Genomic DNA, 144,179 nt, shown 5'->3' on the forward strand with positions numbered 1-144,179 from the left:
TTTCCAATTTGTTTGGTGTGGCCATAATGTTGAAATAAGGTTAGGGTTTTCAAATTTCTATTTTACTTAGTTTGAATTTACTAATGTTTTGTGTGAAAAATTGTAACTTGACTGTCAGGCATGATTGATTGAATTGGTCAATTTATGTTTAATTTCGTGTTATGGAAGGTTGGGTGGAGTTATTGTTTTCTTCTTGTGTGGAAAAGATTGAACCAGTTTTGTAGTTGATTTATTTCTTCATATTTGCTTATAAAAATTGTTTCTTTTTTGGTGTGGTTAGGTATCCTGAGTGGTGTTTGTTTAGTTTTGATCGATTTGGTTTTGGTTTTTCTTGGATTCATGGTAGGAGCACCTTTGTTCTCTGGGTAGGAGAACAAGTCTTGGAGTTCTTGAGTTTTTCAAATAATTTGTCCCTCGTAACAATATTTTTTGATTTATTATGTTGAAATTTAGTTTTATTCTTTAACTCTTGTTTCTCTGTGTTGAAGACTTGAAGTGAAATAGCCTTTCAAATTGCTTTTGGCCAAATGGCCAGTGTCTTGACTGATTTAAAGATAATTGCATCATTTCGGAATAGGATTCGACAGTAAGTGTATGTTAAACATTTAATCCTTTGTTGGAGAATACTTTGTCATGGTTTATGGTTGCGCGCTCGTATAGCGTATTAAGCATTACAGTCACAGTGAATTGATATGTACTGCAAGCCTTGTTTAACTTACATTGTGAGCACGAATTGAGCTTGTCAATTTTTGAATTAGTATATGTATAACCTTTTGCAGCATCTTATTTAATCAAACCAAACACTTGTTGAAACCATAGGCTAGGTAGTTGTTACCTAACTATTGGCGCCACTCCAAATCCAACCAAACCAAGTGACTGCTCAAGTAGGTCATGCCGGAATTCATTGGTCCACGCTACTCATGGTTGGGTAGTAAGGGAAGGAAAAACTTTGTTGTTTTAGCCATGGCCCAAAATATCGCCGAGATATCTCGGTAAATTGGTACACCGATATCAATATTTCCGACATATATCCACCGAATATTGAACCCTTTTTTTTCCGAGATATATCGGAATTTCCGATATGAAAGTTTATATCGCCGATATAATCGATATTTCCGAGATAATCGATATATATCAGTTGACTTTTTGACCAATTGTTAATAACTTAATATTGAAATTTCTGAAATATCCGATATATCCGAGATATATCGGCGAGATATCCGAGATATATCGGTGAGATATCCGATATTTTAGAAACTTTGGACTGGTCATCAAAAAAACCGAGATATCCGATATATCCGATATATCTCGGTTTTTGGGTACACCGATATATTAACCGATATCGAAATTTTGGGCCTTGGTTTTAGCATCTTGATGGTCATTTTAACTGTAAGAATTCTTGAGCTAGCTAGTTATATATTGGTTTGAGTTCAAATCAGTTTGAATTGTTATGGGTTGCTGAACTAATGACGTTCATTAGATTAGCTTTGGGATCTGGTTTTTAATTTACTTGAAACTTGGAATATATTTGTTTCTTCTATGAATGAGACTTCTTTGTGTATGCTAAAGGGACATATTGGTGTCTTTTACGTGGAGTTTTTTTGTACTTAATTAGAATAACAGAAGTTGGTGGTGAGTTTTCAAATAATTAAGCTAAACTATGCCATATATTTGTACTCTTGTAGAGTCCAATTCTCAATATATTAGTTGTTTGCTGCCTAAGTTATTTGCAACTTGAGTACTTGCTATTCCTTTATTATGTAGTGTTCCTTTTAGTATTCATTTATTGTAATGTATACATCATTAAGCTGATCCTATTGTAATTAGTTAGTAACTAGACTGGACTTCATGAAATTCATATGTGAATTTTTGGCTACTTGACTACTTGTACTATTTTTCATGTATCCTTGATTTATATTTTAATTATGATTTGAAAGTGTGTATAATCTACTAAAGGCTTCATTTAGATTATCTTAGAAGACAAACCAAACTTAGAAGAACATGAAACAAAACGACCCCAAACCTTATCTTCAATTAACAGCCCCATCTTCTTTCTGCTGATGAGTTGATAGCAGATGGTGTGCTTCTACCTCTACACCTCATTTCCCAAGACCCCAAACCCAACTCAGTTCCATTAGAGCTAGAACAAGAAACTGAGCTAGAATCGAAGTCGACCCGTGGTCGAAAGTCGAGTCATCATCAACTTCTAAACGTTGGAGAGATATATTCAAAATCGGTGAGAAGAAAAATGAATATAAAGAAGGAAACAACAAAGAGAAAGAGAAGAAGAAAGAAAGAAAGAGTAATGTGAATAATAATAATAGTAATATGAGTTCTTAATAGTAATAATAGTAATAATAGAATGATATTTTTGCTTTTAATGGTTTGAGTTATTTGTAATATAGTTGGGTTTATGTTTTGATATAGATAAATTGGCAAAAGGATTACTGGAGAAGGTTATTGAAGTCTATCTCTGGAAGTCTCTCTCTTAGACAGATAACTTTCGGCTTTTGGAGGGTATGTTCTTAACGTTTGCCCAAGCAGAATCAATTTGTTGCACTTGCACTTAGGATGTCGTATTTGTATGGGTCCAATACTGGCTCTCTCTCTCTGCGAGTGCAATAGAGACAGAGACATACTGATTCTAGGAATGTTTTCTAGCATGAGATGGATGGACAGCCTCTTTACCTATAAAGAGAAGGTAATAGCATATTTAATTAACGGACAATCATTCGTATAAGTGATTAAGGGCTCAAGAGAAGGCAGGTGAGAGACGATGTTTGCCACTCAAATGATGGAAGGCTGGTTCAGGTAATCCTTTATTGAAAATGTCCTAAACTTGATTGTTGCTACGAAGAAGTCGAATGAGCAATTTTCCCGCTCCGACAAGGTGACGAACAAAGTGTTAGTCAACTTCTATGTGGTTATAGTAGGCATGGAAGACAGGATTGGGCGGCAAGTGTGTAGCGCTAGCATTCTCACAGTGTAGGAGAAATGGGTATGGAAATGGGACCGGTAGATCCGGTAGGAAGTAAGAAAGGCATAAGAGTGAATAGGTAGTAAGAGGGAGTGCCTTGTACTCGGCTTGGGCCCTATACCTGTCAAGAGTGGGTTGCTTTTTGTAAACGCAAGTCAGTAGTTTTTTCCAATAAATAGGAAGAAGCCAATAGTGTACCGTGCTCGCTATCGGACAGCCATCCGAAGTCGCCATCGTAGAATGCAAAGAAGGTGTTTAACGGTCCCTCGAAAGTGATGGTTAGTCCAAGTCCAAGAGACCCCCTTCATATACGGTAAGATCGTTGTTCGTAGATGTCCGTTGGTGAGAGGGTGCATGAACCGAGAAACTTGATTGAGTGCATAGGAGATGTCGGGTTTGTTGATAGTGAGTTTCTTGAAGGTGTGCTGTCAAACGGAACTCATAGCTGCTCAAGGCATCACCACCCTTTTCGATCGGTGAAGGAAAGCGCCCAACCAAAGGGTCTAGCTGCGTACATAACTCCTTGTTGAAAAACAAAAAGGAGGTAGTTTTGAAGCTCTTCACATTGTGAAACTGGAATCCTTGAATGATGACATAATCTTTCGTTCGGGCGTGGATCCTCGTTATCATGTCGTTGTGTTTCGTTCCTCTAGCTAGGCTAGAGCATTTCGATTTCAAGAATTTCATAAATAGAGTGTAATCGGGTATTAGGTAGTATCATTTGTCTTTATCTATGTATAGTACTAACTTTTTCTTGGCCGACTGATTGACTATAATGGGAATGAGTGTCCCCTTAGCCTAAAGAAGGTAGCAGAATAAAGCAAGCGGTTGTCGCCTATCTTCGTTCGATCACCGAACCGTCGGTCTTAACTCCTTTCATCGGTCGACAAAGTAGTAAGTCCATCAATCTGTAGTGGAATAGTCTCACTAGCCCGTATAATAGTCCAAGAGTGGGTGAGTAGAGTCTGTGCTTTGGTGGGCACCGGGCACACAGCAAGAAGTAGCTCCATCAACACAGCTCTCTAAGGCGCATCTAATCAGCTCAATTGAAAGAGAGGCGTGGTGGGCATACAATTCTTCTATTTCATTTATTGCCTGTTTGTAATCGCGTGATAACAAATTCAATTTCTTGATCGGATTCGATAAGAAAGGAAGGGAATTTTATTGTCCCACCTGGGAAGGAATTAGGTTCAAATAAAAAAAAGAAATAATTCGTTGCTTCAACCTCTTTTCTTGTGGTAGGTAGGAGAGACAATTAGAAGGGGAGATTCATTGCAGCCTGGCTGCCTTGGCTGCAAAGGAAAGGCGATTGCTTGGTAATGGTAGGTAACTCAACCAAAGTAAGAAGAAGCTCAAGCGAAGCAGAAGGGAGTAAGTTGACTCTCTTTCATCAGCCACGGCTGCCTCTCTCCGGCCAGCTTCAGATCGAAGACAATAGTAATGTTCACTCCTCTATCTCGGATCACCAAAATTTCTCTTTCTTTTTGAATATCATTTTGTTTTCTCAAACTTACTTCATTTTCTCTGTGTGCTGTCTTGAAATGTCTGGATGAAAAAAAGGAAATGTAGCTAACCAGAGGGAGCACTTAATATTGCCACTTGCAAATGTTGGAATAAGGAATAAAGCACGTGAAACCTATGAGCAGGTACATTATCTCTGTTCCGCTGGTAGATCTTAATCTTTCAGTTCATTCGTTTAACAGTTCCTATTTGCATCTAATATAAGATATAAGATTGACTTAACTTATTGCTTCAGCTGGGCAGTCACACTATGATTCACCTGACGGATAAAATCTTCAAGAATTTTCATTCATGGTGTGCATATTTGCATTGCAAATCAAATCTCAAGTAAGTCAAATTGCTGTAAATAGTACCAACAAAGCCATTATTATCCTAAGGGTTTGGATTTTCCTGGTGTTCTCAACCTTTCAATATATCTAGGTGGAGCAAATGCATAAGATCTTTAAGCTTTGTGGTTCTCCCTCCGAGGACTCTTGGAAAAATCAAGGTTGCCGCGATGCAACTATATTCAAGCCTCAACATCCGTACCAACGGTGTTTAACCGATAGCTTCAAGGACTTTCCTTCTTCGCTTTGGACCTTGTGGATGTCCTTCTTGCTATAGAACACGAAGCCGGGGGATCATCTACTGCGACTTTGAATTCTTTTAATCGTTGGCAATTTCCTTCTCATGCTCCTTTAAAACATAAATGAAGTGTCAATTTTCAATAAATTTCACTTCTTAGTTATGTCCTATGTGGAGCATATGGTTTGAGAAGTAATGTTTTAATATATATACTTCCTGCTATTTCCTTTTCCTAACTTCAAGATCATTTGTTTGGTGGGTTCTTTACAACAAAGCCATACCCTGTGATCCATCAACTTTGCCCAAGTATCCACCGAGCAAGGAGTTTGATACTAAACTCCGGGATGAGGAAGCTAGAAGGTATGTAATAATTAATTTATTTCAGCTTATGTCATTCTTTTGTTCTGGAAAATGCTATTCAACCCTATCAGTTTAATGTGTTGAGTGAGACTCCCTCATGCTCTTTGTTTTTAGGTGGCAAACCATTTTTCAAAATGTTTTTTCTTGTATTTGAGGCCATTTATGTAAACTGTGAGGCTTTTGTAGCATCTTCTAGAGTCCTCTATAGATGGTTTTAGATGGTAGCTAGAAGCTTTTCTGCCCTGTTTTGAATATGAAAATGAAAAGAAAGATCCATAACACTAATCGGAGGACTGCAACCTCTTCCACAAAAGGCACAAAGTGTTACTATTTTCTTTCTATCATGCAATTATTTTCTCTACCGCTTGAATCGACGATATTTATGGGGCAAAGAGCAACCACGTTAAAGGCCGTGAATCGAATATGGGAGGAGGGATTCGAGAAACTCCAACGCCTGCAGCAGATCCAAATGTGAATCTTTGAGTTACAAATCTCATTACAAGTATGTCCATGTCTTCATAATTGTTATTAGAGTTTTTTTTTTTTTATATTTGTTTACAATTTGATTGAAGTCTTCACCTTATTTTACCTTTCCTTTACCTCTCTCTTGACTTCTATGGCATTTTCAGAAGTGCAGACCCAAATCAAAAAAAAAAACAGTTGAGAAATACAATCCACAAGAGGATGTTGGATCTGGCTTTCCCATTGATCCTCCCAGAGGACCGAGTGTGTATGGATCTTCATGGAACAAAAAGGGGATGGAGAGTGGACATGTGGGTTTAAGGACTCAGAGATCATACATGCCCATGCCCAATAGAGCTTCTGAACACTCTAGTTTGGCATCAAGAAACAGTGCACTATTCAATAACCCTGGAGAGAGGAACTCACATTCTCAGTGGGTGGATAAGCAACTGAGTTCTAAATACAATCAGCTAGATGATGCCGAACCATCTGGAAAACAGGAATGGAACAACCATTTACTGGATAGGCCCGCCTCTTCCCACAAGAAGGGTGATAAGGTATGTAGCAAGGAACTAGTTGGTAGTCAACTAGATAGACCATTAAATAACTCTCTGTCTTATTTAAACAACGCAATCTTATTTGTCTGAAAGCTTTGTATGTGCTTTAATCATATATGAGTATTTGATTCCTTTATTTGTATTCTTGGATATCCAATTTGTTGGATCATTATATTAGATGAGCATGACTCATAACGAAAGCACTAGGGTTTTTTCTTAGGGTGTCCATTTAATCAGCGACTTTCAATAGTTTATCACCAGTGCTTATATTATTTTATTTGGAAACGATATGTTAACAGGATGATAAGATGTGTGATTAGTCATGAGGATATATAATCTGCTCCACTGTTTTATAGAATGGGTGTCTGTCGCATCTGCTGCAATTAGGTAGCTGAGTGAGTTCAATTCGATATTGCCTCAATTCCCGGGTCGGAAGAAAGAATGATACGAATAGGAAGGTTGGAGAAACCGAGCACTGAGGACGTGATAGAGATTTGTCAGGTCACAGAAGAGAGTGGGAGTTGGATGGATCCAATTAAGTGCTTTTTGGTAGGGGAGGAAGTGACAGATAAGAAGGAAAAAAGACGATGGGAACAGACTTCTCGAAGATACGTTTTGTTGGAGGGAGAGTTGTACCAAAAAAACTTCCCGTTGTTGAAATGCTTAGGTCCGCGGTTATCATCCGAGGTGTTGGCAGAATTACACGAGGGATATTGCGGGAGCCATTCAACGGGAAGAAGTACGGCACATCGGTTATTGACACAAGGGTATTTCTTGCCCCATATGAAAAAGGATGCAGTGGAGTTTGCTAAGAGATGTGACAAATGTCAGAGGTTTTCCCAGTTGATTTTCGCCCCCGCAGAACTATTGCATAATGTCTCGACCCCATGGTCATTCGCTATGTGGGCTATGGATATAGTGGGACCGCTACCCATGGCCAGTGGAAAACGGAGGTTCATGCTCGCAGCCACTGATTATTTCATGAAATGGATTGAGGCTGTACCCTTGCAGCAGGTAAAGGAGACGCAAATAGTCAAGTTCCTATGGGAGAATATTATCTACATGTTTGGATTGCCATATGCCATTATAGCAGACAATGGGACTCGATTCACAGGAGCGAAGGTGACCAATTTCTTGCAAGCTTATAAGGTGAAACAGGGGTTCTCGGCCCCTTACAATTCCGAGGGCAACGGACAGGCGGAGTCATCCAACAAAACTATTATGAACAATCTTAAGAGGAAGTTGGAAGATAAGAAGAGGGCGTGGGTAGATGAGCTAAATCATGTACTCTAGGCCTATAGGACCACACCTCGGTCGTCCACCCAAGAGACCCCGTTCTCGTTGGCTTACGGTGTGGAGGCCGTGATCCCTTCTAAGATGGTGGCAGCGACAACACGAACAAAGGCCATGGAGGAGGGTTCCAACTGGAGGATATTAGCAGCGGATCTAAATCTGGCAGAGGAGAGAAGAGACACGACCTGTATAAAGTTGGAGGAGTACCACCGGAGATTGCAAAGACAGTACAACAAGAGAGTCAAGCCGCGGCGATTCCAAATAGGTGATTTGGTGCTCCATCGAGTAACACCTAGTACCAGAAAGGAGAAAGCTGGAAAGCTGGGTCCGAATTGGGAGGGACCTTATACCGTGGTGGATATAGGAGGAGTTGGCACCTACAAATTGCGAACGTAGGAAGGCAGATTGGTAGAGAAGCCTTGGAACGTGAGAATGTTAAAAAAAATTCACACTTGAATGTAATGAAAATCTAGAGCAAGAGTCTGTAGCTGTATGTAAATATATAATACAACGGCACTTTTGAGAAGAGAATGTCATTTGTAAATGCTGGAGTCCAAAATGAACATGGGGCATGAAACCCAAGCGCAGAGAGAGACAGCGGAGGGGGTGAGCCCTTCGCTGGTACAAGGTCAAAGTCGGGCCTGGGGCAAGATGAGTTGTCCCAATTAAACTTTCGGAGGCCATAGAGCCCGTGGAGTGGGTTGAGCACTTCGCGGATGAAAGGTACAAACTGCACGTGGGGCATGGAATCCAAGCATAGAGGGAGACCGTGGAGGGGATGGGCCCTTCGCTGGTACAAGGCCGGAGGTGAGCCTGGGGCACGGTGTTGCCCTGACTAGCTTCTTGAGTCTACAGAGCCTGCGGAGTGGGACGAGCCCTTCACAGATGAGACATGCAAACTAGACATTGGGCATGGAGCCCGAGCATGAAGAGAGACAGCGGAGGGGATGAGCCCGAGCATGATACAAGGCCGGAGTTGAGCTTGGGGCAAGATGAGTGCCCCAACTAGCTTCTCGAGGGTAGGGAGCCCATAGAGTGGGATGAGCCCTTCGCGGACGAGGGATGCAATTTACACGTGGGGCATGGGGGGTGACTTGCATTCGGGTAAATAGCCAAACGATGAGAAGGTGATAGAACAAGGTCAATATCTAATTAAATCAAACTTCACATTAAAGAGAATATTGTCAAAATGCCAACAAAACAAGCAGTGTAGCAGCAACTAGATAGGTGGGGATAAAAGTAAATTATTATAGACAAAAAATATTTCTAGTGCATCTCAGAGGGAAAGTCTTGGGTAGGCATTGTGTCAGTGGCTTCCTTAGGGGGTGTAGCGACGATTTCTTCGGTGATGTCCACCATAGGTGCGACGGTGGTCTCCTTAGTGACCGTTGCAGGGGTAGAAGTCTCTTCTGGCACAGGGGGAGCGAGGATGGTTTCAGTGGCCGCCACTTATTCTCTCACAGTCTCAGGAGAGTCGATTACTGGGGTGGTAGGCAGGGAGAAGTCGCCCTTCCTGTATGAGTCGCGCATGCTCTTCTTGGATTTTCTTCGCCACCCTCTTATCAGCTAGGAGCTTGAAGCGGTCGCGAAGGATATTCATGTCTGCTTGTTGTTGCTTCAGTAGGTCAGTGGCAACATCCTTGTGTTTTTGGTTGAGGGCGTCAATGGCTGCATGGTGTTGTTGAGTGAGAGCATCCAGATTGATTTGGTGTTGTTGGAGGAGCGTTTCCTTTTGAAGACTTAGGCGGTCGTTGACCAAGTCCATGTATTTCTGATGAGAGGACTCCGCGGACTTGAGTTCATCCTGAGCCTTGAGCTTAGCCAAGTTAGCAGCGGCCAGATCTGATTGGAGTTCGGCATAGGCAGCTTTTATGCCAGAGGGGTCGTTGAGTTCTTTCTCCAGGGCGGCTAACTTGGTCTTAGCACTGAAGAGGCCGCGGATCATGAAGGAAATGTCCAAGCTTACCTAGAATCAGGAAGAGAGATTTAAAAAATAATAAAAATAAAAATAAAAATAAAAAAATAAAAATAAATAAGAAAGAGAGTGTACCCTCTCCCAGTTGGTATACAGGGAGGTACGGTGCTGATCAAAGGACCCCCCATCTACGTAAGCCATATCCTTGGGCAAATGAGCGTTGTAGAATAGAGAAGAGGCTAAAACCACATTATCCAGAGCGGAGTCTGCAATATTCACCCTGCGGGTGCACACATTGAAGATGGGGCAGAAGTCCTCAACAAGGGCCGACTCAGAGACCGGAGCAGCCGGTGGAATTGGTTCTTTGCGAGGCCGGCGAGTGTGGGGGGAAGAGATGGCGGGTTGAAGTGGAGAGGAGATGGGGGCAGGTTCTCCAGAAGCTGAGGTCCGCTGAGTGATAGGGACATATTCTTCAGAAGCGGAGGTCCGCGGCCTCTTGGCTTGGGGCGGTTCAGCAGGAGCCCTCACTTATTCAGTGGGAGGAACCTCCCTCACATCGTCGTCATCAGAATCGCTGTTGAATAGTTTCTATTTGTGTACATCCATATCGTCTGGTGGAGAGTGGGGAGAGGTGTACTGATCATCCCAGTTAGAGATGGAGCGGTAGGAAGGGATGTCTTCAGGAGCAGAGGAGGTGGGAGGATCACGAGATTCGAGGGAGTGAGAGAAGGCTTGGGGATGACGGCGGCGGGAGGTAGGGGCGCGAGTCCTTTTTCTTGTAGGTGGAGATGCTCTGGGTTTCCGCTCCTTGGGAGGGGGAGGATGATAGAAGGGGGCTGAGAAGCCATGGAAATTGTGTAGATCAGGGATTTGCAACAGTGGAGTAGCGGTAGTAGACTGGATGCCCAGGAGATCGGCTTGGGCAGGGCCGAGGTCGCGAAGTATTTGGAAAATAGGGCAGGAGATGCCGGAATAGAGTTGGGATTTGGAGTCCAGCCGCCAACCTGCAAAATAGAGAAGAACAACGGGTTAGGGTGTAACGAAAACAGCACATCTAAAGAAAGGGGAAGAACAAAGATACTCACCACGGGTTATGAAGGCGAGATAGGAAAGAGTTAAATCTGAAGGAATGTCCGCGAACTAAATTGCTCCGCCGTATAAACGGTAATGATGCCACACTTTATCTGAAGTTGTGACACGGAGCAAGAGTGATGGCTTCCAAAGGCGTACACAAAAAGACTGGTACCCCACACTGACGTCTTTAGTACTTTTCTTAATGAAATAGTGAGAGAAGATATCACGGCTCGTAATTTTGGGTTCGCCGGTTTTATTGTATGAGTTCACGGCATACATGATTCTCCAAAAATTACCTATGCCTTGACAGGGGGGAATATTGAAATAATTACACGCCTCGACGTCCAGGAGAGTGAGGGTCAGCTGATAAGAGCCCAAAACTATAGTTTTAACCCTGTAACAGTCATACTATTAGACCAATTATGTGAGTAATAATTAAGAGTTAACACTGATTACGTATTTTTATGCATTTTAGGCTTCAAAGTCCATTATGTGTAGAAATGTGCCACTTTAGCGAGATAAAGGAGCAAAGGTCGGTTACTAAGGAGTTCCGTGATTAAAGGCCAAGATTCAAGAAGACAAAGCCTTTCTAAAGCCCGGTCAAAAGCTGAAAAGTCGACGCTGGTGCGTAAAACAAAGACACAAGTCAGCAGAACTTCCGAAGGGCATATCTTTGGACTCAGACCTCAGAATGGGGCCTACCTTATGTCAAAACGACCGGCTCGGAAAAAGATTTCCAATGGTCTAAACCTTGATCCAATCAAAGGAGCAGAAGTGGACAAAAAGTTTGTTGAAGCCAACTGCAGCTGAAGAGGCCTTTTTGGACTGAAAGAATTGGGTTTTGGGCCTGATTCTCTGGCCCAAAACATGGCTCCAATCCCATGCACGATTTTTGGATCTGAAAGTATAAAAACCAAAGCTTAACTCTTTGTTAATGGTAGCTAGTTAGACCTAAAAATAGAGATTAATTCTAGATCTAGTTTTCAGTAGATTAATTAAGTTTAGTTCTATTTTCAATTCTTGTTTTAGATTAAGTCTTTGAATCATTGTTCTTGATTGATTAGATAAATAAAATAGTTATTTTGTCAATTTTGATTTTTGTCATTTCAATTTATAGATATAGTTTTAATTCTTGTTGATTATCATTTCGTAGTTTAAATAGATTGAAATATTGTTAGTTAATTTAGTTAAGTTAGAATTTTAATATGATGTGTAGTTATAATTCAATGGGAAATGATGGGTTGATGACTCAAGGCTAAAACCTCCATTAGAGGGGTTGATGAAGCTTTGATGAAAACTTAGTTGTATAGTGTAGAGTCGTTGTAGAATCTATTCCACTCTAAAAGGTCGTGATTCGCCATGAGAATGGGTGGACGACCTCACATGCTAGTTAGTATTTGGTAGAAATGCCATGAACACTAGGGATTAGAACTCGAATTTCTTGCCGTAAGAACATAAGAGTCGAGATACAAGAATCTATGCTAGGCTATTAAGTTGGATTCGAGGTGGAATCAATTCCCTTCTAATTCTTTATCTAGATTAAAAAACAATCATATCTCCATAGCATTCGTAGTTTAAATTCAACATAATCAATTTCATATTGTATCGTAGTATAACACCCTTCGTAAAGCTCTCATTAAACTTAAGACCGATTAATTAGACATAGAAAACATTCCATGCTAGAGAACTAGGAGTGGAACGAATTTGTTACTCCACTCTATTTCGATAGAATTGAGAGTAGAAAACTTTGATAAGCAATCTAGCATCGTAAATAGTTTTAGTTTACTTACGTTTTGAGTTCATCGTTCATTTCGTAGGTAAAATATCATTTTTATCGTTTATCAAATGGCGCCGCTGCCATCTTAGTCTCACTTTAGCATTGTTTTCATGGTATAATTAGTCATTTTTAAGTCCCATTAAACCCACCCACCCTTGTTTGATTCATCTTTGTGGTTGTCCGTTTCAAAGATTGAAAAGTTCCGCTACAAAATTACCGCGAAATTTGCGCTTGAGACGGAGCTGAGCACTGCGCCCATAAACTGGAACCTTGGTGAGCGACCATCTTAAACACTGTAACTTCAAGTTACACGGCCAGCGACCCGCCCTAGCGGCGAAATGACCAGCATACTAAGCTAAATTTTTCTGGATTTCTACAAGTTTGTTTCGAACTTTGAGTTTTAAGTTTTGCAGTGTTCTAACTTGTTATTTACACTGAACACGCGTAAACAAGACGTTATTCATACGCGAAGCAAGGACGCTATCAGGTATTCCTTTCTTCTATACCTCGCATCTCAAGTTAGAGGTTTATACTAAAATATGAAGATTGTTTGGAGTGTTGTCGTGCTTAGATTTAGACTTGCATGAGATTAAGGTCTGGTCGGAGAAAAACACCGAACGTAATTAACCGTCAACGTCAACATACAAATCTATCGAGTATACCAATCACTACACCTCTAGCTACTATCCCACCAACCACACCTGACATAATGGCTGAAGAAAGAGAGACTCCTCTCTCCGACTTCTACAAAGCCTTGAGCGATAGCCCTAAATCTTGCATCGTTCTAGCGGACCCGATTGGGGGATTTTTGAATTCCCCAAACATATTTAATTTGTTACCCGTTTTCCATGGTTTTAGACCATGAAAAACCTTACCAACACATCGCGTAGGATTGAACAAGTCCTTACAACATTCCATCATCCTACGGTTGGTGCGGAACAAATTAAACTAAGGGTATTTCCCTTCACCTTAGCCCGATAAAGGCGTCGTCTTGGTTAAGCTTGCTTGGCCTTTAACTCTGTGGACTCGTGGGCTAAACTTGTTCATTTGTTTATGGAACATTTTACCCCCCCTAAAGACGGATGAGATGCTTTCCAAGATTCATTTTTTTCGAGAATCCTCATGAATCATTTTCTCGAGGCTTGGAATCATTTCACCGACCGCTTATAGAGTGTCCACACCATAACCTAGCAAAAGACACGTTAGTTCGTGCCTTTTTCAAAGGACTTCAACATCACCATAAAGAAGTCCTTGACATAATGAATGGGGTAGTTTCCTAAGTAAAGGAGCCTCGAGGAGGCTTACAAATTTTAGAAGAGCAAACTAAACGCAATAACAATTGGGGGTAGTGATGATATCCCCGCTCGCTAGTTCTTCTTCAATGATTAAGGCCGGCGGTATGTTTGAGATGAAACCGATCCAGAACTTAAAAATGTAATCGAATCTCTAACTAAAAAGGTTGAGGCTATTTCTGTTCAACAAAAGCCTATCCCTATCATGAATGTAAACTCCAACCCATGTAATTTCTGTTTGAGTCCTGAGCACTATGACTCCTATTGTCCTCTCGCCTATGAACAACAACAATTAGAGCAAGATAATGTTTTCTCCATTAATAGCTATCCTATTCCTAATGCCCCGTGGAGACAACATCCCAACTTTAGTTGGCAAAACAATCAACAAGTTTCACCTCCAGGGTTTAATAACCAAAATGTTAGGCAAGCAAACAACTATAATCCAGCTCCACCTAGGCAAGGACAGGGACAAGGTCGAGGGAAATTATAATAATTATAACAACCAAGCGCAAACACCGACCGACAAGGTGTAGCACAAGGTCGAGTAATTATAATAGTTATAATACCAATAGAGGTATCGTTAGGTTAACAATAGTAACTATCACAACCCACCCATAAATAATCAAGAGATAGTTCGGTCGCACCACTTGTGACTACTACACCTACACAACCGGATCGTATCGATGCCTTTATACAGTTACCCAACAACTTTTCCAATCAATGACTCAATCAAACCAACAGATCTTACAATCCATAAATCGGGGCATACAACGGTTAGCCCAAGAGAAAGCCCAACCAAAAGGCGTGTTTCGGGAAGCGATACCAAACCCTAAAGCGGCAAACACAAACCTTTGAGGTAAACGGTAATACTAGTACGGAAACTACAATCGTAGGTGACCTAAATGCTATCACCACTCTCGGCGCTCGGAAGAGTGGTTGATAACAAAGTAACTATGCCTATAGTTACCCCATCAGTACTCCCTACACCGGATATCGAACTAGATACCGAAATAGAAACTGAAGAGCCTACCACTGTAGAGGTACCAGTTAAACCACAACCTAGGAAACCAAAAGCCAAGGTTACACATCAAGTCGAGCCATATGCGAAATATAGAGCGAAACCACCGTTCCCTCAAAAATTAGCCATGCTAACTAGGGATACAAACTTTGAGGAGATTAGGAACGTTTTCAAGAATCTAACGATAAACCTTCCTTTTCTCGAAGCTATTAAAAAGCTACCTAACCACGCTAAGTTTCTTAAAGAGTTGTGCACTACTAGGCGTAAGACCAACATACCTAAAGGCGCTTTCTAACCTGAGCGGTTCCCAACTTTATCCGAAAAATAATGGAATTGTTAAGTACAAGGACCACCCGGTCGCCCTATCTTGTAAAATGCACCTTAGGAGATTCCCACACGACGATCGCGTTATTAGACACGGGGCGAAAGTGTTAACTTACTCCCATATTATTTGTATAAACAAATGGGTTACAGGAAATGCAACCTACAAAAATAAGCGTTGCAATTAGCGGACATGTCAATTAAGTATCCTAAGGGTGTAGTGGAAAACATGCTTGTTAAGGTTCGGGATTTCTACTATCCCGCTGATTTTGTTATCCTCGATCGACGTAAGCAAAACGACTCTGACCGATCATCTTAGGGCCCTTCTTAGCCATCGCTAACGCGGCTTATAAATTGCCGCGATGGTAAGATGTCCTTATCTTTTGGCCATCTTACTGTTGAGGTAAATGTGTTTAAAATGATGAAACAGTTACCAGATTCGTCTATAGATGGGGAGGTTAGCATGATCGAGAGCTTAGCTCAAGATAATTTTAACAACACGTTTCCCGAAAACAATATGTACAAATTCCTTTCTTTTGAAACTTTAGATTTTGTAAATGACTCCTACTTAGAGGAAGTCAACACCATCCTTGAGTCCACACAAATTGTAGACCCTTCGGTTTCTCCATATACTGAGTATGAAGACTTGCTACCTAAGCAAGTATTCATTATGCAAAATGAGGACCCAGATGAAACATCTATTGATTTTCCTTCCACCCCAGTGTTTAAACCTCTTCCCCCGGACCTAAAATATATTCAACTTGATCCGGATGGTAGTCATCCGGTAATTATATCTTCTCTGTTATCTAAGGATGAAGAGACACGTTTAATCCGGGTGATTAGGGAACATCGGTCTGCGATTGGTTGGTCCCTAGCCGACATTAAGGGAATTGACCCTAATGTTTGCACTCATCGTATCCATTTGGAGGATAGCGAAGACTTTCATGAACCTCGGGTCGCTTGAACCCTTCCATGAAAGAGGTGGTTAGGGAAGAAGTCTTACGATTACTTGATGCGGGTATCATATACCCAATCTCGATAGCGAATGGGTAAGTCCCATTCATGTAGTTCCTAAGAAATCGGGAGTTACCATGGTACGTAACGGAAAGGGTGACTATGTTGTCACACAAGGTCCTATGAAATGGAGGATCTGTATTGATTACAGACGTTTAAATGCTATGACACGAAAGGATCACTTTCCTTTACCTTTTATAGATCAAATGCTCGAGCGCCCTAGCTGGTCATGCTTTTTATTGTTTTTTGGATGGCTACTCAGGCTATTTTCAGATTATTATTGATATTGATGACCAAGAAAAGACTACCTTCACATGTCCCTTTGGAACGTATGCCTATAAACGAATGCCATTTGGCCTTTGGAATGCTCCTGGTACCTTCCAGTGGTGTATGCTTCATATATTTAGTGACATGGTAGAGCGCTTTATGGAAGTTTTCATGGATGATTTTTCTATCTATGGGGATTCCTTCACAGACTGTTTGTCTAACCTGTCTAAGGTTTTGACACGGTGTGAAGAAAAGAGCCTCGTTTTAAATTGGAAAAAGTGTCATTTCATGGTGAAAAAGGGCATAGTACTAGGTCACATTGTATCTAGTGATGGCATCGAAGTAGATAAGGCCAAACTAGATAAGATAGCGACTCTACCTAAACCACGGACTGTCCGTGATATTAGAGCCTTTCTAGGCCATGCAGGTTTTTATAGGCGGTTTATTAAAGACTTTTCGAAAATAGCTAGGCCTTTAACTAATCTGCTTTTGAAAGATGCAATCTTTGATTTTAATTTTAACTGTAAGCAGGCTTTTGAAACTTTAAAAGCCGCCCTAACCTCTGCACCAATTATACAGCCTCCCGATTGGTCTAAACCTTTCGAACTCATGTGTGATGCTAGTGACTATGTAGTTGGTGCAGTCTTGGGACAAAAACTAGATAATAAGTCCACTGTTATTTATTATGCTAGTAAAACCTTAAACGATGCTCAACGGAATTATTCAACTACCGGAAAAGAATTCTTAGCCGTCATTTATGCTTTAGATAAGTTTCGTCCTTATTTGGTTGGTTCTAAAACTTTAGTTTACACGGACCATGCGACTTTAAGTACCTTCTTGCAAAGAAGGATGCTAAATAGAGATTAATCCGATAGATCCTTCTCCGCAAGAGTTCACATTAGAAATAAAGGAAAAAAAGAGGGTCGAAAAAACGAGTTGCCGACCACTTATCTAGACTTACAAACGGCGATAATAGTGATTCCGAGTCCATCTGGGACTTTTTCCCGATGAAAGCATCGTATGCTATTTTTCAGCACCATGGTATCGACATTGTAAATTATTTAGCGGCTGATGTTATGCCTTATAATTGGTCAAGAAATGAACATAAGAAGTTCTTGGCGAGTTAAGTTATACTCTTGGGATGAGCCCTACCTTTTTAAGTATTGTGCGGATCAGATTATTCGTCGTTGTATTCCCCAGTGGGAATATAATGAAGTTCTATCGTTCTGCCATGACAAAGAGTGTGGTGGCCATTTTAGTGGGATGAAAACAGCCGCTAAAGTTCTTCAATGTGGATTTTATTGGCCTACCCTTTTAAAGATGCCAAGTGCATTGCAAGGCGTGTATTAGATTTGCCAACAACTCAGCTTAATCCTGGCGTAATATGATGCCATTAAATCCAATCTTGATAGTATAAATTTTTGACGTTTGGGGTATTGATTTCATGGGTCCCTTCCCTGTTTCCCATGGTTTCATTTATATTCTAGTTGCCGTGGACTACGTGTCTAAATGGATAGAGGCCCTAGCTTGCCATAGCAATGACCATAAGACCGTTGTATTTTTTATTAAAGACTATATTTTCTATCGGTTTGGCATTCCTAAAGCCATCATTAGTGATGGTGGAACACATTTTTGCAACAGAGTTGTTGCATCCCTAGTGAAAAAGTATGGAGTTACACACAAAGTAGCAACTCCTTATCATCCACAAACTAGCGGACAAGTAGAAGTTTCTAATAGGGAAATCAAAAAGATTTTAGAAACAATCGTAAACCCCGATTGGAAAGATCGGTCAAGCGTCTATCGGATGCCTTATGGGCGGGCGATAGAACTGCTTTCAAAACTCCTATAAGTATGTCTCCCTTTAGACTTGTATTTGGGAAACCATGTCATTTGCCCGTTGAATTAGAGCACCGTGCTCTGTGGGCTATAAAAAGCCTTAACTTCAATATTGATGAGGCAGGTGTCAAACGCAAGTTGCAATTGAATGAGCTTGAAGAAATCCATAGCGATTCTTACGATCTTGCGAAGGATTATAAAGCTAACATGAAACGTGTTCATGATAAGCAAATCTTGCGCAAAGAGTTTGTGGTCGGTCAAAAGGTCTTGCTTTACAACTCCCGTCTACATATTTTCCCAGGGAAACTAAAAACCCGTTGGTCTGGTTCTTTTATGGTTACTGAAGTCACCCCTTACGGGGCAATCACCTTGGTAAATCCCAATGACAACAGTACCTTTCAAGTTAATAGTCAACGGTTAAAACATTTTCACGAACTTCTGTCCCCTGATGTAGAGGAAGTCCTTTTACAGGACCCTGTCTATGAGGATTGACCTTTGTCATTTGTTGTACTTCCTTCCACTTCCATATAGTGGTAAGTGCACCATCCAGGTAACCGGGCCCTCCCTATGGAGTGTGTGGCTGTAAGTACCGGATCCTAAGTCCACGTTTCACATAATTCACATTTTCCACTTTTGCATGTTTTCTCGGTTTTTGAGTCATGTTCTTCTATGGGGTGAATTATGTATTTATTGTTTTTCGTTTTTCTTATAATAAACTAATAAAAAAATAAAAAATTCTAAATCGTAGAAATAGCAATCCAACAAGTCTTGGGAATCTGACTTTAAACGACCCACGTTAAAACAATTTGTTTGGGGGTGGGCAGTCGATCTTTCCATCCGGATTGCTCGAACTTTTCATTTGTGTAGCTTAGGCCCAGTAGTGTAGTTCAATTGGGTTGATGTTATCTAAAACTTAGATTTCCTTCGTTCGCATAACTTACGTCAAACACGCACTTTTAGGCATTTTTCCACCTTCATATACGTCACCCATGGTTGGAATTGAGTGTTTTATCGATCATTGGATTGGAAATTCTCTCCTGATCATTTCCATAATGCATTCGCCAAAATCGGGCCAGTAACAAAGTGGCAATTTGAATTTGAAATTGCGCGAAAAATCGAAAAATTTAGGAATTCAAATTGGGCTTGGGCCCAAACCGCACGCACGTCTATGCGTCTCCTTCCTTCCCAAAAACTCAGAGTTGTTTCCTTTTCCAATCCCGCCGGTTACCAAGGTTTAAAACAAACCTTAAACACCAAAATAAAAAAAATAAAAAAAAAAAAAAAAAGAGAGAAAAGAAAACCTAACTACACCCACGCCAAGCAATTCAATCCAACTGAAATCTTCTCCAAACCATTACCACCACAACCCCAACTCCGAAAACAGCCACCAATTAAAGTACCCACCACCGCCACCACCCCCACCACCGTATCTGTGGTTGTTTTACATCAAACTCGCCTCCCCCACCGTCTACAAACCATTAGTTGTCTCAGAAACTTCAATGACGCTACGACGAAGAATTTTGCTGGAGCACGCATTTGCTGCCGACAGCTTCGCACCATTTTACGATGCGGAGATGATGAAGAGGGATTGGAACGGACTGTGGTACTTGACTGAGGAATTCTATCACTATGATTTGGTAGAACAGTTTTATAAGAAGCAAGAATTGGAGGGGAATAGGATTTTCATTAAGGTAGCAGGAACGAGGAGGGAAGTAACGAGACAGTTGTTGGCTGAGCTGTTAGGAATTACGCTTGAAAGCAACCTAGAAACGACCATTAAGGAATCCCAGTATACTGGAGTTCCTGCTTTGATGAAAGATACTGTCGTGGAGGGTGAATATAATTCGACATCTCATTCGTCGTCCGCCGATCGACCTCGAGAACCAATCAACTGGCTGTAGCTCAGTGGATTGGTAGGAACGTCTTCGGGAAAGACAAAGTCAGTGATATCGGTCTGCAATGTCTGCACGTTCTTTGGATTTTGCAAACAAATAAGTATAATTTCTGCATCCTCGATTTAATGTTTAATGTGATTAGAGGAGTGGGAAAGAGCTTAGCGCCTCTTCCCGTATTGATCACTAAGATCATGCTCTCCTTTAGAGCTGTCGCAAAATCTGCTCCTATTAAGATCAAATTGCATTCTAATGCAAGTATCTATCTGGATTGCATCCAAGAGACTTGGCCGTTAATGCGAAGGAAAGGTGGTGGAGTTGGAGGATGAAAGGGAGGATATGACATGTCTGGATGACGATGCATTAGATAGTTGTAGTTCTAATTTAGAACGCATGCAAGTGTTGCAAACTGCCTTGCGTTACGTTTATGGTATTTGTGAAAATATCCGAGATAGACGATTGTAGTTCGAAATAAGCAAACGAACCTTCGCACGAGACTTGAAATGCTCGAAAAGGGGTCGGGACGATATCTTGTCTAACTTGGAGACTATCCACCAAAGATCACCAAGCCCAAGATCGCGATGCTTAGGATCGAGATGGAAGTACGCTTGTTCGAATAGAGATGCTACGACGCATGCCCCGTGGAGGATTCTATTTTAGCCGAGTCCGAAAGGTATGGCGTCGTTGCCGAAGGGCGACGATGGTTCAAGCCATTCTCCATCCCAGGGCCAATCTCCATCTCGGGGTCCATCTTCATCACATAACTAGGTGTTCACCATCGGTTTGTGTTATTTGTTATTTCATGATTTTGTTTTATTAGTTGGATTTTAATTCGGTTGTTAAATTTAAATATTAAGGTGTTTGTTTTATGTTGCTTGGTTTTAAATTTTAGTTTTAATATAATTGGTTATTTTCGAAGTTACGCTTTGTTTTTATCATTAATCCCACCTTCCCGACTTGTTTGGGGGTGGTAATATTTATATCGAGCATAATTCGTTATATGATCATCTGCTGTAAAGTTGTCTTAGAGGAAAGGTTGAGAATTTGGCCGATATCGGCATATCTATGATTTGTGTGGTGGTAGTATGAAATCTAGGAGAGTTTAGAAGTTACTATTCTAAATCCAGTATGAAAGATACCAGGATTTTTAGAAAATCAAGAAGATGGTTTGTTTTCGTTTTCGGGTTTGGAATTTTTCTATTTTTGGAAATTGCCTTAAAACAATTTGGGAACTTGCCGATTCGTTTTGGAAGCTCAGAACCTATTTAAACTCCCTTCATTCTACACTAACAAACCACAAACGCCAAAGAAGAGTTAACAAGAAATAAAAAACTTGATAAAAATGCATTGAACTAACCTCAAAGAATAATTAATGGGAAATCAAAAACTAGATGCATCTGCATAAACTAACCTCAAAGAAATAATTAACGGGAAATAAAAAATTGGATGCAAATGCATCAAACTATCCTCAAAGAATAATTGATGTGAAATTGGAAACTGGATCCAAATGAATTTAACTAACCTCAAAGAATAATTAATAGGAAATTAGAAGCTGGATGCAACTGCACTCAACCAAAGAATAATTAACATGACATCGAAAACTGGATGCAAATCCAACTAACTAACATCAAAGAATAATTAATGGAAAATCGGAAACTGGATGCAAATGCATCGACTAACCTCAAAGAATAATTAATGGGAAATAAGAAACTTGATACAAATGAATTGAGCTAATCTCAAAAAAAATAATTAGTGGGATGAAAATTGAAAGCTGGATGCAAATATAATAAACTAACCTCAAAGAATAATTAACGGTAAATCGGAAACTGTATACAACACTACAATGAACTTACCTCATAGAATAATTAACTGGAAATCAAAAACTGAATGTAACACTGCAATGAACTAACCTCAAAGAATAATTAACGGGAAACCAGTAGGAACTGAATACAAGTGCATTGAACTAATTAACCTCAAAGAATAATTGACAGACAATCGGAAACTGGATGCAAATGCATTCAATAAATCTCAAAGAATAATTAACGAGAACTCGGAAACTGGATACAAATGCATTAAACTAACCTCAAAGAATAATTAACGGGTAATCGGAAATAACATGAAATTGCATTAAACTAACCTCAAAGAAAAATTAATAGAGAATCGAAAAAGTGGATGCAACTGCATCAAACTAACCTCAAAGAATAATTAACGGAAAATTAAAAACTGGATGCAACTGCAAAAAACTAACTTTAAAGAATAATTAACATGAAATCAGAAACCGAATGCAAATAAATAGAACTAACCTCCAGGAATAATTAATGACAAATCGAAAACAGGATGCCAATGCATGGAACTAATATCAAAGAATCATTTAGGTGCAATCGAAAACTGGATGCGAATGCATCAAACTAACGTCGAAGAATAATTAACTGGAAATCGAAAACTAGATGCAAATGCATTAAACTAACCTAAAAAATAATTAACGGGAAATCGGAAACTGGATGCAAATGCAGTGAACTAATTAAACTCAAATGATAATTAACTTGAAATAGGAAACTGGATGCAAATGTATTGATCTAACCTCATAGAGTTATTAACGTGCAATCCAAAACTAAGTGCAAATTCATAGAACTAACCTCAAAGAATAATTAACAAAAATTGAAAAATGGAAAATCAGAAACTGGATGTAATTGCATTAAACTAACATCAAAGATGAATTAACAGAAAATCAAAAACTGGATACAAATGCAATAAATTGATCTCAAAAAATATTTAAGGGGAAATCAGAAATTAAATGCTAATGCATTAAACTAACCTCAAAACATTGTTGTTTTATGTGTAGTGGAAATGTCTCAACAAGTATATGATTGGGAATGACTTGTTATTCATATATTCAATATGAATAGACTCGAAGGTAGCTATGTTGGCTTTTGTATCAAACAAAATGCCATGGCAGCTGAGGAAGAGGTGGGAACTCTGTAAGCAAAAACTGGATTTCTGTTTGATATCCCACACTTGGAGGGAAGCAAACTTTTCAGCTGACATAGCTGCAAGACATTGCACCAGTCTTAGTATGGGCGCGATGAAGGTGTATGTGGGAAGACCTCTTTGGCTATATAAGTTGGAAAATCCGGACTCTGTGTACTTTAGGTTTTTTTAAGTTTAGTACTGGACCCTATGATGTGTTAAGCATTGGCAGACTATGGCTAGAACAAGGAGAGGTGGAGGTATGTTCCATCTTTCCTTTTATATTCATGTAATTTACCTTATAATATAATATAATACAGCTTACCTAGCAAAAAAAAAAAAATATATATATATATATATATATATATATATATATATATATATATATGAATTTCGCTTCATTGGGCATTCTTACAAAATTTTTATCAAACTTCTATTATTAAACAACAAAAAGAACTCGAAGGGTTTTTATAAAAGTGCGTTATTATTATTATTATTATTATTATTATTATTATTATTTTATTATTGTGATTTTCATGTTGCAAGAAATTTGGATGAGTGACCAATGTAATATTCGATAGTTCAAATATTTTTTAGAATAATTTAATATAACGGCACCCGTTTGTAGAACGGGTTCAAAAACTAGTGGTGGCTCATGGATGTACACCAGAGGCCGGAGTAACCCACTATTAAGTATCACACAGTAAACCCTAATGTGGTAATATTTGGAATGTAAGACCCCGCTAATAAATATAAATCCGGCAACCTCATGCTACTTTCAACTTGGTATGGACAAGTATGTCTCATGGGTCAAGTGTTTCTAGCGATACTTGGATTGCAGCTGAAACCAGTAGTAGACTAGTAGTGCCTGCGTCTCGAAAAGCAGTGCTCATTGGTATTTAAGCAGCTATATTAGAAATTAGAACAAATGATGAAACCTTCTGATATATTGCACTTCTCTGTTAGAATTATGCTAAGCGCACAGGGGACATGCATGGAATGATTGAACATCACTTAATCGAATTCATGTGAGATGCCTTTGCATTGGCTCTATTATTTGACCCTTAAATCACCTCATTACTCCCTACCTAATGCCCCATCTAATATCATTGTGCATGTGTTACATGGTCACCCTTTCACTAACACATTTGGCGGACTCCAAATCTTTATTTGCGCAAACTTAACTTAGGCTGGTCCCTTGATCATAGAATATATCATATCAAACGTTGCAATTACAAAACAAAACCCAACTACCAAGTTACAACATACTGTCATACTCCAGAATCCAGCATCACACGTTCATATTGTCAATGTCTGGATGAAGAATTTTGGTATCGTTCTCCTAGGAACGAAACCAGGAATTTGGGTTAAGGGGCAAGGCATATGAGGGGGCAATAGTACACTATTCTCAAAAAAATTGGAGGGACGAAGTCTTATATAGTGAGGAATTTTTGTACTAATTGTTGTGTAATTTCTTGGGTTTCCCCATGTCGGTAAATACGCACGTAGCGGACTAGCGGTCGTGGAACAATGAACGGTACCCAACAATATATGAATACCTAATTGGGATATGTTTGACACTTCAAAATTTCTGCCGAAACAGAAAACAATCTCTGGCTAAACCAAAGCAAGATTAATCTGGTCACTATCATGTACATACCCAATGCATCGCAATGGCCATAGATCGTTATATCACCTAGCATCCAGCAAGTTAGTCATTAGATCGATAAAAAAAAAGAGTGGTTGCAAGGTTCATATCAAGCATGGGCCCTCATTAGGAAGAAAGCAAGAAGATACTCATGTTAACCTTGAAACTTCATGGGAATTGAAGGTACACGTTCTTTTCCATTTATATCTACTAAAGGGTGGAACTTGGAAGCAAGGATTTGTTGAGCACATTGGACCATTGGTCGTTATCAAATTCCTTTTTCTCTAATTACTGGGTCCTCATATTCAGCTACTTCCTCTTCATCACACTCTATAATTAAATTGTTGCACTAAGAATATATATGACCATTGCATGGTTGGAGCTTGCAAAATCCTTGTAACCTGTAACATAGTATGGCCTATGGTGGTTGTAGTAATTTTAATTAAATCATGGCATCATCTACTTTCTGATCACAATCGGTACTTGGTGGTGTTTTTGTTAATTAAATAAAATAAAAAATAAAAATAGAGTTGTTGGGTTATTCTTTTCTCCGCCCTTCTCCTCAATTCACTACCATGAACCTTCTCCCATCTCAATGAATGAGCTAGAATTCAAGATTATCTCATGCAACAACCTCCAGAGGCGCTAGTTTATCAGCTGGCCACACATTCTGAATTGAAGTAGTAATTAGTTAGATACATATTTGCACGTGTATCTAAACTATTTAATTTTGCGATTCCGGTTCTAGTTCCCATAACTATTGGTTCCTAACAGGTATTTCTCTTAAAGTTTTTCATTTTGGTTATTAAGAAATTCACTATTTACACATATTTTTTATTGGTTTTTATTAAAAAAATGTGTACTAAACACACAAAAATACTGCACAAACTAGTCGGTTTTTAAATATTGATATAAGTAATTATGTCATTTAAGATAACCATAACCATAACTGGAACCATAATCAAATGATTTAAAATAGCATTCGATTCCGATTCAATTCGATTCTGGTTATGATCTGATTGAACCAGAATCAGACCATAACTACGATAGCATTCAATTCTGGTTATGGTTTGATTCTTTTGTTTAAAAAATCATTCGATTCCGATTCTATATGGTCTGATTTTTTAGTACCTATTTTTAAATGGTTCCTAAAATTAGGAAGCGTAACCATGATTTTTTCTGTGGTTCTAGTTCTAGTTCTGGTTAAACAGGTACCCATTGACACCCTTACGCATATGTCCTATTAGTTTCCAATACCATTTCTCTATGGAAATTTGTAATGTATTATTTTAAGTTTTATTTGTCATGGATGCTTAGGCCTATTAAACTTTTCTGATTGAAGTGTTCATTTCTCATGGAAATAGTTCCAAATAAATGAAAGTTTATTTGTGGAAAGACAATAATGATTTGCTTTTTTCATACGCAAAAATTTTATGTGTCAACAAATTTTCTTTAGGGGATTGTGTCTTGTTTTACTTCAAGTTTGGAAAACATTTCGCTAACGAGAAAAGCTAGCCCTCATAGATTTGAGGCCCAGCTAGACTCTCATGCCTATCATGGGCAGGCTAGGGCCTAGGTTCTGGAACATCAACTCGATCCTCATTAGGCCCTCACCTGGTCCTCATAATTTTTTTTTGTTATTTTATGCTATATATATATATTTTCTAACTTAATTATTTAGGTTATATCAATTTTTTTTCACTACAAATATTATTTAATAAAGGAGTAGATTAAAACATAACATATACATTTTTTTTAATTAAATGAAAAAAAATTATATAGGTCATATAAATGCAAAGTAAACATGCAATTCTAACGTAACAACATGGTTAAGTATTAAAAATGTAAGGCTTTAATCTCTTCCACTATATCTATATCTCATTTTCTAAAAGTATAAAAATATATAAATTTTATATCTTTAGTTGAAATTGATATATATATATATATATATATATATATATATAAAAAATATAAAAAAAAAAATCAAAACTACCAAAAAAAAATTAAGTAAATTAGTAATGTATAATTCGACTGGGCCAGGTCCGACTCTCATTTGATCCTTAAAATTGAGAGCTGAGGAACAGGGTAAAGGCTTGCGTATTTATGTCTACTCAACCCGGCCCTCAACACAGATTAGGAGCGGGCCGACCCTTAGTCATGAGTGCTTTTATAGTATGAGGGCTGACCCTTTCAACACCCCTAGTGTAGCTCATTAAGAAGAAAGCTGAATAAATTGTACTGGATGGGTCACCACTTAATAAAGCCAATCCGCAGCCGGGGCACACCAATTTCCAAGTGTCAAGCTATATATGGGCAACTTTGCTGACCATTGAAATTTTTGCTTTCCGGTCATTTTCTTTTCAGTTTTCACCATGTATTTTCCATATATGAGCTACGTACCTGATTTCATAATTACCAGATGCCTTTTTCTTTGCCGTGAAATGAAAATTTTGGTCCCTAGATTATAATATCGTCCTTGTAATGAGAGAGACATTACCACCAAGGTACCAAGTCTCCTTCTGTCAAAGGACAATTATTTAAAATTGGGGTGGGAACATGTTATGCACTATGCACTACAGTATATTCATAGCAGACACATGCCCAATCAATGTTTACAATTGTTTCTATTTAAAGCATGTAGCTAATTCCATTTCAATCTTACCGCCGTTCGATTGTGAACAGGAAACCGTAGCAATTGTCCTAAACGATATTTGACTGCTCAAATCCGGCCCCAAAATTGTTCACTACATTTTGTGTCAAGAAAATTGTCCGCAGTAAATGATAAACAAAAAACATGACATTAACTAGCCCCATTCATTCACAAAGTCAAGATATCTAAAGCTCCAATAGTTGCGGACCTGAACACACTGACCAAGTGTCCAACTTACTTGACTCCCACGTGGAAACTCTTGTTTTCAAACTCTGGTGGGTCCATCCAACTGTTTATGTCTTTTTTTTCCTCAAGTGGGTTAGTTAGCAGAGGAAGATGGATTACGGAGCGGGTCATGTTTCACTCCCCAACCGTAATGTTGTTTATATGGGTCTGTGCCGACCCAGGAAATTAGAACCATACAAAAACAAATGGTCTATCAACATTTGGCATGACTGGTGAGTTGGTTTGGAAAAGTCAGCCATTCCGTTTTCTGGTGGAGGAATAACAGCAAAATTTAATTTTGTGAAACAAAAACTTTTCATTTCTTGCAAAGGTACTAACATCCATTTTCACATTGCACTGAACTTTCAAAAACTTTTATCGACTGAAAGACAGCAGAGGTACAGTATACACATAGTATAATATATACCATTCAGAGAAAAGGTATAGTTAGTTCTTTAATTTTTTTTTTAAAAAAGGTAAAGTTAGTTTGTATATCAACCAACAAGGACGTACAGTATGAATTATCTGGCTTGAATTTTTTTTTGCTAACCCGGTGTCCGTGCCAGCTTTCGCACATGCACCTCAACTAATCCCAGGCTCTGGACAAAATACTGCTTCGCCAGTGGCCTTGAGGAAATGAAATTGGTGACCACTGGGGAGCAAACCCAAGGCCGGACTAGCAGTGTTACCCCTCGCCAGTGTTCTGGCTTGAATAGCTGATTGCAAAATTAATATACACATAGTAATCTAGGATCCATAATTGTAAAATGAATCAATGATAATTTGAATACAAAAGATATATGAAGCTTTTCCTAAGGAATCTTGTACACTTTATAATTTCAGCATACAACTAAACATTTATGTTAATTAAGAGTGAGTATATAGTGTATTTTAGATTCTATCAGGAATACACAGACATATAACACCCGTCACAGTCCTACAAAAATTAATATAGCACCACTATTAAACCAAAGTACCTAACAAAATTTGGATGAATTATGAGAATGAGCTGTTATAATTTACTGAGTGTGTTTATTGTGAAGTGAATTATATTAGTCACTATCGTATTACGGGGTGTGTAGGTGATGTTGTTAATCACTTAGTACCTATAAAGCTGTATTTCACCGACACCAAATCTCTTATAACATTGACTCCCAACCAACATGAGCTAAAAACAAACGGCCTCGTTATATTTCCTGTATCAAAGCTCGTACCACATATAAAAATTCTCTGAACCAAAGCCAAGTGGGAGGATACTGGATACGAATTCCTTTCTCACAACATGGTACAATCAAAGAAGTTCAGAGGAGTCAGGCAGCGCCATTGGGGCTCGTGGGTCTCTGAGATACGACATCCTCTTCTGTAAGCTCAATCCACCCTTTTCTCTAATTATTTATTCCAAAATAAAACCTACGTACACGATGGTTAACGGGTCTTTCTTTTTTCTGTACCAACGTACAATAATCTCTGTACTAATTTTTCATCGTTTATTCTTTGATCACAGGAAGAGGAGGGTGTGGCTAGGCACATTTGAGACGGCGGAAGAGGCAGCTCGAGCTTATGATGCTGCAGCTGTTTTGATGAGTGGTCGAAATGCTAAGACTAATTTTCCGGTGGTCCAGACACCGGCTGGTAACTCAATGGCAGGTGAGGGCTCCTCCAAATCGTCTCCGACAAGTTTATCGGCGATACTTAGTGCTAAGCTTCGAAAATGTTGTAAGGCTCCATCCCCTTCTCTCACCTGCCTAAGGCTTGACACCGAGAATTCTCATATCGGAGTTTGGCAAAAACGTGCTGGGGCTAGCTCCGATTCAAATTGGGTCATGCAAGTTGAGCTGAGTAAGAAAAATGGACAAGCCTCAGAGACACCATTGCCATTGCCGGAGACACCGGAAGTAAGCCTAGCTAATGCTGGTGGTGGGATGGAAGAAGAAGATAGAATCGCATTACAAATGATAGAAGAACTTCTGTGCAGAAATTGTCCTAGCCCTGCAACCTCAAATGATGAGTTTCTTGGGGAAGGAAGCTTTAATTCATGAGAAGTCCTCATCGATCATGTGCATTTGTCCTTGGATTATTAAAGTAGCTGCCTCGACTTCCCTAATGGCAAATACAGATATATTGCGCACCTAGGTTGATCTAAACTATCCACCCTTTGATTTGTGTCTACGTAAAAAATAGAAGTTACTCAAAAACCTGTAATAGTGCCACCATTTAGCATAATCATGTCATATATACTAAACAGACATTCAATAAATGAAGAGGTAGCAACATTTCAACTGGTCCCTTCTCTATCCCCTTTCATTTATTTTGGAGTTTGGGTTATGGGGTTCATTGAAAAGGACTTCTGTCCGTCCTAAGCAGACCACACATTTGGTTTTTTTTTTGGTTTTTTAATAAAATTCGCTGAAGACTTTTTTTGTGAAGTTGCGTATGTGGAAAAAAAATTTGTGGTCGGGAACTGCTTAGGACGGACCGAGGACAGAAGCTTTTTTCTCGGGGTTCATTATATACGCCGACTGTGGGATAATAGTGTATGCCATATCATATTTCAAATTCCCTTGATGTTGTTGATAAAATAGTCATAAAATAACTGTGTGCACTGAACTTATATGGATGAAATCGTGTCACTCTTTAATGCCTTTGTTGTTGGCGTAACCATATAATAAAAATAAAGTATGAACTTTTGGAGAGGTATCATATAATGATTTTAGGTTGTACCTGATTTAAGTTTCTAAAAGCCTTCAGTCGGCCATTACAGTCAATGTAAGTTGTTTTCCTACTAGCTAGGAAGACGAGCGTATACGGGTAGTGTTAACAAGAATAGATTTGGATACAGAATATCAGGTGCTTACTTCTGATTGAAATATAACCAATGATGACTTGCTTTAATATATATTGATGCCAAAAACAAATCCATCAGACGCCCCTAGCTCATACTACTTGATTTGTTCCAGATTTTCATGCTGATAATAATAACATAAAGCATTTAACGTTAATATTGATAACGACAATCAGTCTTTTATGTGTCAAACTTTAGCATAATAAAATCTGTTTTCCTGTAAACATCAGAAATTAAAGTGTGAACACAACAACAATCTGTTTACCTAAACCTAAACAATTTGTCCTAATCAAAGCGACTGATAGCAAATATTCCTGAACAGTGACGATGAAAACCTACCAATCAAGTGAGATAACAAAAATCGGCAAAAAGAAATGCAATTTGCCACTAATTGTATTTTCGAGATGGCGATAGAGATTATTGACCTTAATCCTGAACAAAGTGATGATAAGCGTATAGCAGTGTTTTGTTTTAGTAATTGGCACTACACTGCTGATAAATTGATAATAGCCTGTCTAAAATTAGTAAACGAGCTAGTTAGGTTCATCCATATAGATTAAGTTGTTTATAAGATGGATTCATGGGATAAATGATGCTTGCGCGTGTACACACAAATATATTTACTCCAAAATAAAGATGGTAGCTGCGAGAGATTAGCTATGGAATGTAAAATCTCCTACCTAAACTAAGTTATAGTAACAAATTAAGCCCAACGATGGTGACTGAAGCAACAGTGACTTGACCCTTCTTATTGAAGTCACTAAAGTTATAACATATACTTAAGAGTGGGGCAACAATTTAGCTGGATGACTTTTAATGTGACATTTGCAGTGTGAAAGATGACTTAGTTGAGATTTGTTAGATAATTTAACTCTGTTAGGTTCGTCATGTTTTTTAAGGTTAGCTGAGAAATGGTATTAGGAGCACACATGCAAAAAAACATTAAAAAAATAAAAGGATGCACTTGGATGCAGATGACAAAAATGTATCCTCCTATACATTGATTTTTCAAGATGAAAATTTGCAAGCAAGACCTATATGACTCCTTTTTTTTTTTTTTTTTTTTTTCGATAACCGCAAGACCTATATGACTCTGTAACTCTGTAAGTTGCCTTATGCAGACTGTAGCGAACTCTGAGGAAAATAATTAGGTAGGGTGACCTTACTGACCTAGCCCACGAGTTAATTCTTTATATGCATAATCAAAGACCATTAATACTGAGTAGTTGAGAATGCTTCCAGTAACCCACGTAAGCTCCTATTTTTTCTTTAAGACTGACACATCAGATTTTTCATAAGAAAAGGAATTCTACGCCTTTTTTTTTTTAGCGATTTCAATTGTTTTGTAATCCAAAATAGATAAAAATCTCTTTCTATACTTTTTTTTCAATTCTACAAAACACTCCCAATTCACAAAAAAAAAATTCATTTCTTCAAATCCTCTCTCTTATTCTTCTCTTTTTAAAATAGTTAGATTTAAAATATACTCCAATTCTTCTCTCAACTGAAGGAAGCGACCAATACAGATAGTATGGCAAAGAAAAAGAATGGGGAAGATTCAGCCTGTAGCCAGAAAGCAGAAACCGATGGAGACAGAAAATTGTCGGTATTATATCTCTCTTCGTTCCCAAAAAAAGAACAGAGAAGCTCTCTTTTTTCTTAAAGCTTATCCCAGAAACCCAGCTGACAAAAAAGTGAGTGAAGAAAAACAACAATAAGTTCAATTACAAACATACCCATACTTTCAATTTTCCATTCCGTCTCAGAATTCATATAAAGGTAGATTTTTTATTATTAGATTCATGTTTTTTTTCCCCATCATATGTATTGAAAAATTGTTAATTTATTGTATTTTGATTCAATTAGATAGCCCAAGTGTTTAATTTGATCGATTGATTAGTTATTGTTTTATTCCAGATGGTTATGGTTCGTCATTCAATTGTTTGAATCAATTGAAAGGTTGGGCTTTCTTAAATTTCAGCTATTGTTTATGTTTTGTTATGTTTGTCGATGAAAAGTAACTACATTATTGTGTTTATTTCAGATTTAAACAGAATCTGTAATTGGTAAATTGGATCAATTGGGCATTTTTATGTGGAGAAAATGAGTGGCAGGAACTAAGAATAAGAGAAGTAGTACAAGGAAAAAGCCCTGATTCTATTACCAAGTTCTTCTCTGAAGAATAATCAAAGGTAGTATGATTATTTGATTTATAAATTAATATTATTTATTGAAGTATGAGTTAGGGTAATTAAGTACAGTTTCAATTACGAACCGTATTGATTGATGCAACAGACGAAGAGTATTACTATGGAAGTGATGGCGAAGTGCTTTTTGATGACTATGAATCGGTATGCTTTTGATTTTGTCCTTGGAAACATATTGCATTTTCAGGCTTTTGAATTCTTAGTCCGGGTATTAGTAAATTGGTTTGATTGTGCATCTCATTTCGGTGTTTGAATCGCTGAGGGTTCTTCTGACCATAACCATTGTCACAAAGTTTGGCGATTTTAGAAAAATCTCTAAAATAACTGTTTAGAAGTTTGAGGCATGTCACTGTTTAGAAGTTAATATGAAAGAAGGAAGTCATTCTTTTATAAATGATGATTATGACTAATCCTTTTGAGGCATGTAGTGTTAATTATATGCTTAGGATGTATCAACATCACATGTTATAATCTGTTCGACTGTTCTTCACATGTTAATATATTGTATAATTTCCCTAGACGCTACTACAACTTTTTTAGAACATAAGAATGGTGCTGGAATAAAATAATGATCACTTTACAATACAAAATGGCTCAAGATGTCAAACGGAACATGACAGAAAATAAATATCCCATTTTGTCAATTGCCCCAACATACTCTGGAGGAACACAAATGTATAACAGTTTCTACAATACCAAACCTACCCGCTAGCTTTTTCAGAACTTTGTCTCCTATGAGAAATTTCCTCAGCCATGTCAACTAAGCTATGCTTGAAATTACACTCAGGACCCCTTTCACATTTTCTTTTGTTTAGAAAATCAAAGCAAACACCTCTCAAAAACTGCTCCCTCCCATCCATGTCATGCTGAAAGTTGCACTTCTCATCCTGTAAACAAGATCCTGAAGAAACAAATTTGAAACACAACTTTTCACTCTTCCCACTCCCGTGCCTCTGCCTTTTTTGTGAGACATCATAGCGCCAATATTGTGTGTCGGAAACACCACTGTTAGGCCTCTTTGAGACGTTTTTAGCATGAGTTCCTCCCTCTTTATGTGAATATGGAGAAAAGGTCATGTTTGGGGGATTCATAGAAATTTCCGTGCCGGACATGTTGGATGCTGGAGTAGGAGAAATCACATGAATAAATTTCTGAGAAGCAGGGTATAACGTACTAAGAGTCACAATACATCTTCAAACTATATCCAAGTGACAGTAGTAGAAAAAGTAGGACACTATTATGTTCGCTATAGATAAGATAAACAAGTATCCTTCCAATTAACAATTGGAAAATTTGCATGCAGAAGCATAAGATCACGAATTTCACATAATTATGAACAGAAAAAAAGTAAAAACTTCAGATGATTTAAAGAGTTAAATATAGAAATCATTGAACACGGACATTCATTCTAAACAAGTCTGCCTCCTCTCCGAAAATAAATACTTTAAGCTGTAAAGGTCAAAGGTCCAATTCAAGGGACAACTTTGTAGATGATGTATGATGCTCAGCTTACTATTAGGGAGCAGCAGGAGCAATAATCCCAGGCTATAGTTCCCATTTATCGATAGAAAGACACACTATATCTAAGAACTTCTCCAGATATTAACTCTAATACTGTTCACCGATTCTTAACAGATATTTCAAAGTTTTTACCAATGACCAAGACAATGTCGAGAATCACGTGTTCGGGTTCTAGAGTAGTTTGCTCCCTTCAAACAATCTAAGTTGTCAAACAAAATTTCTTATTCTCTATTGATATAAAAAAAACGTACCACTAATGCAAATTGGACTGTTGTATTGTACATCGAACTCCCTTAGCAAGGAGCTAAGGAAAGTTGTACACCCAAAAAAAAAAAGTTACACTGCAAGAGATATTCTTCAAACAAGAATTGTACAAGATATATTAGTGTAAAGTAGAACATAATGGTTTTGGAGATAAAAATATCAATTATTTCTTTTGAACTAAATACAAGGTTAAGCAAGAATCGTAAGCCAAGACATCACTTTCTACATTGCAACCTCTGTTGTTTTCTTAACTAACATGCAAAATTTTGTGCCATAGAAATATAGAATAGGCATCAGTTTTTCCAGTAAGCACATATGTCTACACATCTATGTGGAAAACTATATACAAATAAAATAAAAAGAGTTTTATAGACATAACCCCCCACAACTTTGGCCAATTAGACATGATCCCTCCAAATTCTTTAAACAGTAGTGTTGAGGTGTCTTCAAAACGCCTTTGCTTTGACAAGCGATCCCCAACAAAAAATACCCAACAGCTACGAGTACTCGATCTGATGTAGCTTTACTGGGATTACTTCCAAAACAATGTGGTTGACATGTATTCTTTGAAACATGGATGAGAAAAAGCGTAGTAGCTAACGAAAATGAAACCGAGAATTTTATAAGAAGAGAGCTTCCACTGTTGGAATCTCTTCCCGTATCAGTGATTTATTAAACCTGCTTTTCAAGATTTTCGCAACCATGAGAGAGAGAGAGAGAGAGAGAGAGAGAGAGAGAGAGAGTTTTTGTGTGAAGGAGGTGTCGTGTTGATCGCAGTTCCATAGTGTTTATGAGAAAGGACCGTGAAGGGTGAAAAAGAAAGCCGGGCTTCCCAAGCCCAGAAACTTAGTTGCAAGTAAAATTACTCTTGCATTTATCGCAAAAAAACTTCTTATATCATTTTACAACGAGAAAAGAATCTTGGAATATAATTACAGACCGCTATCAACTAGATGTAGTAAACCAAATGTATCAACATCTCTCCAGTTTCCTCAAACAAAGTATCGAATGAGCAGCCTTGCAGCCGCTCACCTAAAAGACATTATTCTCTACAAACAGAACATATCTATATGCAATTCTAGCACCAATAAAATTTTATAAATCTAATGCCATATTTGGAATTATCCAAAACTGTAAATGATATGAGTTCTTTATTGTGTGTTATGAATAAATAAAGAAATAAAAATAAATAAATTACCTGTTTATCTTTGTTTCCAACAGGAGCAAGACCCACGAAACAGGTTACATGAACATCCTCATTGTTAAGATATGGTTCACATGCATAATAAACACCTTTTGTACCTGCAACGTGATACCTGTAGAGTACAAGATAGTGCACACTCAAACGATAGGATCTGAAATAAAAAAAAATACTTAAGTTCATTATCCCCAAGTCCCTAACATATGGGCAAGCTCAAAGCAAAGACATAATATGCTAATATGCATAGCGCATATAAGTTGTACGTTTATTTTTTGCGATCACATTATGTATTAGAATTTGAATCATACTTTTGGCCCTGGCTATGCCACTATTGAAAAAATTGTTGCCCTAAAAAGTTTTGCCACAAGTTACCGCTATTACTTTCATAATACAAGCTGTATTGATTGTATAATGTCATAAGACGTTTCTACTTGATACAATTATTCACTTTGATATGAAAGTGGTCACCTAGATAGCATCAAAAACAGTCAGTGCCTCACCTAAACAACTGATTAATCAATAGACAACTGGATATCACCACAATTTCTTTAAAAGGTATTCTAAATCATTTAGAACATGCATGTATGCATATAAATAAATGAATAGAAAACATATAAGACAAAACAACAAAACATAATCAGATCCAAAACAAGTAATGTTGCAGTTCCTGGAATTGCAACGTGAGGAAGAGCATGCCAGACACTAAGTCTACAATAAAAAAAAAAAATGTAAACTGGGTAGAGTTGAATGCTCGCCTCCAATGATACCATGTGAGGAGACCCATTGGATAAAACCCATAACCAAAGAAAATAAAAATAACGAGCTCCAAAAGACTTCCAAGCAAGAGAGAGGATAAATGTCTCTCACCGAAAAGAAAAGGATGCAGGGTCTTCTCAGATGCCCATCGAGAACCGTTGGGAACCGGAATAAAAGTCTGATCACTGTAGATTCTCTAAAAGGCAATTCAAATACAGCTATTTTTTAGACTCCTAATGGTGTTTTTTTTTAATGAGTGGTCGAAGTTAGTTCAGTCATTCCAAAAATTACAAAAAGGTAATCCCCACTTAGCAAGATATTATGGTACAAGATTATGCACACCCCTAAACGAAAAAGAAAGACCTTTGATCTACAATGTTTTCCCAACTAACCACGAAGTCTTGAAATCTTAAGGTCTTCAAGTCCGCCACCCCTAGAGTCCTAGACCAATCATAGAGTACTTCCTTGATCTCCAACAAGACAAGTGATTTGAGTTTTCACAGTAGACTGCTTACTGACTATTATAGCCTTCATAGCTAGGTTACATGGACACACCATATTTTGAAAAAAAATCCGTGTCGGACACATTGTATGTAATTTACCTCGAATTTTGATATTTTGCCATGTCCGACAATTCGTATCCGTGTCCGATACGGACACACCTACCCGTGTTAATGTAATTCAAAAGTAATAATTATATACTATCACACATTCTGTTAAGCCTCCAGCTGATTGACATCTGGTTTTCCAAATTGTATTGCTGTTTTCTCCAATTCTCCTACATTCAGATCAATGCACAAGGTGTAGCATGTATATAGTTAGAAAACTTAGAATTGCCTCTGGGTTTGTATAGGGATGTTCTTATATCATACGGCTCACCCCCTCTAACTGTAACTTATATTATTGTTTTTCAAATATTGGCTTTGTTTTTCAGAACTTACTGCAGAATTTAGAATTTTTTAAGCCAGGTCCACTTTTAGAGGATTCCAGCTTCAAAAACATTTCATACATACCGCCTCCAAAGAAATTGGTCCATACATTGTCAACTGTGATGCCTCCCCCGCCTCCAAGAACTATGCCTCCACCTCCTTCGAGGACAATGCCTCCACCACCATTAAAGCTAATGTCATCGACTCCATTTTCGGAAGCCGGTCACAGTATTTCAAATCCTACCAAATCAACATCAGACCCTGTTCCAGGTGTGTAAAAAAATGATCCTTATTAAGACAATTATTTACTCTCAAAGGATATGGCAAAGGAGCCGTGTTTTTCAATGTGGTTCATAGGTATGTGGATTTGCTGATAAGTACAAAGGAGCTTATAGTAATGGTTTAAAATCATATGTCTACCCATTTTACTGCTCTTATTATGATTACAAAGTAAGCAACTATCCATCCATAGTTTATTGAATGTAGTTTCTGAAGGGTTTTGTTCTAATTAGTTTTTCAATTTATTGAAGGATGAGTTGTTATGGGGTGCTGCATGGTTGCACAAAACAACTAAAAATTCAACTTATTTGAATTATATTCAAGTTAATGGACAAACACTTGGTGCTGATGAGTCTGATAATATATTTAGTTTGGATAACAAACATGTTGGAGCAAGATTCTCCTCTCTAAGGTCCAAATGCCTTTTCAAAGAAGTCGATTTGTGGATTTCATGATATTCTTTTTGAAATTGGGGATTGTTATGTACATTTAGTTTATGAATTTGGGTTTTGGGTATTGCTTACAACATGTAGTTTTTGAACTTGGGTTTTGGGATTGAATTAAGAAGTAGGCACTTTGCTAGACTGAACGCAGCCTTTTAACTTTTGAATTATCATAACACTTGGCAGGTGAACTAGAAAATATGTACCAGCAGTGTAAACTTACCTTATTCAAATTGTGACTTTCGAAGTTAGAGAAAACAAATTTTATCCGATCTGCTTTCTCGCAATCAGTAACAATCATACCAGTCAAATCTCGTTGAAGGTCTCGCGGGCACAATTTGGAATCTCTTATGCATCTTTCTCCATGGAGTTAAAGTGAACTTACGTGTTCTACTCTTCATGTAATCATTGTGTTTTTGGTTTAGCTGCTAGAGCCATGTGATTGAATGTAGTTACCACTTTTAGTGCTAATACACCAATTTTTCTTTTGCTCCACAGTTACCATGTAGGCACAGATCTGTTTTTGTCCAGTAGCGACATACGTCACTTAGTTTCGAAATTGCTTTGGCACCATCGAGATGACATATTCTGCTATTTCTTGAAGGTACCACCGCTCTGTTCTTAAGTCAGAGAACAAATTAGGCAATGTTATGTTTTGCAGAACATAGTAGACGCAGTACTAGGAGGAAAAGGGATGCAAGTAGTTGCATTGAGAATAGCTGGTTAAAGATCCATGTTTTATATGGTTAACATTGTAGGTTCACAGGACACTTTGTTAGACTTTAGTGGAGCACATTACTTCTACCAGTGTTACATTCAAGGATCAATTGATTTGAGTTTTTGGTAATGCAAGATCACTCTATGAGGTAAGGTCCCAAACTCTTTGAAAAATATAATAGTTTCTGCTTGCTGTTGTTTTTCAGTTTTTTCTCGCAATTTTTTGATATAGAAGGTGGTTTATGGAATCAAGAGTGCACGCTTAATTCAACAGCTACAGGATCAGGAGCAATCGCAGCTCCGCATAAGAGTTCGGCTGTGGAGAGGACACAAGGTTTTCTTTTGTAAAGTGTACAATAATCGGGACTGGGACGATATACTTGGGAACAGCTTGGGGTATATTTTCAAGAGTAGTCTGTTCCTTCTGTGACTTGGATGGCATTATAAACCCTTCGAGCTGGATGGACTGGGGAGACCCTTCAAGGAGAGGGTAATGATCCTTCCCTTAATAAACTTCCAGGAGTATAATTTATTTTCCCGAAATTTCATTCAAAAATTCTTTTTATTTAGAACTAATCTCTCTTAAAATCTACAGGACTGTGTGGTTAGGGGAGTACAAATGCAAGGGAAGAGGAGCCGATTTAAGGAGGCAAGTGCCATGGGCCATATCATTCGAGAGATGAGGAAGCGACACCATTTACGGGGCGGGGAACTTTAACAAAGAAGAAAAAGAACACCGTGAGTGAGAGCTTAGCAAAGAAGAGATCTAGGCTCTCACGCTTCTAAGCCGTCCGTTGCGGCTTAATTGTTGTTGAAGGTGAAAGTCTGCTCGAGTTTTGGTAGAACTATTTTTTATTCTCTCCTTGAGTGTCAATAGCTTTGTCTATTGGCCTTATTCTGCATTGCATGCTATGACTATACTCTAAGCATTTAGGAATTTTGTTGTTTGGGCTGTTTATGATTATGGATTGTTTAAGCAACTTTAATGTGTTTTAATTACCATCTTGAACGTTTGAATTTGTCTTGCACATTTTTCTTTGTGAATCTTTTCATTTATTTTTCAAGCCTCCAGTATTATTTTAGTTCTGTCTAGATTACAGTGCAAGAATACACAACTGATGTTGTGGTCAAATGTATTTTTGGTACTTCATTCTGCTGAGCGTTTGACTTTAGAAAATTGAAGATTGGTAAAACTTCTAAAAGTTTCCTAACAATAACATGTTGACCTAGAGGTGAATGTTTAGTTTTTAGTTGTCTGCACAGGGAGATAAATGGAGGGCTCTTTTAAATATTTTTTTTTCGAAGTATTGTACCTCTTGCCAACTTCTTGGACTTTTCAGTCTGATATGTGCAGAGGGTTAAAAAGGATGGACACTATAGTTTTGAATTTTGATACAAGTCTTTTCGAACGTGTGGTGTGTGGTGAAAGTTCTCTGTATTCCAAATGGTCTATTTGTGTATTGGTGTTCTTACTTTCATGCGGCCTGACTCAACACTTCTATATTTTGTAAGGTAAATGATCTCGTAATGGATGTCTCATCGAACAACTGAACGTGAAGCAATTGAACAAATTTGCAAATCGGCGGTAATGCCTGCATTTTGACTACCAAAGATCTTGAAAGCATTGTATCAGCAAATTGAATAGCTTGAAATGTTACCCTTTTCAAGCACAACTCCTAAGACCCATTTATGCAAACCTAAATATCACTTCCATCTTTACAGAGAAAATCCAAGTTGACTTTCAAAACTTCCGTAGACTACCTTTGTGGCCGTCCAAAGGTCCTTGAGTTTTCTTTATTTAGGACAAGAATAACCTAAAAATAAAATCAAAACTTTTCAAAAAAAAAAAAGAACAATATAAACCCTTCAAACAAAGTATACATATATTATAAACAATGAATCATTAGTTATCAATATACATATATTATTTATTCAAGTGGATTTTAAGCTTTTGAGTCATTAGCTATCTATATAGCAAGTTCGGCCATAAACCGGGCCAAATGGCTAGTAATAGTTAGAATACACAGTTCACTAATACAATGGTAATTAGGTTCTTTACCATACGTCCATACCACAGTTCACTAGCGCCATGGCGAATTTATACTTTGCAAAAATAACAACATTTTCTTGTTCAGCAATACCATAGTTGAGTAGCGAAAAGTTTTTTGCCAAATCCCATTGTCCTTAGAAAATCTTTTTTGGGTGAACTAGTGTTACCCCCTACTAGATGAGCCAATTAAGATTTCCCCCACTAGATAGGGTTTCTCCCTAAATAAATATACACAAAAAATATTCGGTCAACTCAATTTGACTTTTTTTTTTGTGTGTATTTAAGAAGGAGACCCTAATTTCCCATCTAATGGGGAAAATCCTAATTGGCTCGGGGATAATAAACTAAAGGTTTTTTTTTTTTTTTTGGGGTGGTTTGGTCTTTTGTAGGAGTTAAAGAACGCCGAATCAATATCAACATATCAATCAAGGACCAAAAGAAATCACTTGATTTGCTTGGACCAAATCATTTGGTCAGCCAAGCTCAAGCTCAAGATCCTAAGTAACTTCAATACAAATAGTTCCAACAAGTGGCAGAATTCCCTTGCACATCGGGAAACTGCTAAATAGAAACTGAAACTCACTTGCTACATCACTAGTCAGTAGTCAAATTTTCTTGGCCAAGTAATGTGCAAGAGTATTTATAGGCTTTTGATTATCAAGTTCTTTGGTCCCGAGACATCTGATCTTGATCCTTACCAAGTATTCAGCTGGGATCCAAGCGAAACTAAGTAGTCTAGCAGGTTGCCTATACTCCTCTGCCTCTGGCTCTCTCATACCCAAAGCCTTCATAGCCCACTTGGGATCGTATGTCACTTGGTACCATGCAGATGCCTTTTGTTCATACACAGTATTTTTCGCATCCACTGTGAGCTGCCGATGATCCTCCCCCAAGTTCTCAAAGGCATGCTTGAATTCGTTCTTTAGAGAATGGTAAGCATGTTTTAGCCTCTCCTTCAAATCTCCTTGCTTTCTACTGTTATACTTAAGCAAGGACCATATATGTCCGGTTACCACCTCGTCCTCACCATTCACCTTATATTGCCCCATAAGAGCGTTGAGCTGTCCATCATATGAGCACTTTTTATTCCATGCATCAGGGATAAACTGTGCAGATCCTGGAAGCTCAAGATCTTTATCATAGGGTAAGTCTCCAGCAGCACTAGACAGCTGAATATCTGAATAAATAACTTTTCGATATAGCTGGCCCAAAATCTTGTCTGACTTGTATGACTGAAAATCCTCCTTCTCCATGAAATCTGGGTATACTTTTGGTTTGAGGTGTTGTGGCATGGTCACAGTCCTACCAGTTTGAGGGAAGTCAACTGCTGTCGCTGCAAGCTTCGCCAGTCGAATGCAGTTCTTATCCATGGCCCCTTGTTCACTCCGATCAGCATGTACCACATGAGCATTGAAGATAGTGCCAAGTTTCTCATCCACCATGTTCTTGACGAAAAAGTCTATTATGTCCTGCAAAACAAACATGAAAAACAGTATGGAGCTGGTTATGTTCACAACTTATAGAAAAGTCCCAAAAAAAATGTTTTTATCTGGCTACTAGGACCATCACATTTTGAAACTGATGAGTAGAAAAAAATCATTCAAAAAATTACGAAGCAATTTTACCAAACATACAGCCATTTCTACAGGCCCCCATATGACATGTTAATATGAAAAACAGCGGATCAAATATAGGAGAGAAATAATACTGATATCCCCTTTATTAACCACTTCAATACACGAAATACTGATAACCAGTCAAATTTTTTAGATCAGCACTAGCATTGCATGGAAAACAAGTATTCCATAACAGAGAGTCTTGGAAGTTTGTCACGACTTGAAAGAATCTCGTTAGACATCAGATGTCTAAAGGAAATGGCATGGGTGCAATGTAAAGTAGATAAAAATACCCAAGTATTTTTTATTTTATTTTGGGTAAGGTCCTAAGTACTCTTTTCAAATGTTTTAACTCATTAGCCTTTAGGTAATTATAAATTAATATTTTCCGTCAGCTATTATTGTTATCAATCAAACTCATAGACCAAAAATCTTTCAAGTCCTGTAATTGCTACATTAAAATAACATAAGAAAACGTTGCTTCCAAGGATTGAACTAACGCCTTTTGTATGTAAGACTAACATGATAACCCATGAAACAGCAACATCAATGATAGACATTCTTTTCTTTTCTTAAGATGCACCATGCTCAAAGATAGAGGTCATACAAAAGGCATGGAAATGGTGGGAATTTAGGAAATGAAAAGAAGAAAAGAGATTTCATGCTAATATATTCATCATGACATAACTATTAGAGAACTTCCCCTAAACCAGCACCGCTTCCATTCTGAAAGAGAACCAAAGTCGTTTTATTAGATGTAATGAAGAAAACTCTTTGGCTGGCTACCAGACATGATGTAGCATATACCTAGAACTTGGAAGTGGAATGGCAGTGTAATTAGAAAGAACTGCACAGGCAGGATTCCTTGTCCATATGACATGAGTTAATAGGTTTATAAGCAAGAAACATCACAAGTAGAACTGTGCACCATGGCTCTTACATAGTTACATAGAGAGCTCTCTTTCCAAATCCTTTCGACTTTCTTTACCTATATAAAATCTTTGGATATTTAGTTAAAGATGGTAATCCCAAGAGTGTTTGCAATCTAAAACTATGATCTTTCATATGGATAAAGAAAAGTTAAATTGTATTCTTATAGGTAATTACTGTAAAGGTCACTCCTACTATATATGCAGAGAGCACTTGTAAGACTGTTACCTAGTCTGCACAGACAGAGTCCAATAACATCCACACGACGAACACTCCTATGTCTCAACAGTCGCCCCTCAGGCCCTCAGTCCAAAATATACTTAACAAGTGAAAAAATTATTTGGCATTCCTTCTTTCTTTATTTCCATTTAGACAATGAAAGGAAAAAAAAAAGATGGGCACCAAAACTAAAACAAGTGGTTCTTGAACTTGGGGCCCTGTAGCTAATTAAAGCTTAGAATATAATGGAAGAGCGACTTCAGGGAAAAACATTACTGGAAGCAGCTGTAAACAGATGAGACCTACTAAAGTTCTAATTTTAAGGAAATATTTTGTACAACTTATATTTAACAACAGTTAACAACACGAGTAATTCATGACTGATTTCAGGATGGAAGAGCGGTTTTCAGGGAAAATAATTTACTGAAAAGTGGTCGTAGACCAAATTAAACCTAAAATGTTCTCTATGAAAGGGAAATACTTACCCATGTAATTTAACAGTTAACTGAGAGAGCCCTTAATAGCTAGGCATATCTGCACCTAGAGCTGAGATGATTTGGCCCAGACAGGACCATGAATTACTGAATTCCACTGGGCAGCATGAAAAGAGAGGTCTTAAAGGGCAATAAAGTTTCCAGTTGGCTATCCAAGGGTAGGATGCACACCGCCACGACAGACTTAAGGATACTAAGAAGACTTGATGTTCAGAACAGAAGGGCAGCAGCTCCAACTATACAGGAGGTACACTGGATCCCTTCACTGGGTAATGTCATTAAATGCAAAACTGATGGGTTGGCCCCTGGAGTCCTCAGCAGAGGGGGTGCTGGTATCATGTGAAAGGAAAGAAATTTGGCAGTGGTGGGAGTCTTAGTGACTAGACTTGGACAGGTTACTTCCTTTCAAGCCGAGTGTATTGCTATTGTTTTGGCAGCTGAGAAATCTTCAGAGATGCACTGGAATAGAATTTGGATAGAGGCGGATTCACATGCAGCAGTCAAAGTTTTTAATGGGAATGCCATTCCATGGACACTAAGAGCTAGATAGATGCAAGCAACTAGGAACATACAGGACTGGAAGTTGACCCATGTTTGGAAGGAGTGCAACCTTGGAACACAGCTATGTCGGCAGCAAGGAAAGGATCCTTCATGTTACAAGGCACTTCAATATGGTGCACTAGTAGATCAGATTTTGTAAAACACATAGAGTTAGGACTTACTATAGGTTTAAATGAGACTAATGTAAGTTGTATTGTCTTTGACAAGATCATTCTTTCCTAATAAAAATTCCTTACTTCCGTGCAAAAAAGAAAAATGGATTAATCAATCCTGTAGAGGAAACGGGAATAGAATTAAGGAACTGTTCCATATGCCAAAATATTTTATAAATTCGTTGATCACCAGTAATATTATATAACAAATTTGTCGTACCTTTGCATCCTTAACTATATAACAAATTTATTGATCACACTCTAGTACCATATATCAATTTTGTGGTATGTTGGCTTAACTATGCTGATCAACAGAAATCTACATATGGTCGAGCTACTTTATGCTTTTTTCCCCTTAGATAACACAATCAAAACTGACATTTGAAAGACCTGATCGAGCTAACATATTTAAATGAATGACGAAATCAAGATTATGCACATAAAAAATGATCCAAGTAATATAATAGAAGGGTAAATAATTACCTCATTAGTTACTGCACGTGGCAATTTCTTAGCCTCAGCAGGTGAGTAATCCATAGGTTTCCAGCTCCTCTTCCGGGAGGAATAAGATTTTCATCCCAAGTCACAAAGTAAAGGTTTCCAGCTCCTCTTCCGGGAGGAATAAGATTTTCATCCCAAGTCACAAAGTAAAGGTCACTTCCTGATGCCTCGTCTGTGTTTGGGGAAAAACTAAGCAGTCAACAAGATGGTGGTGCATCTACAGCTTCCAAAATGCGAATATCTCCCGGATGGAGACATGATTCCTAGCAATAACCACATTACTTTAATATTCTTGTTAGTCTTACAAAACTCAGGACCATGTTCAAAGAAACAATTTTCCAATGTAGGGGTGGATACTTGGATAAAACATTGCCCGTGTTCAAGCACCCCATCAGCCATCTTCTTAAAGGAACAAAAATTCTTGCTTTAGTTCGAAGATCCCCCAGCTGGAAAACCTTTATGGACTATTTGGACTATTTTTAGTCAGGTCTTTTATTTTCGAAGGGTTTTAATCGGTGGACTTGAAGGGTCTTTGTTTGTTTAATTGTTTGGACGCGTAAAATATATATATCGGTTTGTCTAGAGTGGCACTCTAATATTGCCACTCTAATCTCACACTTATCCTCGGCCGTCCGATCTACCTCAAGATCTGATGATCTAACACTCCAAATTTCAACCAATCAAGTGGGGGTAAAAACGTCTTTTACGTCTCATCTTCAAAAAAAAAAAAAAAAAAAAAACAGATCTACAAAAAAAAGAGAGGGATCGCCTAATCTGAGGGAACCTTCTTTTTCCAATTTTAACGAGCATGAGAAAGATCAGTTTCTGTTCTTCGATGCAAGTTCAACTAATCAGAATGAAAAGACACTATTGAATCACAAGTTCGGCAATCCAGACCTTTACAACCAACCTTGCTTTACTTTTGGAGCATCGTTACATCTCAATTACACTAGCAGCAAGCCAGAGAAGGGACATGTATCATTTGGCAATTCAACTACCAGTTGCATTAATTCAAATTTAAACTTCTTTTGACTGTCTTTGTGGATAGAATTAATAGATATGTAATTACTATAGTGCACTTTTGGTTATGGTGCTTGCATATTGGAACGTTTTAATTGACACTTGGATTGTCATTATACCATAAAAACTTGAATTTTGATTTAATTTAGGTTGCTATGATTATAGTTATGATTGATACCCTCGTTTAAAGACGGCGACAATTTCGGTGAACTTCGGTGAAGTTCGGGTGAAAAAGATATTCGGTGAAAGTAGAGTTCGGTGAACTAGCATATTCGCGCCGAGTTCGGTGAAGTAGCATATTCGGTGAACTATGTCAGAGTTTTGAACTCTGTCAGAGTTCGGTGAAATAGCATATTCGGTGAACTCTATCAGAGTTCGGTGAACTAGCATATTCGGTGAACTCTATCAGAGTTTTGAACTCTTTCAGAGTTCGGTGAAATAGCATATTCGGTGAACTCGCCGAGTTCGGGTGAAGATAGATATGAACTCGTCGAGTGAACTCTATCGAGTTTTGAACTGTCGAGTTATGAAGAAGATTTTGAACTCTGTCAGAGTTCGGTGAAGTAGCATATTCGGTGAACTCTGTTAGAGTTCGGTGAACTCTATCAGAGTTTTGAACTCTTTCAAAGTTCGGTGAAGTAGTATATTCGGTGAACTCTGTCAGAGTTCGGTGAACTCTATCAGAGTTTTGAACTCTGTCAGAGTTTTGATGTTTAAGTTATTTACACTGTTTATGTACATTGGGATTTTTGAATGTTTAAGTTATTTATATTTTTAATTTTTTCGATTTATAGAAATGGAGACAGAGACATCAATGTTATGTTTATCCAAGTTCAAAATAAATAAATCATTAAATCAAGCAATGAAGTTATGAACTTATTGTCTCTCCTATTGATATCAATAGATTTTATTTGAGGCCATATCGACTGGAGTACTGCTTGCTTGATTCAAAATAAATATATAGCGTTGTTTCAGGTAACTGTTCTATCTTTCTATCTTTCTATCTTTTTATTTTTTTATATATATATAATGTTATGTTTGATTCAATTCTTTTGAATTCTAGACACCCATTTTGTACATGCAAATCATAGTAGGAGTGTGACGCTTTAACTAAACTAATTAAAGTCCCGACTACCTACCGGCCCTACCCCGGTACTCTCGCGGCATGGTTGTAAAGGCTTCTTTCCAGCTAAGAATTTGCTATGAAGATCATGCAAGTACAAAAGATTAAAAGTTTTTGACATTTTAGTTTATGTTGGACGTCCTAAACTAGCAAGAGAGACGCCAAAATTCATTAATGTGTATCGCTGACACTGTACTTGCCTCAAACTCAAGACCACGTGGCTACATTTAACTTGCATCTATGCCATATGCTCGAATCCAACTTAATAATTGATAGCAATTTTTCTATAATGCCTCTTTATATATATATATATGTGCAAAGTAGATGCATTCGACTCTACAGTTTTCTCTGACTTCTTGATCTTGATGTGCTATGTATACAACTGTGACTTTAATAACTTCTACACTCAATTCATATTCATTAGTTTTTGAGTTAGAGACTTAAGATCGAGTATCGACAGTTGTTCCCCTTTGATGTTGGTCTTTCTTCGTTCCTCCACTCATTGAGATTATGGCCCTTTCATTTTTCCCCATCGAGCTTCAGCTCTTATATTGTCTTTCTCTTATGCCGTGTCGACTATTTTCGTTTTACAAATGTGCTTCTTTTTTCGATGTTCATTATCTCCATGGCGGCTTTAAAGTTATACATGAGTCGTTCTCGCAAAGTTTTCCTAGTCGATTTTGCATGCTTGAATTAGATTGGGTTTTTTTTGTTAGTGTGTGGAGGGGGGATTTAATAGAGGAGTATAGTTTGCCTAGATAGCATGCACACCTTAGATATAGATTTGCATGCACACCGCCTTATTTCGTTCTTTGTTTTTTCACGTTGGTATTGCAACAATTTGAATGAGTTGAATGTCTTATTTTTAACTCTTATTTATTTTGTAGCAATGCCTCGAACAAAGAATGTGAATGTGAAGAATGCAGCAAAAAGTGTTTTCACGGGTGCTAAGAAGTTGTTAGGTGGGGGGAATAGTAGTTCGGGTCGTGATGAGGAGCCTGAGAAAAAGAGAGGAAGGAGAACAACCACTTCGGCATCAGTTCGTAGAGGGGATCGGAAAGAGGATGATCCCAGTAATGTTGTAAGTGGTGTAAAGTTAGGAAATCAAAAGAGAAGAAAGGGGACAGTTCTGAGTGATGTAGATGTAGATGTAGATTTAGATTTAGATGTAGATGACGATGACGATGACGTAAATATGGATCGTGGGAAGAGTGTAGTTCTAAGTCATGCTGATAGTGAAGAAGAAGGTGTTGATGATCTGAGTAAGAGGAGACCGACGAGGAGGAAGAGGACGGAGGAGGAGGAGGAGGATGACGAGGAAGTCCATGTACTGTACCTCCGGTGAATATTGTGAGAAAGTCTAACAATGACTTGGAGTTCAAGAGAGGTGTTTATGGAGGTGGCCCTTGTGTGTCACATCCGTTGTATGACTATGCGCAGCTGCGTGGCTCGCGATGTTTGGGAGGGGCAAGTAATATTATCATATAGTGTCTATTAGTATTTAAATTTTGTATTACGAAACTTGTGCATACATTAATACTAAGTTTTTGTTATTTTAGGCGGAGCGAGGGGTGTTGAAGTGCCATGGGCACCTAAACAAGTTGGTACAATGGGATATCATCGGAGAGTGTTCAGACTGTTCTACTTTTCACGTGGAGCTTCAAAGGACCGGCTTATGTGCTCTGGTCTTAGGTGTATACAGGCATCAGGATCTTGTGTTGGTCTCTGCGTTTGTGGAGAGGTGGCATCCAGAGACCAACACGTTTCATATGCCATGGGGCGAGATGACAATCACGTTGGAAGATGTTTCCTAACTCTTAGGAGTTCCGATCAGAGGCAAAGCAGTGACTGGGGACACTGATTTGACCTTGGAACAGACAAAAAGACTCCTCCACAAAGATTTTGGCATACCCATGGATAAGATAGATGCGGAGATGAAATCCAATATGTTCACTTCCAAAGTTAGGATGGATTTCTTGATGAAGCAGTTTGCTGGGAAGGTAACAGATGAAGATTTACGTGATGAAAATGGGGTTGTGAAGAAAGCGTCAACCCAAAAAGAGGTGCAGTTTGCTGTGAGAGCTTATATGTTATTTTTTCTTTGGATGTACCGCCTTCTCCGACATCGCCGGAACTACAGGTTCTGTTTGTTATCCGAGACCGCTTTTGAAATTTGCCGAGATCGAGACTACGGCGTGGGGTCTTTACCTTCGGGCTTACTTTGTATGGGTCTTGGGATCGCCACAAGTGGCAAAGTGAAGGGTGTTTCGGGCTATTTCACTCTCCTACGTGTATTAGTTTTTTTGTTTTTCTTTTCAATGTCAATTTTATCTATCTATTACAATATTAACTTGGTGTCTATATTAATGTAGGCATGGATTTATGAGTACTTCCCGGTGTTCAGGCCATACCCAAATGAGGACTATCAGTTGAGCATGTCCTGTGCTCATAGGTACTCGATTACTTTCGATCTTTTATGCTAGCACAACAAATTTGCATTGAAGCATACCGAGCCACCATTGATAATATGACTTGTACCGATGTAAGCATTTTTGTATGTAAATAGTTTTATTTATTAATTGATATTATTAGTATGTGGTTAATGATTAATTTCCTCGATCATATGCTATTTGACAGGTTGAATGGTATCCCTATGTTGAAGTCCGAGCTACACGGCCGGTGGATGAAATAGCATTTTTCGAGGAATTTATATGCTTTCTTGATAATGTTGAGCAGTACAATATTTCGAGGGTTGTGCATCAGTTGGGTCATATGCAATTTGTACCCTCAGATCCCCCAAGACCAAAGACCTCGACGCGAACTACTTCCGGACGCGGGTATGATGTGAAATTTAATATCAAGTCTTCCCCCATGGAGTAAATGGCAGAATCACTTGATTCAACTTGAACAACGAGGACCCATTCCGTCTTATCCATGGGAGTGTGTTAGTAGATACATGAGTTGGTACGAAAACAATAGTCATATTCGAATGATAAACCCTAATCATCTTAGTCACTACTCCCTACAGAGTCTTCCATATCATAATCTGGTGAGTTAATATCTTACAACGTTAATTTTTGTTTTGTTTTGTTTTGGTATTTTATAAATGTAAATGTATTTTCGTTTTAATTTTGACAGCACCCCGTCGTCGATGAAATTTCTCGCTTGCTCAATCAAGGCCTGCAATTGGGTGGGACTGCGATTCCAGACGATGCACATAACGAGTTCATGGAGGCATACAATTTGACCCGGTGCAAGTTCATTGGCGGACGATATCGTGAAGGAGCATAGGATTTAGGTATGTTGAGTTTGGTTAGTTTACCTCCTTTTATCTTGTGTTGGGACGAGTGTTGGAAATGGAAATGGTTTGTTTGTCAGTTCTCAATGGTTTATCAGTTCTCAATAGTGTTTATCAGTTCTTGTATTATTTTTTTAGAGTTTTAAGTGGGGAAGTGGGAAGTGAGGGTGGTTTTGTTTTTTGTAGATAAAAATGCTCATGCATTGTGCACAGTGCTACAGAGTTATTGTGCGCACTAGAAATGAGGGGTATTGATTTCAAGATTCTTTCTTTCTTAACTCTGATTCTTTAGCAGACTGAGAGTTGTAAGTGTACTGTGTGTCTTGGAGCTAAAGAAAGAGTTAGGAGATCATTTTAGTTGGAATTTGTGTTTGTTTTTTGGTGGGTTTTGCTTTACTTTTCAGTTTGTGTTAGTTGAGATGATGCGGGGAGTGTTTATTGGCATTTGAGATGATGCGGGTTTTGCTTTACTTTTCAGTTTGTGTTAGTTGAGATGATGCGGGGAGTGCTACAGAGTTGTATACTTCTTGTTTGAGATGATGCGGGGAGTGTTTATTGGCATTTGTCTTTCTTTGTTCTTTTGAGAGTTGATCATGATTTAAGTTCAAGAGTTTTCCAATCAATGAGATTTCTAGATTTGGTGTTGGATTTGACATATGTGGGAGTATTTATACTGATTCATGTGTTTTTATTGGGGGGTAATTAGGCAAATGGTGGTGGAGGAAGATGGTGAACATGAGGAAGCAAGTGGAGAGGTTAGTTTTTTTGTCAGACCTTAATAAAGCAGTTTGATTTAACTTTGCTTGACCGACCGTTTATTCAATTTTTGTTTTGTAGGAAGGAGATAAAGAACAAAGAGTTAGATATACAACTAAAGTCAGAAAGTTAGATTGGAAATCTCTTTGTAGTAAAAAAATATTATGTTAGGACTCTTTTGTAAGTGCAAGTTGTTGATATGTAGCAACTTTGCTTTATGTTCAATAATTCAGACAATGTATTTCACATGGTGTCACATTGTTGAAATATGAAATGATAGTGATCTTGCTTTGGACGTACTTGTCATTCTTTTGATGTTCACCTAAGATCCTAAGGTTTTTTGGTCAAGATCTAGTAAAAGCGGCATGCCAAAGAATGGCCTTTGGTTATGTTTTACGCTATTAGCGGGCATTGAATTTAATAGGGGCGTCTCTCCGTCGTGGAGTAAAGTAGTATAGTTATACTACTTACCAGGGCTGCGCGTCTATGCTTTGCTTAGATCTCAGCTTATATCCATTCAATGGCTCTTCTTGTGCTCTCCGACAACTTGCACATTTTAATTTGTCACAGCGAAGTATCTCTATTAATAATCTAATGCAGAACACAAAAATCCTAATGTTATCAACAAAAATCCCAATGTTATTTGCCAAAACACAAAAATCTAATACAGTACGCAATGTTTTTGCCAAAACACAAAAGATCTGTTTTTTTGCCTCTTGAACGGTGTGGTCGGCAAAAAAACAGACAACACCATTTTTAACCAAGTTCAAATCCCAAACGACATGGCCACACCGTTTGGGACTAAGTCCAAACGGTGTGGCCACACCATTCAAGAGGCAAAAAAACATACAACACCATTTTTATCCCAGTTCAAATCCCAAACGACATGGCCACACCGTTTCGGACCACACCGTTCAAGAGGCAAAAAAACAGACAACACCATTTTTATCCCAATTCAAATCCCAAACGACATGGCCACACCGTTTCGGACCTAGTCCCAAACGACATGGCCACACCGTTTGGACTAGGTCCGAAACGGTGTGGCCATGTCGTTTGGGATTTGAACCGGGATAAAAATGGTGTTGTCTGCTTTTTTTCTCTTGAACGGTGTGGCCACACCGTTTGGGATTAAGTCCAAACGACATGGCCACATCGTTTGGACTAGGTCCGAAACGGTGTGGCCATGTCGTTTAGGATTTGAACTAGGATAAAAATGGTGTTGTCTGTTTTTTTGCCTCTTGAACGGTGTGGCCACACCGTTTGGGACTAAGTCCAAATGGTGTGGCCATGTCGTTTGGGATTTGAACTTGGTTAAAAATGGTGTTGTCTGTTTTTTTTGCCTCTTGAACGGTGGTGTGACCACACAGTTCAAGAGGCAAAAAAACAGATCTTTTATGTTTTGGCAAAAACATTGCGTACTGCATTAGATTTTTGTGTTTTGGCAAATAACCTTGGGATTTTTGTTGATAACATTGGGATTTTTGTGTTCTGTATTAGATTATTAATAGAGATACTTCGCTGTGACAAATTAAAATGCGCAAGTTGTTGGAGAGCACAAGAAGAGCCATTGAATGGATATAAACTGAGATCTAAGTAAAGCACAGACGCGCAGCCCTGGTAAGTAGTATAACTGTTTACTCCACTGACAGCAGACGTCCTATTAAATTAAATGCCTGCTAATAGCATAAACATAACCAAAGGCTATTCTTTGGCATGCCGTTTTACTAGATCTTGCACCAAAAAACCCTAGGATCTTAGGTGAACATCAAAAGAATGACAAGTAAATTTGTTGTTGACAAACGTTGGCATTTTACTGGTGGTATAGTATCTGCATCAATGCATCATATCAACTTACGGAACAAAATTGCAAGTGGGCGCGCTTGTGTAACAACAATAACATTTATAATAAGCACATCAAAATGCTTTATGCAATCCCAAATATTATTGTTATGTATTACAACATTTAAGCACATCAGAATGAATTAGCAACAAGTATAGCCTGCCTGCACCTAGCTTTGGCTTGTTCAAGCCTTTCACTCCAAGTTTCAGCTCTCTTCAACTTCTTCACCTTCTTTCAACACTTCTGCTTCTTCTCTCACTCTTTCCGCGACAATTTCTCCCGTTGTAGCTAATAACTCAATTTTGATGCACTTTCTTCGAATGGTGCATAGTCAAGGTGGCAGTGATACTGTGGCATCTTGTGGAACTCAGAGTGATCGTAAACATAACCACAGAGAATGATGAAAAGACTGAAGATCGACTGATGCAAAGTCGAGGGGCTGGAAACGAACAGATGAGTAGGTAGTATTTTTACCTAAAGCAAAGCTTTGCCTCCAGATTCTCCATTTCTCCTTGAGCCATACTTCTCTTTTCTACAACATCAATGAGATTAGAACTCAATCTAATTAAACTCCCAAAAAGTAACCTAAACCAGCAATATTGAACTTTGAAAATAAAAAGGGAGAAAGAAGTTATCAAAAAAAGCACCGGTCTATCATTATGCTGTTTCCTATCTAGAGCCTAGAAGGCAACATTAGATACTATCCAATGGACATAATGATGCAATAGAACACAACCCTCGATACAGTTCTACTTAACAACACTTGATAAAACTCTAACAAGGCTGCCATATCTAAACCACTCTTAACAAGTCCAGACATCAATGAAGTCCATGACACAACATCTGGGACCAATATAGAATCAAATATTCAACACGCAGATAAAATATCATTAGAACTAGTGAACAAATGAATCAAAGAGTTTTGAATAAAGCTATACTTACAATCGACAGATTACGTATTATTTTTCTCCGGACAATTTCTCGAGTCATGGTTAGCAATATGTCCACATCTGTGACACTTTCTTCCTGAATTGTTTAGGGCTATCTCTTTGGGGGATTTCCATCTATCCGCTTTCTTCTTCCCCCTCCCTTTTGTTTGAGAAATGTTGGGATTCAAAATCAATAGCTGAAATAAAGACCGAATTAAAATAAATATTTATATCAAATTAAACACCGAATTAAACACTAAATTTATATCAAATTAAACATTCAAATAAAAAATACCTGTGATGTATTAACCGAAGGTATTGAAGGCTCTGCAACTTTTGCGTCTCCTTCATAGGAAGTCTCATTAAACTTTGAAATTCCAATAGCCATTTCACCAATCTTTTCAATAAAATATGAATAACCCTCAAAAGTATGCGACGCATTGTAAGCCACTTGAGAAGCAACCTTGATAGAATGAGCCACTCTCAAAGGTTCATTTGAGACATTCCCGACCACAAATCCAGTAACAAACTCCGCTCTATAAGTGTTAGCCTTTTGCATCCACCGCGTCAATCTAAAATGGTTTGGAATCTCTTCAATCTCGTAGCGCATAAAAACCTTTAAGATATGACTACAAAGCAAACCTATAAACTGAAAGTACTTGCATTCGCAGTCTCCCTCTAAGGTTCCTCTATCGAAACTCACTCTCCAAACATAATTCTTCAGTGGGTCTCTCCATTTCACCATGTAGCTTCCGGTTCCATACCTGTCAATCTGTTCCGATCCCCATCAATTTTGTACTCCATCTTTGCCTTTTCTAGTTGCTCTTTAAATTTATTGAATATTGAGATCGTATAGACCTTCGAGGCATGTATAAGGAGGAAAGCATCGTTAGGCACAATCCGTGAACTATACTCGGTGCGGTAATCAGAATCTCTTTCTTTCCTAGCAAGCAAAGCCAAAGACTTCTCATTACCATGTACAAACTGCATAAGCATAGTCGTCGAATTGACAAACTGGTCATAATGAGCATTCATCGATTCACTTCGACCCGTCGCATACCAAAGCCAAAAAGGTGCCACTGAGATAACAAGGAACCCATTTCTCCCGCATTGAATATATCTCTGTCAACCAAGGATTTTCAGACAACTCATACTTCTCAATGATTGTACACCATCTTCTCTCAAAATCAACAATCCTATACGAAAAAGAAATAGTGTTCTTCAACTCAGTTACCAATGTCTCAAATTTGGTAAATGACATCTTCTCTTGGAATTTCTGCATAATATGCCAAAGACGAAGAACGATGACGAAAGTACTAGGAAACACTTTGGCAATGGCTGCAGCCATCGCTTCTATCCCGGTCAATGAATGATGATTTGGCGACCACCACCCATGGCTGCAAGCCAGGCCTTAAATAGCCATATGAATGTATCTTCTATCTCATCAAGCAACAATGCGCAACCAAACTGAATCGACTGATAATGATGGTTGACTCCAGTAAAAAGGGCAAAAGGCATGGAATATGCATTGGTACGATATATGGTATCAAAAGACACAACATCCCCGAAATAGTCATACTGGCATCGAGACCTCCCATGAACCCATAAAAAGTTCACCGCAGTCCCATTTTCATCTAAATCAATAGCGTAGTAGAACCGGGGATCATCGGCACTCTTCTGCATAAAATATTGCAGCATGGCAGTTGCATCACCTTCTTTAGGCATCTTTCTGGTCAAACCATAATAATGGTTCCAACAATCTTTGTGTACACCCAACTTCCTCTCCATGGAAAACAGATGCCACTTTCCCAACAGATAAACTGTTATCACTAAATATCTCGGTCAAGCACTTCGCTGCTTCAGGCATATGTTTGTTAGTTTTCATGCAAATTCTCTTCGATGGGGTCACCAGACCGTGACTATGGTCATTATGAGCAACGCTGACCTCATATATTTCTTCATGCATTCTTTTCTTAATATTTAATTTTAGCTTGGCAACCACACCGATAGTTGATGTATTTCTTGATCGGACTTCATCTCTCTTGTTAACCCCTTCACGTGAGCAAACCAAGAAACAACCACTAACCAAATCCACTGATTCATTTGTTTGAAGTCGTCCGAACACGAAGTCTCAAATCCCCTCTTGTTGACCATACTCTTTGTAATAAGTCTTTGCCTCATCAACACTTGTAAAAAGTCATTCCTATATAAGGAGCAAAACTAATGTTTGTGTGCCTTGAATGGGGTTTTAGTAGAGGCGAAGACCCAACCACGCCTTCTTCGATATTGATTGATGTCTCGTCTCCATTTCTATAAATCGAAAAAATTAAAAATATAAATAACTTAAACAGTAAAAAATCCCAATGTACATAAACAGTGTAAATAACTTAAACATCATAACTCTGACAGAGTTCAAAACTCTGATAGAGTTCACCGAACTCTGACAGAGTTCACCGAATATGCTAATTCACCGAACTCTGATAGAATTCAAAACTCTGACAGAGTTCACCGAATATGCTACTTCACCGAACTCTGACAGAATTTAAAACTCTGACAGAGTTCACCGAATATGCTACTTCACCGAACTCTGACAGAATTTAAAACTCTGACAGAGTTCACCGAATATGCTACTTCTCGAACTCTGACAGAATTTAAAACTCTGACAGAGTTCACCGAATATGCTACTTCACTGAACTCTGACAGAATTTAAAACTCTGACAGAGTTCACCGAATATGCTACTTCACCGAACTCTGACAGAATTTAAAACTTTGACAGAGTTCACCGAATATGCTACTTCACCAAACTCTGACAGAGTTCACCGAATATGCTACTTCACCGAACTTCCCACTGCCCATCATGGTCTTAAACTCGTCAAAATTAACACACCCATCCCCATCTCTATCAACATTCTTAATCATCTTCTTACAATCACCAACACTACAATTTTGTCCCAAACTCTTATACACCATATGTAACTCATTAACAGAAATCAAGCCATTCTTATCTTTATCATACATATCAAGGCAAATCAAAACTATCAAGATATATCACTTCAAAATAGCACACAGGAATTATGTAAAGAACGAGCACCTCACAAATAGCACGCCATTACAAAAATAGAACCAAGCTAATTAAACAACAAATCCAAGAGACGTTACAATATAAACAACATATTGTAGGTTTATTTCAAACGAATCCAAGCTAATTAAACAACAAATCAAACGAATTAAAAGTGGAAAAATACTTTAATCCAGAAGCCAAATACGGTTTGGAGAAGAAGAAGCCGAGAGAGAGAGATAGTTCTCCAATTTCGCGATGATTAAAAATTTCGTGTTTTTTAAATTTTTCAATAACACAAAATGTTGAAATATCAGAAATTTTGGGTGAATTAGATCATCAGATCTTGAGCCGAGATCGGACGGCTGAGAAGAAGAGTGAGATAAGAGTGGTAGATTTAGAGTGGCACTCTAGACAAACCGATATATATATATATATATATATACTGGCTACCTTGACAACTTAAAATGACAGCTTATCTTTATAGCCCACCACATACACTAGATTATAGTTCATCCAACGTCCAAATCTTGATCTCATTTAACAAAAGAATTAGGGAGGGTAACTTAGTCATTTGACTTTCTATTCAAAAAAAAAAACTCACGAACAAACCACCTAACTCTTCTTCCCCTTCCACCCAACAAAACCGATCTCTCCCAACAAATCCCAGCTCTTCTCCTTCCACCCAACAAATCTCAACTCTTCTCCTTCCACCCAATAAAATCAATCTCTCCCAACAAATCCCAACTGAGAGCTTGATGAACTCTCTCTCCCTCTACATAAAATCTTCGACCACTCTCCTCACCTAAAGAAAACAATTCAAGTTTGAAGCTTTTTACTTTTTTGGTGAGTTATTTCTATTTTGTTTTAATGTATCAAATGTTAGAAAGAAACCCACCCACCCACCTTTCACGTTTTTCATTTTTTCTAGTGTTTGTGCATGGTTAGTTTAATAGGCGCACGCCCACATTTAATTACTGTCTAATTTTTTTAAGAGTTAAAATTGGAAATTTAATATGGGAGTCGCTTGATATTTATTTCGTTATGGTTATGCATTTATTCCGTTTGATATATTTTCCTCGCTTTTTGAATTTTCTAGAAATGGAAAGGAATGTTGGAGCTGTTGACGGGTCTTCTTCTCGTTGTACTGATTCCCAAAGTAAAGATGTCGAGATATTAGTTGCTCCGCACTTAGGTATAAAGTTTAATAGTGTTGATGAAGCAAAAACTTACTATAGAGAGTTTGGTAAACAGGAAGGATTTGAGATTCGTGTTCGGACTACAGATAAAAAACAAACTGGTGTGGAATTGCCTTCTAGTTGTCTATTGGTTTGCTCACGTGAGGGGGTCCATAACAAGAAAGAAGAAAGTGAAGGTGTAACTTCGAGAAATACTTCGACTGTTAGGTGTGGTTGCCAAGCTAGAATGCGAGTTACAAAAAGAAAACTTGAAAATATATATGATGTGAGCTCGCTGCAAACAACCATAGCCATAGTTTCGTCTTTCCATCAAAGAGGCAGTATATGAAAGGTAACAAAAATATGCCTGAAGCTGCGAAGTGTTTGACAGAGGTTTTTCATGACAACGGTATACCTGTAGGGAAAGTGGCAGACGTTTTCCATGGGGATGCGATTGGGTTTAGGAGAAAACATTGTTGGAACTACCATTATGGTTTGACGAGAAAAATGCCTAAAGACAATGATGCTACTGCCGTACTTCATTATTTTAGGCAAAAGAGTGCTGAAAATCCTCAGTTCTACTATGCCATTCAATTAGATACAAAAGGGGTTGCAGTAAATTTCTTTTAGGTTGATGGAAGGTCCCATGTCCAATATGAGTACTTTGGGGATGTCGTATCTTTTGATACAACATATAGAACTAATGTTTACAGTATGCCTTTTGCCCTTTTTACTAGAGTCAACCACCACATGCAGTCTATTCAGTTTGGTTGTGCCCTGCTACTTGATGAGACAGAAAAGACATTTGTGTGGTTGTTTCAGACATAGCTTGCAGCTATGGGTAGTCGTCCACCAACTTCAATGCTTACTGACCAAGATTTAGCGATGACTGCAGCAATTAGAAGAGTTTTCCCTACTACTCGACATTGATTTTGTCTTTGGCACATTATGCAAAAAAATTCAGAGAAGTTGTCCTTTGTCTACCATAAGCTCGATACATTGTGTTCAGAGCTTACATATATTATTTGGAAGTCATATAGGATTGTTGATTTTGAAAGAAGGTGGTATGCACTACTGTTGAAATATGACTTGACTGAAAATACTTGGTTGACAGAAATATATAAAAACCATACGTCTCGGGTTTCGGCTTATCACAATGACATTTTTTTTGCTGGTATGCATACGACTGGGCGAAGTGAATCAATGAATTCTCATTATGATCAATTCGTTAGTTCGACGACTACACTTATGGAATTTGTCCATGGTAACAAGAGGTCTTTGGAATCAATAGCCAGGAATAAAAGGGAATCTAATTACCGCACAGAACATACTTCTCGCATTGTGGCTAAGGATGCTTTCCTCCTCAAGCATGCAGGTAAAGTTTATACCATTAGTGCTTTCAATAAATTCAAGAAACATTTAGAAAAGGCTAAGATGAAATATAGAATTGTTGGAGAAGAGATAGACATATATGGAAGTGGAATTTATACGGTGAAGACAAGGGACATCAAGCAAACTTCAATTTGGAAAGTGACTTTTAATAGAGGAACCTTGGAGGGTGACTGTGAATGTAAGAATTTTCAGTTCGAGGATTACTTTGTGCTCACATTTTAAAGCTTTTTCAGCGTTATGACATCGAAGAGATTCTAGATCATTTTATTTTGAAACGGTGGACGCAAAAGACAAACACATATAGAGCGGTGTTTGATGGTGGACTAGTGGCCGGTCATGAAGACCATGAGCCTTTAAGAGTTGCCCATTGTATCAAGGTTGCTACTCAATTAGCTTATGATGCATCGATTAGTGTTGAGACATATGCATATTTTATTCAGAAGATGAGTGAAATGTCTATTGGAGTTTCGGAGCTCAAGGAAACTATCAGCAAAACAGATACAATGAATAATGAAGCACCTCCAATTGAAGAGTCTATAGTTGATACCTCACAGGTAATTTATTTAGTTTGTTGTTTATCTTTACAATGATAAAAATCTTATTTTATTTTAACTCTTAAATCTTCCTTTCAGCTCTTGGTTTTAAATCCCAACATTTCTCAAACGAAGGGGAGGAAGAAGAAAGCGGAGAGAATGAAAGGCCCCAGGGAGGAAGCCTTAGAGAATTCAGGAAGAATGTGTAAAAGTTGTAATAAGTTTGCTAAGCACGACTCCAGAAATTGTCCAGAAAAATTAAAAAATAAGAGTGGAATGAAATGCTTGTCGAGTGTGGAAGGACCGTTGGGTTCTTACACTCTTGTTTTTTTTTTTTTTTTTTTTTTTTTGAATTGTTTGAATTTTAAATTGACTATCCAGTTTTTTGGGAGCTTACAATGTGGAAGGACCGTCATTTTAAACATGCCTCCACGAACACGAGGAGGATCAAGCACCCAAACCCGAAAAAGAAAATGTAACGAAGTGCCAGCAATTCGCATTGTTGATGAACCCAATGAAGAAATCGCAAAATCAACAACTCAGTGGACTATGAACACTTAATGTTCATACTCTTGTTGGACTATGAACATTCAGTGTTCATACTCCTAGTGGACTATGAACACTGAATGTTCATACTCTTGTTATACTATGAACATTTAGTGTTCATAGTTGATGCAATACATTTTGTCAATGATGTCAATAAAGTTGGTATATGATGTGTATGTCAATAAAGTGACATACGTCAATGAACTGGAAAAGCGGATAACAAAGTCAGAAAGACATGGACATGCCCATATTTGATTGGAAATGTCAAAATAAGCATAACCCACAGCTTTGCTGTGGGCACCACCCTCTCGGGCCCTAAATCCATCGTTTAGACCTTCAAAATCACGTTTTTGCCGTTTTAGAAAAGTTTTGTTTTTGCTATATCTTTTGATAGGAGAGTCCATTTTTTATTTGGTCAGTTGGGTTAATTCTATTTTGATTAGTAGTTTCTTAATATGTGGTTATCCCAAAACTTTCCATTTTTGGAAAATTTCGAGTTTTGTGGAAATTAGGGTATTTCGCCTATATAAAGGCTAGTAGTTTGTATTAAAGTTTTCAGTTTTGGTTTTGAGTTAATCATATTAAGAGTTACCACAATTGGACTATGAACAGTGATATTAAGAGTTAATCATATTATGAGCTATGAACATTCTTTGTTCATATCACAATTGGACTATGAACAGTGATTGTTCATAGTTTGGTAGCTATGAGCTATGAACAATGAGTGTTCAAAGTCCATATTGTACGTACTATGAACAATCATTGTTCATAGTCATGAGCTATGAATATTCTTTGTGCATACTACAATTGGACTATGAACATTGATTGTTCATAGTACGTACAATATGGACTATGAACACTCACTATTCATAGTCCAATTGTGATATGAACAAAAAATATTCATAGCTCATGACTGTGGTATGAACAAAGAAAGATTAATTTGAGATACCCCCTTGTTTTGCAGTGAGAGGAGTGATTTTTCCCGATAATAATATCATCTTTATTTTTGTTTTGGTCAACGGTTGAGATTAGATCATCTAATTTATTTTAGATCGACGGTCGAGATTAGATCTAACCATTTTGGTAGTCTTCCACACGTGCACAACTTATACATTGTCGTATATAAACTTTCTCTGTTATATAGTGTTGTACATAGCTTATACAGTGAGGTATGAACATTGATTGTTCATACCCCAAATAGGTATGAACAATGAATGTTCATATGAACAATGAGTGTTCATAGCTCATATTAGGGTATGAACATTGATTGTTCATACCCCAAATAAGAGAGGGTACAATGGTCATTTGACTTTCTATTCACAAAAAAAAAAAAAAAAAAAAAAATAAATCCACCGAACTTTGAGGGGCCCCCCAGTTTCTTTGGGGCTTCAATGTTCCTCCTAATTGGATTGAACAAAATCCATACTTCTCAAAATTTAACCAAAACTTCATAGTTGGGTGTGTGGCAAAACTTCATAGTAATTGGCAATTAATTGTTTTATCTTTGGTTAAACGTAACAATTTGCAAGAGCAGCAGGTTGCGACAATGATAAAATATATGTTGATTCAGTTGAAACTTTGACTGACTCAAAATTGTTGCACCAAAGTGAACAAATTAAGATTTCCAGACAACAAGCAAGGAAATAATAGATTATAAAATCTTCAAACACATAAGAACAAAACTCTTTTCTATTAACTGTGAACTGAAATTTGCAGAAACACCCCATACATCAAAACCTTATACTAAGAAAACAACACCCCTTCAAAAGCTCATAAAGCTAATGTTTGCCCTCTCTACAATTGCCTTTGTTAGCAACAGTAGACATAATGGACTTGTTACAGTTCCTTCTTCGCAGGTGCTAGATACTAGATTGAAGTCTTGGATATCCATGTGTTTTGCAATTGCATATACTGATATACCACACAAACAATTAATCGAACATCTTGTGCACACAGACGACAACCACCTCACTGATGTGTTTTTGTTCAATGTAAATCAAGCCAACCCATACTTTATCAAAGAACAAAGATGCAAGGAAATTTCAGTGTGACTCGTGTGTGTGTTTTTTATTATTATTTTTTTGTGCTTGAAATTTTGTGAGCCTCTTTAATGGAAGAGCAACAGTTCAACAAGTTAAAGGAGAGACGGAGAGAGAATAAAAGGGAATCAGTCCTATTTCTTTTGTTAGCTGTTATAAATGGAACTGAAGTTACTTTTCTACCCCTGGCCATTTCCTTTGTTAAATGGGTGTAAGATCTGGTTGTTGGATGAGGTAGAATCTAATAGAAGTGGGGAGCATTTAAGATAGGAAGCCGCCAAGGTAGCCCCACACACACACACACACACACACACACACACACACACACACACACACACATATATATATATATATATATATATATATATATATATATATATATATAAAAGGACCTTAAATAAGGACCAAATCTAAAACACCTACAATTTCACCTACAAAATTATTTAAACCCTAATCTTTTGTGCATATGATCTACTAACTATAAAGAACATCTCTACAAAAATTCAACTCGTTTAATATCCTCTAACTTAGATAAAATTGTTTTCCACTTTTGAATATATATATAAAGGTTTAGAAATGTCTAGTTTTTGCAACCATCTTTTGCCAGTGTTAAAAATTGTCAAACGAGTTGAATTTTTGTAGAGATGTTTTTTATAATTAGTAGATCATATGCACAAAAGATTAGGGTTTAAATCATTTTGTAGGTGAAGTTGTGGGTGTTTTAGATTTGGTACTTATTTAAGGTCATTTTAGGAGCCGGGCTGTATATATCAAATCGATATATATATATATTTTATTTTATTTTTTTCAATTTATTTGATGGACTCTTGGTTAAAAATCGAGTATTTTATCGATTCTCGGATAGAGATTGATTATTTTAGATTGTTTGAGAGCTAACGTTTCGCATAATTGCATCAGTTGGTATCAGAGCTCTACTAGAAGTTCATTCCAATTACTTGTCACCTTTTCTTCGTCTCTGCCTTTTCTGACTTTCGCCAGCTCTTTCTTCTCCTGCACTTTGCAATTTGTGAGTTGGCACCATCCAAAAAGGTTGAATCTAATGACTAAATTTTTTTGAACAAGGTAGTGTAACTGTTATAGACCCATCTTCCATTTCAAATTTGTACAAGCTTGTATATTCTTCACGAGTGAAATATATACAGCTACCTTTCACACCTAAGTCAGTTGCAGACACTAAGTAATGTACCAAAACTAGGACCTAACAAGAAGATCCGGTAGCCAAGGTTTTCTAATTTCTCCTAACCCATTCTAGATAAATCCAACTTAAAAACATCTACTCTCTAAATTCAGTTTGTTGTCCCCAAGTGAAGCAACCAAACTCTAAAGATCTCTCCACAAGATTAAACATAGTAAGTCGTATATGCGAGATAATCTGGTAAAGAAAATTCACATCTCTCCACTTTAGGTACCCGTATTGAAGCAGGAGTATCATGCATATCAATGGCAACCAACCCACTGGTGAAAAATATGTATGCCTTTTCATCATAACTGGTAATAGTAACAGTACCATATGGTACGACTTTGCGATTATTCTCTCTCCACACCAACTTTCTCTCTATCTATTTGTTATCACCAATGCGAAAATATATAATTGATTTCTTCACACTGCTAACAAGCAGTACAACTGATGTAGTTATGCATAACTGCTAATGAGTTCTTTTCATAAAGCTATGCAAGTTAGTCAATATCGTGGCTAAGTTCGAGGACGACTTCAGTCTGTTTTGTTGTTCATCTTCTGTCTTTGTGCTAGTAACATTCGAGGATGAATGTCCTCCAAGGCGGGGAGAATGATAGGGAATAAAGAGGCGCACACCCTTGGTTTGGCCTATCAGAGGGGGGGCATGCCTTTAAACTATTTTTAGTCAGGTCTTTTATTTTCCAAGGGTTTTAATCGGTGGACTTTAAGGGTCTTTCAGTCATTGTTTGTTTAAGTGTTTGGACGCCTATTTAAGGTTATGCTAGGGTTTGTAAAAGACACTTCTTGTTTATATTCAATTTATTTGATCGACGACTCTTGGTTAAAGATAGACTTTTATCGATTCACGGTTAGAGATTGATTATTTTAGATTGTTTGAGAGCTAACGCTTCGCATAACTGCATTAGGAGGACAACATACCTCTTAGATGAGGCTCAATTTGCGGCATGAAGCCAACACTTAACATCATTGTTGTTATATTACCTTGCTCAACGCATGTTGATGTAAGAACTTCAAAAGCTATATCAGAGTTCTCTACCATTTGATCTAGCTTACAAACCATTGAATCTTGCATTTGTGATAATATTCCATCTAGAACGCCCAAGGCAGATAGCAGAGTTACTATTTGCCGATTTAGGACCCCCGGCTGGAACCTAGTCCATGATACAACTTCGAGGATATAGTGTTCAGAAGGGAATTTCTTCATGCTTCTTCTCAGGGAGAGGTGGATTCCATTATGTGTTCCAGGCTAACAGGCAATGACCCTTTGCAACCAGCAAATCTGATTTGATAAGTAGAAGGGGGATATACATTTAGTTGAAGCTTATCTGAAACTGCCATTGCAAGGTCTAGTGTTAGCATGCCAATCCCATCATAAAAGACATATTCATTTCTCTCAATGTTAGGAAGCTTTAAATTAACCTCATTCGTTGGAACATCAAGTGTGGCGTACATAGACGAAAAGCACAACCCCATTCGTCATCCGTGCAACACATTTTGCTACATTTCTTTCAGTGAACTCCCCCATCCATTCTTTTATATCACTTACTGTAATGTTCTTGTCCTCTGCAAAGAACCAGGCTGACCGGTCTCTCAATTGATTACAGGAAAAGGCTAGAAAGGAATACTTCTGACCGCACAAATGAAATCCCTTTGTCAAAATGGTTGCCACCCTATTAAATACTCAGGTTTTTTTGAGTAAATGGGTTTTTTGTGATATCTTTCTCAATGGGGGAAACATAATAGTTGAGAACATGAGAATTAAGTTGTTGCATGCCTTCATCCATGAAGGTAACTCTTACGAACCTATCTGCAACTTCTTTATATTCCTTGAGAACCCTATTAGAAAGTTCTATCTCTGGTGGAAGACAGTAGGCTTTGGTTGGGATTATTACCAATCTCCTCACTTCAACATAATAGGTTGACCTTGAAGAGCTTGTGAGAAGTTTAGGGTTACTATAAAGCCACTCTTGGACAAGTTTCAAACCCTTGTAAGCATCAGAGACTAGACGTCTATAAGAACAAATGTGGCTCAGTGCTGCAATGTTCACCTCCCTTTTCTGGCTTCGAAGTAACTAAAAAAACTCGTTGGACAACTGATGGGGAATGATAATACCTTTATGAATCACAACATTGACTAAGAACATTGTATCAAAGTTTATTCCTTCCTTGCAAGGAACAGAGAAGAAAATGTTTGAGAAGGGCTCACCATAGCCAGGTTCTTCTTGGATCCCCAGTTTCTGCTTAAGACATGTTAGAAAAATGGATTCGCACAAATCCATTAAGATATGAATGAGTAATTTGTCTCCCAAGTTACCCCACTTGAGATGAAATGGGTTTCACTTGAAATAGTATGTAAAGAGAGAAAAACCTTTTCGAAATGGTGCACTCGTTCGAAACAGTGTATTATGCCGAAAAGGTGCGACCTTTCAAAATAGGCACTGGTTCGAAACAATGCTTTATGTCGAAATGGTGTGTCCTTTCGAAACATATGACTTTTCAAAGAGGTGCCTAAGTTTTCAAAGAGTCACTGTGCTGTTTTGAAAAGGTATTTCTCACCTATAAATAGTGGATGAATTTGGAGAGAAAGACACACCAGATCACACATTTCTGATATTTCTCTTCTCCCTCTGTTCTTAGTCAAATACTATGTTGTGTTCATTGATTCTATAAAATTGAAGTGCTAGCTTTCTATAGAAGGAAATCCATTCTATCTTGGGAGACAGTTTCCCATCAACCTTCAAGCACCGTGAGGGGAAAAATATGTCTTAAGAACATAGTGTATCTACACTAGGCTCAAATTTAATCATTGGTAAATTAAGTTTATTTGTTGAACTAAAAGGTTTGTTTGTTTCAAGAAGTCCATTCCAAGAATGACTTGAAAATGGTCTAAGCGAGCTACCATCAGGTCTACCTTTCTTTGCTAGTTGAAGGCAAACAAGGTGGTGGTAATGCCACACTTGGGGGGGATTATGATCCAAGATTCTGAGAATCATTGCTTCATTCTAGATGTTAGGAATGGCGGGTGCTAAAAGAGTTTTAAAAGTATTTTATTATTTGTAAGATGTATGTGTTTTACTATTGCGCCAAAGAGTGCTAATAAAGAATATTGCTTAAGATATTGTTCTGTAAGCATATATATGTAAACAAAATTGAGGTCTTAGAAGTGTTTCGACAGTATATGAGTGATATGTGATATTCTTTAACAAGATGCCTCACTCGAAAAATATACATCTAAATAGTTTTCCAATTTATTGACTTTGTCATTAGAAATTGGAAAAATGTGGGGGATTGTGTATCTCCATGAATTAATCAATTCAAAATTGGAAATTGTTGGAGCATTACTCAAAAGGCATCAAATGTGGTGTTTTACTCAAGAAGAGATGCATAAATTTCAAGGAAATCCTCAAAGCAAACGTGCATAGCAAGGTCCACTATGGAATCATAATTCATAGTGTTGGATAAGGCTAGAGAAGAAGCTGATCGAGTGACTTCAAAATTTCTTAGAAAATGTTCCAAATTGGGCTAAACCTGTGCCAGCAGCGTGTATACACTGTGACAGCCAATCTGCTATTAGTAGAGCACAGAGTAGCATGTATAACAGAATGTCTCGACACATCCATCGTAGACATAACACTGTTAGACAATTGCTCTCAAATAGAGTTATCTCAATCGACTATATAAGGTCAAAAAATAACATTGTGGATCCGCTTACAAAGGGTTTAACAAGAGAGCAAGTGGAAAAATTATCAAGGGGAATGGGCTTAAAGCCTTTGAGATAATTAACCAAGAGTCTTCATAATGGAAAAACCAACCTAGCTAAAGATCCCAAGATCTAGGTTCAATGGGACAACTGAATTATGTCTGTGACTCAGTGAGCACTGAAGAGTAATACTATATTCTAACCCATTCCTATATAAGACAGTGCATATCTGTCGTGAGACCCAGGATAAGTCAAGCTTTTAATGATTTACTATATCTTGGAAAGTTATATTATCCAAGTGGAGTATTGCAGGATACTCTTTATAGAAATCACCTATGTTAGTGCGAAGTGGGGCCGCTTCTATGAGAATTTTAAATGCAAATGTCTCAAAAGCACTATCGGAAATCAAGAAGTGTTCAAGGCCAAAATGAACACAAACATGAGAACCAACATTATTCAAAAAGGTACTGCGTGAAGATGATTGTCTAGGTTTATACAAGTGATTGACAGTTCAAGGACATTAATTGAAGTCTATTAATCGTTCAATTAATCCGATCGTCTTTCACTAAGGCAAGTTCAAGGCCTCCCATGCTACTTGATCTGATGCGGTATCTTTTCATTTGTAAAAGAACAAAAATCCGATATTTATGATAGAAGAAGCCAAATCTTCATTCATGTGGGGGATTGTTAGAAAAATGGATTTGCACAAATCAATTGAGATATGAATGAGTAATTTGTCTCCCAAGTTATCCCACTTGAAATGAAATGGGTTTCATTTGAAACAATATGTAAAGAGAGAAAAACCTTTTCGAAAGGGTGCATTGGTTCGAAACAGTGCATTATGTCGAAATACGCACTGGTTCGAAACAGTGCTTTATGCCGAAAAGGTGCGACCTTTTGAAATAGGCACTGGTTCGAAACAATGCTTGATGCCAAAATGGTACGTCCTTTCAAAACATGTGACTTTTCAAAAAGGTGCCTAACTTTTCAAAGTGTCACTGTGATGTTTCGAAAATGCATTTCTCACCTATAAATAGTGGATAAATTTGGAGAGAAAGACACACCAGATCACACATTTCTGATCTTTCTCTTCTCCCTCTATTCTTAGTCAAATACTATGTTGTGTTCACTGATTCTATAGAATTGAAATGCTAGCTTTCTATAGAAGGAAATCCGTTCTATCTTGGGAGATAGTTTCCCATCAACCTTCAAGCACCGTGAGGGAAAAAATGTGTCTTAAGGACATAGTGTATCTACACTAGGCTCGGATTTAACTAAGAAGTACAAGACACTTACATGACAAAAAGTTTGTATTGTTTGGTAATTGATAAAGAGTAAGTACAATTAAGTTGTATATACCTAACAACTTAAGGCAGATTTCTTCTTTGGTAAATTAAGTTCATTCGTTGAACTAAATGTTTGTTCATGATATATTTTTTATATAAATTTGATTTTCTTGTTTACTTAACAATAAGTATATTTTTAGAATAAGTTTCCTACAAGACATAAGACATTCATATGGAATTCTACATCAAAGACTATTAATACTGAGTAGCCCCTTTTTACTCTAAACTGGACACGTCGGATTTCAAAAAAATTCGGCTGGAAAAAAAAGTAAATCTGCGCCCTTTTCTCCCCTATTCAATTGTTCGGTTGTTACTAGAGAAACAAAATAAAATAAAAAAAACTCTCGACAGGAACAGAAAACCAAAAACTGTCCCTTTCAAAATTGTTCGCCAGAAATAATAACCCAAAAATAGAAACAAAACCCCTCATTTTCCTTGAATCTCCCTCTTCAAATTCCTCTCACTTAATCCAGTGAGGCAAAATAATTCCTAATAAAAAAATGGTTTTGAAGAAAGAAGGTGAAACAGTGAATGGGTAATTTCGTTTTCTCATGATCTCGACAAACAGACCTTGAAGAATGGACATGGAAGCTCAACGGTCCGTTTATCCGCGGCTTAACCGTAGAGGGAAATGTTCACAAGTTGTTAGAGTTGAAGAAAAAGAAGAAGAATGAAAGTGGGGTGTTTTTTTCGAAGAGTTCTAAGGATGGGTTTTCTACTGTGGAAGATAAAAAGGGTTTAGAAGTGGGAGTGGGGGAAAGTAATAAGGAGGAGGAGATTGGAAATGGCCGGGTACATTTAAATTCTCAATTAGGTATCTTTTGTTTTATTCATTTTTTGATATTGTGAATTTCATAGTGGGCATTTTTCTTTTTACTGTCACATTAAAAAGATTGAGAATCACTGTTAGAAATCAATCATAGAGAAGATTACATCTTTAAAAATAGATTAGTGCACAGTGAGGACTGATCAACAAAGTAATATCTGTAAGAATGCATATGTAATCATTTAGTGGATTTTTTTTTATTACTGTAGTTGGACCAGAGAACAAAGCAGTTGTGGGCTCAAGTATTAATGAAGTAAATGGTAGAGAAGAAGAAAAAGAAGATATTAAAGGAGAAGAGAAATCTCCGACCAGAGTTACATGGAGCATTGTTTTTGTTACTTCTGAAGCAGTGTCATATTCAAAAACAGGAGGTTTGGGAGATGTTTGTGGTTCTTTGCCTATTGCGGTTGCTGCCCGTGGCCAAAGGGTGATGGTAGTGTCTCCAAGATATGTGAATGGTGGTCCTTTGGATAAAAATTGTGCCGCTGCAATTGATCTCAATTGTCGCATCTAGATACCTTGCTTCGATGGACTGCATGAGGCGTCATTCTTCCATGAATATAGGGCAGGTGTTGATTGGGTATGCAAATTTTATGTTCATCACATTTTCATTATGTTATGAAATGAAAGGTAAAAACACTTGCTTTATGGTCGATATGTATTGTGCAGTTTCAAATGTTTAAGTAAGTTGTATGGTGAATGGCAGAGGTTTTAAATGCTTTCTTATCTCCTTTTGGACGAATGTCGCCAAATTATCCAATGAAGATTATTTGGAAGAAGGGTTTTATACGTTTGTTTGGCCTTGTATGGATGCTACTCTTTCTCACCGTGTTATTGTTTCATGTTTGGTCTTGCCAATCTTCTATTAGTTTCTTTTCATGTATGTTTAAAACTATATCGTTCTACCCTTTCGTTGTTTTGTTGATTGTTCGATTGTGGTTTGAGAGTATGATCAGAAGAGTAATGCGTGCTTCAGCATTTTTAGCATTTCCCTAAGTAATAATTCTCTATCTAAAACCTCCTCCCCAAACCTTTTTGGTGTGTGCAACAATATGTAATAAAGATAGCAAGGTAATTGTGATGTTGGATACAATGGGGCAGTTACCAAAACCACAACATCGTAAGTATTTGGAGGTACATGCCTTTTATAATCTTTAAATTGCAATTCTAAGTTAATATTCTGATATTTTTGCAACTAGGTTGTGCAATTCCTGTACTGGATGATCCAGACTCTGTAACTATTCCAAAGAGTAGAACTCCGGATAAAATTGTTGAAAATCTCAGTTCCATTTTCTGGAGGTTTTGTAAAGAATAACTCAGTTCCACTTTTTGGAGGGTACCAGATTTGGACTCAGCGAGATAATAGTTTTAAATTAAACTCGATAATGAAGGTAAACGAAACTTTATTGGAGCTGTTTATTTTAAATCTCCGTGTTGTTAATGGACAAACACTTGGTGGTGATGAGTCTGATAATACATTTGGCTTGGATAACAAACATGTTGGAGCAAGAATTCTCCTCTCTAAGGTCCAAATGCCGATTTTTTTTTTATATATTAATTAAATATTTCATTCAATAATTTAGTTTTAACTTTGAATTATTTGTTACTAACTTACTAAAGCATTGCACTTTTCAGGTATTTTTGGTTCAAAAGGTGCAATCTCTTCATGATTACAAAGGGCATGCAAACACTTTCATTTGTTTTCTCTTTTGTGGGGCCTCATTTTCCCAAGTCCAATACACTCCAGGTCCTCTTTCTTTCTATAAGAGTTAGTACATTTACAATGAGAATTACTCATATCTAAATTTTGTTTGCCTTTTTTTTTTTATCATTTGAGTCCTTTGTTGATTTTCTGAGTCTTTTTTTTTATGTCATATATACAATTTCAATTCAAGGCTTGGATTATTTTTGAGTGTATTTGTACCATTGTCATATTGTTGTATAAGCTATCAATGTACCAAATCATTAGCTAATCAATGCACTTATCACAAAATCGAAGATTGCCGATGTTGTATTGATTTCCATGCCACCGTTACCATTGCCTTAATTGGGAGAGAAAGGATTCAGGTACACAATTGATTAAATCCCTACTTTCTTCACCTTTAACTTTGGTTGTTAAATTAGACCCCTCAATTGATTTTGTTAATTGTTTTTCTTTGATTATTTGAAACCACCCTTAAACAGTTAAAAGGAGAATCATTTGGTACTATAATTAAAATCTTACATCATCTTCCATCGTCTTGGATTAATCTAGCATTAGCAGCACATTATAGACTGAGTATGATTATTTTCTTTTTTGATATTGAAGAATTGTCAAGAATTGTGGACTTGGCTGGACTAATGCGACAAATGAACTATTAGGCTGACTTGGTTGGTCAAACGTATCTAAGTTTGGCCATTAGAAATTGCACAGTGACGGTGTTCATATATTTTATTTTTGTTTTAGATTTATTTCCATTGATTAGCATATTTGAAGGTATGCAATTTGTGATTTTAAATTTATAATGTGGCTGTTTATGGAAGCCTTCAAATTAAGACAAGGCTAAATGTGATTGTTCCGATGTTGTGACTTCGGTAGACGAGTTATAACTAGGGAATAATATTAATTGGAGTACATGCTAATATGTTATGCTTTTTTTAGGGTGCAATGCTCACAACCAATACTAAAAAGTGGTGGGTTGTAATTTCTAGATAGAAGAGAGCATCAAAGATTAAAATAATATAAAATAATGCAAACACGAGGAAGGGCAAAGTTTCATTAATAACAAAACTCTTCAATTCCCTCTTTTTCTTCTTTATTTTCTTCTTCTAAAAAAAAGTAATCTTTCTTCTCCAAAAATGGAGGTTGATCCCAAAAGTAAATAAATAATTTATGAAGAATAATGGAGGTTTGCAAGTAGAACGCAACAAACATTCCAAGTTAAGATTTTTTCTTTCCTTTTATCTCTTTCTGATTATTCAATTAGTTGGATTTATAATAGATTTGTTTTTTATTTGTTCGGTGACTGTTTGTAATTGAATCCGCTTTTAAATGATTTCATATTATTGTCCAAAGCAGCTGATTCTTTCATTGTTTAGTATAAGTCATTATATACACTTTTAATTGCTATGCAGTTAGTTTATACTTCAGATGTTGGTTTGTAAACCAACCATAGAGAGTAAGTGGCATAGTGAAGGAGGTATGGCCACATATCGTTTGTGAGAGGGTTCAATGGACCCCTCCAATGGTCTTGACCACTAAGTTGCCTCTAATATATTGCTATGCTAGCTGCATTCTGCTATGTTCCGTTCTTCAGTTAATGTTGGGAGGTAGTCATATTATTTGTACGGTAACTAAGGTAACTAAGCGAGAAAATACAATTTCGTAATTGGAGTTTTCTCCTTAAACCAACTCATACTTATATTGTGCATATATTAATTTCAATATTGAATTTCAAAACTTTGAAAACAATAAGAGATATCTGACATTGTATAAATATAATGGAAGTCAACTACTAAAAGTAATAATGTATAGCTCCTCCTTCGTCCACATTAGTTATTCCATCTTAGGAGTAGGGATCACAAGACAGACTAAAGAGTAGCACCTCTAGACAGAGCTAGCCACAGAGAGCAGGTTTTTCCTCAATGTAGAGGCCTTATGATTTCCCTGGGTATAACTATGAATGCAATTAAAGACATGGGTTTTGAGACTATGACTCAGGTAACTCTTAAAAATTCTTTTTCGCTGTTTTCTAGATAGGTGCTTACTATGTAATTTAGAAATAAATTATCTTTGTGTAGAGATTTATCTAGAATGAGTGTAGTTTGATGAAATAAGAACACTAAGCATTGGATTACAATCGAAACTTGCTATGTGAAATTAATAAGATTCAATACTTAAGCAACCTTAGTATGAATAGACTTGAACTAGGGGAAAAGAGAAGAAGATTTGAAAAAGAGCGAGGGACAAAGTTCTCTAAAAAATCAGAGGGTGGAGGGCAAATCGAGGTCCTCTCACAAGCTGGAAGATCAATTTTAGTCCAAGCAGTTGCTCAAGCAATGCCTATGTATGTCATGTCTACTTAAGTTTTGCCTAACAAGATATGTTTTGGAAATGAGGATATCTATTTGGCTTTAGCAATATATATGTATTACTTATTTAATTTCACAGTTTTTGGCTTCTGGAGATTCATTTGAAAGATTGGTGTTGTTGTGCTTCAGTTTAATCTTGGATGTATATTCCTAAATAGTTTAATAAGAGCAGTACCATAGTATTACGAAATAGCTATAACACTTTTCTCTGTAGCTACTTCCTGGTATTAAGAAACAAAATTATTAGAATTTGATATTAAGAATTGAATCTTAAATGTATAGAATTAGAGACACTCAGTTCCAGCTCATCAAAGTCGTCCAGCTCAGCTCAACATCAGTAGCCATAGAGTTACTCAACACAACTCAAGAAATAGATAAATGATCAAGAGAAGTACGAAAATCCTACTTCACTTTTCATTTGCGTAAATTCACTTTTCATTTGCCCAAGTATTTTTTTTGTTGAAGTTTGGTATTCTTAAAAGATGAACTCTGTTTTTCAATTATCAGTTTCAATTTTGCTTGATGTTGTGGGTTAATATATAATGTTAATAAGAGTATATGATACACGTATCTCTGCCACAGTTATTACTACAAGGAGAGGCTGATGTTGTAAATGATCCGTCAGCAGAAGTACAATGGTGGCTACTACAACATTTGTCTATCTAACATAGAAAAAGGCCAAATCCGCAAAGGTTGGTGATATAGTCCAGCAAGTGCTATCCAAGAAGACAATTTCTAGATCATTATCAACTTGTAGTGAATAAGATCGATATTCGTCTTAAGTTCAGCCAACAGAGATGGTGGGTGATTCCGGTCCTTTAGAGGTAAGTAGCAGCTATAAGAGGAATTTAGGCTTTAGCCAAAGAGGGACAGCGCGAGTGAATGAGGATCAAAGTCAAGAAAAATTGCGTAATAGAGAATCATTGGCTTCTTCATCAGAGTACTCTAAGGCATCATATGGAAGCTTCCCTACTTATGAGAAATGTAAGTACAGCGAAACAATGTATTTTCTGTCGTGAGCATCTATTTTTCTTTTTTAGTAACAATTCACAGTGCACTTTCCAACCAATCAGATCATCTAATATCAAATTCTATAATGTGATATGATTATGCTTTGGTGGAACTGATCGAAACAATAGAATATGAAAAGGTTCACACACAGTATGTAAAGATTTGATGATTTGATCTTTTGTTTATAAAGTGGCTTTAATTTTGTTTTAACATCCTCAGTTTACAACTATTCTTTTTTTAATTTTGTTAGTGATTTTGTTTTAAAGTGGCTTTAATTTTGAAATTTTCTGTCAGCTTCTAGGCAGAGTATTCAACATCCTGCGTGAGAATAATCCAGAGCTTGCAAGAGATAGACGTAGGACGGTGATGAGGCCTCCCCTAGTACTTCGTGAAGGCACCAAAAAGACGGTGTTTGTGAATTTTATGGATCTATGCAAGACGTAGGTTGAATTGAACTTTCATTGGATTTTGATTTATCATTCCGTTTGTCAGTTTGGTCACGCACTTCAGTTCACTACACACTGATTCCGTTAGTAATGTGTGTATGAATTGTTATTGTATCAGTAGATCGTGTGGCTTATAGTGATATGTGTATGCCCCACATGGCCACATCATGTTACAAAAAATGTTAGTGACCCATCTGATGGATAGACTTCGCATACAAAGTCTATTGAATTAAGTGGTCTTAGGTGGCGCCTGGAATTATTTTAGAACGTGGAAGAAATTGCAGCCATTAGGTTGGATTGTAAACCAGTTTGTACACTTAGACACTTAGTTCTTATCGAATGATTGCCCATTTCATAATTTGCAGACACATTGTGCTCAAGTAACTTAAAATTGGAAATCCGTTATGTGGTGCATGAGCACTGGAAGAAAGGATTAAAGGAATTATACCAGGGAAAAGGTGATATTGGCATCTTGACCTATAAACAGCCAAACTGAGAAGCTTTATCATCTCCCCCCTCTTGAAACTGATGTCTGTTGTCACATGGAATACATGTTTTACCATGAAAGAAATAAGAATACTAGACCTTTTTTTTGTAGTAATTTGGAAAGCTTGGGTTAAACCAGTTCCATGACAGTTTCTGTTTTGAACTTTGCTGCTTATTGTGGGTATATTATATTTACATCTTATTGTTATGTCTTTCCTATGAAGTACACACACCCACCACCAACAAAAAGAAAAATAAATAAATAATGCGTTAATATGATAAATGCTCTCTCTATGTGAATCTACAGTTTACTATTTTATATATGCTGACGAGCATGTGTCTCATTATGTTTCTTGAATTATTAAGTTGTGCCATTTTATCTTCTACAACTTACACTTTCTTTTAATATTCAGGATGCATAGTCAGCCAGAGTATGTCATGATTTTTTTGCCAGCTGAAATGGGAACAAGTGGATCTCTTGATGGTCAACAGTGACTATAAATCAAGGTATTTGTTACTGCCGGACCCCAATTTGTATTGTGCGGACTCAAAAAAAAAAAACAATTATTATAAGTATGTCATTGGTTTCAAAAAATTAAAAAAAAAAACAATTATTACAAATATGCCATTGATTCCCAAAAAATTGAATTCGAAACCCCAAACTTAAGCGACATTTGGAGTCGTTTGGATTAAGTCCCAAACGACTTGGCCACACCGTTTGGGACTTAGTCCAAACGACCCGGCCAGATCGTTTGGACTAAGTCCCAAACGACTTGGCCACACCGTTTGGGAATTAGTCCAAACGACCCGATCACACCGGTTAAGAGCCCAAAAAACATAATTTTGAATTTTTTTTCAAAGTTCAAATCCCAAACGACATGGCCAAACCGTTTGGATTGAGTCCAAAACAATGTGGCCATGTCGTTTGGGATTTAGACTTATAAAAAAAAATGGCCACACCGTTTGGACTTAGAAAAATCCCCAACGATATGGCCATACCGTTTGGACTAAGTCTCCAACGATATGGTCACACCGTTTGGACTTAGTTCAAAACGATGTGGCCATGTCGTTTGGGATTTAAACTTTGAAAAAAAATTCAAAAAATTTTTTGGGCTTTGGGTGTCTTGACTAAGTCTCAAACGGGTGTGCCAAGTCGTTTGGGACTTAAGTCGTTTGGACTAAGTTCAAAACGGTGTAAGTTTGGGACTTTACAGGTGTCGTTTGGACTAAGTCCCAAACGGTGTGGCCAAGTCGTTTGGGACTTAGAGCATCTCTAGGTGGTGGTAGCATACTCTTCATATTTGAAGAATGCTACCACAGAAACTGGTCCCAAATTTCGACCAACTCTAGGTGGTCGCAAATTTCGACCGCAAATTTGATTGTAGGGGCCACCACACGCCGCCATTAATATCGGGCGCGCCCGATCTCTGGAATGTCGCGCCATTGAATCATTGTCGCTAGCCATCTTAATAATGGGCGTGTGGTCTAATTCCAAAACAACCCACGCGACATTATTAAGTGGCGCGCAACCATTCCAAAAGTAACCCACGCGACATTAGGAGTGGCTGGCGACGACAGCTGGCGGCGTGGCGCAGTGGTGCCGGGTCAAAAAAAAAAAGTGGGGCGACATTTGCAATGGTAATGGCGACGACATTACTAATGTCGCCCGCGATCCGTATCCAAATTGCCAAATTTTATATAACAAAAATACGAACAAACAGGTGATGCGACCACAAATACTACCACCTAGAGATGGAATTTCGGCAAATTCCGACGCATTCTTTCAAATTTGAAGGATGCGACCAAATATAAAGCCACCTAGAGATGCTCTTAGTCCAAACGACCTAGCCGGGTCGTTTAAGTTTGGGGTTTCGAATTCAATTTTTTGGGAATTAATGACATACTTGTAATAATTTTTATTTTTTATTTTTTGAAACTAATGACATATTTGTAATAATTGTTTTTTTTGTGGGAGTCCGCCCAACACAAATTAGGGTCCGACAGTAATAGGACCCTAAATCAAATATAATATTTATGGGAACAGAATTTAAAAAAATATCTTTTGTTCAAGGGATTGGTGTTTTAGCGGATGCTATGTTGTTTTGATTGTGTTTGGTTTACCAATCAAATATTTATATCAAATATTAGAATACTAAAATAAATAATGCAGACATAGTGAGGGGCAAAGTTTGTCATTAATATAGTCTTCATTATCAGTTAATCCATTACTATATCATTGTAACCAGCTCTATTTGTGCACTTGCTCCACATTTGTCCAAAATGACTAAGAGTTGAACCATGGTTCACATAGGTTATGTGCAACAATCTTTTAATCATTACTTTTGTTGAAATTAGTAAGGAGTTTTGAGTTAGAATGTCATACTTGCGTAACACTGAAGAAAAATGTCTAATACATAACACTAATACATAGCACGAAAGCTTTATGTGTACGTGTCGGCTGCTAAAGTGTTTTTACTGCAAAACCTCCCAAATTCGCTTCTATTCTCAACAAAACCCTTCCTTAAACCTACCAACCTAAAAAAGAAATAGCAAAAGACTCTTCATCAAAATCCCACCCAATGAATTCTATATATATTTTTAAATCCTCTCAATTTTTCTTTGTCATCAAAATACAAATAAATTATTACATACAAAGGCGAGAACGGAAAGAGTTGAATTCTCTTTTCTCTTCCATTAGGGCATCTCCAATGAGGGGTGTAAAATTACACCTCCACCTAGGCTCCACGTAGGTGCCATTAGGATTTTACATCTCTAATTGTATAGTATTGTATAGCTCATAAATATCTACACTCTATACTCTCCAATGGAAGACTGTAAAAAAAATAGATTTTAAACTCGGACGTCACTCCAAGTGACGTCCCTCTTTAATTTAAACTGGGACGTCACTTGGAGTGACGTCCGAGTTAAAAAATAAAGCTTCAAACGTGTGTTGAAGTGACGTCCGGGCTTTTTATTAACTAATAGTGAGAGGGGGAATTTCCCACCCTCTCTATTAGCTAATACACTATTACCTACGGTTTAGCACCCCCATTGGAGAGAGTTTTTTTATATTTGGGATGTAAAATTTCTACTCTATACGGTTTACACCCCTCATTGGAGATGCCCTTATTACTACAGTTGGTGGACTCTCTCCCTCTTTTCTCTCTCACACATCAAGCCTTCAAAACCAACCAGGTATACTTCTCTCTCCCACTATAAGATCTATCTCATCATTTCATCACTTCAATTTCTAATCAACTTATTGTTTTTTGTAGTGAGTAGAATAAGTGGTGGTGATGGGGGTGCCTGAACTACGTAGTGGAGTACGTAAAGGTCGTGCTCAAATTCTAGATCAATAGCTACGTAAGCAGTCCAAAGGTCGAGGAGGGGCAGGGGCCGGGGCTTGGGCCGTTGCGACGAAGAATAAGGAGCCATCAAGTTTGCATGGTAATGTTGTATTGCATTTGTTAATAATTTGATAAAAGTAAAAACAATTCATGATGAACTATCAATGTAGCAGGCCGGCCTCAGGCGGGCTAAATGGCTAGTTGTTTAAGGTAATTCAGTGTCTTTTCTAATATCACTCCAAAACAAGGGGACATACAGATTCTATAAGAATTACACAGACCAATCACCCCACCTAGAGTAAAATCAGTGGTCCGGATCCAGGGATCATCCTCATTCAGCAAAACAAAAGGACGAGATGGTTCGTAGACGTCGTCATCCTCAGCAGTTCGGTAAAAGAGATGGGGGGATGAGTCCAGATGAAATAGCACTACCAGAGAGGACATGTCATTATAACGTTTTATATCAGTGATATCTCTCACTAAGAACTCCACTTTAAAATTACATTTTATTACAGCAAGCTTTGTTGTGCCTTTGAATGAAAATGCAGTCTCCCTAGTAAAAAGAAACTTGCAGGTTCCATCAAAGAGATCAACAAGAAAATCAACCCCGGTCTTAGGCCCCTGCCAACCAATTAAGAACTCATCCCTACCGACCGGAGTCCCAATCTCAACACCAACATCAGATAACTTACAAAGGTATGTCGTCCTCTGTAGTGAATTCCCAGGTCCCAGATTCAGCACGAGAGGTTTCTTATTAAAGACGAGCTCAGAACGCCCACCTGCTTTTAATGTAGTAGTTGTTGCCTCAAAGGATGCAAAATGCACAAAAGAATGGGGTGCCACCTTCTCATAATCATCTGCTCTTTGGATGCTTTCAGTATCTGTGACATTGAAGTTTGGATATGACTCTCGAGGGGTCCATGAGGTTTTCAACCTACACCTCAAAACTACCCCCATTTCATTTGCTAAGAAATTCGTAAGCTCTTCTGCATTGACACGTTCGTTGAATCCATGAATACTTCCTTGAGTGATGACTATCTTCTTCCTTCCCTCAGTTCCTAAGGACCTCATTTTTATTGATCGTTTTGGAATTTGGAGCTCAACAGTTTAGTGTATCTCCTTCATTTCGTCCTGTAAGCACATCCTAATTATTACATGGAAATCAAAGCCTCTAGTTACTGAAGATGGTGAGAACAACTTAAATTATGGTTTATTAGTGAAGACTCCCCATTTTATGACATACTTTTGTGTTTATCCCCAAATTTTGAATCATCACAAAAATGCCCCCACCCCGTCCTGGTCCGTTCAGAAATCATCTATATTTGCTCTATTCCCTAAAATACTCCTGAGATAAACACAGATGTACGTCATTATAGGTTGTTTAAGATTAGAACTATTTCCACTCCCATCTTCACTGGTGAAGCTTGCTGATTCAAACCCACAGAACTCGCAACCTTATAAACATTCTCCGCCACATTTGAACCATGATTTGACATGGGTTGTGGTGGTGGTGGTGGGGTATGATACATAATCTGTTATGTTTCCTCCTCATCAATTTGACTCAGACAACAAATTGTGGTGGTGGTGATTGAGTGTTTGACTGAGTCAAAATCCGGAAGTCAAATCAACAATTTTGATTGAGTCGTGGGACCCAGTCAAGAAGAAGTTGGTTCTTTTCAGCAGTTAAGAGACATGCCTTACTTACAAGCGGCGCGTTGTATGAGTGTTTGAGACTTTATCCACCTGTACAATTTGATTCAAAGTTTGCTCAAGAAGATGATGTACTCTCTGATGGTACATTTGTTAAGAAAGGGACACGTGTCACTTATCATCCTTATGCTATGGGCCGAATGGAAGAACTTTGGGGTCTAGATTGTCTTGAGTTCAAGCTCGAGAGGTGGTTGATTAACGGGGCTTTTCTGTAAGAATTTCCCCACGTTGTTGTCTTCCATTTACGCCCCAGAGTCCGTTTAAGTTCCCGGTTTTTCAAGCCGGATTAAGGGTTTTGTTTGGGTAAGGATGTAGGGGAGTGATATTTTCTATCCAGCACGCGTCTAACATGGTGGAAATGACGCATCGACCTATGAGTTCAGGTCGCATCCATGAGCTAATAGAACGCTACGCATTGTGTCGCAGATATTATCATGAACCACGCTAGGAAGTGACTTCGGATACCCTTCCGTATAATCATGACTAAAGGTGTACTTGCACAAATCTTGGCCGTCAGCTATTGGTCACTGCCGCAAGCTACTTGTACAGACTGCCACTCCACATCATTACAGCAGACCTATGAGAACAGTTCTCACATGCTATCCTGATCTCCACCCTTCGTTTGGGACACCCTTTATACGTGGTGGGCAAGGATACACTCTCAATGTCTATAAATACCTCTCCTATGAACTACGCCAGACCTGATTCTGCTCTCCCCCACAAAAACCAAGAGCAAGATACGTAGGCAGTTCGCTCCCAAGACGAACTCGGTCCATCCAATAACCCATTCCAATCCCCAATCGACTGTTTGTAAGGGAAAGCTAAACCACACCTTTACATTGGCACCGTCTATGGTCTTGATTACTTGAGAAACCAAACCACTTCCAAACAAATCCGTAACCAAAACTCTCAAGCCCACGAAGCATGGCAAGCCTCGAAGCTCAACTCTACATGTTAGCAGGACAACTAGGGATGGTAAACGAGCAAATAGCTCAGCTCAGGCAGGAAAACGTCACACTACGTGCACAAGTGGATACACAGAACCCACCGCAGAGGACGACGTCATCAACGTCAGTCAAAAGATCAACGAGCTGAGCCAAAGGCTCGACAAAAATGCGGTAAAGAAAGACTCCACCCAGATAGTGCAAAAGATGCTGAAAACCTATCGTGCATCTCCATTTGCTGCTGAGCTGCTCCGCAAAGTTTCTCCTCCAGATTTCATCCAACCACGGTTCCCAATGAACGATGGCCGCACATGCCCAGGCTAGCATATAGCTCGGTATGTTCAAAGTCTAGCACTCTACAGTGCACCAGAGTTCGACCACCTTCATTGCAGATTATTTCCCGCTAGTCTAAAAGATAGCCCACTCGACTGGTTCTTCTCCCTCGAGGCCGACTTGATAAAAAACTTCGAACAGCTCACCGACCTGTTCGCAAGCCAATACGTCCATAACAGACGTAAGAAGGGCGATCTCAATTCACTCTTTCTTAAGTCGGTTCAAAACCGAACTATTAGACATGGAGAGTGGCCTCAAAGAGTTATTCGCCGTGGTGGCTTTCACAAACAGCCCGAAACGTTGGCCGAGCTGTACGCTCGAGTTGATAGGTACATCAAGTTACAAGAAGGTTTGAAAATCAGAACCAAAAGAAGAAGAAGGAGAAGAAGGAGAAGTTTACGAGGTAACATCATCCTCTAAAAAACGACCCCGACAACAAGGGCAGCCCTCCAAACTCAAAGCGAGTAATGACCGAGTATTCGCCGTACTCACCAGATCTCCTAGTTACATACTAGAGAAGATAAAACGAGCTATCTACTACCGACCTGAGATCAGACAACCGGCAGATCGCTCGGACCAGCCCTACTGCGCTTTCCACCGAGCTAGATGCCATGAGACCGATGTATGCTGGGGGCTCAAGCATTACTTGCAGGATCTCATAGAAGCCGGACACATCAAGCAATACACCAACATACCCAACGGCGACCTGCCCCACAAGCTCATGGCCCGCAGAGTACGAAGTAGATCCCCACCTCGACGTAACGATCAGAAGCCCCAAGGTCGCTCTCACAGCAGAGGATGTCCCCGAGACCGCTCTCATCAAGATCGTTGCCAACCGTCAACAGGTCAAGAATACGACAGAACCATTCACATGATCACACTTCAGGATGATTCCGTTTCCACATCCAGAGAAAAGAGAAGGCGCGTTGGCGCCCTTCATGAAGTTTACAACTTTTTTTCGCAGGCCGCACCCGCACCATGCAGTTCAGGACGCAGGTCAAGAGATATCACCTTCTCGGAGGCCGACCTCAACAAGGTTTGCCTCCCGCACAACGACGCACTCGTGGTCCACGTCAAAATCAGCGACTGGACCGTCAAACGAGTTTTGATAGATCCTGGCATCTCGTGCGATATTTTGTTCTACCATACCATCCAAGAGATGAACCTGCCAAAATCGGTCTTCATAGACCCGATCGCGCCTCTCTTTGGATTCAATGGTTCCAGGGCCGACCCAATAGGAGACATCATACTCCCAGTCTCAGTGGGCTCCCGAGAAGACAAGGTCAGCTTCAACACGCGTTTCAGCATCCTCGATACCAAGTCGTCCTACAATGCTATTCTAGGACGACGATGGATCCATCAAATACAGGTAGTGCCTTCCACATTGCACCAGGTGATCCGTTTTCCTGGCCCGAGGGGAATGCTGGAGCTTCGAACAACAACCCATTTCGAGGCCTATCATTGTAACGGATCATCATCGCGTAACAAGACCACTGAATCTCCCATCAACATCAGAAACGAGCCCACCAGCTATACAATGGCCAAAGACTTAGTGGCCGAGGTCAGAGCCAACGTACCAAAGTAGAACGCTGGGGGCTCCAACAAGAACTTCCTCTCACTAGCCCAGATCCCGAGCTCCACTAAGGCAGCAGTTGTCCCAGCATTACAAATCCTAGAGGTCGCCTCAGTAGAGAGCATCCAGCGCAAGCAGAGCCTAGAGATCGCCGCCAGCTCTCATACAACCAGTGCAGCTGCAGCAAACCATTCTAGCTTATGTTGTCACGGCCACAGAAGTCACTTCTAACCCTGTTGTCGTAACCACAGAAGACACTCCAGCTCCTACAGCTACTACAGCCACTCACCAGACCAGCACAACATCTACAAAGTGCAATCCTCCAGAGAGCACTCAAACAGCACAAGTCTCAAAGACCGTCCAAGAAAGGCGACAAGTGAATCCGGGGAACGTAAGACGATCCTAAACTCGTCTATGTCGGGGCTAACCTCGACCCCACACTTAAAACTCATCTTGTAAACTTTTTGTCCATGAATAAAGATGTGTTCGCTTGGTCGTATATCGGCGTACCTGGTATAGATCCTAGCGTGGCATGCCATAGGTTAAACGTCAACCCTGGTGCCAAACCAGTTCGACAATGACCTAGAAGATTGTCATTACGTTTTCAAAAAGCAGTGAACGATGAGGTCGATAAACTCAAGCAAGTCGGTTTCATCCGGAAGGTCGATTACCCAAATTGGGTAGCAAACATCGTGGCATTTTCGAAGAAGAACGGTACAGTCCGCCTGTGCGTCGACTTCACCAACGTCAACCAAGAAACACTTAAAGATAGCTTTCCACTACCTAGAATCGACCGACTAGTCGACCAGACTTGTGGGCACGAGCTATTATCATTCATGGATGCATACAGTGGGTACAACCAAATACCACTCACTGAGAAATATCAGGAGAAGACCTCATTCATCACTGAGCAAGGAATTTATTACTACAACGTTCTCCCGTTTGGACTCAAGAACGCAGGGGCGACTTATCAACGACTGGTAACTGACATGTTCCAGGACATGTTAGGTGACACCATGGAGGTCTACATAGACGACATGGTCGTCAAAAGAAAAAAAGCAGGCGACCACCTCACCCACCTTGAGCAAGCGTTCTCCAGATTACGCCGAACTGGAATGAAGCTAAACCCAGACAAATGCCTCTTTGGAGCGTCCTCCGGAAATTTTTTAGGATATTAGGTCTCACAGCGAGGTATCAAAGCAAATCCAGACGAAATTCGGGCGTTCTTAGACATGCCCGACCCACAAACAAAGAAACAGATACAAAAATGTCAGGCATGGTCGCTGCACTCAACCGATTTATATCGAGAGCGTCAGACAAGTGCCGACCGTTCCTACAGATCCTGAAAAAAGGCGAGCAGTTCTCATGGAACGATCGATGTCACCAAGCATTCTCCACTCTTAAAGAATACCTCACAACACCTCCCGTCTTAGCCAAACCAACAGACGGAGAAACACTGGAGCTCTATCTAGCAGTATCAGACTTCGCCATCAGTTCGGTTCTCTTCAAAGAGGAAAACAATTCAGAAAAGCCGATCTACTTCACAAGTAAGATGCTCATTCCAGCCGAGAAGAATTATTCCCACGTGGAAAGAGCAGTGCTTGCTTTATTATACTCGGCAAGAAAATTCAGACCTTACTTCCAAGCTCATCCAATCAAAGTACTTAGCGACCTTCCATTGAAGCGGATCCTTCACAAGGAGAATAAGACTACTAGGATGGCGATATGGGCCGAAGAGTTGGGCGAGCACCACATGGACTTCGTCCCCCGCACGTCGCAGAAGGGCCAGGTCGTCGCAGATTTCCTAGCAGATTTTCTAGTCGACGACCCCAATTGGGAGTCAGAAGCAAAGGTCGCACCCACAAAAGCAAACAAAAAAACAGTCTGGTCCCTCTACGTTGATGGTTCCGGTAACCCAGGAGGCAGTGGTATCGGAATCGTTTTAGTATCCCCCGAGGGAGCTATGATAGAAAAGGTAGTTCGCATAGACTTCGCAACCTCCAATAATGAAGCGGAGTACGAGGCATTAATAATGGGGTTGCGTGCGGCAATCCAACTCGGTATAAAGGAGCTCCAAATCTTTAGTGACTCGCAACTGGTTGTTCGCCAGATTGCAAAAGAGTACAGTGCCAACGAAGGTAACCTTTCCAAGTACCTTCAAGTTGTTAATGATTTACTTCCTTCTTTCAGCAGAGCTACAGTACACCATTTTTTGCGTGACAAGAACCGTCACGCAGATAGCTTAGCGTGCATTCGCCACTCGCATTAATCGAATCGTTCCCCTAGACAACTGACCATTGAAGTGGTCGACCGACCAGCTTACCAAGCGGACCATGTCTTAGAGATCAGCGACTTGTGCCCACTCTCTGGAGATCAGATGAGTCAAACATGGATGCAGCCTATTATACAGTACATCCAGCACGGTACACTCCCAAATGAGCGTACCAAGGCCAGAAAGATTTCGCACCAGGCACGTAGCTATTGTTTGGTAAACGACAGGTTATTTCGCAAATCCGCTGGGGGACCTCATCTAAGATGCATTAGTCCAGAACAAGGTCAGTTAATTTTTGCTGAGATTCATGAAGGAGAGTGTGGAAACCATGCTGGAGGTCGCTCATTGGCCCATAAAGCGATCTCCCAAGGATACTTCTGGCCCCATATGCAGATCGATGCCAAAACATATGTCCTCAAGTGTATCAAATGTCAAACATTTAGGCACAACATCATTCAGCCAGCCCGCGAACTGATCAACATCGCGAGCCCTTGGCCGTTCCACATGTGGGGCATGGACATTATGGGACCATTCATCCCTCAAAAGAGCACCGACTTCCGCTTTGTCTTGGCTGCCACAGATTACTTCACTAAGTGGGTCGAAGCAGTTCCGTTGGCACACGTCAAAGAGTCACATGTCAGGAATTTCATTTGGACTCATATCATCACCAGATTTGGCTTACCACACACACTGGTGATGGATAATGGTTCCCAGTTCAAGGGCAAAACAGTCAGAGAGTTCCTAGCCAAGTGGAAGATCGTTCATGCATTCTCCACTCCCAAGATGCGCTCAAAGCAATGGACGTGAGGAGGCCGACAATAAAGCCATTTTAGAGAATTTGAAGAAAAAGATTGAAAAGAACAAAAGCCAATGACCAAACCAGCTCGAGAACATCTTATGGGCTCACCGCACCACAGCTCGCTCCAGCACAGGCGAATCACCATTCTCCTTATGTTATGGCACAGAAGCTGTCATCCCCACCGAGCTGACAATCACAACAACTCGATCTGAACTTGTCGAATCAGGGCATAATAACTCAGTACTAGCTCGAGAGGTCGATCTGCTGGAAGAACAGCGTGACCTAACAGATATCAGAGTAGCATCTTATCAACAAATCCTAAAGCGATCCTACAACAAACGAGTACATCCTCGATCTTTTCAACCTGGGGATCTAGTCTTGAAAAAAACTCAAGATGACTCTAAACTAGCGCCAACGTGGGAAGGCCCTTACATAGTTGAACGCGTCATTGGCAATGGAGCGTACTGGATTAAAACACACAAGGGGAAGTTATTGCCACGACCTTGGAACACGTACTTATTAAAGAAGTTTTATCGTTAGTATCATTATGTTGGGTAATTCATGTTTCCATTTGCTGAAAATTCAAGTATAGGTTACTTAAGTTTGTTATTATAAGATACGGCATTTACTCGCATCTCCAAGCCAAGCCACTTGCACCACAAGCACCATCAGTACACCTGCACTGACAACATCTCTAGTAGCCTCTCCGAGTCTCGCTAGTTGAGGACCTATACTCCTAGGATCAACTACGCGAGAACGCTCTCAGGAGCATAATGCCCTCAGGGGCTACATATGCTCTCAGCGAGCAGAACGCTCTCAGGAGCTTACAGGCTCATAGCCTCTCCGAGTCTCGCTAGTTGAGGACCTATACTCCTAGGATTAACTACGAGAACGCCTCGGGGAGCATAACGCCTCCGGGGGGCTATACCCTACCGGTGGCGAACGCTCTCAGGAGCTTACAGGCTCATAGCCTCTCTGAGTCTCGCTAGTTGAGGACCTATACTCCTAGGATCAACTACGCGAGAACGCTCTCAGGAGCATAACGCCCTCAGGGGCTACATACCCTCTCAGCGAGCAGAACGCTCTCAGGAGCTTACAGGCTCATAACCTCTCCGAGTCTCGCTAGTTGAGGACCTATACTCCTAGGATCAACTACACGAGAACGCTCTCAGGAGCATAACGCCCTCAGGGCCTACATACGCTCTCAGCAAGCAGAGCGCTCTCAGGAGCTTACAGGCCCACAGCCTCTCCGAGCCTCGCTAGTTGAGGACCTATACCCCTAGGATCAACTCCGCAAGAACGCTCTCAGCGAGCAACACGCCTTCAGGAACTTGCTAGGTCATGAGCCCCCTAAGTCCAAACTAATCAGACGCTTACATCTCCCAGATCGCTCTCCCGAGCAATACTACACAAACATAACGCTTTACGAGAGTACATCTCAGAAACAAGCCCCATAAACAGAGTAATAGCTACAAGCAGTCAAGCCTCCCAGATCGCTCTCTCGAGCAATACTACACAAACATAACGCTTTACGAGAGTACATCTCATAAACAAGCCCCATAAACAGAGTAATAGCTACAAGCAGTCAAGCAAAAGATAACATTAAGCATACATTTACCACGAAGCTACACGACCAGTTTCAGATAACCAGTTCTAACCCACCGATCTGCTGGGTTTACCCAAAAAATCCAGATCAGACCGGTGAACAAAGGGGGAAAAATTAACAAACTGCCACTTTCGTGGACACCAGTTCTTTGTATCAACAAAGGTGAACTGCTCAGGCAAGCCTGAAAACACAGCTCTAATGTTTAACCCTCGTAGGGGCGAATAACAGACACAATAACTACCAAATGAACCCAGTTTCTTACCAAGACAAAGAAGAGAAATCACCATCAAGGAGCCGCGACCACATGTTTGTCTTGAGGAGCAGTGATGGTCGAAGGAACGTGCCTCGCAGCCATTAACAACGCGCGATACCGTCCCTTGAGCCCGTCGCCTTTTTAGTCGACAATACTTCGGCTTCGTCCTTGGCATACTCACTACAGGCCGTGGTATACGCACTTTGAGCTTTACAAGCAACCCCCTGACATCGCTTGGCGTACTCAGTGACTTCTCCGTCATCGCATCCAGCTTGCTCTTGTCAGCCCCCCATGCAGCTCACAAACATCCCAGCTCGACTTGGGAGTTGACGTCAGTATCAGCACGTTGAACAGCGTTCTTCAGCTTGTCATACCCATCCAGAAACTACAAGTACAAAATCATAATTAGAATCACTTAAGAAACAAAGCGGTAAAGCTGACGGGTAAACACTCACCAAACAACTAGCCATGTCCATGGTCCCCAGCAGCGTCTCCATATCTTCATCCTCGACTTCAGCTTTGTCACCTGAACACAATGCCGCCAGTCGAGCGATCTGATTTCCTGGATCGCTTGCTCTTCTTAACCCCCGACGCCAAAGCTTTTCTTTTTCCACGATCCCCATGCACATGAGGATGGAACTCCATCTCCTCCATGAGCAGAGGGGAACTCTCTCTTAAACTCCCTTCTCCCCTAACGTACGGAAAGCACCTAGCCATAAGAGAAGCTGAACACAGAAAACAAAAGGAAGCTGGTTAGAGCGGTCAGTACCCGTCTTCATGATCTAAAAGAAGAAAAGAGAAACGTACCTGAGTAAACGGGAAAGGAAAGCGAAGCAAAAACAAGAGGGAAGAGAAACAGCCGAAGCAGGAAGAACAAGAAGAGCAAATGTCGTTGCTCTCCCAAGACCAGTCATATTTATGCCCACGAAACGTCTCTTCCCAAGGCACACCATTATGGCATCGAGACACCAAATGCCAGCCCACCTGGCAGCCATCATTTCACATCTCCCGACCGCCCACATTCCGACATGTGCCACGCATGCACTGGGGTCTTACATCGTTCAGCATAGGTGTTCGCCGCGACTAGCTGGCCCCTCAACGCCTCCACCTCATGCTTCAGCTCGATCGACTCATTCACTGTAGAGGTCTTCTCCAGAGTCAGGGCAGTGAGCTGGAGCCTCAGCGCATCCTGTTCTGTTTTCTTAGCCTGTTGCACAGCTCGCAGATTCGACAGTTCGTCTCTCAGTGACTCAACCTCCACCTTCTCCAGCCGTCTTCAGCTTCTAGTACCCAGCGATCAACTACGACAACTCGCACAACATATCACGTTAGTATCAAACAACAGCATGTAACGCGATAACACAGTCAAGTTGAGCGCAAAGGTTACTTACCAGACACATCGCCTTATCCATCCCCCTCAGATTCGACTCCAGCTCCTTGGCATCCAAGTCCTTCCTATCACCGTCCAGGGTCATACCCTCCAGCAAACAAGCAGCTATGGGTGCGGACTTGTAGCTGGAGTCCGACCTCCTTACATAGTGCTTCTTCCCAGTCACCTCATCTATGTACATCAGGTTGCGCTCCAGCTCGTCTTTTCCAGTACTGGAGTGCCCCTTACCAGTCTCTCTCACACCAACCATTCCCTTCATCTTGCCAGAGGGATCTCCAACAACCCTGGGTTGAGCGACCTCCGAGGCAACCTCCGGGGCGTCCTCACCTAGGACGCTGAAATCGGGCATTGGTCTCGCCCTCGAGTTGTGAGCCGCCCTTCCCCCAGTTCGCACTTCACCACCCCCCGATGCGGTCTCAGCCACCCTCGTAACCTTTGCAGGTCGAGACTCCGGGACTTCGAAGAGAATGTCCTCCACGTCGAATGGAGCGTCCTCTCGGCCCTTCCCCGCTCCAGACCCAGAGGCCCCAGCACCTCCAGCGGATCGCTTCACCCCAGTACGACCGCGGTTCCTATCTTCCCTCGTAACTAGATCACTCCTACGCTTCTCCATCACAGGTCTCTTTGACGTCCTCCTGCTCACCTTATCCCGCGCTCTGGTCTTTTGCACTTGCCTTCTCTCCCTAATTGAGGGTCCTCCACGTTCTTTAAAGAAATGAGCAACTTCCGGTAGCTTGGCTCGTTTCTCAGCTCGCGTCAGCCTAGCGAACTTCTCGATCACCTGTCGGCTCGACCCCTTTTCCAAGTGGATATCTGCACAGACAACGAAACAACAGTTTCAGTATAAGATCAACCAAAGCAAGTTTGATATTATCAGACAACGTACTGGTACCCACCAGTAAAGTCGCATATCTTATTGTCCACACTGAACCCGCTAGCACAGTAGTTTCTAACAAGCAGCAGTGGTCGTTTATCCCACGACTCGTTACTCTTTACCATCCGAACATTTCGGCAAAGAGCTTCGAGTTTGCAAGCTAAAGTTCAAAGAATCGAGATCGCTTTAAGAGGTAGTGCTTTCGATAACATCGGCGACCTCTATTCGGTATTTCACCGGGCGTTGATGGGTCAAAAACCTTGAACAATCGCCAAGTGTTATCCACAAACTGAGCAGTGCCTTGCCACGTTGGTTCAGAATTCACAAACCCGACTTGGAGAAGCGGTATCATCATAATGCCCTCGTTTGCCCCTAACAGATGATCACCCCATGATTTGGTGGGGTGTACCTATCGCTATAAACCAGAGCGTTCTAGTCAGGCTCATGGATCTCCAGACCGCTTACAGTTATCCCATATTTCTCTCTCAGATATGGGAACGCCATCAAAGCATGTCTGTCCACATCCCTAGGCGGCAGCCCGCTCGAAGACGACCTCTCACAATGACCTGAAGTGCTAGCTTCAGCAGCTACAGAGGCAGATCGAGCTGCATCTTCCTCACTACTAGCCCTCTCAACCGCCTTATCTTCATCATCACCCTTAACCACCCCACACACAGACTCATCTTTCTCTTCCTCTTCATCATCCCAGCCAAGCGACACTTCACGAACCTTATTAGATCCCGTGTCGTCGGAGTCAGACATTTTTCTTCTAACCCTAACAGGTCTAGCCACTAATAACTAACAGGGTATCCTAACAACTCTAGAACAAAGGCAAAGCACGAAACAAGAAGCAGAAGTTCAACAATGGCAGAGAACTAACCTGAAGGATGATGTGGTAATGAAGTAGTTTCTACCAGACGAAGCAGCCAAATGAAGTTTCAAAAGAGCCAGCGAAATTTTTGAGCAACCGCCCCTCCAGTTTCCAAGGCATCATGATTACCCGATGACTTTTAGCTGCCTACCGACTCCAACCAAACCGTCTGTCTTTTCACATCCGAAAAAGCGGGCGGCATGTTTTTTCTGCAGAATCGCCGGATCCTATCACGTGTTGAACACGCGTCAAACGTCTGCACCCACCATCTCACATGGTTAACACGAGCCGCTCCTCACAGATCGCTGGAAATTTCCACCTCTAGCATGCTCCACGCGCACTACCGATCTCTCTCAGCAGGTCGTTTTTCACAACCTACTGAGAGGGGGCTGTGTAGGGGAGTGATATTCTCTATCCAGCACGCGCCTAACATGGTGGAAATGACGCATCGACCTATGAGTCCAGATCGCATCCATGAGCTAATAGAACGCTACAGACAGGTCGCAGTATCATGCGAACTACGCTAGGAAGTGACTCAGATACCCCTTCCAGAAGCAATCATGACTAAAGGTGTACTTGCACAAATCTTGGCCGTCGACTCTTCGGGTCACTTCATGAAGCTACTTGTACTGGACCGCCACTCCACATCATTACAAAGAAACCTATGAGAGGACGGTTCTCACATGCTATCCCCGATCTCCACCCTCGTTTGGGACACCCTTTACACGTGGTGGGCAAGGATACACTCTCAATGTCTATAAATACCTCTCCTATGAACTACGCCAGACCTGATTCTGCTCTCCCCCACAAAAACCAAGAGCAAGATACGTAGGCAGTTCGCTCCCAAGACGAACTCGGTCCATCCAATAACCCATTCTAGTCCCCAATCGACTGTTTGTAAGGGAAAGCTAAACCACACCTTTACAGTGGAGATGAAAAATGTTGTTCTTTCTATTATCAGACGGTTTAAAATCGAATTGGCTGAACCGGGTTGGACACCCAAATTCGCTCCTGGCTTAACGGCTACGGTTAGAGGAGGCCTCTCAGTTCGGGTTTGGGACCGGATGGGCTCACCATAGGCAGATTAGTAGCTACAAGCTGTAGTCTAGGTGACATACATTTGTGTTTACCCTCTAAGGGTATTTTAGGTAATAGAGTAAATATGGATGATTTATGAACGAACGGAGTAGGATGATTTTTGTGATGATTCAAAATTTGGGGGATAAACACAAAAACATGTCATAAAATGGAGAGTTTTCACTACTAAACCCTTAAATCATAATTAGATTCTTAAAAATACATAAGAGTTTAAAACATTTGTAAGAATTGTAATAGGATTGGACCATGCATGAAATAGATTGAAAGTTCTTTACACATATACCACTTACCAAAAAGATGGAAAAGTTTTAAGGGATTAGATTAAAAAGAAAAGTTTCTAGGACATGCAATCTAAAATCTATTTTCATTGCAAAAAATGTTTCTATGTCCCATTGAAACCAGACTTGGATGGTGTATCCAAAATCAATCTGCGACGTCTCAGGAGGAAAAACAAGCTAAATGTGACATCTACTATCTATATACTAAAGTAGAGACCCCTAATGGAAGATTTTCTCTCTCCTATGTGGTACTCTAATATGAGAGTTAGTTTTTTTTTCCTCCTATGTGACACTCTAATATGAAAGATAGTCTTTTCTAATAACCTACAATTGGAGAATTTGAGTGTATTTTCAATTCTTATATATTTGATCAAATAAAAAAAATTGCTAAAAAATAGGTGATTTGTAAAAGGTAATTTCATATTACGAATCAAACACTTTTAGTGTTCCAATTCTTATATATTTGATCAAATAAAAAAAATTGCTAAAAAGTAGGTGATTTGTAGAAACTAATTCCCTATTACAAATCATACATTTTAGTGTTTATGATAAAGCACCGACTTATTTCGAATATATCCTTAACACGGCCTCAAAACATAGTTAAAAATAATTATACACAAAATAACATCACAAAATTTATAATAGAAAATGAAAAAAAAAAATCGCAAAGCAATAATGACAAATATTTTTAAAAAGATATAATACTAAATGAAACTAACGTCAAAAAACAATTAATAGAGAACCGAAAACTGGATGCAAATGCATCGAACTAACCACAAATAATATTTAATAGGAAATTAGAAACTGGATGCAAATGCAAGCATTAAACTAATCTTAAAAAGTAATTAATAGAAAATTAGAATATGGATACAACTGCATTAAACTAACCTCAAATAATAATTAACGGAAAATCAAAATTTGGATGCAAATATACATCAAACTAACATAAAAAAATAATTGTCGAAAAATCAGAAACTGGATGCAAATGCATTGAGCTAACCCTCAAAGCTAAGATTAAATTAACGGGAAATCGGAAACTAGATGCAACTGTATTAAACTAACCTCAAAGAAAAATTAATTATAAATTGGAAACATGATGCAAATGCGTAGAACTAATCTTAAAAAATAATTAACGGGAAATCGAAAACCGGATACAACTGCACTAGACTAATCTCAAAAAATAAACTGGATGCAAATGCATTGAACTAACCTCAAAAAATAATTAATGGGAAATCAAAAACTGGATGCAAATTCATTGAACTAACCTCAAAAAATAATTAACAGGAAATTAGAAACTAGATGCAAATGCAACTTTATCAAATAATAAACGAGAAATCTGAAACTGGATGCAAATGCATTAAACTAATCTCACAGAATAATTAACTGGAAATCAGAAACTGGATACAAATGCATTGAAATGACCTTAAAGAATAATTAACAGGAAATTGGAAATTGGATGCAAATGTATTGAACTAATCGAAAAGAATAATTAACGAGAAATCAGAAACTGGATGTAACTGCATTGAACTGATATCAAAAAATAAATAACGGGAATTTGAAATTGGATGCAACTACATTGAACTAACCTAAAAATATAAATAACGAAAAATCATAAACTGGATGCAAATGCATTGAACTAACCTCAAAACATAGTTAGGTTATATGTTGTGGGAATGTCTTGATAAGTATAGTTTAACATTAAAAATGGTGTTTATCTTATCTCTTTCCATATGATTGGGAACTCCTTGCTATATATTCAAGTAACTTCAATATATATGAACTTCACCTTATTAGGCAATCTCACAAAACTTCAATCAAACTTCTATTATTAAACAACAAAATGAAGTTGAAGGGTTTTATCAAAGGTGATCGAGTTTTTTTTTTAATGGAGAATGAGGTTTTTACGTTATAAGAAATTTGGTTGAGTGATCAATATAATATTAATATATAATAGTTCTACATATTTGCAAATATTATTCAGAATAATTAATATAACAACACCCGTTTGTAGATAATCTTTGAAGATTCCATATAGTGAGTTATGCATAATTTAAAGAATAATTAATGGGAAATCGGGAACTGGATGATCTTCGATGATCCCACATAGTAAATCAAACATAATTTACTTTTTATGTCATATTTGCAAGGACACTACAGGTGGATCAGTAGAAGTTGGTATTATACACCACATTGGATAATTAAAAGAAAATCGAAAATTGGATTCAAATACATAACTAAACTCAAAGAGTAATTAATGAGAAATCGGAAACTTTATGCAAATGCAATCAACTAAACTCAAAAAGTAATTAACTAAAAATCGAAAACTGGGTGCAATTGCATTAAACTAACGTCAGATAATAAGTAACGGGAAGTTAGAAATTGGATGCAAATCCTTAAAAAATATTTAACGGGAAATCGAAAACGGTATGCAAATACATCAAACAAAACCTCAGATAATAATTAATGGGAAACTGGAAACTGGATGCAACTGCATTGAACTAAACTCAAAAAATAATTAACATAAAATCAAAAACCAAATGCAACTGCATTGAACTAACATCATAGAATAATTGGTGGGAAATCAAAAACTAAATGCAAATGCATTGAAATAATCTCAAAGAATAATTAACAGGAAATCAGAAACAAAATATAATTGCATCGAACTAACCTCAAAGCATAAATAATCAGAAACTAGATGCAGATGTATTGAACTAACCTTAAAGAGTTATTAACGGGAAATCAGAAACTGGATCCAAATGCAATGAACTAATCTCAAAGACTAATTAACGAAACATTGAAAAATGGATGAAACTGCAATGAACTAACCTAAATGAATACTTAACAGGAAATTATAAATTTGATGTAACTGCATTGAACTAACATAAAAAAATAATTAACGGGAAATCGGAAACTTGATGCAAATGCATTGAACTAACCTCAAAGAACAATTAACATAAAATTGAGAATTGGATGTAATTGCATTGAACTAACCTCAAAAAATAATTAACGGAAAACCAAAAACTAGATGCAACTGCATTAAACTAAAATCAGAGATTAACTAAGGGGAAATAAAAAATTGATGCAAATGCATTGAAATAACCTCAAAAAATAGTTAACTGGAAATCGGAAGTCGGATATAACTGCATCGCACTGACCTCAAAGCATAAATGTCCGCTTTTTTAGCCTTCTCACATGAGTAATTATGAGTAATTAGGAACCCAAAACGAAAGTGAGCTTATAAAAATAGACTCTTACGTGTATACAAACTATATAGAAATTGTAAACTATCGAACTAACCTAGAAAAACAATTAATGGGAAATCAGAAACTGGATGAAGATGTATTGAACTAACCTCAAAGAGTAATTAACAGTAGATTGAAACTTGGATGCAAATGTAATGAACTAATCTCAAATACTAATTAACGAAACATCGAAAACTGGATACAACTGTATTGAATTAACCTTAATGAATAACTAACGGGAAATCATAAAGTGGATGCAATTGTACTGAACTAACCTCAAATAATAATTAACGGGAAATCAGAAACTTGATGCAACTGCATTGAACTAACCTCAAAGAATAATTAATGAGAATTTGGAAACTAGATGTAACGTACTACATTAAACTAACCTCAAAGAATAATTAATGGAAAATCAGAAACTTGATGCAAATGTATTAAATTTAACTAATAACCCTAAAACATATTTGTATTATATGTAGGGGGAATAAATGTATCAACAAATATAGTTTTGCATTTTAAATAGTGTTTATCATAATTCTTTTACTGTGATTGGGAATGTCTTGCTATTCAAATAGCTTCAATATTATTTTGGCCACATTAGACATTCTCACAAAACTTCAATCAAACTTTTATTGTTAAACCTAACAATAAAAAGAAATCGATGAGTTTTATCAAGGTTTGATGCTTCCTTATTATAGAGAGTGGTGCAAGAAATTTAAATGAGTATTTAATATAATTTTCATATTTCATAGCTATGCATAGTTGCTAATATTTTTTAGAATAATTTAATATAACGGCACCCGTTCGTAGGACACGTTTATGTGATAAATCTTTTCAAGTGGGAGTAGCGTATTCTTTGAGAATATGGAAACAATCAATCTATTTTAGTGATTTGTACATATTAGTACGTAAGCTGAGTGGTGATGATTTACCGCTAAATCACCATAAATCTAATAAAACTATTATACAAGCTAGATCGAAGTTTAAGATAATTCTATTTGAAAATTACGGATTAATATCCTAAACCACAAAGTGAAGAGACTATCTCAATTTGATCCCTTAGTTTCCAAGTACTTATACACTATAATCGCGACTCATTATCGTATTTCGGTTTATTTTCAATAAAAATATATTCTGATTCAAAAATTTGCTACTAAATCACCATAAATCTAAGAAAACTATTATACAAGCTAGATCGAGTTTAAGATAATTCTATTTGAAAATTATGGATTAATATTGTAAACCACAAAGTGAAGAGACTATCTCAATTTGATCCCTTAGTTTCCAAATACTTATGCACTATAATCGATGCTCATTAACATATTTCGGTTTATTTTCAATAAAAATATATTCTGATTCGAAAATTTGTGTGAGACATTTTATAAAGCCTTTTCAACACACAAAATATTTAATAGATCCTAGGCGTATGCCCGTATCCAAAATCTAGTTCAATGCACTAGAATAAGAGTGCTTTACTTTAACACTCACATGGTAAATCCCTCTGTGTGGCTCGACAGCTCGAGTAATAACACTGCAAGCATATCTTTCTTTGTCGTTCTAAATTTGAGTCCAAAACCAGCTCTAGGCACCAATTCAGTCTACTGGGAACAGACCAATTCAGCTCTAGGCATATCTTTCTTTGTTGAGGACACTTTTCCTCCTGGGAATAGACACCAATTTAGTCTACTGGTTAAGTGGTTATCTGAACTTTTCCAAGCATTTTAGGTAGTCTTGAAGGCGCGACATTATGTCCACATTTAGGCCTTTGCTATATCTTTCATCATCATAATATTTTCTCGTGCACCACTAAAGCTATCATGCTTGGATTATCATAGTTTAATTCAATCATCTGATGAATACAACTTACATTTCTTTAGACCTTTAGTGAAACAATGACTTTTCGTTGATGGGATCTCTAATGTAATAGAAAAATCATTATACATATCACATATGTATATCAAGAAAGCCAGTTTTAACCTAATAATCCATGAGCGAAGTGAACTATTATGTTAGAGGTGGAGAGAGGGCTCTTAAAATCCATTTGACTGTTTATCTGACCCACAATCTTCTTCCTCATCACTTCCTCGATCAACCACTCCCACACTTTTCTTCTCAATTGTTCGATTCTCACCCTCCTCTTCTTCCGATCCTTCAACGTTTTCCCCCTTCTTCCTCATTTTTTTTCTCCAGTGTTACGATTGTATCACATCTCTTCTCGGCTTCCCTCACGCCACATTGCATTGCAGTATACTAGCTATACCATTTTATCTATTACTATTAATTAAGTCTTAGAAATTTGTGTAGTCACCATTGTTGTGAACAATATGATTCTTGTAAGCACACAAACATAGTCATTCCATCCCACACTATACATGTCACAGTAAAGGCGCAAAAATAGCAGGAGAGTCACAATAAAGAGAGTTAAGTCAGTGCTTGATTCAGCAAGCCTCAAATTTGTTATCTTTAACTAAGATCAGTCGACAAATAAGGATCTACCTTCAAACAAAAACCATTATATGCTATAGTAATTCATGCAGCTTGTTTCTCCAATAACTGATTTATGAGACTTAAAACCTTTAAATAACAAACTACTTTGGCCTTGTTTGGCAGCCTGTATAAGGACACCCTATCCAAGAATAAGTGACGTGGCAACAATGTATAAGTTGTATTGCTGTTTGGTCCAACAAAAAAGTTAAAACCGTATGCAACCCGATGAATAGCGCGAACATAAAAACGGTGATATAGAAATCCAAATGAAAAGGAGAGATACGGTAAAACACGCTTGGGAATCATGAGAGAGAAATAAAAGAACTTGTTTTTGCTCGTGAAAAAAAGTTTGGTCTTCTTCTTCCTCCATTCTCTCTAACTTCTTCTTCTATTTTCCTTCACAGTTCTTCTCTCTCTTTCTTCAATGGAGGAACCAAAACCTCCTCATCATTCTCTAACAAATTCCACATGAAATAACATTTGAAATCTTTGACCACCATTAATGACTAGACCCATGTACTATTTTTACAAAGAATAAAAACCATAAACATCTCTATTGGAATTTTGGAGTATTTGTTTTTGCTTATAGGGACTGTTGGAGGGCATTGGTTGCTTAAAATCGTTTGTTTTGAGTGTTTTCAATTAGTCTTCCTAACTTGAAGTCGTTATGCATGAAGAAAGGTAATTTTACCATCAAGTTCAATTTTTCAGAGTTTTGTTATTTTATTTTGCTTTTATCCATTTTTTTTTCTTTAAACAAAATAATAGGCATGGATTAACCAATCAAAGTGCGAACCAAACATTGGACAAACTAAGTTTGTGATAGACAACACCTTTCAATCAAAGTAATTCATCTACAGATTTGTGTCACCTAAACAGCTTTAAGTAGTACAAATTAAGTTGCGGCCAAACAGAGCCTTTATAATTTGGACAATCCAGCAACTCAACAAGCCAACTTTGCACCCAATGCCTTCTTTATTGCTTGTCATAACTATGTGTCAAATCTAAATCCAAATACTCTAGTTGAGAACGTCGATAGTACCAGAATTTGCACCAAGTTCTAAAGCAAGTTGGAACTTAAAAATGGTACAAGTGAGAGGAGGAAGAGAAAAGAGGCAATATTTGAAAAAGGAACTCGTAAAGCTAACACTTTTGACTTCACAAATGGTAAAACCTTCACTTCTAATGGCTATATATGTTATTGTTGTAAAGAGGTTAGCAAGAGGTTTCTATATTAAGTTTATCTTTAGTTTAACGTCAAAAGTTTATGTGCAATTAAGTCTCTATATCAAATTCAAAACTTTATTTTTATAATTGCAAAAAAATTCACAGCTCAAAACATAAAACATCAAACTTAGATAACAAAAATTAATAAGATAACTTGGATTATTCAAGACCACAAACACATATACATGCCTATATAGTGTAACTGTTGGGTGTTATGCCTCACATGGGGAAGATTGGCAAAACAAGAAGCTAGTTTGTATTGGGAGAGTGGATGACATTGTGAAGTATGATCGGCTTGGTCCTGCCAACTTTCCCACTCATGGACGGCCCGTCAGAACCGTCTCACTTCTAAAGTTCCTACTTCGATACTGTTTTGAAGTCGGTCTGCTTTGACCAACTTTAAGAAGTCTGGACGGCCCAGTTGAACCGATTGAGATCTATTTTTGTGGAAATATTCTGAAATTTTAGAAATACTATAAAACCAAAGTTAGGTTTTGAATAACAGAAGTCTTGAATAGAAACCCAATTTTGAGAGCAATCAAAATTGAGAGAAAACTCTTGCAAAGAGAAAAGCTTGTAAGGAGAGAGGAGTGATCTAGCAAGTTTAGAGAGACTTGAGAGGGGTGATTGTAATCTTCATTCTCATACTTATAAAATGATTTGCTCTTGTGAAAGTAGACATCATTGGACGAACCATGTTACATCTTTGTGTTGTGGTATATTTTATTTTCTCTAATATTTATATTGCTTGTTTGTGATAGTTATATCCATAGTTCAGGTTGTGGTTGTTGGTTGTAGTGAAAGATTAGATTTTTTGTTTGGAGTAGTATATTGTCTAAGTGCAAGCTATCTTACTGGGGATCGATTGGTATTGTTTTCCCCAACAAGTGGTATCGGAGCCATGGTTATATTAATCACAAAAGTTAGTTATCCAAATCTTGCCCAGAAGGTGTTTGATAAAATTCCTGAGAGGAGGTTTAAGTTGAATTAGCTTGTTGAGATGGACCATTCTATAAACAATCGCATGACTAGTCTGAATAGAAGTAACTACACTATTTGGAAAGCCAAGATGGAAGACTTGCTCTATTGCAAGGACTTAGCATAACCCATTGAGAATGGATGAGTAAAACCAGAAACAACTGCCGTGGCTGAGTGGAGCAAGCTTGACAGAAAAGCTATTTGGTACATTCGACAGTGGATTGACGATAATGTCTTCCACCATGTATCCCAAGAGACTGCGACTTTTGGCTTGTGGAAGAAACTCGAAAACCTCTATGAGAGGAAGTCAGCCGGAAATAAGGTACTACTCATTAAGAAGTTTGCTAACACAAGGTACAAAGAAGGTTCCTCAATATCTGAGCATCTTAATGAAGTACAAAATACCATCAATCAGCTGCATTTGATGGAGATTGATATGGGTGACGAAGTTGAGGCTTTGTTACTATTAAACTTTTTACTCGACAGTTGGGAGACTTTAGCAGTTTCTCTTGGTGGAGCCACGAAGGATGGAATCATTTCCATAAAGATGGCTACCCGGGCATTGTTGAATGAAGAGACAAGAAGAGGTTCACGAAGCAGCTCCTCTCACTCAGAAATCCTTGTCACAGAGAAGCGGGGGAGAGGTAAGAGCAGAAAACCATCTCATTCTAGAGGTGATGACAGAAACAAATCTAGGGGAGAAGCTAGAACTCCTCAGGCAGAGAGATAATATTACTATTGTGCCACCAAGGGTCACTTCATGTATGAGTGTAGAAAACCATGGTAAAGAGGGATGAGAAGAATAACTATGTACATGAAGACATGGTAAAGAGGAACGGAAGCACATGCAGAGATACTACTGCACTAGTAGACGATGGTCTAGTAGGAATTGTGTTAGATTGTGGTAAGTGCTGTGTTAGTAACTCATGTCAAGATACAGAGTGGGTGATAGATACAGGAGAATCCTATCACATCACACCGCACAAGAGTTTCTTTACTACCTACAGCTGTGGTGAATTTGGTGAAGTGAAGATGGGTAACAGTGGTGTCTCTAAGATTGTAGGCATTGGGGATGTTCATGTAGAAACCAATGTCGGCTACACCTTGACACTCAACCTTGACACTCAAGGATGTAAGACATGTCCTTGACATTCGACTAAGCCTAATTTCCTACAGAAATTAGATGATGATGGTTTTCTAAACTCGTTTGGTAATGGGGTATCGAAACTGAGCAGATGTTCCATTATAGTAGTTAAAGGGAAGAAAACTTGCTCGCTTTGCAAGAAACAGGCTAGTTTGTGTAAAGTAGAGTTGAATGCGGCACAAGAAGAAGTTTCCTCCAAACTATGGCATAAGAGACTGTGTCATATGGGAGAAAAAGGCATGGAAGTTCTTGCCAAGCAAAAGGCCTTGCCAAACATCAAAGGTATATATTTAAATAGATGTACTCATTGTTTGGTTAGAAAGCAACACAGGGTGTATTTCCAAAGATTCCCTTCTCACCGAAAGGAGAATGTCCTTGAGCTAGTACACACAGATTTATGTGGTCCTATGAAAGTGAAGTCCCACGGAGGAGCTTTGTACTTCTTGACTTTCATTGATGATGCGTCAAGAAAGATATAGGCATATAGTCTGAAGACCAAGGATGAAGTTCTTGGCTTGTTCCAGACTTTCCATAACATGGTGGAAAGAGAGACAGGGAAGCCTTTGAAGTGTATTCACTCAGATAATGGGGGAGAGTACATGGGGTCATTTGAAGAGTATTACAAGAGTCATGGGATTTTTCATGAGCAGACCGTTCCCAAGACACCGCAACACAATGGTATTGCTGAGAAGATGAACCAGACCATTGTAGAGAGGATGAGATGCATGCTGTCTCACTCTAAGTTACCAAGGAGTTACTGGGTAGAAGCAATGTACACAACCGTACATGTGATCAACCTATCGTCTTCGAAGCCTCTAAATAGTGATTATCTGAAAGGTCGGATATGATGACCAAAGTTTTACCGAAAGGTAAGTTTGATGTTTGTTGTGCTATCGCCGGAATGGTAGCACACTCCTCCTGTTGATTTGGAAATACGTGGAGGTATCCCCCCTCATGACTCAGGAGGGGGAGATTGTTGGGTGTTATCCTTCACATGAGGAAGATTGACAAAACAAGAAGCTAGGTTGTATTTGGGAGAGTGGATGACATTGTGAAGTATAATCGGCTTGGTCCTGCCAACTTTCCCACTCATGGATGGCCCGCCAGAACCGTCTCACTTCTAAAGTTCCTACTTCAATACTGTTTCGAAGTCGTTCTGCTCTGACCAACTTTAAGACGTCTAGACGGCCTAGTTGAACCGATCGGGATCCGTTTTTGTTAAAATATTCTAAAATTTCATAATACTATAAAACCAAAGTTAGGTTTTGAATAACAGAAGTCTTGAATAGAAACCCAATTTTGAGAGCAATCAAAATAGAGAGAAAACCTTTCCAAAGAGAAAAACTTGTAAGGAGAGAGGAGTGATCTGGTAAGTTTGGAGAGATTTGAGAGGAGTGATTGTAATCTTCCTTCCCATACTTATAAAAGGATTTGCTCTTGTGGAAGTAGACATCATTAGCCGAACCACGTGACATCTTTGTGTTGTGGTATATTTTACTTTCTCTAATATTTATATTGCTTGTTTGTGAGTTATATCCATAGTTTAGGTTGTGGTTGTTGGTTATAGTGAAAGTTAAATTTTTTGTTTAGAGTAGTAGATTGTCCAAGTGCAAGCTATCTTAGTGGGGATCGATTGGTATCGTTTTCCCCAACAATAACTACTACTAGCCTACAACAACAACAAATAATAAGTACACTTGCTAGTTTTTTGGATGTAAACTCAACCTTAAGTAACATAACATAACAAAATAATTTCAACTTCTTTACAAAAAAAAAACATAATTTTAACTTGCATGGAACAATATTTATCATGGTTTTAAAGAAGACCCTACGTACCTTCATTAGCATTTAGCTTCACTAAGAGCATGAAAGATGGAGAGCAGCTATGAGCCAATGTCGTATGAGTAACAATTTTATAGAGTGGTATGGAGAAAGGGAATGGAGCGACTATTTAAAGTTTACTTCATGAGCAAGACTTAAACAGTAGATTCTTTTAAAGTTTGGCTTCGTGTGTAAATCCCCATATTTTTTGGGCCTGCGCTTTGCCAACCCATTTTAAGAAGATCTATGAAGAGAACCCACTTTACGGTTCGAGATAAAACTAGAGAAATACAGCATGAGTATCATCTCTTCATCCTTATCTCCTTCTTTTTGGCTAAAAATCACAACTCACACACGGAGAAGATGATGGGAACCTCAAATACCCTATATTAATGGTTGTTTGTTTATAATATCTATAAATATCTATGGTATATCAACACCCAAGAAGAAGAAATAGCAGGAAATCGGTTTTGGAGCCGATTTGACACCTTTCACCAAAACAATTATATCTTTCTCTATAGGGATTAGGTTTGGACTATTGGAGACTAGATTGGAAGAGCTTTTCGATGATATATGGCTCATGAGGTGATTTGTAGGGAGACGTTACAGTTTTTCAGATTTTTTACGGGTAAAAATTGATGATAGAGTGCAGTAGAAATGATAATTGGTAGGAGCCTTTGATTAGTTCTTTGGGACCTTTTTCATGGCGTTTTCTTACTTTGATTTTCTGGTAACAAAGGCAAGTCCTCTCTACTTGTATGCCTTGGATTCTCACTTAGGTGTAGTGCTTGTGATTCTATAAATATTTCAGTGTATTCCGAATTTCATATTGACTTGTTGTATTCCCATAATTAAGAGTAATATGTTGATCAAGTGATGGATTAGGCGTAGTTCAGGTCTAAGTTATAGTTACACATGCTGGAATATATATATATAGCCCCGCTCGCAAGCGGATGTACTTAGACGGACTTTATCTAAATATTGAAATTTCACGAAATAACATATAAGCAAACTTAACTTTTGTGCATGGTCCCTCAAAACCCAAAATCTCTCCCTCGATCTTTCTCTCTCCCATCTCTTTCGGTCAAAACACTCCTCTCCCTCCCTCTTTCCTAGCACTCTCCCTCTCTTTATCTCTCATGGGGCTTCTCTTTTGAGATCCTATTTTTTATGTTAAAATTCATGCTACTCAATATTTTGTGGATAGAATTTGGAAATTCACGTGAGAAATATTTTGATTCCTATTTTTTATATTAAATTCATGCTTGTTTCTATGTATGGTTAATCTCCGAAAGAAAGAAGAGTCAATCAATTGGGGTGTCGCTTGTGGCGCTGCTAGTAGGATCTGTACGATTCGAAATGAGTTCGGTGTACCAACAGTTTTTGCAGTCGGTACTGGGGTTCTTACTGGTTTAACATGGTAGCCCTTTTGACCCAATGATGCATGAAGTAATTATGTGCGAGGATTCATCAGAGTTTGAGGAAGGTATTATTCTTCAAGAATTTTGTAAAGGCTTCAAACTTGGTGATAGACTCTTGCGGCCATTAATGGTGAAGGTGTGCAAAGTGATCAACTCCCAAATGTGTATTTTATTACCTTTACATTATTGCATTAAAGCATTTTTTGCGCTTAATGAAAAGACAACTTATAGCTTTTATTGCCTTTTTCAGGTTACAGAGCAATTCAGACCACTTATCATAAAAGCTGCGTCTTAGCATAAAAAAAGAGCCTTATTTGCGCTTATTATGAAGACTCGAAGTTGCTATGAAAAAGTGTTAAAAAAGTCAAAGTCAAAGGTCAATGACTCAAAACCAGAGAGCTGAAAGTCAAGTCCTTAACTCAAAGGCCAACGATAGATGTCCTTGACACAAAAGAAGGCTTTCTCTAAAACCTATCTTGATCAAGAAGAAATCAAAAAGCAAAAGCATAAAGCAAATGGTGAGGTGTCTCAAATGTAATGGGATAGAGCAAATCAGTCTTTTGTAAAAGTAGAAGTATAAGAACCAAAAGTTAGGGAGAGATAATGCACCTAAACTTATTCTAGTGTCATGTAGGATTTATTTTCTAGTCATTTTCATTCAAGTAATTTACTTTTTGTTCTTCATTTTCAATCAAGTTATTTACTTTTTGTTCTTCATTCAATCAATCATTTCATTTCTTTGTTGTCTTTGCTTTCAATCAATCATTTCATTTCTTTCAAGTTTGTGTTTCGAACCATTTAAACAACTTAGTATTTTCAAGCTTAGTCAATACAATAGAGTTAACCAATACAAGTCCTAAAACTAAAGAAATCTACCTTTCATTTTTCTAAAACTCCCAACCATTCAAACTCCAAACAATTTATGGTGAACCTCACTTCAAAACACTTTGAATCTCCCACTTACACAGATTCAAATGGCGCTGCCATCATGGATTGAAGGAGCAAGGATGATTGGTTGAGCATCTAAGGAGGGAAACATCACTATCACCTTTTCACTTCTTATTTTTCCAATTTTCATTGATTTATTTCGTTATTTTTCATTACTGATATACTTTTTTGCAAATCCAGGTTCGAGATCTGCATGCTGGAGAGGAGCTGAAGGACGGAGAAACTTCGCCGGGATTGACTGCCCCCTAGCCGGAGCGCGACCGCCCAACCACCTTCACACACCGGTGTCCCATTTTTTCACAGTTTAGTCATTTTCAGTGTGTGGTTGTACTGTGAAACTCGGATTTTGTAATGGAGTAGTATAAATCAGTGGACTTTGTTGTAATAGATAGAGAAAAATGAAAAGAAAAAGAAAAAAAATGAGTTTTGGTTGATAATTTGGATTGATGTGAGTGGAACACTTGGTTGAAGTTGTGCAACTTATCAAGAGTTAGAGTTTTCATTGCCTTAGGAAGTTCGAGTGTGCGAGGCAAGTTGTGAATCATAAGCTCGCACATTTTGAATCAACATAGTAATCAACACTCTAATTATGTTTAGCTCTAGTTAATCTAGGTAATCTATCTAATTTAGTTGATCTATTAATTAGATTAGTATTAGTGTTAGTTTACTTTTATGTTTTGGGCCCTTGAATGCAAAGTTGTTTAATTATCAAAAACCCGGATTGTGGGCTATTTAAGTGGACCTTTTTTGTAACATAAAATAGGGAAAAGCTCAAACGATTGGGCCTGATTCTCAAATCACGCGACAACCAACGTCGCCTTCTCCTCTCAAGCAGTTTGTAAGCACGGCTTGTGAGGTAAATTCTAAACCTCCTCAAAGCCCATCTAAGATGATACCTTGTGTGTTCAAGCATGCTTATGTAATTGTTTGAAATTTAATTTCTGCACTGTAATTTACATTCACACATAAGGCTGAACCCAAGCCACATAATAACCATTAGGAAGTCATTCCCCAATGAAGATAAATCGGACGTTGCTTGATTCTTGAAGCCCTAGAAAAAAAAAAAAGAATTAAAATCAATCAACTAGAGCCTAAAGTAGTCACGCTCATCCAAAAAAGGACAAAAATATAGCCATGAGGATTTAGAGTAATCAGTTACCAGATTTCGATGGACCAACTACCTTCCTCACTCCCCTCCCCCAGATTCATCGTGAGTGAGATTCTTGCTTGCACACCACTTGGCTAAGTGACTGCCTACTCTTCTGAGCCGTGTAGTACAGCCATCCTAGTCTCACGCCCAATTGTTCTTTGAACAGGGCATAATAAATTATAGACCAAGCAAAGTTTTCAAAGCTCCATACTTGCAAAAATGAATTTCGATTGCTTGAGCATACTTTGCATCGTTTGCGCATGTTAGAATAGTTTTGCTTTCTTGCTAAAAGTGCATGATATTGCATTAATACACTACAAGTATTAGCAAGAATAAAACTTACTCACGTAGGGAGAGCACATCGTCTTAGACAATCTCCAATTTATCGTCCTCCACCTATTAAGATGGCTGATGAAGTAGTGCAAGTTGAAGAACCTCTCTCCAACTTCTACATACCGTTGCAAGATGGGCCTCCATCTTGCATATGACTCACACCACTCATGAGCGACTTTTACATTCCACTAAACGTGTTCAATCTTCTACCCATCTTTCATGGGTTTGAACACGAGTTACTGTACAAACATCTACGCTGGATACATGAAGTATGCATTACTTTCCACCATTCGGGCGTCACCGACGATCAAGTGAAGTTACAAGTGTTTCCTTTCACTCTAGCTGGTAAGAGTCACACTTGGCTTCTTTCTTAGAAACCCAATTCTTTCGATACATGGGAAAATGTTATGTTATCCTTCATGAAGAAGTACTTTCCACCAAAGAAAACAGAAGAGATAAGAAGTAAGATATAGTTCTTCAAACAAAGTCCGAGTGAGATATTTTCCGAAGCATGGGATAGATTCTCTGACCTACTCCATTCATGTCATCACCATAAACTAGAAAAATTCACTCTTGTCTAATGTTTCTTCAAAGGTTTTCTCCAAGAACACAAAGTAGCCCTCGACATCATGAGTAATGGTAATTTTTTGGATAGAGGTGCAACCGAAGCTTTAAGCTTTCTTGAAAATTAAACCAAGCTGAAAAGAGTACCTATTGGGGTGATATAAACAATTCCAGAATAGCCGAACCCAGTACATCTAAGGCTAGTGGTATTTTTGAGGTGAAATCCAATCCATAAATCAAAACTTTAATTGAAACCTCACAAGAAAGATAGATTCCCTCACAACCAAACAAAAAGACCAAACCCCTCATCTTGTTATGAACATAAATACCTCACCATACAATTTCTGTCTAAGCTTAAATCATATAGATGCCACCTGTCCCTTGATCACAAACCTATCATCATTTCAACCAGAAGAAGTATGTGCTTTCAATATACCAAATGCACCATGGAGACAACATACAAACTTCGCATGGACAAACATTCCACAAACCCAACCACCTCCAGGTTTCAATAAACCACCAAATACATTTAGATAAGGACAAGGACACCTACCTATAACAATCAGAATAGAGCATTGGTTCCATCCCAGTTTAACCAGAACTAACAAAACCCACTTATCAACAACCAAAGAGACCTAGTTCCCATTACACCAGCAACTAGTGTCCAAACAGATAAGCCCACCGAGATAATGATATCTGTCATGCAACAATAACCCAAATCCTAGCCTCCATGGAACAATCTCTGAACTTGTTAGCCCAAGATAAAACTCAGAAAAATGCATTAGCAGGACACAAAAATCAAAACCCTAAAACCTAAGATATTAAGGCAGTCATAACCTTACGTTATGGCAAAACAGTTGACAACAAAGTAGTCTTACCAGAAAACCCTGCACCTATAGAAATACCAGTTCTATTACCAAAACCAGAAATTGAAAGCCAAGCACCTCCACATATCCCTGTCAATCCTCCAGTTACTATACCACCCCCAAATACTAGAAAGGTGTGTTCCCAGGAAAAACTATTGCAAACCCTAAACCAACAAACATAGTCTTTGAAGCAACAAGTAACGTGAATGAAGTTGGAATGCAAAAAAATTCTTTCATGATCATCCTATCTATGAGGATTAAATCCTTTTTTCCACGATGTATTCCTACCCCATTTCATTCCATCTATTGCCTTAAAGGGAATACATGAATAAGGTAACCGGACCACTCCACTTAGAGTGTGTGGTTGTAGGTGCCAGAGCCTTAGTCCACGTATATCTCGCATATTCTTTGTAAAACACTTTTTACTTGTCGTTTGAGTAAGTGTGAACCTGTGGAGCGAGTATACATTTTTTTTTCTTTCTTTATTTTACACTTCTTTTTTCAAAAAAAGTTGATTTCTTTGTTCTATTAATGCAAGATTCTCGATACATCAATAGTTACTTGAGATTACCTGTTATGGGTTGTTTTTAAAAAATTAGCGTTTAGAATCACATCTTTTGAGTACGAGTTTCTTAAAACATCTCTCTATAGTTTTCAAAAATAGAGGATGTAAAAATGAAAATTATATGCCCTGGAGTAATCAAAATGGTACTGGATTCACGTATATTTTTATCTTCTTGTCAAAACCTCTATATGTTTGCTTAACAAAAAAAAAAAAAAAAAAAAAAATGATGCGTCTCCAAACGAGAATTAAACAAATAGAGTAACCCAAAGTGATACTATTCTCTGTTTAATTCTTTATTTTGCCTCCACCTCTCTATTTGTCTCGAGAATCTAACATTAAAAGACTCAAACTTGTACAAAATTTTCAAAAATTCTTCTTTCTCAAAATCTTTCCCCTTCTCAATATCTCTCTCTTTCTAAAAACTTTCAAACACCAACTTGCCCCGGTCTTCAACCTTATAGAGAAAATCCAGTTTTTAAAGTTTTTATGTGTCAGCCACCTGCTCATTGAGCACAACTGAGGAGAGTAATCCAACCATCTGGTTGGGATTGACTCAAGTTTTCAAAAACTTCAAAGTCTTGGGAATCTGACTTAAAATGACCCACCTTTTTAAAATTTCAGTCAAATTTATTCAAAACCTAAAAAAATTAATTAAAATTTTCCTTCTTTTGTTTGTACATATTTCCTTACAGTTCTTTTTCATTTTTTTCACACATCTATTTTTTATCCACCGTTGGATGTGAGTGTATTTTTTTTTCACTCAAAGGTAATTGATTAAAAGAATAAAAGGTTACAAGGAAAAAGAAAAAGAAAAGATGTGAGTGTACCCTATACCGTTATGTGGCATTTTCAAAGTTGATCATTTTGGTACCTCACGGGTCAAGATCGGACAAGTAATGAAGTGCAGATCAACTTTTGAAGTTAGCAAGGCACTGAGGACAAGATCGGAATTACCTGATTTCATTTGGGATTGGGCAAAAAATTCGTTTAACCTAAAGAGGCATGTGCCATCAAACCTATTTAAGCCACGCGACCGCCCAACCATCTCTCTTCTTCCCTAAAATTTCTAACCCTAGCCGCAACTAATCGCGCGTGCGACCGCCGCTCTGCAACTCGCGATTGCCCGCTCACCCCGAACACCACCACTCCAATTTTTCACAACTTTCTCCATTTTCAACCCCCATTCCAACTCAAAACCCCAATTTTATCAATTCTTACTCCAAATGGCTCGAGTTATAAAAATCGTGCAGGAGCAAAATTTTGAACCCATATTTAATTCCGATCTATTTGAAGTGCACTTCAAGGCTGAGGTTAGAAGAAGAGGATGGGAATCTTTGGTTTTGTTGGAAGATGCAAGCTATTCTCCCTCTCTCACTCTTTTGTTTTATAATCATATGCTTAGAGGGGAGGATGACCGTATCATGGTTGTAAAGGATGGACGCACGTTCGATCGCTAACTAAGGAGATAGTGAGTAAGGTTCTGGGGATTCCTCTGAAGGCTTATGCTTATATGGAACAGTCCCCAGACAACAAGACCATCAATGTGATGATGGTAGAAATGCTTCTCGAGGGGGTGAAAAACCCCAAGTCACACTGCACGTTTCAGAGTTTGCTGCGAAGGAATCAGTTGGTAGTATCTCAATGGACAACCTACAACTTGGTAGGCTCAACCAAGACTTCTGACATCGGTCAGGAGATGCTCCACATCCTGTGGATTCTCCAAGAGCAGAAGAATAGCTTCTGCATCGTCACCTTCATTTGGGAGCAACTTTGCAAACCCAGGAGGTCCACAACCCCTTTACTAGTTGGTCACTAAGATCATGCAGCACTAGGGGTTCGAGGCTACAGACGCTCTAGTGGAGGTCAAGGACACTACCACAGGTCCTATCTATGCCCACTGTGACTAGAAATTCTGGCATCCACCTGCCGCCAGAGCCGCCGAGCAAGCACGCCCTACCAAGAAAGTTGACTACTTCGCTGAAGGTGCCACTCGATAGTTCACTCAGCCCATGGATGGAATTTACTTCCTCCATGGAGTCCAGAAGATTATGCACCAGCACATCCACCAGCTTAGGCAAACACAGGGAGTCATTATAGTGGTACAGCAGACCCTCAGAGAGGAGCAACAGACTTTCCAGCAGGAGCAGCGTCGTTTTCAGCACAATGTCACTAGAACACTATAAAGCATTAGAGATGCGCTCCCACGTAGTGATATGATAGACACGCTAGGACCCGACGTCATCAAGGGAGAAGGATCTTCTCGACGTCGTGACGAGTCGCACACGGATTCTAACTAGGCAGCTCCCTAGTGTCCGTATAGATAGTTTGTTTTTGGGATATTTAGGTCTGGGTCCTAATAATAGTTGGTTTATTAGGGTTTGGTCCATAAAAGTTTGAATATTAGGGTTTAGTCCTAGTTTTGGTTTTTGACCACCAGTCAACTGAGTTGAATGTGGTCAATCAGTTTGTATTTTTGAAATGGCAATAATACCCCTTGCGTGCAATATCACGTGTTTCTATTTTATCAAATTTAGTCGACACGTGTCAACATCTGACTTCGACTTTCGATGTGGCCGTCAGATCTTAAATTTATGCATCTCGAGAATACAATCAATAATTTCAATGTGGCTGGTCAATGATGGAGGCATTTATATCATCTTCATCTATAGATATATCCCCGATTAGCTGGCCACCCTCATCATCTGCATCAACTACTAATAAAGGGAAACAAATGGTTCTAAACTAGAGAGAGATCATGAAGCCGGGACTGCCTGAAAGCATCATGCTGGTCATCTTGCCAAAAATATGTAGTTTATCATCTGGTGCAAAAAAAAGAGGAAAGGATAGTCGTTTAAGACGAGCAACAAGCTCAATTGACAACTGGTTTAGAACAATTGAATATGGGTACAGAATAGAAAGAAGATTCTGTTCCTGGTCTTAGCTGCTCAGTATGATACAAATTCAGACGGATTAGGAGAACAAGAGAGATGTTGGTCTTGCAAGGTGCGAATCTTGCCTAAAAAGACTAATACTTTCCTTAGCACAAGCGCTAAGCGCTAACAGATTCAAGCCAGGTTCCATCAACAACCTGGGAAAAAGCATTGGCATAACTAGTTCCACAGAGCGGAAAAGGGAGAAAAGAAGGGGCTGGACTATCCAATTCAACTGAATCACCAAAGCTTGTTCCTGACAGCAGCTTGAGCTGAGCCCATCACCCTCTTCCTGGCCGCGAATTCTTTATTGATTGCGCTATCTATCCAAGTTTGAACGAGTCAAAACTATAGTGGGTTTCCACTGCCTCTCTTATGGAAACTAAATACAAGTTTACTCTTGGTGTTGGTTGGCTTTCACCCTCATAGGGTTTCTTAGAAGGCTAGCCTAGTTACGCTCACCCTCTTATTCTCATTTCAAAAGGAGAGAAAACAAAAAGAAAAACAAAGATACGATTGGATCTTGGCCACCGCCTTCAAACCCTGTGAATGGATATCAAAGTCGGGGTTATATTATTGACTATATTCTAGAGATGCGCAAATTTAAGGTCTGACAGCCACATCGAAAGTCGAAGTCAGATGTCAACATGTGTCGACTAAATTTCATAAAATATAAACACATGATATTGCACACGAGGGGTATTATTGTCATTTTGAAAATATAAGCTGATTGACCACAGTCAACTCAGTTGACTGGTGGTCAAAAACCAAAACTAGGACTAAACCCTAATATTCAAGCTTTTCTGGACCAAACCCTAATAAACCAACTATTATTAGGACCCAGACCTAAAAAACCCTTTGTTTTTTTTATCTTTAGTTTGATGTTTATTTTCTTTCCGCATGTATGTATAATTATAAATAGTAGTGTAATTTTATCTGCTTGTTTTAGTTATTTTTCTTGTGGAATTTGGTATATGAGTAGAAGATAATACAAATACATCATGCCAAAAAATTTCATTTTTCTTTCATGTATTTCATATTCAAAAATACAAAAACCAAAAAAAATTATAGTAGAATAATTATCCTTAGTACAATAAACCATGTATTTCTCGTTCTATATCAAACAACCCACGTCCCAAACTTATTTGGGGGTGGCATATTTTCATCATGAAGAACAGGATACATGTTTATCGCCGTTTTTGCTTATGTTTCTATGGTAATTAATCTCTTTCCTTATCTCTTCATACTTTGAGGATAAATCATATTCCTATTTGGGGGTGGTAAAATAACATTTTGCAAAAACTAGGCATTTTCTATAGTAAATATAATAGTATATTTCTCCCTTTCTAGAAAAAAAAAATAGAAAAAGACCAAAAATATTTTTATGTTTAGTATTGAATGTCTTGTTTCCTTTTTTTATGATGAATAAAAAGTCTAGAAGTTTCATTATAACAATAGAGTAAGGACTTGTTATTCGAACTTAGACTAATATACGTACAATAGTTTATGCATCTTTTCATGAATGACATGCATAAACATTTGATTGAATATAGCAGTGAGTTTCCGAGACCAAGGACAGAACAATTAAGTTCCATATCCTGTGAGAACCTAGCCAAAAGTCTCATCTGAATGATTATTGAGTGTTGACACAAAAGATGTCCGGATAGAAAAACACACGCCCACTCGCTTGATCACCACGCCATATCGTAAGAGAGAATTTATGCCTTTTTTGGATCGATACAGCCAAATAAACGTTAAAAACCCAAAAAGATACTTTTTCCTCTAGTTACCCCTTTTGAGCCTTCACCATTTTCTAAAAGCCTTTTTATTCTTCACCATAAATTCCTGACCCATTACAACACACAATAAAAAGTTTACCCTGCTGACGAGTTAAGAATTGGATTGATATCAGAAAAAAAGAAGAGAAGACCTTGTACAAAAACAGATCAGTTAGTTGATTAAAAAAGAAAAGAAAAGAAAGACCCATAAAAAACCAAAACTCCAAAAAAATCAAAAGAGTAAAAAATCGAATCTCCCAAAAAGTTCAAAATTAAAAGGAGACGATATCATAAATAAAAGCAAAAAGAAACAAAAAGCAAAGTTAGAACTCCTAAAATTCAAAATTATATAGAGTCACAAAAGGCTAAACAATCACAATTCGGAAGAAAAGAACAAAACGAAGTTCTTCTCTAGTTACAAGTATCTTGAAGACCCAATTTCTCAACTTATCAGATTATTGTTTTTCCTTTCCTTTTTCTTTCTAAACCATCACCCTAGCCCCATAACTCCTAATAAAAGATATCTAGCTCAATTAGGAATAGGATGGTGTGATAGTAAGTAGCAAGCGTGATCAATCGACCCCGGTTTCTTTGGACGTCATTTGAGTATGTGAGGAATATAAGTGACCACTGTACTTGAGAGAACGAAACTTGAGTGAATCTATCAGAGAGTTGTGATTGCAACACACCCGTCTGAGAACCCACCTTAAAGATGTTCTCCAAAAGTCTCGAAAACGACTCTGCTTTTGTATTTCATTGCTCATGTTTTGCACATTTATCTTTAGATGATTAAATTATTGTATATATGTTATTCTAAGTTCAAAGGAGCTTGTCCTTTTATTCCCCGCTAATGAGATGTATAGAGTTCTGAGAATAAATAAGGAAATAAGACCATTTGTACTAGATAGAAGAAGTTTGTGAGTACCTTCACTAGAAAACTCTCACGATGCTTAAAGCTCATCCACTAGGAAATTTCTAGTGGTTTAAGGCCTTGTTGCATATGGTTAATGGAACCGCACTCCGCGAAATGAGATTAATATCATTAATAATAAATCACTCATTTGTGATCTTAGTTTTTCTTTCATCTTTGCTTGAGGACAAGCAAAATGCTATTTGCGGGGTGGTGATAAGCTCCCAAATGTGCATTTTATTACCCTTACATTACTGCATTACAGCCTTTCTTACGCTTAATGAAAAGACAACTCATAGTTTTTATTGTTTTTTTTCAGGTTACAGAGCAATTCAGACCACTTATCATAAAAGCTATATCTTAGCATCAAAATGAGTCTTATTTGCGCTTATTATGAAGACCTGAAGCTGCTATGAGAAAGTGTTGAAAAAGTCAAAGTCAAAATCAAAGGTCAGAGGTCAATGACTTAAAACTAGAGAGTTGAAAGTCAAGTTCTTAACTCAGAAGGCCAGCGATAGATGTCTTTGACACAAAAAAAGGCATTCTCTAAAACCTATCTTGATCAAGAAGAAATCAAAAAGCAAAAGGAAAAAACAAAAGCATAAAGCAAATGGTAAGGTGTCTCAAATGTAATGGAAGAGGGCAAATCAGTCTTTTGTAAAAGTAGGGGTATAAGAACCAAAAGTTAGGGAGAGAGAATACACCTAGACTTATACTAGTGTCATGTAGGATTTATTTTCTAGTCATTTTCATTCAAGTCATTTACTTTTTGTTCTTCATTTTCAATCAAGTTATTTACTTTTTGTTCTTCATTCAATCAATCATTTCATTTCTTTCAAGTTTGTGTTTCCAACCATTTAAACAACTTAGTCTTTTCAAGCTTATTCAATACAATAGAGTTAACCAATACAAGTCCTAAAACTAAAGAAATCTACCTTCCTTTCTTCTAAAACTCCTAACCATTCAAGCTCCAAACAATTTATGGTGAACCTCACTTCAAAACACTTTGAATCTCCCACTTACACAGCTTCACAAGGCCAGAGGGAATTGGTCCATCAAGGGGTACAAAGGCTGCCATTGATACCAGTGAGACCAGAGAGTCTTCTAAGTTTTGAATGCGGTAAAGTTTATTGTTGGTGAAATTGGTCTAAAATATATATTAGCAGCTCTCAATTTCCGATTTTTCTATGTTATGGAACTCAAATTTATCAAATTTGTAGTCTCCTATGCCTGTCTCTATGGTTGATTATTGGTTTTGAGTACTGTTTTTACTTGTATTAGTGCTTACTCAATTTGGGGTTTGTGGAATTTTGGCTTTTATTGCAACAATTCGATTTTAATTGTGAATTTCTTTTGTCCATTTGAGCTCTCAACAAATCTAGGACAGTTTTTGAAGTCGGTATTGGGGTTCTTACTGGTTTAACATGTGAGCTTTTGCTTCGTCTTTTGGTTAGTCTGGTTGAGAAGAAGCCACAGTGAGCTGAAAATGTGATTGTTGCCTTTGTTAGATAACTTTGAGAGGGCAAATCAAGTTGGAGACTGGTGGAGAGGAAAATATCAATAATAGCTACCAGAGCATATATAAACAGTTTGCTGACCAATGGAAAAACCCACAAAGTCATCATCATCAAAGAACAAGAAACTCTTAGAAATAGAAGGATGCCCAATAGAAGGACTATCAATAGGAGGGCAAGAAACATGTGTAATATTCCCCACTCTCAAATTAGCATTCGATATAGGCAGATGTCCTCAATAGGCAATCTCGATCTCAAGATTTTCTTTTCATTACTCAAGGTCACATGGATCATATTGGTGGGCTTCCAATGCATGTAGCTACAAGAGGTCTGTATAAAGTGGAACCACCTACTGTTATTGTACATGTTTGTATTAAAGAGAATGTGGAGAAGTTGCTTCAAGTTCATAGGTCAATGGATCAGTCAGAATTGAAATTTAAACTTATTGGTCTTGATATCGGAGAAGAATTTGAGTTGAGGAAGGGTATTGAAGTATGAGCATTTAGGGCTTATCATGCTATTCCAAGCCAGGGGTATATTGTTTACTCTATGAAGCAGAAACTTAAGCAGGAGCATATTGGCTTTCCAGGGAGTGAGATCAAGAATTTGAAGTTATCAGGTGTGGCGATTACGGACACGGTAACAGTGTCGGAGATTGCTTTTACTGGAGACACTACGTTCAACTTTATAGTTGACCCAAACAATGCAGATGTTCTAAGAGCAAAAATTCTCATAGTAGAGAGTACGTTTGTTGACAACGCAAAGACAGTGGAACATGCAAGGGATTATGGTCGCGCCCATCTATCTGAGATAGTCGGTCATGCAGATAGGTTATGTAACAAAGCAATACTTCTAATCCATTTTTCTGCGCTCTACGAAGTTGACGAATCCGGGTAGATGTTGTTGCACTGCCTCCAAATCTAGCACGTCGTGTTTTTGCACTCACAGAAGGTTTCTGACACAAATATAAGTTCTCACATACCTTTATAAGGATTCATCATGCAAAGTTTTGGTTGCTACATCAAAAGCATAATCATCTGGAAATTTGTGACTGAGAGAGCGTATTTTTTTTGCTGATCTTTTTGTAAGTTTAACCATTATGGAGTAGAATTTAATGTCTATATATATTGTCATTTTGCAATTTGCAAAGATTTATAAATCAATGCCATTTGAACTTTTCTCATCTTTACTTTTGCAATTCTAACTTTGTATGTATCACTGGAACGTGAGAAATAACACAAGATATTCACTTTTATTATTTGAGCTCACAATCAAGTTAATTGTCTACATCTTCAATGAAAAAAAAAACTCAAAACAAAACCCTTTCAAATACATGCAGAGCCATTCTAATGAATCTTCCAAAAACAAGCTTCAAATCACACAACATAACTTGTATTCTTCAAAATGCAGCAACCTTTGAAATGCAACCTTCATAATCCAATTATGTGCAACTCTCTTTAATCAATCCACATTCCTATAGCAGAAACAAATGAACATTTGAAGCTACGAAAAAAAACAACAAACATACTTATAAATAAACAATTAAAAATGCTTATTTTACCCGAAGAAGAAGATGAATAAGAATCATCATTTGTGCTAGTATCCAGAGTTGCGTCCTCGTTGGACAAGGAATTTTTTTTTTCACTACAACTAAATTAAGATAAGAAAGAATATGTGAATCCATTACACTGTCTCCTTTCCCGAAAAAAAACGCTTGTCTTATCCAACCTTGTTACATCCATTACACTGTCTCCTTTTATATTTTTGTGCCTTTTTGAGTGCTTCCAGTTTATCTCCTTTAAGTCTTTTTTCACATCCTTTTGGCCTTGCTTGACTCAGTTCATGATAATTAATTACCAAATTAGAACTCTTTGCTCCAGAAACTCCTACACTTGTATCACAACCAAACGCTTAACTACTTTTCTCATGTGGTGTTACTACACTTGTACCACAACCAACCAACTTATTAATTTTTTCAAGTGCACCACTTAAAGCATCTGTAAGCACTTTAGTTGCTTCTTCACTTTCGAGGGTTTTATCAACTACAAGTGTTGACATTTGAATCAATTTATTCCGCTTCATGATGTAGAATTTATCATCTTGAACCTCCATTCCGCCATCATCAATGACTGCCCCTGACTTTGCAGTTTTACACCATCTCTTCAAAATGTATTGATTTGGCAACTTATCAAAATTATGCATCTTATTCAAATAAGCTAAAATATGCCTACAAGGGGACCCCTAAGCTCTCAAACTTTTTACAAGTGCATGAAGCAAAATCTAGATCTTTTTTATAAGAAATTTCCTACACTCTAGACTTTTCGGCCACCATTTTTCTATGAACCTTGTAAACGCAGCACTTCTCATTCTCACTAACAAGTACAAATCTATAATTCAAGCTCTCCCATAACTCATCTCGAAATTTAAAGAAAAACTCATGTGTATAAACATCAACCATGTGTACCAAAAAGCTATGGGGCATTTTCGTTTTTGGTTTCTCAATCATATCTTTGTTATCTGCCATTAATTCTTCATGACGTTGGCACACAAGTCCCCTACCAAATTGAACTATAAAATCTACCAAAGAATTTTCTTTTGAAACATACATTTTGAAAAATGAATGAGCGCTTTCTGCTCGTTGACTACTTTACATACATGCAGAGAAGATGTGATTCACATGTGCGGGGACCCATTATGATCGGATTTCGTACTTCGACTCCAGCCACTTGTTCTCATGTAAACCACTCCTCTAAAGAATATCATTCCACTTCAAGTCAAATTCATATTTCATCTCAGATCCCCAAATGCAATTTGAAAACTCAGTGTAGTACTTACTATATATAACTGAATCTATTGTCTTCAAAAATTTCATCAGTATGTGCCAACTGCAGTACCTGTTGACACAGTATCCAAAGCTTGAACATGTAAAACAAATAAAAAACAAATAACGTCTGCAAATTAATTAAAAAAAAATAAAAAAACCTATGAAAAGTGGTTGGAAGAGTTTGAGAAATGGCTTTTATCATTGCTAGATCTTGATCTGTAATAATCATCTTTGGGGGATTGCCTGGCATAGCTTTCAAAAATTGGTTGAACAACCAAATAAATGATTCTGTGGTCTCATCACATAAAAATGAACAAGCAAAACCAACTGTCTAACCATGATTATTAACCCCAAACAGCAGTGGTGCTAGAATCAAGCCATATCAATTAGTGTTGTAGGTAGTATCAAAGATAACCACATCACCATAAAATTTGTATGCTCGTCTCGAGGTTGCATAAGCCCAAAAGCAACGTGTAATTCTCTGTTCATCGTTTGTCTCAATTTTAAAAGTGAACGAAAGATTCCTCCCTTGTTCCAATTTCAAAAACTCGTGAAACATATCTCCATCATGGCCTTTCATATTATTATGCTTGTCCCTTTCCTGGTTATTTAAATTTTTATGTATGAAACCAATATTTTCTATCCCTCCTGAATGAACTCCAAGAAGACTGAACTGCTGATGTTGTGGTATGTTTACCATGTCAAGTTGCTGTGTTAAACATTTTTGGGCACTGGAAACACCACGGTGAGATCTTAGAAGATGTACTCTTCACGGGGTCGACAACGGATGAGAATGCCCTTCAACAAATACAGTAACAACAAATGTACCAAAGTTTGACTTCGTCACAGCAACTTTTGTTTTACAATCTTCTTTTATATTTCCCCGACACCTTTTTGTATCAACGTCCGCTATTTCTGAACTTTTTCCTTGCTTATAACACATATTCCATTCTTACACATTCGCCATCTTTCTTCCTTTCAGACCAACTACGAACACTGAATCCAGCGGCTTTGGCATAGTTATTGTAGAAAATGTAGACATCATTGAATGATTCAAACTCCTGTTCTTTTCTAGGTTTGGTATCATTTGATACTTGGGGATTGTAAATGTGATTAGGTTTCCCATCTACACTCCCACTCTCAATTTTGAAATCCTCATTTTCCATCTCAATGTAACCTGGAAAAAAAATATATAACAAACCCAAGTTCAAATAAGCGGAATGCAACTTTAAACAAATTCTAGCAGATGATGTGTTTTTCCTTCACTTTTAGCAAAAAAAACGTTGTGATGGTTTCAATAAAACAATGTTCAATGGAATGTTCCTAGTTGATCAGTTGTTCAAATAATAAAAGATACAACAAGTATGTTTGTACGGCTACTATATTTAAAGGAACCGTATTCGAGTTACCATACCATTTATACAATCGGAAATACCAATGCATGGTTGTACCTGTTGTGGAAAAAGGAAGCAAGGAATATGATTTAACTAAAAAGTGTTAACTAGTAGACAAGATGGAAGTAGGTACTTCAAAATTAAAATTCTATTTTACTTATAGTGATTACTTTTCTCTCCCTTGTTCTTACATAAGGTTCCTGTGCAACAAATTAAAGTCTATTCGATTGTTATCAACATTGTCACCAAAATCGGCGGTTTTTTTATAAAAAAAAAATGCATTTAAAACCCGTTAAATTGGTAAAACGTCTTGTTCCTGTTTAAAACCCGGGTTTTTCAAAATATCGTGTTTTAAACGTTTTAAACTTAAAAAACATTTAAAACCCAAGATTTTGAAAATCTCCCGTTTAAAACTTTATTAAAACTTTTTTAAAAAAAAAAAATCTAAAAGAAAACAAAAACATGAGAAGAAAAGGTGGTCTTGGAGTTTACCTTTTAGGCGTGGCGTTAGATTGACTTATTGAGACAGCTCTATTTTGCTTTGGACTATTAATACTTGGAAATTTTAAAGCCATTCACTTATTTGTAGTACTTGATGATGTCATTATGGTTGGTAATTAGTAGTATCTTATTTAGGGTCGTGTTTTGGTATTGAATCTAAAATTTCTAGTATTTGGATGAGTAATTGATAATTTGATACTTTCATATATTTGAATTTTCTTTCATTTGTATTATTATTATTATTTTTATTTTCTGTGCCTATTCTTTTTTCCACTCTTATAAAAAATCAAATTTCTTATCTATTGTATTTTTTATCATCGGTTTTTACCGTTTTTTTTTACGTATTATAAGTTTTAAACCCGTTTTATGCCCCACATTTTTTTTCCGAGACGTTCCATTTAAAACACGAACTAAATTTTTTTCAAGTACACTGTTTTAAACCCGTACAGTACTTGGTGACAATGGTTATCAGTTGAAAAAACGGCGCTTAATTACTGCAAGTAGGAACACGTCTCTAACAGGTAAAGATTTAGATTAGGAACATATGTAACCAAGAGGCGAATGTAACAAATGAAATATAAATTCTAGAAATAAAAAATACAATGAGAACCATTGCAAACTTTACCTTCTTAGCTAAGGCATTAGAAAATGCTCTTTGCCCAATCTACACATAACCACCTTAACTAGGTACTTAATGATAAGCACCCAAAAGTGTATTATGAAACCCCATTGAGACATATAAATTTGGTTAATTATGTGTTTAATAATCATGAAATAAATATGTTTTCATACTGTTGTATTTGCAGTAAACATGGAAATATTAGTTAAACCTGCGATAAAGCACGAGGAACGGCGTATATATGAATTCTTCCAAATCCGCACAGAAGCATCAAACTTCCAAATGTGACAAGAGAGCTGCTCAGACAATCGTATGATGAATTCTACGCGATAGGCGGAAGTTGTAAACCGCAAAAAAATACCGGACCGCCATCGGACTGCATATGGACCCACTATGCCCGGGCCACAAGATTGGATGAGTCATCAATCATGGAGCATGTCAAGATAAAAAATAACAAATTATTGGTGCAAAGTTGACACCTTGCATGTAATAAATTAGATTAGGTGTTAATAGTGAAAAAAAAAGGCAAGGTGTCACTTTGTTTTAATGTGGTGGATAAAAATGAATTAATGTGGTTTGATGATTCGTGGGAGAAAATGAGATTTCTCTCAAATGGAGAAGAAATTAGACAAGGGTGGGGACACTCCATTTACTCCCTTGACTTATTTTCCTTACATGGCATTATTTTAGTTCCTTAGTGAAAAAAAATCATAAGTTTAGTTTTTAGTTTTTATTAGAAAGCTTGTAATAGTTTTAATGGAGGAAACACTTGTTTTCTTCTAGAAAATAAATAAAGTTTGATTGTGTAGCTTTCCCTCTCTCTCTCTTTGAGTCTCTTCTCTCTCTCTCTCTCTCTTTTGTGTTTTTTTTTTAGTTTATAAATCCTTGTCCCAAGGATCATGAGCTAACTTCCCTTTTGGGGAGTTAATCCAACTCATGTGAGGGTAAATCAATTTTTGTTGGTTTGGTAGGTTGTTAGGGAAGAACAACTAGCTCTACACCCTATCCCAAAATGATAGTTGGTGTAGTGTCTAGTTAGGAATCAAAGCAATGAGCTTAGAGATAAGTCATTGCTTAGTTCCCACTTGCTAGCATGTGTGAGCTCTTAAGTGAGCCATACATGCTAGGGATCAAATCTTTTCTTCCATTAGGGGGGCTTGTCTATGAGTCTAGGAAGGATCAAATAACCTTTTTCAAATCAACATCTAATGATAGTTTCACATGAGGAGGATTAACTCTCCACCTTTTCTTTCAAATCTCTATTTTGGTATTAAGTGCATGTTTTCAAACTTTAATGTCTTTCTTAATGTTTGTGTAGGAAGGAAATCCTAGCTTTAATATTATAACCTTACTCCTTAGTTTCCTTAATTGTAACATCCAATTTGTAGTTGTTCTAAACTTTAGGTTAGTTCGAATCCTTATTCAAACTCTACGAAACGAAGATCGTGAGTAAGGAACCTTGAGTGTTTTTGCATCAATTTAGAGAGTTCAAACCTCTAAGTAGTGTTAAAGAAGCATATATCACTTAATCAAACACATAACCACTAAGATAAGACAAACTAACAACAATTTAAATATTATATGAATGCCGATAAAGTTAATCTTTGAATCAGTTGTTATTTTCCTTGCGTAAATAGAAACCGGACTCTCAGTTGGAGCTGGAGTAATAGAATAATAATTTGATTCAACATTGATATTCGACGATGAACAACTTCTATAATTATCCTCGTTATCATTCCACTTGAAGAAAATACATCTCATTTCCCTCGGAAGACGATCTGAATGTTTCTCGCAGACGATGAAACGACGTCTAGGATTCGCCGATGTTCTTGAAATTCTCTTAAACAATGCACTTCCACATATTGGGCACCCCATTTCTCGATGTAATTTCACTATTTATTAAAGAGATAAAAAAAAATTAATCAAATGAAAAAACAATTAATAAAAAAAACACTAAGATAAAGCGTCTGTTAATGTGTTTACACTCAAATTTCCCACGATTCCATTGCCAATATATACCCTTAGAAAAACTCATGAAAAAAAACTAAGCAACATAGGTAACAAGCAAAGCTATACTTGGTGAAAAGGAATTTAAACAAGGACTCACATTAAATGAGTCAGATTTCCTATACTTGGTGAAAGTGTGCTGGGTAAAAGCTCATACTAGCCAATTCTCTACAAATCAACAATGCCCATGTCAACCAAAATAAAGAATAAACTCCATTAAACAATAAACCTACAAGTGACAAAACCTTAAGTACATGAATCTATTGAGTTAATATCCCACACATACAAACCATCAATCTATCATACAAACTTTCTAATATATAAGATTAACATTCAGTAATTTCTTGCTTTCTATAATTGTCCATTAGAGAAGCATCATTAAATAACAAAATGTCTAATTTTTTTTGTATGACATTTAATCTAATAAATATCTCGCACCTATACTCAGTTGGACCATCAAAAGGAGGACTAGAACCACATAAGCAAGAACTAGCTATATAGCATGTATACAATAAACTCAGTTTCCCAAAATTCACAAATGGATCGGATTGATTGCTTCATATGAAAAAGTTTATTCTATCTAATTATTCACACAGAAAACTATCATACAACCAAAATTCAACATACCATATACAAAAAAAAAAATTGATACCCACAAACTGCTTCGCACATGGAACCCATAAAAAAAATAATAATGAATTTACTAATTTCAGTTGATATAAAAGCGCCCCAATTCAAATGAACCTTGCCACTTGCGGTGCCAAACCCATAGTGAAACAAAACCCCCAATTCAAATAAAACCTACCCAACTCTCACAACCAATCCACTTATTGTCCCTCATATTGTGACTCCATTTTTAAATTTTTAGTTTGAGTTCTCAATTTGGAGAAGGGAGAAGGAAAATTTGGGTTGGTTTGATTTTGGGTTTGAATTTTGAGTGGTTTGAATTTGGAGATGATTTGGAAGAATTGTATGAAGGTTATTTGATTTCGTGTTTGCCTATGTTTAATTTGTCAGCACAAATTGTTTAATTTGGAGGCAGAGTGGAAAGAATTCAAAACCCTCGTGAGTTTGTTGTTTGTTGAGTTTCTGTAAGCTTACCAAATTTTGAAATTTCGTATTTTGTGAGCTTTCAAATTGAAATTTCGTATTTTGTAAGGTCAATTTCAAAATTTCATTTCTTTAATCTTGATCTGGATTTGCTTTGATCCAACGGCCGAAATGTTGCTATTTTTTTTGTTGTCTCTACTTAAATTGATGTCTCCTTAGATTTCGGACCTATATATATATATATATATATATATATATATATATATATATATATATATATATATATATATATATATATATGATGCATATATAACATGTGCTGCATGTGTGTAGATTTTGTTATTTACTTTGTTTTATATGATGTTGATTTTGGTGTGTTAGTCATTCAACTCTATACGATGATATTGGTTATTACTTTGAGATGTGTTGTTTATGATGATTCTTTTATGAATAGTCTGTTTTCTTCATTGTATTGCTATATTGATATCGTTAATTGTTATGCATACATGTGTTTTCTATTTATTATTTGATTTGTGCTTTGTACTATGGTGTATGAGTAGTCCATCGTATGCCTGTGTGAACTGATGTCAAGAAGTTCTTCTTATATGCTATTGTTTGTATACTGATTAGTGATGAAGTTGTGAAGAGAAGTATAGTATGAAGGTTAGTGTTTACTTATATTGTATATTTTAGTGGTTAGGTCCTTTACTCGTGTTACTCTTATAATTAGTCATAAATAATCTTAATGATGAAAATGATGTGTCGTTTAACATGAGGTTGTATTTATTGTTTTTTTTTAGGTCTTATTACATTGGAAGTTTATTTAGACTTGCTTGTACAATTGGCTTGTTGGGTGCGTGGTTTTTACGCCCTTACAGATTTTGCAGGTGTTTGATACTTGATCACGCGGAGAGACGAGTTGAGACATTATTTGGTTAGAGCTTGAACTCTTAGTCTTTATTTATTTGTTAGTTATCACTCGTGAAATGGTTTCATTTTGTAAACCGGTTACTTGACTACTCTAACACTTGTCGAGACGGTTAAGTGGCTGGGTTCTCTGACTCATTATATCTTGGGTTGGTCAGCTAGGATATAGTGGGTTTAGATCAAAGTATTAGGTTCAAGTGTTCTCACGGGCAGGGTACCCCTAAAAAGTTTTCAAAATCACGCTTAGGTTTCATTTTAAGGTGTATTAGCTGAGTAAAGGGAACTTGTTTAATGTTTAGAATGTTTGTTTGAATGTCATTGGACATGTGTTTGTATATACAAATCTTTGTCGTGCTCGTGTTTTAAATTTTGATAGGTGTAGTTACTAACTTAGGCCTGGTGAAATGAGTTTGTATTTTTGAATTGGTATTGTCTGTAGGTTATGATTAATTCATGCCTTGTTGATTTGTCAAAATGAAATGGTTTGTTTTTCTGCTGAGTGATTAAAATGCTTTATTGTTTGATCGAGTGAATTGGTGTTTTGAAAAAGAATTTGGTAGTATGTATTATAATGTGAATGTTGACTGCAATGTTTGTACTGTGTTTGTGTATTGTTGCGCATGGAATCCCAGGCAGTTCATAATGATTGTTTCTGAAAATTTCGTGTTAGTCATTTGTGGAATTAGGACTTGATGGAAGAGTATATTTATTTTTGGGTGATCGTCTTATACTTTTTGTTATTGTGGTAAATTTGATAGTAGTGGATATTTGGTATTAGTTTTATTGATATGTTGTTGGGTGTAGTACAAATTGTATGGCAGTTGATAAAATGATGGATTTGGTTCCCTTGGTTATATGTTAGGTTTAAACGATGGTATTGTGATTAATTATATTTGATTATATATGATTAGTGGTTAGTGGGAGGTATGTGTATGTGCCTTTGGGGCCCTGACCTCTCAAACTTTCAAGGGGAATATGACTGCTTGTGAGTTGTTGGGTGTAGTACAAATTGTATGGCAGTTGATAAAATGATGGATTTGGTTCCCTTGGTTATATGTTGGGTTTAAATGATGGTATTGTGATTAATTATATTTGATTATATATGATTAGTGGTTAGTGGGAGGTATGTGTATGTGCCTTTGGGGCCCTTACCTCTCAAACTTTCAAGGGGAATATGACTGCTTGTGAGGCCATAGGGCGCAAGTGACCTTGAAAGCTTTGTGATTGTTATATATGTTTAGTGGGAGGTATGTGTATGCGCCTTTGGGGCCTTTACCTCTCAAACTTTCAAGGGGAATATGACTGCTTGTAAGGCCATAGGGCACAAGTGACCCTGAAAGCTTTATGATTGTTATATATGGTTAGTGAGAGGTGTGTCATGGATGTCTTTGCCTCTCAACCTTTGGGGGAAGATGACCGCTTGTGCACAAGTGACCCTTGAATATTTCCAGGAGGGTGTATATTATTTTTAGCCATTTGTGAGGCGCCATAGGGCTTTACCTCATTAGAGGGCCGCAAGTGTGGTCCTTGGAAATATCTATCTATATATGGGTTGATATGGATATTTACAATTGATTCATGATATATTGTAATTGTGATTAGTCAGGAGGAAGATATGTCACTTGTGAGTGAGATCTTTGTGTTAGTCCTCTTGAACAAGAGGGAGTTTGATCACTTGTAAGGCCTTCATTGGAAGGAGTTCACCACAAGTGAGGTCCTACGTGGATGGTACCTCTTGTGATATATAGTATTTTATTTTAACTCATTATATAGTTATTTCATTATTTATTTGAGTGTTTTTGTATTTATCATGAAGAATTATTGTTTGAGTTATTTGAATGCTTAACCTTGGAAGATTTTCAACGTCGTTGTTTAGCTTTAGTTTTACATACCTATAACTGAGTAGCATAATGAGATTGAATCTTTTACAGACTCTGATTTTTGTGGTTAAAGGGGGAAGGGAAATCGCTTTGGCAGTGAAAATAAAATGAGTTCACGGAAGATTTTTGTGGAGTTAGTTTGTTGTTGAACTTTAGTGAAAGGATTGATAAGTGAAGTTTTGTCTAATTTGATTTTGTGGTGAATTTCATATTGTCGTTTAGAATTACTATGTTGATTTGGAGTGAACTTAATGTGATCTGGTGATTATTAATGTGTGTGAATCCCGTTGGTAATGGGTAAAATCTAGTGGGGAATCATGGGAATTGCTTTACTTGAGGATTGTTTGGGTTACTACCAGTTAATCTCTTAATTTTTATATTTGGAGTCAGCTATCAAATGTAAATGTTAGAGTGGAGACTACAACTGTTCTTATGGACTTCTTCTTTTTGTACAATTGACTTGTTGATTCGTTTCTTGGTAACTATTGAGCGTTGGGGATCGCTTGTTCATAGTTCATGTATCTTTTGTATGTAGAGGTATGATTTCTTATATTGAAGTTTAAGAGTTCTTCAGGAGTTAGCTAAGTGGATTTGATTATACACTGACTATCTAAAGGAATTTGTGGTGAAATACAAGTGAAAGTATGTTAACCAAGTGGGTGGCACAACTCCTCACACCATGATGATTGATTTGCTCTTGGGCAGCAACATTAGATATTATGTTGAGGTAGATGATGTATGTCTTGTCTCTCTTGATATATGGTGTCATATTTCTTTTGACGAGGATTATGGATCCCTTGAATTTTGAGAACGATTTTTTTTTTATGAGGACAGACCAATGGATGAGGGGCCCGATAGAATTAGATTTATGGAACATTGGAACCTTGATGTCCAAGTCAGAACAAATGAAACTATAAGGTGTAAATGGGAGAGGTCAGACCAAGGTATCACAGTGCTTAACTCAGATGGTACGCTGCAAGGCATTACTGGTGGGTGGGTAGCAGTGGTACGAGACCATGAAGGGATTGTTTATGCGGCAGCAAAAGGGAGATCGAAGTTTAGTTCTATTGGTCTCATTGAACTGGAAGGGGTATACAAGGGTAGGGTGTCAAAATGGCCCTCAAACTCTTACCCCGCCCGCCCCGCCCCGGCCCATGGGCCGAAAAAGCCCTCAAAATGAGGCCCTCACACATTCGTGGGCTGGGCCGACCCAACCTTCAAGCCTTTGAGGGGAGGGTAAGGGCCTAGACTTCGAAACTTAAGCCCTCCCTTAAGCCCGGCCCTCATTAGGCCCTCAACATTTATTACATATATTTTAAAAAAAAATTACAATATATTTCATTTTAACATTAATATGCTAAAAATAACTTAAAAGAACGTTTATCTATTAAGTTTGCCAACCTTATAATTTCATTATAATATTTTATGAAATGAATTTAACTAATCTTAATTGACTAATACAACTTTAACAAGTATTTTTAGTAGTTTGAAGGTTTAATTGTGAAGTTCATTCGATTTTATCATTTTTAACTAATGTTTCTAAATTTATTTTGTAAATCAAATGTATCCGGCCCTCACGTTTGGCCCTCAAGCCCGTCCCTTCAAGCCCTCTCGAGAGGGTTGAGGGGCGGGTAAAGGCTTCGAGATTTAAGCATTGGCCCGACCCGACCCGGCCCTCGAAGTAAATGAGAGTAGGGCTGGCCCGGCCCTCAAAGCATGAGGGTTTTATTGTTTGAGGGCCAGGCCAACCCGGCCCAGCCCATTTGACACCACTATACAAGGGTTAAGGCTGGCACAGCAGCAAGGATGCAACATAATAGAAGCAAGAACAGATTCAACCAACGTTATCTCGATCATAAAAAAAGCAGAGTAAAGTCCCTTGGCCACCAAGGAAACTGTTGGCAGATATGTTAGCAATAATAGACAATTTGGATATGTTTGAGATTAAGCATATTTATAAGGAATGTAATAAGTTAGCAAATGCTTTAGCTTGTAATATTCCGTCTGTTAGTTTCATAGAAGTTACCCCTAGCTCGTTTTCTGAGGATATAAAGAAAATTGTATACGATGATGCTAGGGGAAAAACTTATATTCGATTGTAACTCTCAAATTTTTATTTGATTATTAATGAGAAGGGGTAGGGGACCCCGTTAACAACCTCGCTTGCTGATAAAAAAAAAAGAACGAATTTTTTTTTTAGGTGGGAAGAATGTAAAACCCCATATTTTTTGGGCCTGGGCTTTGCCAACCCATTTTAAGATCCATGAAGAGAACCCACTTTACGGTTCGAGATAAAGCTAGAGAAAAACAACACGAGTATCATCTCTTCATCCTTATCTCCTTTTTGGCTGAAAATCACAACTCACACATGGAGAAGTTGATGGGAACCTTAAATACCCTAAATTCACGGTTGTTTGCTTATAATATCTATATATTAACACCCAAGAAGAACAAATAGAGGGAATCGATTTTGGAGCCGATTTGACAGCTTTCACCAAAACAATTGTATCTTTCTCTATAAGGATTGGGTTTAGATGCCGTTTGGACCGTTGGAAACTAGATTGGAAGAGCTTTCCAATGATATATGGCTCATGAGGTGATTTGTAGGGAGACGTTACAGTTGTTCAGATCTTTTATGGGCAGAAATTAATGACATAGTGGAGTAGCAACGATAATTGGTGGGAGCCTTTGATCAGTTCTTTGGGACCTTTTTCATGGTATTTTCTTACTCTAATTTTCTGGTAACCAAGGCAAGTCCTCTCTACTTGTATACCTTGGATTCTAACTTGGGTGTAGTGCTTGTGATTCTATAAATATTTAGGTGTATTCCGAATTTCATATTGACTTGTTGTATTCCCATGATTAAGAGTAATATGTTGATTAAGTGATGGATTAGGCGTAGTTCAGGTCTAAGTTATAGTTACACATGCTAGAATATATATATGACCTGTGATGCATGTATGTAGATTTTGTTATTTACTTTGTTTTATATGATAAGTTGACTTTGGTGTGTTAGTCATTAAACTCTATATGTTGATATTGGTTATTACTTTGAGACGTGTTGTTTATAATGATTCTTTTATGAAAAGTATGTCTCCTTCATTGTGCTGCTATATTGATATCATTAATTGTTATGCATACATGTGTTTTCTATTTATTATTCAATTTGTGCTTTGTACTATGGTGTATAAGTAGTCCATCGTATGCTTGTGTGAACTGATGTCAAGAAGTTTTTCCTATATGCCATTGTTTGTATACTGATTAGTGAGGAAGTTGTGAAGAGAAGTATAATATGAAGGTTAATGTTTACTTATATTGTATATTTTAGTGGTTAGGTCCTTTACTCGTGGTACTCTTATATATAATTGGTCTTATATAATCTTAATGATGAAAATGTTGTCATTTAACATGAAGTTGTATTTATTGTTTTTTTGGGTCTTATTACATTGGAAGTTTCTTTAGACTCGCTTGTAAAGTTGCCTTGTCGGGCGCGTGGTTTTTACGCCCTTACAAGTAGGTGTTTGATACTTGATCACACGGAGAGACGAGTTGAGACATTATTTGGTTAGAGCTTGAACTCTTTGTCTTTATTTATTTGTTAGTTATCACCCGTGGAATGGTTTCATTTTAATTTGTAAACCGGTTACTTGACTGCTCTGACACTTGTCGAGATGGTTAAGTAGCTCGGTTCAAATGTGAATTTTATTACCTTTACAATGCTTCAAATATGTCCTTCTTAAACTTAACAAATAGACAACTCATAGCTTTTGCAAGTTACAAGCCTTTTCAGACTACTTATCCTAAAAGATGTTCTTTAGTGCCAAAAGAAGATCTATTAACGTTGTTTAGGAAGATTCAAGCTTATATGAGGAAGTGCGGAAAAGTTAAAGGAAAAGTCAAAGTCAACGGTCAACGATCAGCGGTCAAAGATCCAAACCCAAAAGACTGAAGTTTATGGCCTTGACTCAAAAGTAGCCTTGCATAACCAAAGCTTGCGCATGAAGAAAATCAAAAGCAAAAGCAAAAATCATAAAGTATAAAAGAAAAAATAACTCATGAGGTGTCTTGTATCTAAGAAAAAACATAAAGCAACTCATGAGGTGGCTTGAATCCAAGGGAGGAGGGCAAATCTATAACTTGGAAAAGGTGTAGTATATAAACCAAAAAGTGAGAGGAGAGAGAAAACTTAGAATTAATCTATGGTCATGTAAGCTAGAGTAGTGTATAATTTTAATTCAAGTCTGTTACTTTCCAAGTCTTTTTATTTGCTTTATTTAATTTTTGTTGTTATCAAGTTCTTCAACCTAATTTGTTATCCAAGATTTTCAATCTTGTTTCTTTTCTCATTCTCTACAAGTCTTATTCATTCAATCATTGCAATCAAGTCATTCCTTTTCTTCTCAAGCTTTTAAATCTTGTTTTCAATTACATGCTTTCAAACCTAAGTAGACTGACACTACAACCTAAGAAACTACCTTCCCCTCTTCATCAAAAGTCTCCATTCTCAAAACACAACTCTTCATGGTGAAGCTCTTACTTTCTACTTAAATCTACCATATCAAATGGCGCCGCTGATCAGCTCCCAAATGTGTATTTTATTACCCTTACATTACTGTATTATAACATTTCTTAAGTACAATGAAAAGACAACTCATAGCTTTTATTGCATTTTTCAGGTTATAGAGCATTTCAGTCCACTTATCATAAAAGCTGCATCTTAGCACCAAAATGAGCCTTATTAACGCTTATTATGAAGACTCAAAGCTGCTATGAAAAAGTGCTGAAAAAGTCAAAGTCAAATGTCAAAGGTCAAAGACTCAAAACCAGAGAACCGAAAGTCATGTCCTTAACTCAGAAGACTAGAGATGGATGGCATTGATACAAAAGAAGACTTGCTCAAACCTTAGCTTGATGAAGAAGATATGAAAAAGCAAAAAGGAAAAGCATAAAGCAACCATGGTGAGGTGTCTTGATTGTAGACGGAGAGGGCAAATCAGACTTTTGTAAAAATAGGGGTATAAGAACCAAAAAGTAGGAGGAGAAAAGGCACCTAAACTTATTCTAGTGTCATGTAGGAGTAGTGTAGGATTTATTTTTCAAGTCATTTATATTCAAGTTTGTTTTACTTTTTGTTATTCAATTCAATCCTTTTTCTTTCAAGTTCATGTTTCAATCATTCAATCAAAGTTATTTCTTTCAAGTTTATGTTTCCATCTTTAATCAAACAAGTTTTCTTTCATCAATCAATTTGTTTCCTTTAAGTTATTCATTCAATACAAGTTGAGTAAATACAAACAAGTCCTAAAGCTAAGAATACTACCTTTTCTCCTTCACAACTCCCACCAATCCATCTTCCAAATAATCTATGGTGAACCTCATCAATACTTTTTGATTTACTTACCACCTAACTACTTCAAATGTTGCCGCTGTAGGGGGATTGAAAGAACTTGGTTGAGCTCTAAGGAGGGAAACACCGTTCTATCCCTTTCATTTCTTGTTTTTTTAATTTTTCATCAATATATTTCATTATTTTTCAATACTGATATGTTTTATTTCAAATCCAGGTTTGAGGTTCAACTGTTGGAGAGGAGCTGAAGCTGTTGTCGAAAGCCGAACTAACTTGGCCAGAATCAGTGCGACCACCGGCGCGACCGCACGTCCTCCGGCACGCAACCGCCCAAGCATTCCGCTAGCATTTTTTCACAGTTTGATTGATTTTTTTTGTGGTTGTAACTAAAGATCCGGATTTTGTAATAGAGTAGTATAAATCAGTTGACTTCGTTGTAATAGATAGAGATAATAATAAAACAAAGAAACGAAAAAAAAAATGAGTTTTTTTGTTAGTTATGTAGATTAGCATGAGTTGAGCACTTAGTTGAAGTTGTGCAACTTACCAAGGGTTAGAGTTTTCATTACGTTGGAAAGTTCAAGTGTGCGAGGCGAGTCGTGAATCATACGCTCGTGCACTTTGAATAAACTTTGTAATCAACACTCTAATTACCATTAGCTCTAGTTAATCTAGGTAATCTAGTTAATCTATCAGTCTTATTATTAGTGTTAGTTTACTTTTATGTTTTGGGCCCTTGAAGGCAAAAACATTTAATTATTAAAAACCCGGATTGTGGGCTTTTTAAGTAGACCTTTTTTGTAACCTAAAACAGGGAACGCTCGAACGGTTAGGCCTGATTCTTAGATCATGCGTCAACCAACATCGCCTTCTCCTCAAGCAGCATGTAAACACTGCTTGAGAGGTAAATTCTAAATCTCTTTGAAACCCATGTAAGAGGATACATTGTGTGTTCAAGCATGCTTACGTGATTGTTTGAATTTTAATTTTCGCACTGCAATTTCAATTCACGCATAAGGCTGAACCCGAGCCACATAACAACCATTAGGAAGTCATTCCCTAATGTAGATAAATCGGACGTTGCTTGATTCTTGAAGCACTAGACCAATTAATCAATTTAAAATCAATAAACTAGAGCTTAAAGTAGTCACGCTCTTCCAGAAAATGACAAAAATATAGCCATGAGGATTTAGAGTAATAAGTTACCAGATTCCGATAGACTAACTACCTTCCTCACTCCCCTCCCCCAGATTCATCGTGAGTGAGATTATTGGTAGCACACTACTTGGCGAAGTGATTCCTTACTCTTCTGAGCCGTGTAGTAGATCCATCCTAGTCTCGCGCCTAATTGTTTCTTTGAACAAGGCATAGTAAATTATATACCCAACAAAGATTTTCAAAACTCCATGTTTGCGTATAGTAAATTATACACTGTATGTTTGCGCATGTTAGGATAGTTTTGCTATCTTGCTAAAAGTGCATGATACTACCTTTAGGCACTACAAGATTTAGCGAGAATAAAACTTACTCACAACGGTGAGCACGTCGTCCTAGACAATCTCCAATTTGAAGAGCCTCTCTCCAACTTCTACACACCGTTGCCAGATGGACCTCCATCTTGTATACGGCTCACACCGCTCACGAGCAATTTTCACATTCTACCAAATGTGTTCAATCATTTACCCATCTTCCACGGGTTTGAACACGAGTTACCATACGAACATCTACGCTAGATACATGATGTATGCAATACTTTCCACCATTCGGGCTTCACCGTCGATCAAGTGAAGCTACGAGTGTTTCCTTTCACTCTAGCTTTTAAAAGTCACGCTTGACTTCTTTCTCAGAAGCCCGATTCCTTTGATATATGGGAAAAGGTTGTGTTCTCCTTCATGAAGAAGTATTTTCCATCGAAGAAAACAGAAGAGATAAGGACTAAGATATAGTTTTTCAGACAGAGTCTGAGTGAGACATTTTCTGAAGCATGGGATAGATTCTCTGACCTACTCCATTCATGTCCTCACCATAAACTAGAAAAATCCACTCTTGTCCAATGTTTCGTCAAAGGTCTTCTCCAGGAACACAAAGTAACCCTCGGTTTTGGTAGTTTTGAATAAAATAGGATGGAACCAATGCTCTGTTCTGATTGTTATAGGTACATTGTCCTTGTTTGAATGTATTTGGTGGTTTATTGAAACCTGGAGGTGGTTGGGTTTGTGGATTATTAGTCCATGCAAAGTTTGGATGTTGTCTCCATGGTGCATTTGGTACATTGAAAGCACATACTTCTTCTAGTTGAAGTGATGACATGTTTGTGATCAAAGGACGGGTGGCATCTATATGATTTAAGCTTAAACAAAAATTGTGGGGTGAGGTATTTATGTTCATGACAGGATGAGGAGTTTGTTCGTTTTGTTTGGTTATCAGGGCATCTATCTTTCTTGTGAGGGTTTTGATTAAAGTTTTGATTTCTAGATCGGATTTCACCTCCAAAATACCACTAGCTTTAGATGTACTGGGTTGGGCTGTTTTGGAATTGTTTATATCGCCCCAATGGGTACTCTTTTTAGCTTGGTTTTCAAGAAAGGTTAAAGCTTCAATTACACCTATATCCAAAAAATTACCATTACTGAATACCATAATTATGTGGATGTGAACAACCTAGATGAGGAATTCTACAAGTTTCTAAGAGCCTGTGATGATTCACCCTCTCAATAACTACCTAAAGCACCACTCGACCATCATCCACCTCTAATCCCTCATAAAATCCAATCAATTACCACCACCTCGATTCCCCTCCCTCCACCTTTTCAAAGACACCTTCAGTTTGCACTGAACCTTCTTGTTTCTCCTGTGTTTCATGACTTTCTAAACCCATCTGGTGAAGAAGTAATACCCAAGGACAAGCCACCTGACACTTTCTCATTTTTTCCATCCCTTCCTTTTAAAACTTATCCATATCCCAAGTATTTTCCACAACCATTCTTTTCCTCACAATCATTTACTTAGGGACCCTTTCGTTAGAGGAAAAAGAAGAAATTGCATGCTAAGCTACGTTCTAGGTCCATTAGACTTCACTCTCATTCCGCTAAGCCACGTCATAGAAAATCTTGGTGCTTAATTCTGTTTGGAGGTGCATTATGTCTTAATTATTTATGGAAAAACCCACAACTATTTAGATTGTTGATATATGGTAAACTACATGTTAATACATATATTTTAGATAAAGTTTTGAGTATCTGACTATAAAAGACTCATTGTATTCTCTGGTGTACTCCATTTCATTTCATATTTCATGGGAATGCACCTTTCATGTAACTCACGCATTCATCTTTTGCACTTTTTCTCATTGTTTGAGTATTGTTTCTCTATGGAGTGAGTTTCACTTTCACTTTATTTCTTTCTCATAATTTTGTTTTTTCCAAAAAATCAAATATATAAAAATTAAAAAATTAAAACATAAACATATATTAGTAAGTCTAGAGAATCTGACTTTAAACGACCCAAGTTTTTGTACAATACCACCTTAATGGAGTATATGCCAAAGAAAAATTTTCAAACTTAAAAAGCGTTATAATATTTTGTTTGGGGGTGGCATATATTTTGGTCTTTCATTTCAAAACTTTTTTTTTTCCCACCTTTTGCCTATCATGTTTACTCCAGTAGAGTCTAGGTTAGTTAGTTAAGTAATTTAATTGTATTATTGAATTATTTCATGAACCCCCTTCTCCCAAAAAATTTAGTGGTGGTATATTTAATTTTAGCACATTGTACGTTCACGTATTAAAATTGCATATACAAATATCAATTTTTTTTTTCAACAAATAAGCTAGGGTTAGGCAGACCCTCACTTGTATTAAATTCAAGAATTGCTTACATAGACATATTGATAAGAGCCCAAAACTGTAGTTTTAACCCCTTAATAATACTACTTTTAGACCAATTATGCGAGTAATAAATAAGAGTTAATGCTAATTACGTGCTTTTATGTATTTCAGGCATGGAACTCAATTATGTGCAGAAATGTGCCACTTTGGCGATATAAAGGAGCAAAGGGTTGGTTGCTAAGAAGTTCTGTGATAAAGGCCAAGATTCAAGGAGACAAGGCCTTTATGACGCCCGGTCAAAAGCTGAAAAGTCAACACGGGCAGAAACAGTGCACAAATCAGCAGAACTTCCAAAGACCACATCTTTAAACTCAGGCCTCGGATTTGGGCCTACCTTACGCCAAAACGACTAGATCGAAAAGATCTTTCCAATGGTCTAAGACTTGACCTAATCAGAAGAGCAGAAGTGGACGAAATATCTGCTGAAGTCAAAGCTAGCTAAAACGGACACTATGGACTGAAAAAAGTGGGCTTTGGGCTCGATTTTCCAGCCCAAAACAAGGCTCCTCAGTCCATGCACGAAATTGTGGATCTGATCTCCTCCTTTACATAAAACAAGACTTAGCTCTTAAGAAAATATAGTTAGATAGCTTAGAATAGAAAGTAGCCATTAGAATAGCTTGTAGATCTAGTTTTTGAATTTCAATGAATAATTAATTAGTTTCATTCCTCATTTTAGATTAAGTATTTGAATCATTGTTCTTCATTCATTAGATAAATAAAATAGTAGTTCTTGTTAATTTCAATTTTGTCATTTAAATTTGTTTAGATCTACTTTCAATTATTGTTTGTTGTTCATTTCCTAGTTATTAATTTGGATTTCAATTCTTGAGTAGTTAAATTAGTAAAGTTCAAATCTTTATATTATGTCTAGTTTTAATTCAATTGAAAATGATAGTTTGATGAATCAAGGCTAAACCTCCATTAGAGGGGTTTGATGAAGCCTTGATAAAAACTTGATTGTGTAGTATAGAATCGTTGTAAGAATCTATTCCACTTTAAAAGTTCGTTGATTCGCCATGAGAATGGGTGGACGACCTCACATGCTAGTTATGAATTGGTAGAAATGTCATGTATAATTAGGGATTAGAACGACCAATTCTTACCGTAAGAACGTAAGAATTGGTTTACAACAAATCTATGCTAGTTTATTAAGTTGGATTCAAGGTGGAATCAAATTCTCCTAATTCTTTATCTAGATTCAACTCTTAGCATTCTGTCATTCCATTATTTGTATCTTGTTATTTGAATTCACATCGTAGTATTAAATTCCCTTTGTAAATCTCTCATTGACCATGGATAGACTATCAATTATAGAAAACTTGAATGCTTAAAGACTAGGAGTGGAACAAATCTTCTATTCCAACTCTACGTCAATAGATTCGAGAGTAGAAAACAAATATCTTTGATAAGTCTAGTATAAGCAACAGTTTATAGTTTTACTTTCGTTTAAAGTTTCATCGCTCTATTTGTGAGTAAGACTATCCTTTTACGGGTTATCAAATGGCGCCGCTGCCATTTTAGTACTCTTTAGTATTGTTTTCTTTAGAATTGATAGTTTTTCAAAGTCCCATAACCCACCCACCCTTGTTTGATTCTCACTGTGGTTGTCCGTCTCAGCATTGAAATTTTCCTCGAAAAATTACTCGGAGCGCAACCCGCGCCCTGGGCAAGCAAAATTGGAGCGCACCCTGCTCCCACACGCCTGGAATTCCACTTCAAGCCTGAGAGCAACCTGCGCCCTACCAAGGCTAACTTGGAGCGCTACTTGTGCCCACATGCCTGGAATTCCACTCCAAGCCTGAGCGCAACCTGCGCCCTCCCAAGGCTAACTTGGAGCGCGACTTGCCCCCACCCTCCTGGAACTCCAGCTTTGACTCGAGCTGCGCGCCTTGACCTAGGCCTATTCTCGAAAGCACCGCAGGCTCTGCTGAAACTGCCCGATTTCCACAGGTTTGATTCAAACTTCCATTTCTTCAAGATTTTCAGTGTTCTAACTTGTTATATACACTGAGCACGCGTAAACAAGACGCTATTCATAAGCGAAGCAAGGAGGTTCATCTTCTGTTAGAGGTTCAAAAAATTTCTTCCACACCTCGCATCTTCTGTTAGAGGTTCATACTAGCATATCAGGATTGTTTGGAGTGTTGTTGTGTTTCATTAAGATTGGTCTTAGCCTTGCATGAGATTAAGGGGGGCCGAAGAAAAATGCCTAACGTGAATTAACCGACAACGCAACAAACACGTCTTTCTAGTATACCATCGACTACACCTCTAACTAATATACCACACACACCACCTGAAGCAATGGCTGAAGAAAGAGAGTCTCCTCTCTCTGACTTTTACAAAGCCTTGAACGATAGCCCTAAATCTTGCATCGTTCTATCAGACCCAGTGGGGGATTTCCAAATTCCCTCGAATATATTTAATTTGTTACCCGTTTTTCATGGGTTAGACCATGAAAAGCCCTATCAGCACATGCGTAGGATTGACCAAGTCCTTACTACATTCCACCATCCTACGGTTGGTGCTGAACAAATTAAACTGAGGGTATTTCCCTTCACCTTAGCTAATAAGGCAGCGTCTTGGTTAACTGCTCAAGCGCCTAATTCTGTGGACTCGTGGGCTAAACTTGTTCAACTATTCATGAAATATTTTTACCTACCACTGAAGACCGATGAAATGCTTTCCAAGATTCATTTCTTTCGGCAGAATCCTCATGAATCATTTTCAGAGGCTTGGAATCGTTTCACCGATCTACTTATAGAGTGTCCACATCATAACCTCGCGAAAGACACGCTAGTTCGTGCCTTTTTCAAGGGACTTCTACACCACCATAAAGAAGTCCTTGACATAATGAATGGGGGTAGTTTCTTAAGTAAAGGAGCCTCAGAGGCTTATAAATTTTTAGAAGATCAGACTAAGCGTAATAATAACTTAGGGGTAGTGACGATATCTCCCGCAACGCTAGTTCTTCAACAACAGTAAAGGTCACCGGTATGTTTGAGATGAAACCCGATCCGGAACTTAAAAATTTAATCGAATCTCTAACTAAAAAGGTAGAGGCTATTTCTGTTCAACAAATGCCTATCCCCGTCATGAATGTCAACTCCAATCCATGTAATTTCTGTTTGAGTCCAGAGCATCCCGACTCCTATTGTCCTTTCGCCTATGAACAACAACAGTCACAACAAGATAATGTTTGCTCGATTAATAGTTTTCCTACTCCTAACGCCCCTTGGAGACAACATCCCAACTTCAATTGGAGAAATAATCAACAAGTAACACCTCCAGGGTTTAATAATCAAAATGTTAGGCAAGTAAACAATTATAACCAAGCTCCACCACGACAAGGACAAGGTCAGGGTAATTATAATAATTATTATTATAATTATTAATAATAATTATTATAATGCTAATAGAGGTATCGTTCCGGTAAATAATAATTATCAAAATTCACCCATTAATAATCAACGTGCCATAGTTCCTGTCACACAACCTATAGCTAATACTCTTCCACAACTGGATTGTTTCGATACCTTTATGCAATCTCAACAACAGATTTTACAAGTCATCCAACTTTTCTTACAGCAGTTAGCTCAAGAGAAAGTGCAAACCAAAGGGGTGTTTCCAAGACAAGCGATAGCTAATCCTAAAACAACAAACACAGTCTTTGAGGTAAATGGTAATACTAGTACGGAAAATGAAAATATAGGTGAGCTAAATGCCATCTCTACTCTCCGTTCTGGGAGAGTGGTTGATAACAAAGTAACTATGCCTATAGTTACCCCACCAGTTGTCCCTACACCGGAGATTGTACTAGATACCGTAATAGAAACTGAAAAGCCTACCCCTGTAGAGGTACCAGTTAAACCACAAACTAAGAAACATAAAGCAAAGGTTAGGCATCCAGTTGATCCATACGTTAAATATAGAGAGAAACCACCATTTCCCCCATAAATTAGCTATGTTAAACAGGGATACAAACTTCGACGAGATTAGGGAAGTTTTTAAAAATCTAACGATAAACTTACTTTTTCTGGACGCAATTAAAAAATTACCTCACCATGCTAAGTTTCTCAAAGAGTTGTACACTAAAAGACGTAAGACAAATATTCCTAAAGACACCTTTTTATCTGAACAATTTCCAACTTTAACGGAACACAATGGAATCGTTAAGTACAAGGACCCTGGTTGTCCTACTGTACAATGCACCTTAAGAGATTCCCACCCGACGACCGCTTTACTAGACCTGGGGGTGAGTGTTAACTTACTCCCATATTATCTATACAAACAAATAGGTCTACAAGAGATGAAACCCACTAAAATGACATTGCAATTAGCGGATCGATCAATTAAGTACCCTAAGAGTGTGGTTGAAAATGTGCTTGTTAAGGTCCAGGATTTCTACTATCCTACTAATTTTGTTATCCTCGATACAGAAGTCGCTAACGACTCTGTTCCGATCATTTTAGGGCGTCCCTTCTTGGCGACTGCCAACACGCTTATAAACTACCTCGATGGGTCGATGTCCTTGTCTTTTGGCCATCTTTCTGTTGAGGTAAATGTTTTTGAACTGATGAAATAGTTACCAGATTCGTCTATAGATGGAGAGGTTAGCATGATCGAGAGCTTAACTCAAGATTACTTTAATAACACGTTTCCAGAAAACCAAATGCATAAATTCCTTTCTTTTGGAAATTCAGATTTTGTCGATGACTCCTACATAGAGGAAGTCAACACCATCTTTGAGTCTACACAAATTATAGACCCTTCGGTTGCTCCTTATACAGAGTTTGAAGACTTGCTTCCTAAGTAAGTATTCATTACTCAAGATGAGGACCCTCCAGAAGCATTTATCGATATTCCTCCCACCCCGGTGCTTAAACCTCTTCCTCCTGAGTTAAAGTATATACAACTTAATCTGGATGGTAGTCATCCGATAATTATATCTTCTCTGTTATCAAAGGAGGAAGAGACACGGTTGATCAGGGTGATTAGGGAACATCGTTCTGCAATTGGTTGGTCCCTAGCCGACATGTGCACTCATCGTATCCATTTAGAGGTTAACATAAAGATTTCCTGTGAACCTCAGCGTTGTTTAAACCCTGCCATGAAAGAAGTGGTCAAGGAAGAAGTCTTACGGTTACTCGATGCGGGTATCATATACCCAATCTCTGATAGCAAATGGATAAGTCCCATTCATGTAGTTCCAAAGAAATCAGGGATTACCATGGTACGTAATGCCAAGGGTGAATATGTTGCCACACATAGCCCTATGAAATGGAGGATTTGTATTGATTACAGACGGTTAAATGCCATGACACGAAAGGATCATTTTCCTTTACCCTTTATAGATCAGATGCTTGAACATCTAGCTGGTCATATTTTTTATTATTATTTGGATGGCTACTCTGGCTATTTCCAAATTATTATTGATATTGATGACCAAGAAAAGACTACCTTTGCATGTCCTTTTGGAACATACGCCTATAAACGAATGCCTTTTGGCTCCTGGTACCTTCCAGCAGTGTATGCTTCATATATTTAGTGACATGGTAGAGCGTTTCATGGAAGTGTTCATGGATGATTTTTCTATTTATGGAGACTCTTTCAATGAATGCCTGACTAACCTGTCTAAAGTTTTAACAAGATGTGAAGAGAAGAGTCTCGTTTTAAATTAGGAAAAATGTCACTTCATGGTGAAAAAGGCATAGTACTAGGTCACATCGTATCTAGTGATGGCATTGAAGTAGATAAAGCCAAACTAGATAAAATAGCGACTCTACCTATACCACAAACTGTTTGTGATATTAGAGCCTTTCTAGGCCATGCAGGTTTCTATAGGCATTTTATCAAAGATTTTTCGAAAATAGCTAGACCCTTAACTAATCTGCTTTTAAAGGAGGCCATATTTGATTTTAATTTTAACTGTAAACAGGCTTTTGAAACTTTGAAAGCCGCCTTAACTTCCGTACCCATTATACAGCCTCCCGATTGGTCTAAACCTTTCGAACTTATGTGTGATGCTAGTGATTATGCAGTTGGTGCTGTCTTGGGACAGAAACTAGATAATAAATCCACTGTTATTTATTATGCTAGTAAAACTCTAAACGATGCTCAAAGGAATTATACAACTACTGAAAAAGAATTCTTAGTTGTCGTTTATGCTTTAAATAAGTTTCGTCCTTATTTGGTTGGTTCTAAGACTCTAGTTTACACGGACCATGCATCCCTTAGGTACCTTCTCGCTAAGAAGGATGCTAAGCAGAGATTGATCTTATGGATTCTTCTCCTACAAGAATTCACATTAGAAATAAAGGACAAACGAGGGGTCGAAAACGTAGTTGCCGACCACTTATCTAGACTTACAAACGACGATGAAAGT

General features: G+C 37.8%; 2 protein-coding genes, 1 long non-coding RNA gene, 1 other non-coding gene and 3 pseudogenes across 11 annotated transcripts; 5 read left to right on the forward strand and 2 right to left on the reverse strand.

Annotated features, from left to right (window-relative positions):
• Positions 1 to 28,787: 28,787 nt before the first annotated feature.
• SHN1 (Integrase-type DNA-binding superfamily protein) lies at positions 28,788 to 29,911 on the forward strand. The gene is made up of 2 exons (XM_086599302.1): positions 28,788 to 28,992; positions 29,135 to 29,911. Exons 1-2 carry the CDS (start codon positions 28,913 to 28,915, stop codon positions 29,667 to 29,669), a joined length of 615 nt encoding a protein of 204 aa, XP_086455428.1. The 5' UTR covers positions 28,788 to 28,912; the 3' UTR covers positions 29,670 to 29,911.
• Positions 29,912 to 32,389: 2,478 nt separating this feature from the next.
• Positions 32,390 to 32,917, forward strand: LOC147510250 (uncharacterized). The gene is made up of 3 exons (XR_015216753.1): positions 32,390 to 32,431; positions 32,517 to 32,664; positions 32,768 to 32,917. It is a non-coding gene; the product is annotated as an uncharacterized LOC147510250 (long non-coding RNA).
• A 5,849-nt stretch (positions 32,918 to 38,766) lies between these two features.
• Positions 38,767 to 39,488, forward strand: LOC147510251 (pectinesterase QRT1 pseudogene; annotated as a pseudogene). The gene is made up of 3 exons (XR_015215998.1): positions 38,767 to 38,938; positions 39,045 to 39,279; positions 39,385 to 39,488. The product of XR_015215998.1 is annotated as a pectinesterase QRT1 pseudogene (transcript).
• Positions 39,489 to 41,229: 1,741 nt separating this feature from the next.
• On the reverse strand, positions 41,230 to 80,585 carry LOC147510252 (RNA-dependent RNA polymerase 6-like; annotated as a pseudogene). Its single transcript, XR_015218775.1, has 5 exons — positions 79,677 to 80,585; positions 65,155 to 66,509; positions 54,095 to 54,098; positions 45,295 to 45,776; positions 41,230 to 42,308 (listed from the first exon to the last, which is right to left on the reverse strand). The product of XR_015218775.1 is annotated as an RNA-dependent RNA polymerase 6-like (transcript).
• Positions 69,612 to 79,323, forward strand: LOC147510253 (eukaryotic translation initiation factor 2 subunit beta-like). Of its 6 annotated transcripts, XM_086602269.1 has the most exons (9): positions 69,612 to 70,103; positions 70,325 to 70,695; positions 71,315 to 71,641; positions 71,751 to 71,862; positions 74,469 to 74,577; positions 74,769 to 74,878; positions 74,975 to 75,170; positions 75,499 to 75,637; positions 76,543 to 76,785. In XM_086602269.1, exons 7-9 carry the CDS (start codon positions 74,984 to 74,986, stop codon positions 76,622 to 76,624), a joined length of 408 nt encoding a protein of 135 aa, XP_086458395.1. In that variant the 5' UTR covers positions 69,612 to 70,103; positions 70,325 to 70,695; positions 71,315 to 71,641; positions 71,751 to 71,862; positions 74,469 to 74,577; positions 74,769 to 74,878; positions 74,975 to 74,983; the 3' UTR covers positions 76,625 to 76,785. The 6 variants fall into 6 exon arrangements, 5 of the variants coding, with proteins under 5 accessions (XP_086458395.1, XP_086458392.1, XP_086458393.1 ...); XM_086602266.1 differs by adding an exon at positions 79,268 to 79,323 and having other exon boundaries at positions 74,469 to 75,170; positions 76,543 to 76,636; XM_086602267.1 differs by lacking the exon at positions 74,469 to 74,577.
• A 36,856-nt stretch (positions 80,586 to 117,441) lies between the features above and the next one.
• On the forward strand, positions 117,442 to 118,314 carry LOC147510254 (nuclear ribonuclease Z pseudogene; annotated as a pseudogene).
• Positions 118,315 to 135,830: 17,516 nt separating this feature from the next.
• Positions 135,831 to 135,936, reverse strand: LOC147510255 (small nucleolar RNA R71). The gene has a single exon (XR_015219640.1). It is a non-coding gene; the product is annotated as a small nucleolar RNA R71 (small nucleolar RNA).
• Positions 135,937 to 144,179: the final 8,243 nt, after the last annotated feature.

Source organism: Coptis chinensis, chromosome 3 (genome assembly GCF_015680905.1).
Source record: "Coptis chinensis isolate HL-2020 chromosome 3, ASM1568090v1, whole genome shotgun sequence".
Lineage (NCBI taxonomy): Eukaryota > Viridiplantae > Streptophyta > Magnoliopsida > Ranunculales > Ranunculaceae > Coptis > Coptis chinensis.

Coding starts and splice junctions, on each gene's coding strand:
- SHN1 (XM_086599302.1), top strand. CDS start 28,913: ATGGTACAATCAAAGAAGTTCAGAGGAGTCAGGCAGCGCCATTGGGGC. Junction 28,993..29,134: donor GAGATACGACATCCTCTTCT/GTAAGCTCAATC, acceptor CTTTGATCACAG/GAAGAGGAGGGTGTGGCTAG.
- LOC147510253 (XM_086602266.1), top strand. CDS start 74,984: ATGGTGGGTGATTCCGGTCCTTTAGAGGTAAGTAGCAGCTATAAGAGG. Junction 75,171..75,498: donor CTTCCCTACTTATGAGAAAT/GTAAGTACAGCG, acceptor GTCAGCTTCTAG/GCAGAGTATTCAACATCCTG. Junction 75,638..76,542: donor TTTATGGATCTATGCAAGAC/GTAGGTTGAATT, acceptor TTTAATATTCAG/GATGCATAGTCAGCCAGAGT.